Here is a 144179-nt window from a genome sequence, read left to right on the forward strand (position 1 = left end):
GTCATAAGAAGGAAATGCCAAAATTATAAAGTTAAACTGAATTCAGCTGCTCTAACCAAAATGGTAGGAATTGGGGTGTAACTGCTCAGGAATATCTGGATGTAGAAATCAATATCTAAAGGAAGTGATGACTCTGAATCATAAAATTAAAGCTGAGTGTTTGTTAACAAATTGTACTATCATGGTTGTTTCTGAGGCAGGAGACAGTGCAACTGCCAAACACAGAAAAAGCGTTCACATAGTGATAAAGATGAGTTAGACATATGTGAGTGGTCTTAATTGCTCTGTTTAGCACTGAACTAATATATGCTTAGTAATTTGAGACCAGTGATTTGGTGCTTTTTACTTTTTCTTCCCAAACGGTTGAAGCTGTGGAGAGAAGGGTAAGGGTGGGAGCTGGAAGAGGTGGGAGGGCCTGGAGACCTTAAAGAGCAGGAGAGAGAAGCAGCTAGCAAGAAGGTGAGTAAATATTCGTGTCCTCAGACAACTTGAAGGATACTGCATGAACTGCAAGGGGCTATAGCCAACACTTTATCACCGGCATTATTATATAAGCTTTAAGATGTTGAATTATTTGGTAAATATCCTCAAGTGTATCCAAAACAAACATGAGTTTTGAAGACAAAATAATCAAGTTCTAAAGTCTGAATTACTGAGGGACAAAACAACTTCACAAGCAGGCTAGTAATTTGACGTGGCAGCAGCTCTAGGAGACATCAGGGCAATGCCTTGGCCTTGGTGCAAGTCTCTGATACGTGACACCATGAAGCCCTATCACCCCCGCATGCAGTCATGTGGCGGGTGCAGTCCATGTCACACTGTGCCATCTATAAGCTAGTTTGCTAGACTTCTCTGAGGGCTGATTTTCTCACCTATGAAACGATGATGGTGGCAATCATGGTAGTCGTAAGAATAATCAAACCAATAATAGCAAACACCTGTAAATGCTTTTAGATATCTCCTGCCCCCTTTACTTACATTAACTAATTTTATCCTCACAACAACATTGTGAAATACGTCGTTCTTATCCCTGTATTATGGAGGGGGGACAGGTGCAGAGAGATTAAGTTGCCAAATAGTATATATCTAAAAAGCAAGAGCTGGAAGATGAATCCAGAATGCTGCCTACAAATCTCAAGCTCTTAACTACCACTTAGTGCTGTTCCCGCCTTCTCATTGGTTTGTCATAGGGATTTAATTAGATAAACATGATGTGTATAAATAGCGTCTTCCCCTTTACCCTCCTGGTTACATATTTCCCCTCTTTTTCAAATGGTTGTTAAAGACAAAAGGGGAAATAGTACCATTTTCTTGTATCGAACCCCTCACTGGATTCACTTACTGTTCTTCACATGTTCTAATATTAAAATATAATTAAACATGAACTGCAAACCTCCTCCTATAGCAGGCTTTCTCAACTTGGGCACTATTGAAATGTTGGACCAGATGATTCGTTGTGGTAGGAGACCACTGTGCATTGTTGGAAGATTAGCAGCATCTCTGCCCTCTTGTCCTTCGCCTACTAGAGGCCCAGGGCTGTTGGGAAAACCCAAAATGTCCCCAGGTATTTCCAAATGTCCCCTGGGGAGCAAAATCAACCACAGTTAAGAACCCCTGCTCTAAAGTAAGAAAAATTCAGTTTATCTGTTGTGGACTTTGATTATGTTCGAATGTTACTTGTTATATGCAAGTTTGGTTTTAAAAATTAGTTTTTGATACACCTTCTCTTACCCCTGATGTTCTATAAATATCAATTTTCATATCTTTTACTACTGTGGTGGGGAAAGATTTGGAGAAAAGTAACTTTTACCCTTAAATATAGGAAGAACTGGGGAACTAGAGTAATCAAAAACACTCCTTTAAATTATTAGGTTAGCAGCTTATTTTTACGTTTTCTCTTGGAAGGTATGAATTCCTTGTATAGGACAATGGCCAACAAAGTGGTCTGGGCATTAGGAGTAGCAACTGTCAGCTACCTCATACTGTTTGAGTTAAATGAGGAGGGTACTAGTGATATACTTTTATGTAGTATATAGCCACTGAGTTAAGTAAGTGTCTGTTTGATTATAGCAGAGAGTGGCTTATATTAGAGACTCTGTTTCCATTTGCACTAGAAAAAATTATGTGTGTCCCCTCCTCCCATAGGTAGAGTTCCTCCCTCTTTAACCACAGTGCTTGGGGCACAGCAGGAAAGGAGATCTAGGCACAGGGTCACAGAGTCTGTCTTCTTGGCTCAGCATGTGAGGTTTGGTTGGTAGGTTTGTGTACACACATGGTAGGTTGGAGTATTTTTTTTTTTTAATACTTGGCAAAAAGCATTCTTGCTCCCTTTCAGTGAACAAAGACCGATATTTCACCAAGAAGTTTTGTGTTCAAAATAATTAAAAGCTTATTATAACCATAATCTAAGAGCTGTGAGACAAAGAATTTGCATGACAGGTAAGTTTAAGTTTATGGAGTAACAGTGAGAAACAAACATAGGTGTGAAATAATTGATGCAGGAACATTTAATAGAAAAAGTACAGACAATTCTCTATATCTTTATATCTTTAGATTTATCTATCCATTCATGTCTGAGGTACCTTTATATCAATCATCTATCTTGCCATTCATCTATTATAATAAGTAAATGTCAAGCACATGTTAGAGGAGAGCTTGACACACATTAAGAACTGAGTATATATTAGTTATTATCTTTATTAGCTATCACTTCCTAACTGCTTATGATAAGGGTTTTGAGATGGTTAAGCTGATAGGTCAGCAAAACCAAAGGTGAATAATTGCAGTCTCATAATTGCAGACAAGAATACACCTGAGAATCTGAAAGGGAGTAAGATTTTACAACGTTTTAGGTGTATATGAAATTAAAAAGTGCAAAGGGCAGAGGAAAAAGAGGAAAAGGAAGAACTAAATGCAGTAATTGGGGCACAATCGGGATTCATTTGGGATGGAGATGGGGAAAGAGTCAAGTGCAAAAAAACTGCAGAAAAACATGGAAGTGGGTAAATAATAGAGTAGAATGAAGAAAGAACTTAGAAAGGTGATACTGAATAATAAGATCATCCTTAATGTTTCTTTATTCATCACAAGGAAAAAACTTAAAATTTGTGAAAAGCTCTTCCAAGTGGGCAGGGATAGAACTCTGTTTTAGACAGCTTTAATTTAGACAGATTTCTTTGGAACAGCTTTATTGAAAGTGATTCTGGATGATCTCCCAGTAAAGCTAAGTCATTAGGAACAAAAGATTTCTGGGAAGCAAAATATTTTAAGGGATTACTGGTTTGGTTAATTAGATCTTCTTGGACTTAATGAGTTCATACTCTCTTGGTGGTGTCAGTTAGGTCACTGGGTTTCATTCCTGAGGAAAATCTATTGTAAGGCAGCAGAGGAATGACAGTCAGGCCTAAAATGCCTTGTGAGCTTGTAGAGACTTTAAAGGTCAACCAGTACAATGTGTTGAAACATGATAACTGGAAGATTCCGAAGGCTAAGGCCTTACATAAAACGATTAATGTCAGGGAGTAATATATTATGAAAAGTCATTCTTCAATTTAAGAATGAGACAACTAGAGTCCTTTTTAATAAAATACTCTCTTCAAAATACACTTCAATATTGCTCATATGCATTAAAATATGTTCAATCTCATTTAATCCCTAGATGGGACTTAGAAAAGGACATGTACTAATTCTCTTTTTATCATGTTCCCAATTGATAATATTATCAGTAGGAAATAAACTTACTCTGTATTAGGAAATTTGTACCACATGTGAATAAAACTTTCAAAACATAAAAAAAAGTAGTTAAAATTTTTACATTAACCGTATATATAATAATGATGTAGGATGCCCTTAAGGTAAAGGGATATTTCTGTAGCCAGTGTGAGGGGGGTGTGTGTGTATCTGACATACACTCCTAATTAACAAAGATGTTCACTCTGTGCTGACACACACATACATAGAAAAGGTTTTTTATTCATGACATTCTATGGTTTAGTTTGTTAAAATTTTATTTTTATAAATTTGCAATATCAACACTTTGATAGGGAATGAAAAAAATTTATATAAACATTTTATAGAATTATTTTCTACTGCATAGATAACATTGAGGGAATTTACCCTTTTAACCTTGCAAAGGCTGTTTTTATTGCATTAAAGTAAATAAAAATGCCCAGTGGAAATTCAACAGTCGTAATAGCGTTGTGGCATTATGGTCTCTCTTAGAAATAAAATCAACTTCTCAATATAGAAAGATCTCCTAGGGTTTACTGTTTCAAATCATTTCATAAAATGTTTTTTACAAGTTGATTAACTTAGTTATGCCACGAGTGTCAATAGGCCTTCTTGACCTTAATTGGCACAGATCTTACTGAAATTATAATGGCCATAGCTACCTTAGTCCAGCTCTATTGCAGAAACTTACTCTGGTAAAAATGAGTGAAGGCTTGTATATGAAAGAATAGTAAGTAAAACATGTTCTTGTTTATTTTAAAATGCTTTATCAAAATCTTCAGAGGTGGCTGAGGCACTGGGCAATCTCATCTAAAAAGTGATGAAGTAATCTAGCAGGTCTTGCTTGCTTGTTAGCTTCAACTCTGGTTCAAGGAATTCTAGTGAGTACCATCTTCTAGGCCTCCTCTTTTCTTTGACATTTGATAGTGACATCGTGGATGAGCTAGCTCTCTCTATATTACTTTAGTCCAGTGGAAGTAAATATCAAGTATTATCTGAAGGATAAATGTTAAGAGCGATGGATGTGCAAATACCTATTCTAAACACGGTAGAGGTCTGAGGTGAAACAAAGTTCGTGAAAGCCATCTTGAGATGGACTTACCATGATTGAGAAGTTCTTTGTGTTGTACAAAATCCATATTGATTTTTGACTAATCCTCTTGCCTAATGGATGCTACACTCTATCATAATAGCTGTAATAATAGAGTCACAATATAGATATTTTCTATTACCTTTTTGCAAGGATTTATCTGATATACTGATTAAAATGGCCGAGATAACAGTAAGAGTAATCTTGGGAAAAAAATGTTCTGTCAACATTGTTTATTTTGGGGTACGTAAGTACTATCTCATTTGGTTAAATATCTCTGTTGCCTATTCAATCTATAAATATTTTAGGACTCTGATCCATGTAAATCCTGCATTTTTACTTGCAATACTGTCAGTAGAAATAGTTCAAGAATAGGTTCACATAATATTTCCACTGTAATGGCTTAGTATGGGCAGTGGCTCAAGGCTGAAGAAATCAAGCCAGCAGCTGTGGAAACAGGGATATTAAAATTCTTAGAGTGGGAGTGGAGGGGAGCCTGGAAAAATCAGCTGATTCTTCATCTTGTTGTAGTACGGAAGATGAACGATTGGGGTGGTCACATACTTTTAGGTGTGGAAACCAGCAGGGAGTGAGGCTCTGCTTTTTCAAACAGTAATCAATGAGGATAAGTCATTTCAAATAATGAAGATTTCAGAAGTTTTAGAACCATGGATTAATGCTACTAAGCAGACTTGCAGTCCATTCATCTTCTTACATTTTGATATTTAAGAGTGCAAGCAGGAAAGCTTGGACATAAACCAACAGAGCAGTATTTCATGAAATAGTCATTTAACTGGAGAACTTGTGGAAAGGTATGTAGACAGAAAGGTTACTTAATATCCCCACAAGTATTTTTTTTTGAAGCCGATGGTGGAACAAGCAGAAAACTTTCACTAGGTTGTAATTCTGTTTATTCAATAGAATCTATTGAGTGAAAAATGACTAATGGTTTTAGTGCTAAGTAACTTTAAGTAATTTGATAAGGTCATAAGAGGGAACTTTGTAGGAAATCTGTTTCTAGATTCTGGGTTGTAAACTTGGGTTTGAAACTGATTACCTAAAAAATTTAATGCAAAATTCTAATCTTTCAGGATGTTGTGACAGTAAATATCTCAATGACATATTTGGGTTGTTCCCAAATGTAAGAAACATAATATATAAATGGTCACATTTTCTTCTATATAGAATTCATTCTATAAAGATGATGATGTTCTGTTATCTAACTCTTTCATATTTATCCAGTTTAGAATGGATTTTAGTACATTCCAGCCATACCAGTTCTGGAATGGAGACTATAGCCTGTTGCTTACCAGATCTGGTTGAAAAAATACATAACATCCTATATTCATATCCATATTCATCTAATTTCTGTTAAGTTCCTTTTTATTAAGATTCCATTCTAGTTACTAGGTGATAGTGCATTGGTATCAATACATTCCATGAGATAATAGCAATTAACCACTGAGCAAATATATTTTCTATGAAAGAATAAAATGGGATCATGCTACCTTGATATCAGGGCCTCTTTAACATTTTGAGACTGTTGCCTAATACCAAAGCAGGGCTATAAAAATTGTGGATAATTTCAAAAATACTTTTTCTGAGTTATGACCTGGGTATCTTGGAATCCATTGACCTTGTTCTCTCCATGGAAAGCCTTGGAAGTTTCAGATGACTCCTCTCTTCAAGGGCACAGAAGATTCTGGGCTGCTTTGGGGCCATCGGTGAACATAGACAATCTTTTCAGCAACTCAACACTATTACTTTTATTCCATTAGGACATATGAAACCTTTTCCAAGGTGTCACTTGCCAGGTTTCTAGAAAGATTTCAGGTGCTATATTGTTCTCTGAGTATCCAGATTTTTAAGGAACACGTTGCTTTATCTGTGTCCTTTCCCTCTGGGTGTAATCCTGGAGGCGGGAGTGATATGCAGGGTGGCTTCAGAGAGACATGGGTATACAAGCTGTTACTTTGGCTGCTGCTTCCTTTTCTGTCCTCAACTCTTGGATTCTTCAGTTTAGGTTAGAAAAACTGACTCAATATATTTGAGAAGATAAGTGATAATATTATTTGGGCAGGTATTTGTTTCATCTTACTGTCTCTGCCAGAAGTTTAAGTGGAAAGGTCGAGGCCTGACTCTTTACACCCTGTTCTGGATAAGCTGTGACCTCACCTGTTTGAGATGAGAGGCCAAGGTTCTTTTTCATAAGAACAAAGTTTGTAATATCTGTATAGTCATGAAGTAATAGGAATAAAGTCATTTGGGGATAACACCAGAAGTCTAAATTCAAATCCTTTACTGAATGTGAAGCTCAGGCAAAGTTGTTCTTCTGGCCCTAAGTGTGACAGGTCTTGCCTCGACCCACTCAAACATGAAATCAGAAGTACTGATTTGGTAAATTGCACCAAAATCAGTCTATTCCCAATGTGAACATGGTAAAAGTCAAACCACAAACCAATAGAATCGGTTGGCAAATCTTCAAAGAGAAAATCTGTGAGTCTACGAGGCATATATAGGTCATCAAATTTTGCCAAGAGATTGGAAAGGCAAGGTTGGTGTTCTTGTGTGAAGTGACATGTGTTATGTAAAGCAATAAAGTATATAGTTTGAAGCTAAATGCTAAGCTGTTTGACAAAGCCAGTGAAGAAGAAAAATCCATCTTTGCTTTCAATTTCTTTTGGAAAGTCTTTTTCCCCCTTATCTTTTTATATGTATGCTCACCATTCAGTTTTTCAAGGTTTTTAGTTTTCCACCATGATTACATTGTCTGGAACAGTAAGCAGCTAGATTAGAATAGTAAATATATTTTTTCTCTGAAATTAAGATATTTGTGTAATAGTCATCCCGCTTTTATGAGAGGAAGAAGACAATAAATATGTCTGGGACTTTCAACTTTTTTATTTTGGGGGCGGCGCGTGGTACGCGGGCCTCTCACTGTTGTGGCCTCTCCCGTTGTGGAGCACAGGCTTCAGACGGGCAGGCCCAGTGGCCGTGGCTCACGGGCCTAGCTGCTCCGCAGCACGTGGGATCTTCCTGGACCGGGGCACGAACCTGTGTCCCCTGCATTGGCAGGTGGACTCACAACCACTGTGCCACCGGGGAAGCCCTTCAACTATCTTTATATGGTCTCATTACTACTATTAAAATATATCAAGTAGCATCCCAATTCCTGTGTAGAAAACACACTGATGGTCTCTTCTAGAAAGCCCAATAATACCCTGAAGATCCAACATTATTATTATACTCTTCTCTTCATAGACTTAAACCATACCTCCTATAAAAAGAAATGTAAGCAGGCAATTCTTCACACAGTGCAGGCAAAAAGTTAAAATCGTATGCAATCAAATAACCCAGAGATATTCTAAGCTTTTACTATTATATCCCTTTTTTCATATGTATCTTGTCTTTGCTTTTTTTTCCTTTATTTCCTGTTTACTTCTATTTATAATTGGACTTTAAACTTAGTATTGTATCCATGTTATGAACCCATATTGTAAAATATCTCTCAAAAGTGATTTTTAAACAATGGAGGTATGGTAACTCAGTAGTATGGATGTATCATGTTATTTTTCAACCATTTTCTAGTATGTGATGTTTAGGATATTTCTAATGTGTTATAAATAACTCTGTAAAAATACCCTTATTTGTGCATTTTGCTAATGAGTTGTTTGGGGTAAAAGTTTCTGGATTTGGAACTAGTAGGTCACAGTTAGGAGCGTTCTTATGATCTTTGATAGATATTCAGTTGCTCTCCAGAAGTTTTGTACTGATTTAAACTTCCACAGGCTTTAGTTACTTTGAGTTGAAGTTAAATGGTCCAGCAGGTGAGCATTCTGCCTGTCAGAGGAAGAGATGTTTTATTAGTATGTGGTGGGATAATTTATAATTCACATGGTATTGATGATTATTGTTACATTAATCTACACCTGGCATTCTGTTTGGGGGGAGGGCCTATGCATTATGCAAGGAGATAAAGGTTAGTTTTTGTCTATTTCCTTAAATACAAAAAGATTGCTGTTTAAAATTAAACATAAATAGCTCACATATCCATATAAACAAGTATCATCCCTATCCACACTCCCAGTCCAACCCTCTGACATTATTCCAGAAACGTTCAGAACATCTGACTATTCAGGCAACAGTTATCTTCTGTGCTCAGGTTGTATATAACTCTTGGGATACTCGTACTTGGTTGAAGTCCTTCTCAATATTCATGCTTTCTTCAAATCCATTTCCTTGGCAAAACCTTCCAAGAGATGCTTCTTCAACTATTTAGTTAGAATCAGTTACTCATTGCTCTGTTTTACTTCTGATAATAACTTTCTTTTACCTGATTAAATACTGATTTTCAAAATTTTCCACAACTGGATTGTAACTTACCAAATAAAGTATTAAAGGTTGTATTCACAACACTCTCTAGCCCAGAACTTTGTATGTATGAAATGTTCAGTAAACCGTTGATTGAATTGAACTGAAGTGCCATAATGACATGATAGTATCTGTCTTGTAAAATCCATCCATTTAAGTAAGTCTCTATCTGTTATGTTGCAGGAGTTGAACTAATTCCATCTTATAATAGTGGTATAGGTTAAGAAATAGGCTTTACTGGGAAAAGGCAAATTTCAAATAGAGAAAGGAAAGCATGAGTTTCTTTTTTTTTTTGCGGTATGCGGGCCTCTCCCTGTTGTGGCCTCTCCCGTTGCGGAGCACAGGCTCCGGACGGGCAGGCTCAGCGGCCATGGCTCACGGGCCCAGCCGCTCTGCGGCACGTGGGATCTTCCCGGACCGGGGCACGCACCCGTGTCCCCTGCATCGGCAGGCGGATTCTCAACCACTGCGCCACCAGGGAGGCCCAAGCACGAGTTTCTGTGATCCCCACATCATGTGGTTGAGAGCCACACAGAGGATGGCGTACAGCTGTGTGGATGTGGATTCTGATGGGGTGACCTCAAATTCTAGTTGACTGTATATGTGTGGGTTTCTTTCTGGCTCTCTATCCTGCTCCTTTGGATCTATGTTTGTTTTTATGCAAGTACTAGACGGTTTGAATTCTGACAGCTTTGTAGTGTAGCTAGAAATTAGGAAGTGTGATGCATTTGGCTTTGCTGTTCTTCTCAAGATTGCTTTGCCTATTCAGGGTCCTTTGTGGTTCCATACACGTTTTAGAATTGTTTGCTCTATTTCTATCAAAATTACCATCGGAATTTTGATAGAAATTGCCCTGAATCTTAAGATGGCTTTGGGTAGTATGGACAGTTCAACAATATTCTTCTGACCCATGAACGTGGGAAATCTTTCCATTTGTGTATCTTCTTCACTGTCTTTCATGAAAGTCTTTTAGTTTTTATTGTACAGGTCTTTGACTTCTTTTGTTAGATTTATTCTAAAAATTTTACTCTTTTTGATGCTTTTGTAAATGGGATAATGTTCTTGATTTCTTTCAGATATTTCATTGTTAGTGTATAGAAATGCACCTTATTTCTTTGATTTTATAACCTGCAACTCCACTGAATTCTTTAATTAGCTACAAAAGTTTTTTGGTTGAATCTTTCGGATTTTCTGTATATAAGATCGTATTATCTGCAAATAACTACACTTTTACTTTATCGTTTAGATGCCTGTATTTTCTTGTCTTGCTTAATTGATCTACTTAGTAGTTCCAGTACTATGTTGAAAGAGTGGTGGGGGTGGGCACCCTTGTCTTTTTCTGATCTTAGAAGAAAAACTTCGGATTTCTTACCATTGAGTATCATGTTAGCCAGTATGTTGAGAGTTTTAATCATGAACGGATGTTATATTTTGTTAAATGCTTTTTCTGTATCTATTGAGAGGATTATGATTTTTATCATTAATATCATGTTTCATCACATTTATTGATTTGCATATATAGACTACCTTTGAATCCCAGGGATAAATCCTACTTGGTCATGATGTATAATCCTTATAATGTTTGCTAATGAAGCAACTTGTCAATTAAATGTTTTGATAATATTTGAAGAAATTTTGATTCTGTTCGTTAGGGACATTGGTCTATAGTTTGCTTCTCTTGTAGTGTCTTTATCTGATTTTTGTATCAGGTTTATGCTGGCCTCATAGGATGAGTTTGGGAGTATTCCATCCTCTTTAATTTTTTTGAAGAGTTTGAGAAAGATGGGCAATAATGCTTTAACTGTTTGGTAGAATTTGCTTGTGAAGCCATCTTTTCTTGGGCTTTTCTTGGTTGGGAGGTGTTTTTGATAATCTTAACATTCTCCTGGATCAGTTGCTAGTCTACTCAGATTTGCTATTTCTCACTCAATCTCGGTAGGCTGTATGTTTCTAAAAATTAATCCACTTCTAGACTACCTGTTATACCTGTTATGTTGGCGTATAATAGTTCGTAGTTGTTGCTTACGATCCTATGGATTTCTGCAGTGTCGGTGGTAATGCCGCCTCTTTCATTTCTGATTTTGAATCTATCACAAATTACAACTGTCATTTCTGATTTTGAATCTCTGTCCAATTATAGTTGTCAAGTTACAATTTTCTTTAAGGGGAACTTCTATGATTATTTTGGATGAACTGTACTTATTCCATTGCAAAGGCTCAATTATAGTGTACTCTCTAGTACATCGCATTTAATATTTGTTTCTTAGTAACAAGGATGCTACAGCACACAGAATATGCCCAACAAATGTTTGTTCAATTTGTCTTTGAGGCCATTGAATAAGAATTGCCTCAGCATTTCTGTAGTGACACATCCTCATTTCCCTTCTAACTATATTTTCTTTCTTTGTTTTGGTCCTGACTTTGGAAGTCATGCCTCTAACGAGAACACAGCATTTCTATTCTGGAGCAATTTGAAGGTACCTCAATATTTGTATTTACACAATTGGTTGGTCTGATTTACTCTTTCCTCCCCTGCCGGCAAGATAATTTTTTTAAATTAAATTTTTTGGAGTAATTCCTGCTGGTGAATTCTAAAGGCTACCAATAGAATTTTAGGCAAAATACATACAGTGAATTCTTTGACGAAGTCATGGTAATAGTATTAGTGTGCCCTCTCTTTTGAGGTGATAGAAATGGTCTAAAATCACTGTGGTGATGATTGTTCATAACTGTCACTATACTGAAAATCATTAGATTGCACTTTGAGTGGATTGTATTATATGTGAGTTATATTTCAAAGCGGTTTCTAAAAAATGAACTTAATACTTAGCTTATTGTCTGAGAAATAAGTGAAATAATGCATAGAAGTACTTAGCACTATGCCTCCAACATAACATGCATGTAATAAACACTGCTATTGACAATACCACCTCATAACCAAGGTACATAGACACTCCAAACCTTTTTATTTTATTCTGTTTCTGGGTTTTCTCATTTATGTCTTCTATTCCTATATCTTTCTACTCACTATAGTACCTAATGACACCTAAAGCAAGAATTTGCCTGTACTGGAACTTGTCAGTAAAAGAAATGAATGCTCGTGACCCTTTACCTTGCCCACAAAATATATTTGTTTACAATCAGACTATTTTTAGCCATGTACAGCTTCAAAGCTACAAAGAGAAGGTAACTTTTCTGTCATGTTCCAGCTTTAAATTAAATGAAGACAAGTTTTCTACATTTACATTTTATTCAGGTATATTTACATTTTTCATTGTACTTTTTAATAAAAAATTCAAAATTGTACGTGCAAAATTTTAATGTTACCTTAAATGGAGTTTATATAGCTAATTTTAATATAAGTTATTTATGTTGCAGTTATAATGCCATAGGGCTATCTTATCTGGAAGAACTTAAAGGCAAATAAAATTGACAATGAACTCAGACATATTTGTGCATGGCATGATTACTTAAATTTATTAAAATGTAAGGATTTACATCATTTCACATACTTGAAGCATCTAAAAACTTTTAAATAAAGCATGTTCAATAACTGCCAGTTAATAAAAGTAAATTCCAGAACAGATACTTTATTTTCTGTTAGCAATCTAAACACTATTAAATATTTGGGGAAACAAGTGATCTTTTTATAGTATTACATCATCGATTTTTCATGCTTAAATGTTAAATATTTGGTTTATTTTTTCACTTCTATATTTTTGGTATTAGCTACCCTAGCATTCTTATTCTTCACCATATTCAAATTGCAGGTTGGCAGCTTATGGAAAAGTACTTCTTTTAGTGCTGCTAACTTTAAAAATACACCAAAAATATGACATAAAGATTTTGGTTTTTTTTTCACTGAGTTTGATGTAAGCAATAAATCTACATCATTTAAGACTGGTTCTTCATGTACCGACTGCTTTTCACCTGGATAGACAAAGTCGCTATGCATCTAGGGCACTCATTATGGCTCTCCCTAGGCAGCCCTAGATTCTTCTCAGCATGCGTCTCTGAGCAACCACTACATATCAGGTGGAGTAGGCAAGTGAGGGGCAGCTTACATGCCATCCTGGATGTCAGATGTTAATGTCTTGGAATTAACATTTTCTTTCTTTCCCAACATGAATAATAAGAAGGAGATACCTACATAGCCACAGGAAGTAGGTAACTGCTACTTTATCATTAATAGAATTAAAGAATCCACCAACATTTAAGTGACCTCTCTGAATCTGTGAATAGTGCATTACTGAACTCATAATCAAGGGGGAAATAATCTTCAGATATATACATTTGAATTAGAAGTTTCGGAAGAAGAGAACTAAGTCATGACTTCTCTGGAACTTACAGCTCCTCTGCAAGTACCTAAATATCAGGGTATTTACTATAAATAAAAGAACGTAGCTGACAAAATCTCTTTTCTTGGGAGCCTAGGGGCCAACCAGACTTACAGAAAGGAATTCTCTTTAGGCTTCTCTAATGACAAGAATACTGCCTCACTTTCCTGGGCGATTGTGTACTTATCGTACATAAACGAGTGTACAGTCATGAATCCCCCTCCCCAGTTTGAATGCCATGTATTAAGTTGCAGATGTTGTGTTTTTTAAACTTGGGTTTTTTCAAAACACAACTTGGCTCCTGTTTCTCTCCCTTGTGATGGTATTTTGTTTCCACTCCAGTATATTCTTAAATCTCTTGGAATATGGAAGAGAATTCTGTGCTCTTTATGAATGGCGATGGACTTTTTCCTTGTTTGAAGAACATGGTACTTGGCAGTGAGATACAATTTACTTAATGAACATTACAGAGGAAATAGTTAATTTACTTTCGAGACTTACTCTTAAAAATAAGCTTACCCTCTGGGAATCTTTTGATCATGATTGAATTAGGAAACCCAGCAGACTTCTTAAGGAACATGCTGTAATTTCTCAAAAGCTTGAATATTACATGGTTACTCAAATGGCTTTTTAACAGACTATAGTTCCAATGTAGAATTTGTGAAGGAAATTACAAGGATTTCTAAATGAAATTGTTTACAAGAATGAGATGTCATACAGTGCCATTTCCTAGTACATTAAATTGAACCAAAGGACAATTTCAGTTTTCCAAATGATACTACTTAGTGATTTACTAACTCAAGTATTTGAATTGAATGTGAATTTTCTGTGGCAAATTACTGGCTGCTAATCTTGTTGATAGGACACTTGATTATATGGTTCACATCTTTTAAGGTCAAATCTCAGTAATCATTGCAATGAATATTTGCTCCAGTATGTTTTGCATGTAAAACGTGTTGAATAATTCTATTTTTTTTTGCATGGTGTTTAGATTCTTCTGACTTAAAAAAGTTATATAGAAATGGAATTTGAAGTATTACTACTTTATTAAAAATTGAATGACTTAAGAACAAATTTTGATAGAGTTGTTTGGGCCCTTCACATTTGTAGCTATCAATACTTTACTTATGGAGGAGTGGGGCATTGTTGAGAGGAGACAAAGTGAACTGGACATTATTGAGGTTCTTTTGAAGGCCAAGGTTGCTTATCTCTTTGATTCTTACAGTGGGTCTAACCCAATGTTGTAAATATAGCAAGTTGTTAATACGTTTCTTTAAATGATGAAATGATAGTAATCTGAGACTTGCTTCTAACAAGGTGTAACTTGCTTATCTTCACTTACTCCATGTCGTGTGGGCATCATAATATTCTGTTCTGGCTCACTAGGTTTTGTGAACCCAGAATGAAACAATATGTAAAAATCCTTAGGAATATAGTAGGTTAATTGAATTGTACCAGACAAATGGGAGTCATGTGTCATTTTCATTCTATGTCTTTTTAGATGAGTCATAGATCTGACTGAAAGAGCAAAACCTTTATTCACCTTATTGCATTTTCTCTTTCAAAAGATTAAAGTTTGAATTGTGTAATTTCTCATTTTCTAGTTTGAAATACTCAAAGCATCAACTTGTGATGATACAATGACTCATTAAGCCCCTTATTTTTTAAGCAAAAAAACTTATGTCAGTATTTGTAAATGAAATCACATGTTGGCCTAAATTATTAAAGCCATGCAGGGTAAAACAGTGTCCTGACAAATGAATTCCTTTATAAAAACCTTTATCTCCTCATGATGCGGATCCCAATTAGGGTTGTACAGCCCTTTCTATACCTAAAGCAGATCCCAACTGAAAATTTTATTACCTAAACCTATTCATTTTTCTTGCTTGTATGTGAGGAAGAGAGGAGAAGAGGCAAAAGCAACAGAGAAAATAAACTTCTATGCCTGTCACCATTTTACACTCTCATCTACTATGGGACAATTCTGAATGAATTGCTTTCCCTGATACATTCTGAGGAGCAGGGGTGATCATGAGAAAGTCACTCGGTAGGGAAGAGAGAATGTCTGCTCTGGAGTTTCTAATTTTTAATATACTAGCTCTTGGGCAACTGCCCCCTTTGCAACTATCAAAAGGCCTTTAAAGAACTCAGTATAATTCCATGTTCTGCATCAAACCAAGAAAGTTTTTAATTCTCTCAGTTTTAAGGAAGAGAATAAGTTTAGAATAACAGGCCAATTAAGTAGGAATGATACATAACTTTCATTTTGTAGACACTGACAAACACCTCATAAAAATGTCTGATTTTTAAAAATTATATATTTGTTTAATTATTTACTTTTTGGCCACACCTCACAGCACATGGGATCTTAGTTCCCTGACCACGGATCTAACCTGTGACCCCTGAAGTGGAAGCACGGAGCCCTAATCACTGGACTGCCAGGGAATTCCCTCTGATATTCTGTCTTACAGTTATACTGAATTAACTTTTGTAAGCACATAATTTTTCCTGATTATTCTTTACTACCTAAATTATTTTTAAACTTGATAAATGTTCATCAATGTTAAGTTTTTGGAGCACTGGTGGAAATAATGACCTAGGTCATTTTGCTTCATCAGGTGTTACAAATGGTTACAACTGTTTGGTGTAGACTTATGAATATACTGCCATGGCATGGAAAGATACTTGGAGCTCCCAAGAAAGGTTAACTGCAAAAATTACTACTACCACGTTCTTGTTGCAGCATAAGAACCATTTCTAAGTAAGTCTAAAATGTACTATTTTGAAGGTGAGTGGAGGAAAAAAAAAGCGTTAGTGAAAAATCACATTTAGAAGCAAAGTTTAAAAAAAATTTAGAATCATAATTGATATACATGGTTTCTAGTGAAATCTAGTATAAGTAACATTTGTTTCCTCAGGCTTCAGAGCAGGAAATAAGTACCCATGATCATGAATATCTTGCCTCATTCTATTCTTTGAGCCATGTCTTTTGATAACTCTGTATTTGGACTCCCTCACAGAAAAGGAGCTCCTTCATCACGTACACTGTATGGGAGACCAAATGCTATTCATCGTTTCTCAGTTGTTGGGAGCAGGATTTGACCCAACAAATACCTTGTTAAATACTTAATATGTGTCAGGCTCAATGTTAGACTCTAGGGATAGAGTAGTGAACAAGACAGACATGATGACTGCCTTTGTGGTACTTACTGGGGTCCCAGTTACAGCTAAACTCATCCATGAGATAACTGGGACCTTCTGGCCGGAACTCTTCTCCTTGCCCGGCGGCCATCATGCCTAGTCACATACACCCACATTTGCAATGGGTACACAGCTTAGTTCTCACTCTGGTCTCTTATTCCATAATTTGGTGACCTAATAAATTACATAATTTCTTGAGCTAATAAATTACACATTTCCAGTGAAGTATACTCTGAAACTGGCTTCTGATCTAGAACAATGGTAAACTCAAGTTTTTACTAGTGGGAAATCAAACCTTAAATCTTTCTATGGTAGAGCAGACAGTAAGTTAATTATATTGTAAATTTGTGTATGATTGAGTTATTGAAGTGTACTTGGAATTTCTTATAGTTTCTAATGGGGAATTAGCTTAAATACTGGCTTGTGTTTCCTAATAGATACCCATTCACCTAAATGAAACAAATCTCAGAGGGGCTAGAGATCATGGCTCACTAAGAAGCAACTTGGATAAAAGAAAAGTTTCCCCCACTAATTACCTGAAAATCTCTTAGGACAGTGATCAAGAAAAATGATTCTTGGGGCTTCCCCGGAGATCCAGTGGTTAACCCTCCAAGCTCCCAGTGCAGGGGGCAAGGGTTTGATCTTCGGTTGGGGAGCTAAGATCCCACATACCGCATGGTGTGGCCAAAACAAAACAAAAACACAAAAAGAAAAATGACTCTTTTAACAGAAAATTGTAATGCTGAAGAAGCAAAGCATTTGGCTATGAAGTGATCGTTGTATGAGGGTAAAGAATAATCAGATAATAGATAAATTAATCTGTTACCTGTACATTAATCTATACATTCTAAATGTTAATAGCTATTGAAGGCCTAGAATAGGCTGGACCTGCTATAAATCAGACTAGATGTCTAATCAGTTTGTAAAACATCAGTGCTACAAAAATGCTTATGAGGATCCCATTGGAGCCATGTTTCCCTGTGTCTTCAGAAAATCAGTCACATCCTTCAGAGGATCACTGATAGCAAAGTCACTAATATGAAACTTTTTATTAAAAATGCAGAGTCTTTGGCCTTACCCAACCCTATTGAATCTGGAACCCTGGGAGTGAGTCATCAGCCACCTGCACTTGTATACATGTCTTCTGGGCACTTCTTATGTACCCTGAAACTTAAGAATTACTGTTCTAAACCTAGTCAATGAATCTTTGCCACTCCAACTTACAGTAAGATAAAATCTCCAAAACCCTTGAGCTTGTTCCTTTTAGATTAGTAATGAAAGGTGAATCTGTTTTCCATAGTGTTGGGGACTTTTCCTATTCTCCGGATTCCCTGAGCCAATCCATACCACCCATGGGACTTAAAAGCTTTTCACCTTGAAGCTTTTAGATGGTATTTCTCAAAGCACGTCCTGCATTTACCCAGCTTCAAATTCCCCCTTTGAGCAGATTGAATGCAGGTTCTGGGATCCCACCTTAGATTATTTGGGTTAGGTTGTCTGATGATAAGATGAGGATCTATTTTTGTGTGTCTTTGGGGCTGTCCAGACCTGTTGAAGATGATTCCTGGGATTTGGATAATGACTTCATAGGGGTGAACTGTCTCAATTTTTCCTCACCTTCATCTCCTATTCCCCTCTTCATGCTCACTTAAACTATCACTGCCTGATGATACCCTGGCCTTTCAACTTGGTACCTTTGCATTTGCTGTTTCCTCTTTTATCTCTCTTCTTGGTGTAGCATATTCTATCATACCCTGTGTAACATGTTTCAGTTGTGAGGGTTTTTCCCATATCCATAGGCACTTTTCTTTTTATTTTACTATTCCACTTTCCCCGATATTGTTAATAGTTCACATATCAATTTGTACTATAATTATAATAGTTCAAATATTTTTCCATAAAGAATTTCCCCAGGACATGAGCTGCCTCATTTCTCTTTTTATATACCCTGTGTCCAGCATGCTGCATGGCATGAATGATTTTCTTTCCACATATGCATCTATATTCAACTCCCCTTGATTTTTTTTTTCCAGATGAATATATCCCACACACCTGACTTGAAATTTTGAAACAATTTCTTCACTCTCTCACTAATAGCTTGGTTATTTTCTTTGACTAGTGGAAAATTCTTTTGCCTCATCAATGAGGTCTGAGGAGACTTTGTAGAACATAGGAAGGGAAAGCCACTTGTTAAACATTTTCTTCTACTCTGGTTTTTATTTCAGGTCTCTGCTTGTACAAGATTGAGGCTTGTACTAAGAACTGTGTTGTCCTTAATTTATGTTTTTTTTTTTTGCGTTACGCGGGCCTCTTACCGCTGCGGCCTCTCCCGCTGCGGAGCACAGGCTCCGGACGCGCAGGCCCAGCGGCCATGGCTCACGGGCCCAGCCGCTCCGCAGCATGTGGGATCTTCCCAGACCGGGGCACGAACCCGCGTCCCCTGCATCGGCAGGCGGACCCCCAACCACTGCGCCACCAGGGAAGCCCTGTCCTTAGTTTAGGGAAAGCTAGGTGAGGCAAAACACGTCGGCCATCTTTCAAAACACGAAAGATAACAAGAAATCCCCAAACTGCCAATGAATGACATTTTGTTACTGTTTATAGATACTAAGCTTAAAATAATAGGTTTATGTTTCTATGTATACCTGTGATCAACCAGTTTAATAAGTATGTGAGGAAAACTAAGAAGAAAATACAGGTGAAATATTGCAGTTGACATATTCAAAGCATGTCTGGCTCTGTGACACATAAAATGACTCAACATGTAACTTTTCCTATTGTACATGATGAATTATTTCAGATTCTTCCTAATGAGTAATTTCATACACAGCCTTCCCACAGTTCTGCAATCTTAGATTATCTCTAAATTAGGGACTGTAGGGCACTGAAATTCTAGGTAGCATGTTGGAAAGTACACAGGATTTTCAGTTGGAGACTTGCTTTTTTTTTTTGTCTTTCATTTTCATTCTGTGTGAGTTAAACTTATCCAAGGCTCAGTTTTCTCGGCTATAAATGTGGGACAAATTGTAAAACTCTCCTTAGAGGGGTGTTGTGTGCATTAAATAATAGGACACATGTGAACCTATCACGGTCTTTCACCTGCTTGAACTTTGTGAGGCAGACTTCAGGTTGGTCGATCTTCATGTTCCTGTGGGAAGAAGTCATCCTTTTGGACCCGTATCTGGGGAAGAGCTGGAATCCAATGGCCCTGAGTATTACCTGCAGGGTTTCATGGCTCTGCTAAATTTTCTTGCGATTTGATTATGATCTGACATGGCTTTACTTCTCAAGTAGAACAGATTGTTAAAAAATCTGAAATTCTTTTAGTTAACCATTAGCTGGGAATCATGTGCAAAAAAGACTTCATGTTGAACCAGTAAGGGTTTTCTGGACACTGAAATTGACAATTGGAAGAAATCGTGCATCTGACTCTAAGGGTTCGTTTCATAACTGGCTCTCACGGTCCCAGGAACATTATGTGTCTCTTACAATTGAAAAATGTTTTAAAGCTGGATTCAGATACCAGCTAGATGCAAAATGCCAGCTACATCTTTTTAATACTTCATAAATGGTTGTACTTCACAATCATTTATCACTTTTCTATGGCTGAATTTAACTTAGACCTTGGATTATAATATTCAGTTTAATATAATCTAATGCCCTTATTAAAGAATACTGAATTAGAATAAAAGTGCTGTTCCATGTATCACTTACAGTCTATTTCTTAATCCTTCAGTGAATTTAATCCTTATGAATTTCATGTGTGTTTTTTTAAACACTGTTTCACAGAGACCCTTGTGTTTTTGTTTTCTGACCATTTTGTAAGTTGCAGAAAAGTATTTCTGTACCATAGTAGCAATTCCTTATTGCCTGCCTCTCAACCCTTCCCACAGAAAGGCTCATCTCTTGATGGGCTTTAAGTGGTTTTCATGCCTATATCAACAATTCCTGCTGATAGTGGTAGTTACATTGTTTTCTTTGTTCTCATTACAGTCAGCATTTCCTCCTTTGCTATAGGTGAAATTTTGCTCCTTTTTTGAATGGTACAGTTAATTACATTTTAAATGCTTAAACAACATCTACATAAGGTGAATGAGGCAAGATGTCAGGGGAACAAGAAATCTTTAATTTCTACCACTAATGCTCTTGTTGGAAATATTTTTTCTATTGATAGTTAAAATGATTTCTGTGTATTAGATGGAACTTAACCAGGTAACATTAGAAAAACATGATTCCCTCCTTCTTTCCCCTAACGAAGCATTTATAAAACTCTTTGGACCTCTCCCAGAGGGAGTTGAAGGAGAACTATTTTGTGTATTTGGAAAACCATAATGCCACTATTTTCAAAATAATAAATGGTGTGTTTGGTAATTTAAGAGCTGAAATGGTAGATATATAGAAGCACTTTTCAATCTGTGAACAATTGGAATACTGAGCAATTACAAATCTGCTAATTTTTTTTCTACGACAAAAAATAAATGGTCATTGGAGTTGTATGAAATGTAGATCGAAATGTAATGCAGAAGGGGCTCAGTAACAAACAGAACTGGCTAACAAGAGGAAGAAGAGCTATTCAGGACAGGACCGGGTCATGACTTAGCCACGTCATTATCCAAGCACAGGAGGGACCGGGAGTTAGAGAAGGCTACATACAGTGCAGTGGATATTTTAATCTTATGTTCATGACAGTGGGGTTAAATTTGTAAATGTGTTGTAGTGTCCTTTTAAATATGCATTGTTAAATAAAATTGAGTCTTGGCTGAAGAAACTGGCTAGTAGAGCAGAAGGATGTAGTGGCGGGGATGGATAGGATGTAGTGGCGGGGGTGGATAGGATGTAGTGGCGGGGATGGATAGGATGTAGTGGCGGGGATGGATAGGATGTAGTGGCGGGGATGGGTAGGATGTAGTGGCGGGGATGGGTAGGATGTAGTGGCGGGGATGGGTAGGATGTAGTGGCGGGGATGGGTAGGATGTAGTGGCGGGGATGGGTAGGATGCAGTGGCGGGGATGGGTAGGATGCAGTGGCGGGGATGGGTAGGATGCAGTGGCGGGGATGGGTAGGATGCAGTGGCGGGGATGGGTAGGATGCAGTGGCGGGGATGGGTAGGATGCAGTGGCGGGGATGGGTAGGATGCAGTGGCGGGGATAGGGCTACTCAACACGAGGTCAGGGAGCAGAGCCTATTCTAGTCCACTCCGGGTGAGCAAAGATGAGCCAGAAAACCTTCACTGGACTAGAGGAAAGTGGGTGCAGGGCCTCAGAAACAGAGATGCTCCTAATGCATGTAGATGGAACCCCAGATAGCAGCTCGCTCTGACCTGTGTGGGAACTGGCTGGGAAAGAGTGTGTGAGGGGAGGTGTGACATAAAAGCAGGAGTGACTTCTCATACTGGGAGAAGGAGTCTGGAGAGTTGATTTTTTTCAGGAAACCTAATATTGGGTAAAAGAAGTCTTCTCTACTTCCTTTTTTCTCTTTGAACTTTTTCCCTCTTTTTTTCAAATCTTCCATACCTTCCTAAAACGTCTTTATATTAACGTGTTGAGGAAAGACAAGGGCAAAAGGAAAACCAGGACCTTTGAAGGGGGAATTGGATCAGCAAGTGTGAAACTATAAATGTGTTAGCACCCTCTCAGGCATACCTAACTCCAAGCCCTAGGGCACCAGATTCATTCCAAGAAAGAAATAACAGTCAGGAGGTAGGGACTGATAAATTTTAAGTTAAAATAGTTGGAGAAGAACTAAACCATCTCCAGTGTACCAGAAGTATCCTTTCGCTGATGATAAAATTATAAATAGGATGAGCAAGACTTGACTTCTTACTAAGAAAAGGCAGTATGAGGGTACCCAACTAATATTTGCCCCCTACATTCAGGGTAGATGTTTGCCTGCGTGGGGAAGTGGTCTACACAATGTGAGAAGTGAGGGGCCTCTGACCCTGACTGGTTACACAACATTACTTGTGGTCTTGTGAGCTATTACAGTAGACGACAAACACACAGTAAACCTACTCAAAAGGTGTTGATGCTGAATTCTCTTAACCAAAGTTAAATGACATAAAATTTATCAAAATGTTGATGTTGAAACAGTACTTTCTAGAATTGTCCTTGAACTTGGGATCATTCAGAATCATGTCTACGAAAACTTCACATGGTTGGATTAAAACGAACTTAAAGTGCATGGTAATAGCTTTCTGATGGAGATACTAGATGGGATAAGCACATTTTATTCTCATATATTGGTGTGCAGTAAATTCTCTTCAGGAAAGCACATCTATAAAGTAGCTGTAACTTTTAAGATACTCTGGAGGTGGATAAAAATAAATTTAATTCCTCTATTTGAGTAGTTATCTCAAAACACTATCATGGAAACAGATTTCCAAAAATTCTCTTTGAAGTAAATTAGAAATGTTATCGTGGCCTGATGCTAACCATTGAGGCTTCAGACCATAACCTTTCATCTTGGAAAGTACATTAAGGAAAAGCATTTAAAATAGTCGTCTGGTTGCTCTTGAAGCTAGTTACCCTTTTGGGTTGTTCTGCTGTATTACTTAGGGTGTCATGTTTAGGACCTTAAAAGAAAATTCTGTAGGAATTATCAATGTGAGGGTGATATAATTGGTTTCATATTTATACACTAGCTATTTTCAAAATGGGCATGAATTAATTTACAGAAAGAGTCACATATATTTTAAAAGTAGTTAAAATATATACACAAAAGCTGCACTTGTCTTTTGAAGGTGAAATTAGTATTATACTTGTAATTAGAGGGGAAAAGTTGGTCGGAGCTGTACAACAACCAGAGCAAAATTAGGTTTCATAAATAAATGTTCAAATAAAAACTCAACCTTCTGAAAATTTTTTCCTCATTTTTAAATCCTAAAAAATATTACACATAACATAGGATCTTAGACACATGCAGCATTTTAACCAGGTCTCCAAGAGAAATTCAATAGCAAGTGGACTTTTTGTTGTTGTTATAATCAATCTCAGATTTTTCTGCAGAGTTTTCAGCTAATGGCTTTCTAATGTACCTTAATTCAAGGATAGGACTTAGGACATCTAGCTATGTGCTTCTCTGGGTTTTCTATTACATAATTTTCTGTAAATGTACTGGCTTTCCGCTGGCCTTATGAGAAGTGGCAGAGAAGAAGCAGTGCGAGGCTATGCTCTGAAGTGAGACATTGTGCTGTGTGTGATGCTGAGAGCAGCCCTGCCTCCTTAGGGATCGCTGTGATGGTCTTGCCTCACCTCACCTCACTCCAATCTATTTTCCACACGAAGTAGATTGGAGTGAGGTTCACTCTCACCTGCTCCAATCTATTTTCCACACGACGACAAGCATCTCACATTCAAATGGGACAATTTTAGTGACCTGTTCAACATTCTTTCATGGTCTCCCTGGGACTTCATGTGAAGAGGAGCCCCTTTATGGCTTCTACCCTCTTCTCCAGGGGCACCTCTTCTCATTCCTCCCCTCCCTGCATGCTTGAAGTTGGGGCTGCAGCTACATGGAAGAGACACAAGCTATTCTTTGCATTTATGCGTGCATTCCTCCTGCCTGGAAATGCCTTACCTCCTTGCTTGGCAGACCTCTCCTCTTATTTACTCCTTCGAAGATACACACTGATCAGGAGATGACTTTGAGCTCCTCTACTCTCTTCTATGCAAACCCCCACTACTTTGTGTCTGCTTCTATCACAGCACTGTTTGAAGCACTGCTTTCCTAACCTACATCCCCAGCTAGAATATAATCCCCCACAGTGGGACTCCTTATCTTCCCTTGCTATAGGCTATACCTCCCCAACATCTGGCAGAGTACGTGCTCAGTATGTTTTTCAGAACTGAACTAATCTTGATGATCTTTGAATTTCTAACAGTGGTACGAGAATCTGTCGCATAATACCTGCTCAAAAAATGGGGTATTTGTTGAAGGAATCTAGATTGTTGATGGAATTAAAAAATGTTTTACATGCAAGTCTGATATACTGATAGGAGAACGGAAAATTCTAATCTCTCATCGTAGCAGAGCAGAGAGCTAACGTGCGAGCGAAGGCCAGTGGAATTCTTAAGCTGTCTGAGCATTTGGTTGAGGCTCCAGAGGTGAGTACAGTCTGGAAAATGAAAAGCACCCCCCTGCACAAAGGATCCTCTTCCTGATTCCTGCAGAATGGCTTATTGTCAGCAACACTAATATATGTGACATTAGTAAACAGGTCTCTGAGCCCAGTGTTTGAGTGACAAAATTCATAATATCTTCGATCTTGACTCAGTGCTTCTAAAATACAGCTTTGCATTTCTTGTTTGTTCAGTAAAGAAGGTCTGAAAGACAGCTGACTCCAGACAAAACTCAGTTTCGCTTCTGGAAGAAAGCAAGGTGCTTTTTTGAGCGAGTCCACAGCACTGAAATATTATTTCCATACTTGTCATCCTTTGCAGAATCTGGAGCAAACGTGAACTTGTGCTGTACCATGATTTAAATTAAATAAATATAAATGTTTAAGTTATATAATGGTATAGCACAGTCATTAAATTTCACATTGGGAAGAATAAAGTCTTCTGACTTCTGCTGGAGGATTCCTACAGATTGTCAACAGGGAGTGGGAGGTGGAGTGTCAAAGGAGGGTTTCCTGGAATCTTGTGAGTCTGCCCTAGCTTGCCTTGCAGAAAGCCAAGCCCAAATGCTATAACCCCTTCTAGGTAATTGCAGATTGACTGCGTTTTGGAAGAAAAGTTTGATATTTTGAAAGCAGGAACTCAGATAACTTGACATAATTTTACAAGGCAAATGATTAATAAACTAGTCTTACTGTTGAAGTTCCGTTAAGATAGCCAAAAGAAATAAAGATCTATGAGGAAGCACAGAGATTTACCACACTAACTTTCTTGTACATGTGCCTAGTTACATACAATCTTGCTCCAAGCAGGCTCAGCCCTGACAGCCCCTGACCGAGGTGGAGAACAATATGTAATATTTTTCTAGGAATGTATTAGGAAACTAGTTTTCTTAATACAGGAACCTCTCTCCAAGTCAGCTATTGGTTGTTAAAGTTGGACTCAGAGATGGAAAAACAGCTTGATAAGTAAATCCAAATAAAGTCAACACTCTTCTAAAAGAAGATATTTCTATTTCAGTTTATTTAATATTTTTGAAGAAAGGCACTGTCAGTTGATAAGTTCATCCACTGAACTACAATATTGCAGAGGCGGCACTGGGTTCCAGAGCTACATTGAAAAAATACTACAGTCCTTGACCTTCACTAAGCTAGACTCATGCCTTTTTCTTGCTTCTCCAGTCATCATGCTTTCTTCCAGAACCTAAGGTTTCCTTTTAGCTAATTGAGAACTACCAGGGAGCCTCACGGAAAAGCCTTTTGTTCCCCTCAAGTAAATACCCATGCTTCCTGCCATTTCAGTCACTAATCCTATTCCTCACTTTTCATAGTTGTTTGGTATTCAGATAAATAATTCACAGTGATGGAATAGGGCCTGACAACAGATTCTCTTCCATGTTATTACCCAATACAGGCCATCTGAAGATATCATTAGAATTATTTCTTTAAGACATTGTATGTTTTTCATTCTGTAGCAAGCTGGTAGGAGGAAAATACTTAGGCGGGCACGCACTTATGATACACTGTGTTACAGTTCTAAGTAGTTACCTAGAGAGAGGCTGTGCCTGGGTGAGTAGCTCATACCAGCCCTGATATGAAGTGATCACATAATTTGTTGTGTAAAATGGGAAAGTTTTGAGAGTAAAGGAGATGCTATTAATAATTATGCTGGACAGACAGAAGTAAACCATGACTGGCCTGGGCAAACAGATGGGATATAGGTTGACCTTCTGTCCAGATGGAGGCCAGGCATTTATTTTATTCTGTCATCATAAATTCCTTTTCTATCATGATAATTTTGAGCTTAAGGAATAAAAGTGTACCCCTTTATTTGCCTACTGTGTCTCTAGAATGGAAGCCAGGCTTGTAAAGCATATCATGTCAAATAATTAATGAACTTGTAAGAAGACCCTGTATGTCTAAACTAGACATTTTTTGGCTTTAACACTTGTACACTTCTATTGCATATATATATACATACGTGAAGTTAGGCAGTTTAGTGGGAAGAGCTAGACCTTTGGAGTCTGAAGAACCTTTGTTCAAATCTTTATCACCCTCTAGGTGGGTGACTATGGATAAATTACAGTGCTTTGCTTGTAAAATGGTGCAGAAATACTTACTGTGTCAAGATTAGTTCAATGCCAGAAATATACAGCATTGTATATTTGAAGAGACATTTGAGAGAACTTGAAGAGACATTTCTCCAGAGAAATACAAATAACCAATAAGCACATGAAAAAATGTTCAACCTCATTATCAGTCAGGGTAATGCTAATGAAAAACACAATGAGATACTACTTTATTCCCACTAGGATATCTAGAATCAAAGTCAGATAAGAAGTATCGGCAAGGATGTGGAGAAATGAGAGCCCTCCTACCCTTCTGGTGGAAAAGTAAAATGGTGTAGCTTCTTAGGGAAAGAGTCTGGCAGTTCCTCAAGATGAAACAGTTACATATGATCCAACAATTCTAGATATATGTACTAAAGAAAGAGGAAAATATATCCATACAAAAATTTGCACATGAACATTTATAGCAGCATTACTCAAAATAGCCAGAAAGTGGAAACAATCTAATTGTCCATCAACTGATGAATGGATAAATTAAATGTGGTATATCCATACAATGGAATATTATTTAGCAATAAAAAGAAATGAAGCTCTGATGCATGTAGCAACAGGAATGAACCTTGAAAACGTTGTGTTTAATGAAGTCACAGGAGACCACATATTGTCTGATTTTATTTATAATAAATGTGCAGAAAATATAAATGTGTAGAGTTAGAAAATACATTTGTGGTTGCCTAGGGGTAGGAGGATGAAGGATTTGAGGGGTTGTGATTTAGGGCCTGCAGGGTTTTTTTTTTCTTCAGATGATAGAAATGTTCTAAAATTGTATAATTGTACAACTTTGTACAGTATCATAGAAGCCATTGATTTGTATACTTTTAAGATTTTTTTTTTTTGATGTGGACCATTTTTAAAGTTTTTATTGAATTTGTTATAATACTGCTTCTGTTTTGTTTTGGTTTCTTTGGCTGCAAGGAATGTGGGATCTTAGCTCCTCAACCAGGGATCGAACCCACACCCCCTGAATTGGAAGGCAAATTCTTAACCACTGGACCGCCAGGGAATTCCCAAATTGTGTATTTTAAATGAGTGAATTGTATGGCATGTGACTTATATCTCAAAGCTGTTTATAAACACACACACACACACACACACACACACACACACACACACACACACACACACACACACTGTTTGACTTCACCTCTGTGGACTCTGAGTTGGTGTGTGTGAAGGGTACTCTGAGAATTTATACATATGGTATTGCCAATGATGGTGGCCCAGAGACCACACTTTGAGAAGCACTGCAGTAGAGTTTTAAAACCTTGGCTGCTTAATAGGATCACCAGGGAGCTTGAAAAATTCTGGATGCCCAGGATTAAGTCTTTAGGGAGTAGGGCCCAGGTGATTCAAACCAATGTGCAATAAAGTATAGAAGTTAGGCATGTGAGAGAATGGGCAACATAGGTAAGGAACAAAGGTCTGGAGTCCCAGGTCACAAATAGGTGCCTTATAGATGACAGTATTCTGAAAAGCCTCCACTTACAGCTAATTCTCCTAAGAAAATAAATAATTCAAACTGGGTTGATAAATAGGTTGACATTCCAACTCTCACTAAAATGTCTCAAATGCAAATAAAATCCAATACATTCTTTTTTTTTGCTGTATGTGGGCCTCTCACTGTTGTAGTCTCTCCCGTTGTGGAGCACAGGCTCAGCAGCCATGGCTCATGGGCCCAGCCGCTCCGTGGCATGTGGGATCTTCCCAGACCGGGGCACAAACCCGTGTCCCCTGCATCGGCAGGCGGACTCTCAACCACTGCGCCACCAGGGAAGCCCAGTTCAATACCTTCTTAAGGTACATACTTAAAGGTGCCCCAAATTCTTTTCATTGTAGGAATTTAAGATCCTACAGGGACTGTTTCTTATGTAAGTGCTCCAACACCAGAACGGTACCAGATTCTGCTGTTTTTCTTATCATATAAACAAATATATTCCTTAATTCTTAAAAAAAATTTTAAGCAAGAAAATTGAAAGCAGTTACAAGTATTAATTGCTGTCATGCTCATTATCATAATTTTCCAGATGTTCAGCCCCGGTATGCCGCACAAACAAAGGTGTAGTCAGACTGTACAGGCAGGGACTCACTTGGCTTGGGAGCGGCGAGCCGGAAAGCCAGCACAGGCAATAACAAGTTCCAAGAACATGGGGCTGAGGCAGAGTTTGGCACTCAAACCTAGTATGAAGGAAGAGTTAGGGCATGACATTTAGCCAAGCAGATGGGAGCAAGCAGGCAAGTTAGCACGGTAGCACAAGTAGCATAGAAAGACTTCTCCAGGGAAAGTCCTGACAGCCCTCTGCTCAGGTCAAGAAGGCTTTCTCCTGTGGGTTTGTAGGGCCAAGCAGGACTCAGTTCTGTAGGTGCAGAGGAATGCACTGGGAGGTCAAGTGCCCTTGAGAGTCCCCAGATTGCCCCAAGCTCTTCTTAGCCACACCTCTGCCGTCATTTCTAAGGCTGGTCTTCTGCCAATCGGTAGTTGGACTGAAAGTACAAGAAAAATATCCTCCTCTCTGTGGAGTTGACTAACACCTGATATTTACCTATAGAATGTGATCATGGAGTGTTTTGAAGTGTTCAACTTCTTTGAATTCCTGCAGTTTGGTAAATCAGATGTCAGTTTCCTCATAGTCCCAAGGATTAGTTACATCGATTGTTTGCTGGATCAAGGGCTTAAATATCAATTTGAAGCAGGGAAAAAAAATTAGCCAAATATTTCCCCTCTGTCTGTTTCCCTCTGAACTTGAACTATTTGTTTGCTTTCCATGATGTTATCTGCTCCCTGCTATTTCTGGTCTTACCACCTAGATCTGTATAACAATGCAAATACTCAGCTATTCTGGATTTAGCTTAATGCGTGCATTTGTCTCTTTGAATATTCGTACACTTGTTTGCACCAGTGTTTTTCAGACTCTAAATATCTAATAGCAGGCACACTCTCAGAATGGTAATCCTAAATGGTGTTAATATCAACAGGCCTGGTCATAATAACTTTAAGTCCAGATTTGCCACAAAAACATGGATTCTCAGAAGGCAGGTGATAAATATTTATTAGATTGAGGATTTCATTCACTATATAGCCTGAAAGTAAATAATAACTATCTACAATTTGCTCTTGTCTGTTGTATATTATTTATGATCCTTTTTCCCATACTTGGGGCTTCACTAGATGATGAATCTAAGCCAGCCCAGGAAAAAACTGGGGGAAGCCCTAATGGAATCTTCTTGTGCATATGGGTTAGACTAGCAATCTAAACTCAAAGTAAAGAGACATTTTCAGATTCTGCTGCAGGATTTTGAGAATCTTAATAAACCTAAGATGTAAAATATGCATAATTAAAGAGAAAATATCCCTGATAAATAATCTTATTTTAAGAAACTATTGGGCTTCCCTGGCGGCGCAGTGGTTGAGAGCCTGCCTGGCGATGCAAGGGACACGGGTTCGTGCCTCGGTCTGGGAGCATCCCACATGCCGCAGAGCGGCTGGACCCGTGAGCCATGGCCGCTGAGCCTGCGCGTCTGGAGCCTGTGCTCCGCAACGGGAGAGGCCACAACAGTGAGAGGCCCGGGTACTGCAAAAAAAAAAAACAAAAAAAACTGTTGATGTTTGGAATCTTCTCTCTCTGAAGACCATCCTCTCTCACTCTATCTTCTATTTGTCAAAGCCTCTTGAAGTTAATGAGAATTCAAAGCTATGATATATACCTAGAATAAAAATCAAATGTGTTTTATGTGAAATAGGTATAAAACTGGGTTAAAAGCTTCAAATATACCATATGACATGTAAATAAGCATAATGATGAATACCGTGGTCTTCACCAACTGCTTGAAGGCATTTCTCTGAAAGGAAGAGGAAAACTGGCAACTAGATTGTAATTGTTAAAAAGCTTTCTAAGAAGTAGGTTTACTTGCACAGATGAGCAGAGATTAAAAAAGCACATGAGGCTTGTGTGATGTCACCTTCCTTCCATTGCTGTTCTAGGAAGTAGTGACTCTTGGTTGACCAGAGATCACAATGAGAGGAGAAAAGCATTGATGAAAAGCATCAGGGGTTCTCGTTCTGACTTGATGCTTTATGATTACATGCTAAATATTTAAACTGATTTTATACAGGGAGCACAGTGGGGTCAGCTAAACTGTTTCGTAAATTCTTGCGGAGAAAGAAGAAATGGAGAAAAGAAATAAAAAAAAAAAAATACTGAGTGACCGTATTTTTGTGTAGTATTTTGTTTTGTTTTCCCAACCAGAGGGTCGCTCTTGGATCAGAAGAAATGTAGGGATATTAATTTTCTTTTTTGAGGTTGAATAAAATTATAGTGAAAATGAATAATACTAATAATCAGGGATTTTGAGGGAAAAAGGCTTCAATGGTAGAGTATCCTAAGGACTCAAGAAATAACTAGTTGCAAAGTTTTTGACAAACGACCATGAAATTATGGAGTATTTGTTTGACATTCATTCATTCATTTAGTCAGTTACTCAGTGTCTATTGAGCTGCTATTAAAGGCAAGTTCTACTCAAACCTTCCTTATTTTATAGAAGAGGAAATTAAGGTACCAAGAAGTTAAATATAAGCATATCATATAAACTAATAATTTACAGTTTAAAAACTGTGTCCATTATTCTCATTTAATGCTTATACAATTTTGAGTCAGGGTGTTATCTAGATTTTGAAGATGGAGAAATCAAAGTTCTCAAGGCTAGTGTTAACTAAAATTATACAGTTGTTTAAAAGTAAAGCTGTGATTAAATTTAGGACTTAAGACACTGTTAATCATTTACCCACACTTGTTGTGAGTTTACCATGTATCAAGGCATACCACAAATAGCGAGGAATAAAATATATTTTCTGAGTTCAAGAAGCTAGCAGGATAAAGGGACTAGTAAATAGGTATCATCCCTTAGTATGATAAGTCATACAGTAGAGCTACCGAGTGTTATAGAGAACAAAGGATGAGCGACTCTACCCTATCCAGAGGCCAGGGAACGATTCCAGGGTCTGCAAGTCACATCTATACCAAGAGCTGAAGGTTGAGAGGTGTGGCGTGGAGTGTCTTTGGGTTTTTGTGGGGCAGTGTCCAGGCAGAGCAAATAGCAAGTGGGAACAAAACCTAATTTGGGTGGAGAAGTTTAGGACAATTCAGTATGGCTAGAGCACAGAGTTGGAGGTAAGAAGTTTTAAAAGATGTGGCTTAACGAGCATCATTGAGTTTTACGAAGGCCTTTAAGCCATGTTACACAGCTGGGACTTTACTTCCAGTTGGTTTAAAAATAAAAATATTCTAAGCAGGGAGTGATAGGTTCGAAACATATTACTGACATGTCTTGCTGTATGGCCTTGAAAGTTGCTCAGATAGATGGTTACTGCAAGATCTAACCTAGACTAGGATATAGTTACAGGAATCAGAAAATTGGAGACATCAAAGAAAATTAAGTTGTCAAAATGGCATAACTGTAAGATTGATTTCATATGAAAAGAATAGGAGAAGCGTCAAGGGTAACAGTTGTTTAATTAGGAGAACCAAGTGTTTTCAAAACTGACCTATCTCTCCAGTCCGTGTCCCCTCCTATTCCAAGCTACCTCCACGTATCTATGCGTGACTTGAGGAGTAGCTTCCTGTCTGGGCTGGTCATTCCTATATGTTTCCCCTGTTCAATTGGCTTACTTTTTCCAGAGTGACCTTTTCAAAACATCTGATCATACCGGTCTCTATTCATAACTCTTCACTTTTGCTCTTAAAGGTCAAAATCCTTTAAAGCCTTGCAGGGTTAATTAAGCAGTCTCTCTCCAGATGAAGTATCAATCTCATCTCTCCCTTTCCCCCACTCAGTATGCTTTAGCCGCAGTAACCTTCCTTCAGCTCCTGAAATGTGACACAGTCCAGCTACCCTTAAGCATTTACACATGTGGTTTCCTCTGTCTGATGCTCTCCCTCCTTTTCTTTAGTTCTCTAGGTAATTCTTTGCCATCTTTTTTTTTTTTAACATTTATGTTAACTCTGTGGCCTTTTTCTTTTTGTTTGCTTTCTAATGAGCATAAAATATCAGTTTAGTAACACATGTGGAAGGTGGTGTCATCTTAGCTCCCTGACCAGGGATGGAGCCCACACCCCCTGCAGTGGAAGAGCTGAGTCTTAAGCACTGGACCACCAGGAAAGTCCCAGTGCTTTGCCATCTTGTATTAGTTTAAATCTCTCTTCCTCTGGGAATTTCTCCCAGTCCCCCACTATTAGTTCCCCATCTCTCACAAGGCCAGAACTCTTATACTTCCCACTGCAATCCTGTCTTTTATCTCTACTAGACAGTAAGCTCCATGAGAATAGAGACTATTCTTAGTAATATGTAACAAGCACTGAATAAATAAAACAAATATTTGTTCAGTAAATCAATTTAATGGTGCTATTTCCTGAAACAGGGGAAATAGGAGTGGAAATATGCTATGAGAGAAAAGGTAATTACGATTTTTTACTGGTTGTGTTTGAGATGTCTGGACATCCAAAAAGCAGCTGCGGTACAGATCTAGAGTAATGTTTCTCAAACGTTTGTTTATCAGAATTACCTATAGGATTTGTTAAAATGCAGATTACTTGGCACCATCAAGTTTCTGATTCGGTATGTATAGGGTGGCGCCTAAGGACTTTCATTTCTAACAAACTCTGAGGTGATGTTAATACTGCTGGTCTAGGTACCACAGTTTGAGGATGGATCTAGAGAACAGAAGAGGGTCCATCTTGATACAGAGAGGTGGGAGTCACCTGTCTAAAGAGGACAACAAAATTCATTTTAAAAGATGAGCTCTCTTAGTCTCTTGATGGTAATGAGAAAGAATCCTGGGAAACATCAACATTTGAAGGACAATCAGAGGATCCTGTGTAATAAAGAATTTGGTTGGCTTTGATCCTGGCTTCCTAGAGGTAGAAACTATAAATCCTTGGAATTTCCTGAGTGGTAATAATGTGTTTGTTTTTCATGGTGGGCCCTGATAGCTTATGCTAATTAAGTGACACTTAGTGTGCTCCTCGAAAGGTTGTGCTAACTGGATGACTCAGAATGGGGCTTGCCCACACCAGAAAAGACTACCCATGTGATCAGAAGGTTAGGACTTTGAGCTTTATGATATTAGCCCAACCTTGGAAATCCACCCTTGGAGCCAGTAATTCAATTAATCATACCTATGTAATAAAGCTCCAAAAAAAAAGAATTCTGGACACTGAAGTTGAGGTGAGCTTCACTGGTTGGCAATATTCTATATTGTCACACATTGATATGCCAGGAGGGTGATTGACACATCCTGACTCCACAAGAAGGGGACAATAGAAAATTTGTCTTCAAGACACTCCCTGTCCTCCTTCTTTTGTCTCTTGGGTGATTCTAATTTGTACCCTTTTGCTATATAAAACTGTAATAGTAAGTATAGCACTTTCCTGAATTCTGTGAGTTGTTATAGTGAATTTTCAATCCTAAGGAGGTAGTGGAAACCTCCAAATTTGTAGCCAGCTGGTCAGAAGTGTATGTGGCCTGGGGATCCCAAACTTGGGGCTGGTGTCTGAAGTGAAGGTAGTATTGTGAAGGACTGTGCCCTTAACCTGTGAAGGTTGGCCCCATTTCAGGTTGTAGGCGTCAGAAGTCATGGCAGAGGGATAAAGGTCAGTAAAGGAAACAAACTGAGCAGCCAATGGGGAAGGAGATGAACTAGGAGAAGGAGGGTGTCCTGGAAAAATATTTCAGAAAGTGACTGTGCACCAGGGTTTACACATTACCTTAAGAAGTGTGGTGATGATGGTGCAGTACTGATGTTGGCTGGAAGTAGCATGCATGGTATGATCCCAATTGGTAAAATTCAAGTGTGTGGATAGGCTGATAACTTAAAAAAATAAAAAAAAATAGTGATTGTGATCAACACTGTTAACTGCTCTTATGAAGTCAGTAAAATCCAAATCTCACATTGTCTGTACAAAATTCTTTTTTTGGAAATGGGTGTGAGAATCAGAAGGAATATTCTATAATAGTCAGTTGGAAGACATACATATTCTTCTGTGTATCAAAATGAAGAACAGAGTATTGTTGGGGAAAAGGAGTTGAAACTCAAATTCCATTTTCATCAGTTAGTAGAAGAATATTGTCTGTCAGTTCAGTTTCCTTGGGAAAGTTTTTCACCTTTGTGTAAGAAAAAGCAGTGGGATAGATAGTTGTATCTAAGTTTCATTCCATCTCAAACTATGGAGAGGCATTCATTGTTTCATTGACTAGTCAAAATTCACTCATTGTTTTGTTTATTACTCAATATTATCAAACATTTGGGGATTTTGTAAATTTTTTATTCAAAAATAAAGGCTCAAAACTTCAAATAAATACTGTGTACTATTTCTGTGTCATCAGTGTTTTCCTTGCTCTAGCAGTAGGTGGTCTGGAAGATGAATGTTTTAATGACCTTGGGCCCTGTGTCTATGATTTTTCTTAATCTTCATTAATCTGTACAAGACTGATGGTCTTTTAGTTCATGCTATTGTGTGATACTCCTGAAATTTTATATTTTTAAGCATTTTTGGATTTGGGGGAGAAGTGAGATGTTAGGATCTCCAACCATGTCATGTACTTCAGCAACAGAAAAAATACTAGATGATATTCATTTAATTAGAGGCACAGATCTAGACCTTTGAACCTACTCAACATCTTAGTTTCAAGATTCTTCATATTATAGGAAAACTGCTTGTCATAGGTAGTATAACTAAACTATGACATCTGAGGAAAAACTTTCAGTTTTGCTTATTCTCAAAATATTTTTGAAATAATAAAAAAAATACACTTTTCACTAATCTTTTTTTGTACTTAGACTACTTAGATCTAGTTTTTTATGAAGAGAATTGATATGTAAAACACTTAATAAAAATGAAATTAAACAGTATCCATATTTTTGTGATTAGGCAAGGTAACATGGCATTATTCAAAAAATAACTTTTATGTAAGACCATACTGAATACGTCGTAATTTTTAAATGATGTATAATTTCATTATTAATTTAAAAACTTTCTTAGAAGTAGAATTAATTCAAGGTATGTGCACATTTGAGATTTTAGTAGTATGTTGCCTTTAGTAAATTTGTGACAATTTATACTCACATCTTTCTTGAATAAATTATATCCTGATCAATGCTAATACTGTCATTTATACAACATAGACACATACTTATTTATATTAAATTTAATGTATAGAAAATGACATCTGGTACTCTATAATTATTTGGGTTAAAATGTTTTCCTTTAGTTGATTTTTTTGGGTAAAATTATAAACAACATTTTAATGACATGAAATTTAAGCATTGGGTTAAGTAAAACACAGATTTCCAATGTAGACAATCTATAGGTAGAGACTTGATAGCTACATTATACTTCCTGTTTTTAAAAGTATAGTTGATTTACAATATAAGTTTCAGGTGTACAGCATAGTGATTCAATAATTTTATATATTATACTCCATTTAAAGTCATTCTAAAGTAATGGCTATATTTTCCTGTGCTGTATAATATATCCTTGTTGCTTATTTTGTACATAGTAGTTGGTATCTCTTAATCTCCTACCCCTATTTTGAACCTTCCCCCTTCCCCCTCTTCACTGGTAACCCCTAGTTTGTTCTCTATATCTGTGAGTCTGTTTCTGTCTTGATATATTAATTTGTTTTATTTTTTAGATTCCACATAAGTGGAAACATTGTTTTTCTTTCTCTGACTTATTTCACTAAGCATAATATCCCGTAGGTCCATTCATGTTGTTGCAAATAGCAGAATTTCATTCTCTTTTATGACTGAGTAATATTCCATTGTGTATGTTATATACCACATAATTTATCCATTCATCTGTTGATGGACACTTAGGTTGCTTCCATATCTTAGCAATTGTAAATAATGCTGCTATGAAAATTGGGGTGCATGTATCTTTTCCAATTAGTGTTTTCATTTTCTCTGTATATAAGCCCAGGAGTGGGATTGCTGGATCATATGGTAGTTCTATTTTTAGTTTTTTGAGGAACCTACATACTATTTTCTATAGTGGTTGCACTGATTTACATTCCCACCAACAGTGTACTAGGGTTCCCTTATTTCTACACCCTGGCTTACTTTTGTTATTTTTAGACCTCTTGATGATAGCCATTTTGTTACTGAGTTCAAGCTCATGTTGCTCACCACAACAGGCCAGTAAATCGAGAGATGAGTTGTTGGGGCAAAGAATAGTGGCTTTATTTGGAAAGCCAGCAGACTGAGAAGATGGTGGAAATGCATCCCAAAGAACATTCTTACCCCAGTTAGAATTCAGGCTTCTTTTACACTAAAAGAGGAGGGGATGTGGCTTCTTGTTGAAAACTTCTTGCTGCAGGAATCCTTTGTTCCTATAGCTGTCCATGTAGGTCTGGTCACAATGTTCCTATAAATCTCCAACAAGTCAATTGTTGTTTTCTGTTCTGCAAATTTTTATATCTAAAAGTGTTAAACCTTTAAAGGTCAGAGCCTTGAGAATGGGCTATAATGTATATTTCAGGCTGTAGGGAACGTTCTTTTACAAAGGTGCACAGCCAGCATGACTAAGCAAAGGCAACAGAGCACAGGGTTAGAGCTAAAGGAAGAGATCCAATATGGAGTCAGATTTGTTCTTCTCTATTACAGTTCTGACAGATGTGAGGTGATACCTCTTCAGTGGTTTTTGATTTGGATTTCTCTGATTAGTGATGTTCAGGATCTTTCATGTGCCTGTTAGCCATCTGTATGTCTTCTTTGGAAAAATGTCCGTTCTAATCTTCTGCCCATTTTCTGATTGGGTTGTTGAGGTTTTTTTTCTTCATACTGAGTTTCATGAGCTGTTCATATAGTTTGGATATTAATCCCTTGTTGGTTGTATAATTTGCAAATATTTTCTACCATTGCCTAGATTGTCTTTTCATTTTGTCAATGGTTTCCTTTGTCATGCAAAAGCTTTTACATGTAATTAGGTCCCATTTGTTTTTTTGTTTTGTTTTATTGCTTTTGTTTCTTTTGCCTTAGGAGACAGATCCAAGGAAATGATTATACAATTTATGTCAAAGAACATTCTGCCTTTGTTTTCTTCTAGGAGTTTTATGGTTTCCAGTCTTACATTTAGTTCTTCAATCCATTTTGAGTTTGTTTTCATATATAGTGTGAGAAAATGTTCTAATCTTATGCTTTTGTGTGTAGCTGTCCACTTTTTCTGTCACCATTTATTAGAGAGAGTGTCTTTTCTCCATTGTTTATTCTTGCCTCCCTTGTCGTAGATTAACTGACCATAGGTATATGGGTTTATTTGTGGGCTCTCTATTCTGTTCCATTGACTTATGTGTCAATTTTTGTTCCAGTACTGTGCTGATTTGATTAATGTAACTTTGTAATGTAGTCTGAACTCAGGGAGTGTGATACCTCCACTTTTGTTCTTTATTCTTAAGGTTGCTTTGGCAATTCTGGGTGTTTTGTGGTTTATTTTTTCCCTTTCTGTGAAAAATGTCAGGGATATTTTGATAGGGATTGCATTAAATCTGTATAGTGCTTTGGGTAGTGTGGACATTTTAACAATTTTCTTCCAAACCAAATATATTTCCATTTCTTTTATATCATCTTAAATTTTATTCTTTGGTCTTCTGTAGTTTTCAGAGTATAGGTCATTTCAGGTTAAAATGTGTTTCCCCTGTGTTGGTTTTCTTTTCTATTTGCTCTTTCATGTCCTTTGACTAGTTTACCTACTGGATTAGAGTAACATATTAAAAATGACATTTAAAAATATATGCTGCCCACCAGACCTGTGAGGAGAGCAATTTAACTTTTAAGTCACAGCTTGTTGGGTTGTAGAGCAGTTCAGAATTAGTTTTAAAATTTATCTAGTAGAAGTTTTTTTTAAAAAAACTTGCTGATTAATAGAACACAGCTAAGTATATAGCTAAGTGTTAAGTATATATTAATAACACTTCTGAACTGTAAAGGGTAAAACTCTGCTGAAGTAACACTAGCATATGTATTCATTAAACTAGCCTCAATTTTGGCACCTTAAAAATTTTTATTTTGACTTCATTGACATACCTGAGCAAATTGCAACTGTGGGCTGATAGCTTAAATGTTTATGGAAACTTTATCTGAATCAAACACTAAATGGATAAGGTAAAGGACAAAGTTAGCACCATTTGTATCAGAAAAAAATGTACTTTAGAGCAAAAGGAAATCATTTAAATTGTATGTTGTGCTTTAAAATGGTAAACCCAAAGTGATATATTTATTACAAAAGTCCTCAAGTTAAAAAAAAAAAAATCATAGAAAGCATCTAACTTGGCAGTATTTCCTGGAAATTTTGATACTCTCTATTAATAGTAAGTATCCAGAAATATTTCATTTTTAAGTTAAATTTTTCTTCTGACCTTGTAGAGTACTAAATAGCTGCCCCATATTCTGATTATTTATTCAGCCTGCTGATTTCAGAAACAGAAAATTTTAAAAAATCTTCCTTTTGGCATTTTCTCCCCAAGGTTTATTATTTTTTCTCTCCATCACTTCCTTCTTTTTACATGTTTTTGTCCTTGGCCTGGCTTCCTGGCAGTCTCCTTTTCCTTGTTTCTGCCTCTTCTTGCCTCATTCCCAGGGTGAGATCATAGTCTTCATGGAGTGAATTGTTAATGGTATTTAGATGTGGGATTTGGACAGAAACCTACCCTGAAAGTTTACCATATAATGATAGTGAAGAGACATGTAACACATTTTATTTTCCATGACGAGTGCTTTGTTGTTTTATTTTTGTCATTTAAGTAATCTGGGATGTTAAATAGGGCAATTGTGCTAAAATTACCACTCTCTGCAAGTGCCCTCTGTTTAACCTTATTATCTCCCTCTCTCATTAATTGCCTTTTTCCAAAAGACTCATGATGGAGTTCAGAGCACTTAAAAACACATTAGCTTTAAGGATATGGACCGAATTTGTGTAAGCATCCCCAACTGCTTCCAAATTTTAAAATATCACACTTTCACTACAGGAAGTAGGATACAGGAGTCTAAGCAATGCTGTTAGGAAAAAACATTAAGAAAATTCTGTGCAGACCTTTCTGTTCAAACTACTGTGATGTAGTAAGGATAGATTTTTCACGAGGTCAGCCTCCAAGGAGTACACAGTGTAGATAGCCCTGAGATGTGTAAAGATGTTCATTAGGAGAAATGCACTCTGCACACTACCTGGAACACAGTAAACACTCAACAAAATATTCATTTTATTTTTTTCCTCCTCTTCTCCAGTCTTAAGTCAGAAATAGATCCAAATGCGTAGTGATGTCAGTGACACTATCTTGAAATTAGTGGTGCGGGATATAGGGTATTTTGGCCATGCTGTTGCCCGAACCATGAAAAATCCAAACTCAATCCTGACACTCTGTTTTAAATTTTTTTTCAATGGCTTTTCAGCACCTACAAGATAGAGTTTGAGCTCCTTTGTTTGGTATGCTCTTAATGTTTGAACTCCTAAGTCTTATTCCTATCTTAAGAAACAAACAAACAACCAAAAGACAAAACTTGATTCCTTCATTAAAAAATTGTTTGAGAACAAAGCAGGTTTTTCATCCTCTCTGAACTTTGTATATATGGTGTTCCTTCCTCCTGGAATGCCCATCCCCTCGCCTTTGTGCTCGCTGTCTTCCTCCACACACCTGACCTGGGTTTTCATTTAGTTAATTCTTAATCGCCAAGACCTACGTGAGAGTCACCTCCTCAAAGATTCCTACCTCTCCCTCAATGTGAGTTAGGTACGCCTACCAGACATATGTCATCCTTACTGTCCTATCATATTTTGCTTTTTATATTGCTGTTCTCATCTCACAGTTTTCTTAACTGTCTCCTAAGTTACTGGAGGATAAGGACAATGCCCGTTAATCACTGTGTCTCTGTGAACCTCGAACCTAATTTATGTTTAAAAATTCCTTTTGACTAAATAGATGACAAGGTGTGTTCTGTGGTGGAGAGGGTAATAAAGACAGGCTACACTCAAAAGCTATTTCTGAATTAAAATTTATAGTATCCTTTGACATAGAGCTACCTACATGCATGTTTCCTGTATGTGTATATTTTTTTCTTTCATACATTAGAAAATTGAGAGGTCATGTGGGTTTTTTTTTCTTTTTCTGGGCAGGGGGCAGTAAAGATAATATAAGTGAAAGGAACTGTAACTTTAAACTTAATAAAAACAGAGGACAAGGATTAGTAATATGCATCAGTGCAGTATTTCTATAATGCCTTTGGCCTTCTAAATGATCTTTCCAGCTGATTGATTCTCGGATACCATGATCTCGTGATACTGCTTAGCAGGGTTCTTTTTTTCCAGAATGCTTCATAAACTAACACCTCCATGCTCTACAGCAGAGAAAAACTGAGGTCCAGGATGAATAGTGGGCCCAATTTCAATGAGATGGGTTCTAATTTGGTCAGTAGTGCCTGACCCTGGTGACTTCTTAGTGTTAGTGGTTGTGGTATTGTATGTAACTGCTTTATGATAAAAACAAGACTGTGGCATCAGAAGTAATTAGACAAGAATAAATTAGAAGTGAAATCTCTTCAGTGTCCTAAGTGCTAATAGTTAGAAAATGAAGTTCAATAAATATAGTCCAAGCTTTGAACTTTACTTTTGATTAATTAGTGGATTTTATTTTATTATTATAAAATTTTTTTCGTTTTTAAAAATTTTCTTTTCATCAATTTTTATTTTTTAATTTATTATTTATTTATTTATTTTTTGCGGTACGCGGGCCTCTCGCTGCCGTGGCCTCTCCTGTTGTGGAGCACAGGCTCCAGATGCGCAGGCTCAGCGGCCATGGCTCACGGGCCCAGCTGCTCCGCGGCATGTGAGATCTTCCCGGACCGGGGCACGGACCCATGTCCCCGGCTTCAGCAGGCAGACTCTCAACAACTGCGCCACCAGGGAATCCCCTTCTTTTTATTTTTTAATTTTTGGCTGTGTTGGGTCTTCATTGCTGTGCACGTGCTTTCTCTAATTGTGGTGAGCGGGGGCTACTCTTTGTTGCTGTGCACAGGCTTCTCATCTCGGTGGCTTCTCTTGTTGCGGAGCACGGGCTCTAGGCATGCAGGCTTCAGTAGTTGCAGGACGCAGGCTCAGTAGTTGTGGCTCACAGTAATTGTGGCACACAGGCTCAGTCGCCCTGCGGCATGTGGGATCTTCCCAGACGAGGGCTCGAACCCGTGTCCCCTGCATTGGCAGGCTGATTCTTGACCACTGCGCCACCAGGGAAGCCCTAATTAGTGGATTTAATGGCCTTCCAGAATGTGACAGCTATTCTATTGATTGACCTAATTAAGGATCATGAAAGTAAAAAAGACTTCTCTTCACTTTGACTGAATTTCCCCTTGAATCAGCCTTATTGCTCAATTGGCTGTTCAGAGTAATGTTGGCAATGTTATACATGGTCTTCAGTATGTGCGTATACATTCAAGTGAGGCATGTCTGTTGCATATTTTTATTTCACTTTTGTTTATTTGGGCACCAGGTAGAGAAGAAGAGGATGGAATAGTGGGAAGGGACAATGCTATCAGGCTGTGTAAATATCCCATCAAATATTCTGCAGAGTAGATTTTAATTATTTATAGTTACTGATCTAAAACCCGTTTGACTTATCCCACACATTCATTGTGTGCTTATTCTAGCATGAAATACTACGAAAAAGACCGACGTACTATATTAAAATTTGCAGTAGCTGGGAAATCATGCATTAGGAGTGGATGATATTTCTCATGCCGTTCTCTGCTGCAATAAGAGTTCAGATAATTTTATGTGCTAAGACCTCTTTTAGCCTCAAAAATAGCACAGAGAAATAAAAAAAAAAAAAAACACATGGGAGGACCACAAATAAACCATGTATGATAGTCAGAGTCTTTCTTTTTGCAAAAGGAACCAGGATAGGATCCTGTCAAGCCTGGAGGAAAGAGGTCAGGAGCTAGGCATAAAATACTTCTGGGGCTGCAGCCTGCTATGTGTTGCCCAGCACGCTTGCACATGAACACCAGAAGTTCTGTTATTTCTGCTTTATGAAGGTGGGACTCACAACATGGGGGACAATCAAAACGTTGAAAAGCTGTTCAAATTTGATGGACAGCCATGAATGTTCGTGTCCATACCACAAAATTCAGATAAGCGTCTTCTTCTGCCTGTCCCATTTATCTTTCATTGTCTTTCCTATCTTGTGCCTCATCAGATGAGTTAGTATCATTGTGAAACCTGATTAAAATGTTGCACGACAGGGAATGGTAATGTGGCATAGGAGAGCATAATATTCAAGTATTTTAGAACTTGAGTTACCTATGGATAGGTTTAAATTTTAAAACGGAAATATAAAAGTCTGATTATTTTTCCAGTGGTTAAAAGCTTTTTTTCCTAAAGTATTATCTTGGTGAAAGCAAATAAATTATTCATAGGGGATGTTCCAGTTCTTGAGAAAACTGCAAGGAGAATTTGAGTTTGTGTCGTTGCAAATACCCCATTTGTTAATTTCAAGACCAGAGAAAGTTTTAGCCGAACAGTTGTGACACAGTAGAGAGTAGTAGATCAGCTTCTGTCTTATGCTTGCTCAAAAGTACTTCAGTAAAATTTTCCATTTTTTTTTTTTTTAAGTGTAAAGGAAATGCCAGGCTACTTTGAATTGGTGGTAGAGAGTTTTTAGATAATTTTGTTTTAAAGTCCTAACGTCTGGAAAATCTCTCTCCCCCCACCTCCACCCCCCCCCTGTAAATAGAATACTGCCAATTTACAGAGACAACATGGAATTCAATATAAGTGTCAAGGTAGTGGGTACTTAAATTTTTAAAGAGAAATTTTACCAAGAAAGCTTGGTAAACCAAGAAAATGAGAACTTACATCTTTTGCTCAAAAGTAGAAAACATACTATGATCAACTTAGGAACATGGATCATCTTAATTAGGAATTTGTATCCTGCTATAGTCAAGCTGTACAATTTTACAGAAACTACATATAGGAAGAAATTGTATATATTCAGTATAGTACTAGAAATACAGTGCTTTCAGTGTACAGAGTTAAGAATTTCTGAGGACTGTACATAACAGTATTTGATACCTCCTAATTATGAATAACGAGGGAAGGAGTCAGTGATTTTGTTTAAAAAATTGTTCCTTTTGATATATATTTTTCATTCATAAAAATTCAGGTTACTTCCTTCTTCGAACAATTATCTTCATTGCCAGCATTGAGAATATTATGAACACAGTTCTCTTGAACTGTGTTATTTGAAACTATCCTAAATAATTTTTTTTTCAGTTGTAAGTACTTAACAGAAGCAGCAAATGTGTTTTGAAAAACCACATTCCATTTCTAAGTCTACGGAGGACTAAGCAGACCAAGGTTTGCTGAGGGGCCAGCGGTCACTGGGGTTGGGAGATGCTGGCCCTGCCAGGCGTGCCGGGCTTTGTATGCTCTAGGATGTCCTGTGTATTGTGACTGCACCTCTCAGACCATCATGCAGGGAGCTGGGATGTGTCCGAGCTCAGGCCTCTGTCCTTACCTTCTTTTCCTCTCCTTTCTCCCTGCTGCAGTTGCTGGAGGACCTGTGCCTAAACATTCGCTGCTCTCCTTATTCCTCGCTGGGTCCTCTGCTGCATCATGGCCAGTAGTCCTGCTCTTGGGGAATTGGGATGATGTTTCTGCCCCTCTCTGAACTTCTGGTCTTAGATTTCTGATAGTTTCCCCCCCCCGAACCATAAACCTGCATAAATTAGTCAGAGTTGTCTTTTGGCTTTTTAATCTTACCTCTGGAGGGTGAGGAGAGGGAAGCTGCTCTGACTGTACTTCCTGGCTATTATCAGCAAATCTTTATCTTTCTTACGTTCTTGCTTTTCGAGGAGGGGATTTCTTAAGGATATGAATTTGGCCATAGTTTGTGAACACCATGGCCCTTCTCCTAGAGCACTTTGGTTAATAATCCACATGCTCTGTGTCTCTATGGGGCCGGTCGTTAGATGTGTTGTTGACTCAGATGGTGGTTCTTTTGATCTTTAGCCCATTAAAATTGATGACAACCTGAATCATACTTCTCTAGACTTCAAAGCAACGATAAAACAGAGTCCTTTGGGCTTACGAGTCTTGATAGCTCTTAGGAGATGAATGTTAATACTTGCCTGTATCATGAAACTATTTAGGAGATGGCCCCTTCATTTGTATCCCGAGCAAGCCCTCGAGAAAGGTCTGCTGTGTATCTTTGGAAGGTGGAGTCATCAGGACACCCGAGGCACCAACCCAAGCTGGGATTTCTGCTGATTCAGCCTGTTGATCAGCTTTACTCCAGTGGAAGGGATTCATGCCCACCAGCTGCTGTTTCACAGAAATATATCAGGTTCTGGGAGTAGCTTGCATGGTACAAACTTGGGTCTGTCCACTAATATACAGAATTTATATAACAAATAAAATTCAGGATGTTTTAGAACTATGACTATATGAAAGTTAAGAGTGAATTCGTGTAAAAACTGATCCTCCTGCAAGCTTCTTTCTGCAAAGAGTTGCCTCCTGCAAACACCACAGAAACCAGTTACAGCTTCTCACTGATAGCCCTGGTCAGCCACTAGACTTGGACCACAGATTCCCCCATCATGCCGGCGCAGGGGTTAGTGCTTTCCTCAGTGGATACCTGACATGATGAGTCCTGTTGCTAGTGTCCTATGTCTTGTTTCTGCGAGTTTAAGGCTTGGTATGAAGCCTACTACTTACTCCCACATAGGCTGAGCTGGCAGATTAGGGCTGGATACAAAATTCTACCATAGCATACAGTGCTCGAAAGGCACTCAGCAGAACACAACTGGGAGTTAACTGTCTTTCAGAGTCAGCTGTCTGGCCCTGTGAGAGGGCTCTGGGCTCCCACAGAGTGTCATGGGGCAAGGGAGACCAGGTATACCTGCTGCTGACCCCGAATCCATGAACTTTCCCTAAGGAACGCAAGGAACACTGCACCAGCAGGTCACATACATGCCCTGCTTGACTGATTCCTGTGTTGGCACGGTGTCCCTCAGGTTACTTTGCATCTTTGTTGTATACAACGTTGCTGAGACAAATACAAATGGTGAATAGTTTCTTGAAAATGAGGCAATTTGTTCAATTCATTCTATAAATGGTTGAGTGTCTGCCCACCATGTGATACAGAATATATTAGATTGTCTTACGGTAATAACGCATCCTGCTTTCTGCCTTGTGGGGGAATAAAGACCTATTCCCTAATAATGCTAATGAAACATACATGTGGTAAGGAAAAATAAAAAAGGCACTATGAGACTTATAGAGGGAAAAGAAATTACTTTTCTTGTAAGGGTTTTTGATGGCTTCAAGGATAAGTGTAATTGAAGTGTTTAAAGATCAACAAAATGGCATTCTACCTGGGACTGGGAAAGCAAGGGGGGAAGAAAGTAGAAAATGAGTTTGGCTGGATTGGAATGTTTATGGGAGGCATAGTGGGCAATTGACTTTGAAAGACAAGTTGTATCAAGACTGTAGAAGGCCTTTGATGCCAGGCTAAATAATCTGAGTATTATTGGAATTAGTCCCCAGAAAGAGTAATCTGGCAGTGGTGTGTAAAAGGTTTTGTCATAGGAAGACATGTTAGAAGGTGGACAGAATCTAGATGACTGGTACTAGTTTGTCATGGCCCTTGGTTTGAATAAAGTACAAATAGGAATATAAAATCCCACCTACAGGGAAGGAGATGAGAAGCATTGTTGGACATAATGTATCTACTCATTACTAGGGCTAGTAATCATATTACTAGGGTCAAGTAGGACAACATAATAAAGGCCATTATCAGAGCTATTGGAACTAAGTGTATAAATAATATTAAACGTATTGGTGTACCTTGGTAAGCTGTCTTGACTTTGTGCTTGTACCACTTCAATTTGTGGTTTTGAATATTTATGTAAATGGGTCAACAAACTTGCTTGAAACCTCCAGCCCTGATAAATAGACATTCATTACAAAATGACGTCTGCCTTTGCCGTTTTCGTTGTTACTACTCATGGAATTGCATCCAAGAAGGATTTGATACATTTATGATTAAAGACGAACAAACAGTATTAAAGTCAGGGTAGAGTCAATGAAAGTTACTGTGGTTCAGAGCAAAGTTTCTTCTTGTCTTTTCAGGTAGGCAAGTAAATATTGTTGTGATAAAGTATAACCGTCAGTAGCAGATTGTTTGGAGAAAAAATTTATTTTTCTGACAGTGCTGTGAGGAATACATTGCTCGTTATAAAAAGAACAATGAACATGAAATGAATACTGTTGTCAGTCTGAGCTTCGCAGAAGGTAAAATGGTTCTTCACAGAATCACTTCACATGATAACCTTTAAGAAAAGTCAAGAACAATGAATTACAATTCTATGAAGCCACTTCTGTGGTAAATGACAGTAATTAGTGCAGATGTAGGTTCTCTGATATGATTTCATAAATGAATGAAGCTTAAGGATCCTAACAGTGCTTCTCAGAATGTGATCCTCACCATCCTTTGTGATGTCAGTTAAACAGGGACTTCAGTCCTACTGAATCAGCATTGCTGGAACCTGTGAAATACACATTTTTAGTATGACTCCCAGGATGGTGTATGTGTATTTTCACAGAAAATACAGAATCTGCGAACCACTGATTTTCAGAAACAACTGAATAGCTTGTCTCGTAATATCTCTTGAATGTGTTTTTTCATAATTGGGATTTTGTCAGAAACATGGATCAGTAGCTTCATCAAAAGCTAACAAGTTTCTAAAACTCAGGTACTATTCTTTTTTGACCGAGAGGAGATCTGTATGCTTTGGATGGCAATGCTGTGGCTTTGTGTTATGAAGAACTTGCTTGCCTAGATGGACACCACCTTTCTACAACCATTTGGTGGCTTCTGGGGATTTCCTACTGTGAGTTACATCCTAGACTTGTCAGCTAGGGATTACATAGAAATAAATGAGGTTTGCCTTACCTCATATGTTCCCAGATTTGAATTAATAATTAAAAGTATTCATTAATTTGGATGAATAATTAAAAGTAAAGAAGGAAGAAAACTTAAGCTAAGTATGCCAGGTAATAGCAGTTGATAAAAAGGGCAAGCTCATGCACACATTACCAATCCCTTATTAAAAATGTGTAGATAAATAAAGGAGCCAGTAAAATTTGCATGCGGAAGATTTTCGTCTAATTGTAGCCTTTCATGAAAGAATACTGCCCTACTTTCCTACTATGGGTAGCACTATCCAACCTGGCAGCATCTTTGTATGAAACCCAAAGAGAAAGCACTCTGGGCCAGATTCCCTGCTGTCTGCATTGAAACGTTATCAGCTTTCCAGAAGAGCTGAGGGCATTGAATTCCCCTCTCTGGAAACCATGTTATGGTATCTGAGGTCAGCTTTAACTTGTTCCTGGCTGAGAAAGAACGAGAGGGTTTCATTACACCATCCTGGGCTTTATAGACAGGAGACATGTAGATGCAAAAACTGGTTTTTGTTACAATTGGGGACAGTACTTTGCTAATTTTATTTGGGTCAAGTTGATTTCTCTTATATCCAGACATTGCTCATAATCAGTATTTATTGTTTGGATAGAAATATCCTAAAATTTGTGATAAAATTTAGGTCAGATTTAATTTGTTTCGTGATTACGAATACAAAGATACTTTTCTATTTCTTAGCAAGAGAATACCATTATGTGGTCACACACCATGAATTAAATGAGCACACGGGTCTGGCAATTCATATATTACTTCTGACTCCATCAAAGACTTGCACATAAGGTAACTACTACATTCCGTTTCCCTAGGTGCAATGCAAATGTAATTTTAGTGTTCTACAATGGTTGATTGCTAATGCTCTAGTGAACGATTAACCCTGTTTGCGTGAGTAGTATCAGGCTTAACAAATACGATGCAACAGTATTTTTCTTTCATAGATTACATTGGCAGGTATTTCATCTCTTAGCTTTTACATGTCAGTAGCAATAGCATGTAAGGAATTTTTATACTGTGCTTGGAATGATGCAGTATTCCTTTTTTTTTCCTTCCTGAGAATTATGAAAGCTGTCATTTTTTTCCCTAGGGTATTAATTCTAATGCCCTCCTATTGCTCCTATCTTTTTTTTTAAAAAAATATTTGCTAAACAGTCTCAGCGTTTTTTAAAAAAATTATTTATTTATTTTTGGCTGTGCTGGGTCTTCGTTTCTGTGCGAGGGCTTTCTCTAGTTGCAGCGAGCGGGGGGGCGGGAGGGGGCACTGTTCATCGCGGTGCGCAGGCCTCTCACTATCGCGGCCTCACTTGTTGCCGAGCACAGGCTCCCGACGCGCAGGCTCAGTGGTTGTGGCTCACGGGCCCAGCCCCTCCGCGGCATGTGGGATCTTCCCAGACCAGGGCTCGAACCCGTATGCCCTGCATCGGCAGGCAGATTCTCAACCACTGCGCCACCAGGGAAGTCCCTACTCCTGTCTTTTTATGGTGAGGACAGAGGTGTAAAAGTACATGCGCCCTGACTTAAATGTGCACTGTCTTTGGTTTAAAGTTTAAATTAATGTTAGAATCATTTCTCATTTGATGTTTTTATTGTCATGCATAAATAATTAAAGCCTTATATTAAACAGACAAGATATACTTGGTAGAATCAGTAAACAATTTAACAATCCCAATTTAACATAGAATAGGTTGAGTTCAGATAGCCTCCAGCAGTCTTTAGCACTTGGAAGAGTGGGAAAATGCTTTTGCTTATGGCATTTAGCAGTAGTCAAAGTGATTTTCTTTGTTATTTTAGCCTCGTGTGATTTCAACCAAAAAGAAAGGCCAATAAAATTAACCTTAAAGAACAAAGCCTAGGATAGTCAAGGATCCGGTTGACAAACCTAGCAGTTAAGAGTTCAGGGCCTGAAAGTTGGACCTGGGCAGCAGCTTACTAGCTGCATGACCTTGAGGAAAGTTATTTAACTGTATATTTACCCTTCTTAAGTTGCCATTTCTTCATTGATAAAATTGGGGCTTGATGTTGTGAGGAGTAAATGAGATGTTCCATGCACGTTTGTAAATGAAGAACTTAGATTCAAAGTGAGTAAAAAGATGGAATTACTGACTCATATAACCAAGTGTAGGAAGGGAATGTTGAGCTGCATCTTAGGAAAGCACTAGGGTTAAGAAGTATATGCCCAAACCCTGCCAGAGTCCCTCTCTCCCCTTCTTGTCCCTGCTTTTTTCTTTTGTGTATGTGGCTCCACGAGGTAAAGGTTACCATCATGTGCATTCCTAGGGTTCACAGTGTTATAGTTTTGCTATTAGAAAGGATAAAGCCACTTTTGTTCCACAGCCAGATTGGAAAATACTAGAGAGTGTTCCAATTGCTTGGGCCCTTTGCCAATTTCTGAATCGTTTTCTTTTTGTGCGTGATGAGGTCCACTACCAAGCGTGGCCCAGCGTAGGTCAGTGATCATGCCTTTCTTCAGAATCCCAGCATCCCGAGACTGGCACACTCACCAGAAACATAATTAGAAAAGCATTTTTCAGAGCGAAGTGCAGAGGAGTAGACCTAAACTTCGATAGAAATCAAACAGTAACAGCTAGTAAAGGCTAGTGCCTGGCTTTGGGAAGCACCCCCATACACGATAACTGCATTAGTGGCTTTGTGGTTGTTACCGTTTAGTGGTAGAATTGTCTTCTGTGTCCCTTCTGCTATCGTCGTCTGATCCAAGGAAAAGTACCGCCGACAGCAGGCAAAATTGCCAAGGAGGTAAACTCTCTTCTCCAGTTTCTCTTTGTTCTCTCTCTGCCCAGAATCACTCACCTGGGTCTGCCACCCTTCACATATCTCAAACTTCAGAATTACTTCTCCCACCATCGACATCCATGTATGATGAATCCCAGTAGTCTTCGGTAAGACAATGTTCTATTCCAAAGAGAAGATTCGGATCTTGATGAATCTTCTGCTAAGGGTGTGTGTATGAATTTGAAAGGTCAGCAGTGAGTGTGGCGCTTGTCCATGTCTTTTGGCCACAACTGCCTCCTCCCCACAATGAGTCCTCACCCCGTGTTCTGCCTTTTCTTCATCCAGTACTCTTTCCATTATGCCCTTGGTAACTTTACAATTGATTTTCACACTGTCAGAGGAAATACATCTTTTCAGGAGCCCTGGAAAGGCACTTGAAAGATAAATCATATAGAAATGAATAATTTACATTAAGTCCAAACTATTTGTGTCTAAAGTGGTAATAGAGGTGAAATTCTAAGCCTCATACTGGGGGAAATGGAAACAAAAGTAAATCGTCCCTTTCCCCATAGATGGTTACATACTCTGTTGTAGACAATGTAACACTTCAGGGACTACAGAGACCCCAGCTATGGGTCCATCATCAAGGAGATGATAATTTTGAGAGGGGAAGCCACAAATACTGCATACATGAAGCTAGAGAACACTGGAAGAGAGGGAAAATAGAGTGAGACAGAAGGCTTTATTTAAGAAATATTACAGGCATGAACCAATGCTGAGGGCTAGGAATTTTGTCACAGCTAAGAAATCTAGAATAGACCCCTTCTTTTTGTGTGTGTATTGATAATTAAACAGATGAATGTGAGATTTCTGTACCAGCTGGAATTTTTGCCTATAAATATTGTCAGGGAGTGTCTGTTTCTCAAGCTTACTTTCCAGATAATTTCACTTTTACTAAGCTCAGGCAGTGATTACTAGCAAGGAGATAACTGCTAAAACCTAGGAAGGTTAGCTGAAGTGAGACTCATTCAAATGCATCATCTGATAGACTCCTAGATGCTTCTGACAACACTGTAAATATATCTCGCAAAACTTGCTTGTATCTCAAAAGCTATTCTAAACTTTTGTTACTTTCAGTTGAAGATTAGATTGTTGAAAGACCTCTAGGCTCCTAGGTCTAGCTTTGGACTGAAATAGGGCCAGCAAGATGATGATTGATCATCTCTGACTTGAAGATGAGTATCTTTCCAATGCTCTTTTTAATGAAACCACCACTGTGTTAGGTCTAGGGAAGATTAGCTCTCACATGGGAAGCTTAGAGGCCCCAGAGGACAAAGACAGTCAAGCCCCATTTCCATCAATTTTTTTCATGTTTGAGTCTTTGACCAGGTCCTTTGGCTATAAAGTTTGGTACAGCTGTGCCTCGCTTTCTTTTGTTCCTTGAGTTGTACTCATGTGGTTGTTTTATTTGATTTGGGTGAATTTCAAACTCTGCCTAGGTAGACACCATAGGATATCTGTTTAGGAATGTAGCCTAGAAATATCATTTATTTTCTCAGGAAACATGATCCTTTGAAAAAAGATATAAATGAACTCATTTGTGCTTTTGTAGGTAGGGATGTTGTAAGTGAAGAATGAAGACAAAAGTCATTTTTCTTTCACATGGTTATGATCATCAAGATTATAATCCTTGATAGTTACATTGAACTCTACAGTTGCAAATGATTTTGATATATATTCTTACTGGATCCCCATTCCTATCTGATGTCTTACTCTTTTTTTTTCCTTTCTTTGTTAGGAAAGGAAGGAAAAACAGCAGTGGAACATAGACTGATTAGTTAAAAGTGCTTTGTAGTTTCTTTGACAGAAATTCATCCAGACATGAAGACAGTGGGTTTGCCTCACAAGACTCAGCTGCAGCCCAGCATCAAAGACTTGAATAACTCACACCAAAACATGAGGTGACTCAGCTGCTCACTGGTAACAAATGAATTTAGCAGAGGTTGATGTGATGGATATAATTTATAGAGCCTTCCAGGAAATCTTCAATAAATTATGTTCATCCCATGTACAAGATTACCCACATAGAAGCATGCTTATGGATGGTGTATCCTAGTTCATGTATTACAAGCCAACATCACAACATCGAATTTACATAGAGGGACTTAATTTCATAGAGAGGCTCAGGAATGTGACGTATGACTTTTTCTCATACTGTTTGTGAAATAGTTACAATTGTGATGATGAATTTTGTGAGTCATCTGTTTTATACAATGAGGAAATGAAGCAGGGATCAGTACTCCAGTTTTGCTGATCGAAAAATTAGTTGATAATTTGTTTACAATTGTGTATGATCTTAGGTAAAAGAAGGAAAACAGATTCTAGGTACATTGATTTGGTGGGCTTTATTAAACTTTAGAATAAAGCTAGGGTTGGGAAGACATGCTATATTTAAAGACAAACAGCAAGGCATTATGAAACAAGGATTGGATGCAGAGAAGAAATGTGAGCTCCAGTCGGGTCATTTTGATGAAATTTTCTACATCTTTCCTTGTGTATAAAATAAGGGAGTTTTAACTCCACGTTTTTAACAATAAAAAAAATAGTTAATTAAAAATAATTCTCCCTTTTATTACTGGTAAACCAGAAATATAGAGAAAGCCAGTCTTAAATTAGAAGTAGAGGAAAGGCTTCAGTGGCAATGATCCTGGACTGAATTAAAAGGAGAGGGTGGTACTGTTGAAGCAAAAAACCGTTGCAGAAAACGATCTCAGGAGGTATATGTGTAAGGTTCCTTGAGCAAAAACTTGCTTTGCTATATGCCATGTTGCATCTGTATAGAGAAACAAAATATAAATGGATTTATCTATGTCAGCATTATACTAACTCCTACACAGTTTCTTTGTCCAGGGTAATATTATCATTAAGAAATGATAAGCACCTAATATAGATATGTGACTAGACATATAAGACTGCCCCCCTCCCTTTCTCATTATACATGGTTTATTTTGATAATGGTATATATCATAGCATTAAGAAAAAACCTAATTATACTAGATGACCAAACATGTTTTCCTAGCTGTTTTGGATTTAATTTTGAAAAAAACCCTCCAGTAGTTAAAAAACAAAACAAAACAAAACAAAAAACATAAAAAACCACCACCACAACAAAAAACAATAGAGCACAAAACACAGAGGTTCTTGAAATTTGCATGGCATGCTAATCTCTGTAGCAATACAGTTTTAAAATACGTGACAACAAATGAGTGTTTTCTTAACCATTTTACATTGTTGACAATATGAAATGTTTATTGTCTTCATTTTTTTTAGTAAATGAACGCTAGCTAGAGTTTTCTGACATGCAGTTGTAATTCATTTTTGAGGCTTATTTTCTTAAACTGATGGGTATTATTTATTGCATATGTAGGACTATGGAGCCATGTTTATCTCCATCTGTAAAACCTAAATTTGAAGACAGTTTATGTAATATGACCAGTAGGCTATTTGCCAACGTGAATGATCTAGGACTGCAAATATAAAGATAGTTCCTGTGTATGTCAGGAATTACATGATCAGAACATGGTATAAAGGAGGCTGAAAATGTCAGTGCACGTTATTTTAAATTGGTGTGCATTTATCACAAAGTAAGAATGTAAAATATTGTAAGTTGTATATATTGATACATGAATTCAGTGTGGAGACCAAACTAGCAGCAGTGGTAGACCTAGCTTGGCTCATCGAAATGTTTCTCCAAAGAACCAGTTTGTAGAGGTTTTGTTTGTTTCAAATTATCTGAACAAACAGTCCTGAAAAAAATTGGTGGGAAAAAATTGTGTGTGTGTGTATTCACACACATTACTTTGAAGCATAGTATAAATAAAACCATTGGATTTCAGTAAGAAGAAGTTAGGCAGAGACATTGTCAGGGCTCTAGCCCTTAGATGAATGGTTAGTTCAGTGGTTAAGTGGCAGCAACCAGTCTCCTTCAGTTTGTTCTTCAAAGCATTCTGTCTCAGTGGTGAGGGTTGATCACTACATTTTTAAATGTGATTCCTGAGCAAAGCCCGTGCTGGTTTGTGCATTATTCCAATTTTCACATAGGAAAAGTTGTTTGCGTCACTTTTTAACATTGTAAATTTCTGAAGAACTTTTAGAGTTTGTTTTTAATACGCTCTGGGAATACTTATTTTCCTTTTGAATGTGGATAAGAACTTTGCAACAGGGGTACATAGTAACCTCATCTTGCTGGTAAAAGATTTATAAGAAGGACTGCTCAATTGCATAGGCTGAAGTCTATATAGAGTATGGGAATACTGGAAAATAGATAGAATATACAAAATAGGAATAATAGAGTATACATACATATATTTACCTTTACAACCTTTAGTATAAATGTACTATATGTATATAGTATATTAAGTTATATATATGTATATAAATACGAAATTATAGAGAATATTCCTGTAGAATAGCTTAATAAGGAAAAGTGAACTCAGAGTTGAAAGATAAGGCAAGGCGACCATTTGCTGCCGTTGAGAGGCATCCCGTCGTTAGGCCTGTCAGTAGAGTTGTTTCAAACACCCAAAGCACTTCAACGGCACTGTGTATGTACACAAACGGGAAAATGTGGATAGTTTTCAAAATGCATAATCCGCCTGTGAAAAGAGAGAAAAAGAGAGCTTTAAGTATAAATAGGAGGTCATCAAACTCCTTTTCTCCACCAAAGCCATGTCCAGGTAGAAACAGAATATGACTTGTAAGAATAATCCAAATGATTCAAGAAAATAAACAAATGGACAAAACCCCCTACTTAATAGATGTGTTTAAAAAAAATTTAAATGAGAATTTTTTAAAAGCAATTTTTAAAATAATGTAAAAACAGAATTTAAGCCACAGAAAAGAGGTATAAGGTAAGTATATAGATAAGTAATATTATAGATAAGTTATATTACTTCTGTTAACCAATGTAGAATTGTATTGAATGTGCTCAACTCTTCTCCTTTTATGCAAAAGAGGTTAGTAGATATCGGACCTTTGCAGGTTTTTGCATAAATTTTAACTTTGAAATATATTGTTCTACAAAGATAATCAGAAAAATGTATATTAAAGCCATTATTTCTTACATACCAAATTGATGAAAACTTTTAAATTCTGACAGTAACAATTTTTGAACACGTGGAGCAAAGGGAACTCTCAAACATTTCAGGTAAAAAGGTACATGTTTAACCTTTAGAGTAAAATTGGACCACATTTAGCAAAGTTGAAGACACACACACTAACTGGCCCAGCCTATTCCCCTTGTGGGCTCTAGGAAAACATTCACACAATAAAGGAGATAGTCATCCTTCAGTAAATGGGAGATTGGTTCCAGGACTCGTCCTCCGATACTAAATTTGTGGGTGGGCTTCCCTGGTGGCGCAGTGGTTGGGAATCCGCCTGCCGATGCAGGGGACATGGGTTCGTGCCCCGGTCCGGGAAGATCCCACATGCCGCGGAGCGGCTGGGCCCGTGAGCCATGGCCGCTGAGCCTGCGCATCCGGAGCCTGTGCTCCGCAACGGGAGAGGCCACAACAGTGAGAGGTCCGCTTAGCACACACACACACACACAAAATAAATAAATAAATAAATAAATAAATAAATTTGTGGGTGCTCAAGTCCCTTGCATAAAATGGCAGAGTACAGGCAGCTTTCCTCATCTGTGGCATTTCCAAATCTGTGGTTGGTTGAATCCACAGGTGTAAAAGGTTGACTGAATGTATAAGCTTTTGTAGCACTTTTTTTTTTAATTGGAGGATAGTTGCTTTACAATGTTGTGTTAGATTTTGCTGTACAACTAAATGAATCAGCTATATGTATACATATATCCTCTCCCTCTTGGACCTCCTTCCCATCCCCCTGATGCCACCCACCCAGGTCATCAGAGAGTACCGAGCTGAGCTCCCTGTGCTACACAGCATCACTCTAGCTGTTTTACACTTGGTAGTGTGTATATGTCAATCCTAATCTCCCAATTCGTCCAATCCCCCCACCCCCACCCCATGTCCACACGTCTGTTTTCTATGTCTGTGTCTCTATTCCTGCCCTACATACAGGTTCATCTGTACAATTTTTCTAGATTCCACATATATGCGTTAGTGTTTGATACTTGTTTTTTTCTTAGTTACTTGACTCTCTATAACAGACTCCAGGTCCATCCACATCTCTACACATAACTCAGTTTCATTCCTTTATATGGCTGAGTAGCATTCCATTGTATATGTGTGCCACATCTTCTTTGGCCATTCCTCTGTTGATGGTCATTGAGGTTGCTTCCATGTCCTGGCTATTGTAAATAGTGCTGTAATGAACATTGGGGTGTATGTGTCTTTTTGAATATTGAAACCAACCTAGATGTATGTATGTACACAAAACCACCCCCTCCCCCAACACACAATGGAATACCATTTAGTAGTGAAAATTAATGAAACACAGCTACTTGAATTAACATAGGGAAACCTCACAAGCATAATTTTGAATGAAAAAGCTGCAAAAGAATACAGGTGTTTCAGTGCCATTCATATAAGTTAAGATATGCAAACCAATGTACATTTTTAGTGATACATAATTGTTCTGTGAGAAATCATCATTTCATAAGAGCAACTACCTCTGGGATGGGGAGGTTGGAAGAATTAGCAACTGGGCAATGTATCCACAAGCTTTGAAATATTTTGGTATTCATTGCTTATGCAAAGGGATGGGTACACGAGTGTTTGTTGCTTTTTCAGTCTGTATTTTCATATTCTAGATGTTAAGTTTTTTAAGAAATTGAAATGATGGTGTAAAATTTTGCAGTCAATATGTGTAAATAGTTTTCTTTGGAGATTAGTGGCTATATTAAATAAATCTCTAATGCTAGTTAAAAAAAAATGGGGTGGGGGAAAGAGGAGAAGTGAGAATGAATAGGATACACTAAATTGTTGATACGGGTTTCTTGCAGGAGAGAGAGTCAGGGATTTATAGTAATGTAAAGTGACTTTCACATTTTGTTCTATATAACTCTGAATTATGTGATTCTTGTACAGTAATATGTTAATGTATTGCATAAATAAAAAGTAAACAAGATACAGTATTGTTAGCATATCTGTAATACATTTTTCTTTTCTCAGACATAGCTGACCTTTTGGATAAAAAGTCAGATGAAAAATTATTCTGAAAATGAATTTTTTTCACTTCAGGAGATGTGCAGTTTCATATATGATTGTTTTGAAATTAAAAGTTTCATAATTTAGTGTGATTAATAAAATGTTTTGAAATAATGGACTAACTTTAAGCCTTTACTACATTTCAGAGAATTTATAGTCTTTGAATTATATGATCGTAAAGGAGACATTTCATTGCTTTCTCAGTTGAGTAGATTTGATTCATGAAGTGCTGCTACAGTTTTTTAAAAAATAAAATGGAAATGATTATTGACATTCTTCATATTGAATTGTCATATTTAATTTTTGAACTAGCCACAATGCTGTCCCAATCATGTAAATAGAATCAAGCATGTAAATAAAGCAGTGTGTTATTTATTGTTAAAACTTGAGGTGAATTTCTAAGGAATCACTGAACGTTAGTCATAATTTAAGTGAAAAGAGTTCAATCATAAAACAGAACATTTTCAAAATTTTTTCAAGTCACATTTTAAGATAATCATGTTTTGGATTCAGTAGATATTTTGCAATTAGCAAAGTGACAAGACTTACCATTCACATTTTTAGAGATAAAAATCATGAATCATATGTCAAAGCTAGATGGATACTACATTACAAGATCTCTCTTGAGCTTCAGACGCATGTATACACATAAGTCACTGCTGCCGAATGAGCAGTAACAAAACTAAAAGTTCAGTACAATTCTTGGAGAGCCATGGACTGCACAGACATGTACAGACTTGGGGAACTAGGAGGAGCAAGGGAAGGTAATCCTCAGCTCCCTGTTTTGCTGAGTTTCTAGTGAGCTGGAGTAGGGACTCTGAGGAAAGGGGACTAGTCCTGCTCAAAACATACTTGATTGCTTGCCAATCCAGGTACAGAGGAGAGAGAAGCGCGCTTTGCATCCACACGCTTGTTTCCAGCCCGCCCTATTTAGGGCTCTGGCCACACCTCTGGACAAAGAGCTTGGAGCCCCTGCTCTTAGGGATCAGTACTGTGCAAAGATTGTAATATGTATGTATGTTGCACTGGGTCTTAGTTGGCAGCAGGTGGGCTTTTTAGTTGTGGCATGTGAACTCTTAGCTGTGGCATGCATGTGGGATCTAGTTCCCTGAACAGGGATTGAGCCTGGGCCCTCTACATTGGGAGTGTGGAATCTTATCCACTGAGACACCAGGGAAGTCCCCAAAGATTGTTATCTTGCTGAGCCATAATCTGCTTCTCTGTTAAAGGAGAAGTGAAGACAACTTTTTTTTCCTGGAGATGCAATAGAATTCAGTATTGGCGTCGCCCATATTAGGCTGATTTTTAATAATCATAGCATAACGCTGGACAACTTCACTTAAATGTCTCAAACATCTCAAAAATCGCAAGCACCAAACTAAACTACCCTTCTTCCTCTCCAAACCAGTTTATCACTTTTGTTTTCTCTTTTGGGATGGTCCAGCCATTGGCCCAAGGCATTAGCTTTAACAAGGGTAAGTTTTACCCTTAACTTCTCTTCTCTCTGTCCGTCCGTTGTTAGTTACAAGTTCTGTTGATTCTGTCTTCTGGAGAGTTCTGCAATCTGACCAATCCACTGCATAGCCCTAGTGCAGGCTACTGACGTTCTTTATCGGGACAAATGCAACTACCTCATCATTCATTTCTCTATGTTCTTGATCTTCTAATCCCACCTCTGCATCACAGTTTTTGTCCAAATGAAAATTGGAAGGTGTAATGTGTCTCCTTAAAATCCTGAAACTCTTATGATGAAACCTAAACTCTTTGACATGGTTTAGAAGGCTGTGGATATTTCTTTCTTTTTCTGGCTTCTCATTCCTTACTTCCCACTTACCTGGCCACATCTGGCTCCCCATTTAAGGCTTAGTTTATTTGCCAGCTTTTCTGTGAGATGCTTGCTTACCCCTTAAATTAGGTTTGGGATTGGCTGTGTGTTCCAGCAATGTTGTTTGCTCTCCCGTGATGATACTCAACAAATTACTGACGTTCAGGGATCTGTGAGGGCAAGAAGCATGCTGGTCCTTTATTCATTAATATATTCCAGGTACACAGGGTACATGCTCAATAAATATTTGCTGAAAGGAGATAAAAGTGATCTGGCACAGTTATATTTTCAGTCATTTCTGTTGCCGAAGTCTCCCCAATTAACCTATATGATCCAGTCCTGCTGAATTTATTTTCAATTTTCTAAAATCATGAGCTCTCTTATCTCTGGTCCTTCACACTTGCTGTCCCCTTACCAGGAAGCCTAGGACTCTGCCTATGCACTCCCGTAATGTCTTGGAGTTTTTGACTCTGGCGTTTATCCAACTGTATAGTAAAATTACAATGCACAAGTCTCTACTGCCCACAAGCTTGTTCCCTATGTGCATAGAAACTGTATTTTTCATTGTTAAATCTCCAGCATCCAGCAGAGTACCAGCCTGTAATTCGTGCCTAATCCATATTTTTGATTGCAATAAATGAATAAGGAAATGAATTCAGGTATATGGAAAATATGGAGTGCCTAAGAGATTTTAAAATGCATTATGAAAAAGATAAGTACATTATGATCAATGAGAAATTAACTGTCTTGAAAAAGTATGGAAGGAAAAAGTTGTAAAATGTCAGCATGACTGGTTAGGAGTGGAAGGACTCAGGTGATTTTTTTTTTTCTACTTGGATTTCCAGAGTTTCCTTAATGGACAGTATTAATTCAAAATATTTTGAAAACTTGAAGAAAAACACAACATAAATGACTGGGGATTGCACCAGTATGTTTTGAGTACATTGATGCTTTCTAGAAATACACGTATTTATAGTCAACTTTACAATCCTTGATAAATAAGAGAACATCCCAGAGTCAGATGAAAATACAGAATGACAAATCAAGTTCTACATTTGGATATTGCAATTTCCTTCTGTTTTTCTGCTAGGTTTATGAGTTTGAGAAGTTTATATCTGTCCTTGACTTGCATGAACAGGCAGAGTTAAACAACAAACAGACCTTTTGTCAAACAGAAAGGTAGAAACATCCTTAATTGCACAAGCAGAACTGACTTCCCTTCAGGCTGATCCTTATACTTAATGAAGGACACGTGCAAACTCAGGAGCTCAACAAGTCTGTACAGTTCATCCTACACGAACTTGGCTTAAAATATCTTTGTATAGCTGTGGGAGTTATTTGCCTGTGGGTTCTTTAAGGAATAATCTAAAATGAGAGTCATCTACTCACGTACAACCAAAATCTTCACATCTCAAGAGGTACTAGGTTGTCCTCTTTTATCCCTGCAGGGGTATTGCAGAAGCCAGAGTGACCTTATCGGCTGAGGGCACAGATAACATCAATGAGACACAAAGATGCAGATGAACGTTTTCCAAGCTGTTACAGTATTTCTGCTTCCCAAGGCACTTAAGTATTTTAGAAAATAAGGTTATAAATGAGTCAACTAGGATTGAAATTCTTATCCGCTTTGGATTTATGACTGATTTAAATACAAAATTTGGTCCTTTCTTCTCTTGGGCTTTTACAACACAGAACAAGTTATTGGCCAAGGTCCAAATCTGTCTATTTCTCTACACCTGTACTTGAACTAAAATGAGTTGGTTAAGCACAAGACAAAATATTTCTCTTTTAAAAGCTTTCAGAATGACACAGTCATCACTATTTATTTACAAATACCAAGTGGTATTTGAAAAAAAATTTTTTATCCACTTTAACTATTTTGAAATGAATTACTTATCCAATAAAGGAATGCAGAAATATGGTGTTTTAAATCCGTACATTGCTTCTTTCATAATTTAGATAGTCTTTATTTTTTTTGACAGTTATATATAGTAACAATTTTTTTTTTAACATCTTCATTGGAGTATAATTGCTTTACAATGGTGTGTTAGTTTCTTTAGGTAGTCTTTAGATAGAATGTTGGTCATAGTAGGAAAAACAACCCTTGAATTTTTAATTAGAAAAAACAGTTGCATTGTTCGCCACAATTTGACCTTATGTAAGTCACTTAAGCAGTTTGTTACATTAACCTTTGAAGTGGGAATAATGGCACCTGTCTTCCCTACCTTAAAGGGTGGATGAAGGGCTAAGTGAATTAAGGTAGGAGAAAGTGCTTGGCAAGTAGTTAAGCCCTATATAAATTTCAAGGCAGACGTGATGTTCGTTATGTAAACAACACCTTGTTTTGAATTCTTCATCCTTTGCCATGTTGCTCTGGTCCAAGCAATAATTAACCTAAACCCTGAATAAACTGAACTTGGAATACGAATCATAAAATATGCGACTACAGATGTATCCCAAATCTTTAGACTTGGAAATAACTGCTATTTGGGTAGTTCCAAGACATTTATGCCCTCATTATGGGCATTCCCGGAAAGAGGTTGCCTTAGATTCCCCCTTCATCCACTCTCTTTGAGGGGGAGGATGAAATGAAAGACATGTTGAACTATTTTGGAATTCTGTGTCTATCTATATCTAGATAACAGGCAGCCTTATAAAAATAGCTAGCATGTGTATGGTGTTTTACATGTTTTCGATCTTGAGCCTTAAGGAAATCTGTTAGATACGTACGTGTGGCACATGTTATGCCCATTTAACCAATAAGAAAACCTAGACAAAGATCAACAAAATACTTCTAAGATCACAAAATCAGTTTTTTGTAGTCGTGGATGATGTTGGGTAAGGCAGAAGGAGGGTTAGAATTCAAACTCCTAAATTTAAAAAAAAAAAAAAAATGCTGCTTATTCCACACTACATTTTACGTCCATGATTTTGCTCTCCTATTGTATATTTTTACTGTAGCTGTGCCCTCTACCTGCCTTACCTAACTCCTTTTCTTATCTGATGCCTGTTTACCAGCAACACCAACATTATCTTCTCAGTGAAACATTTTCGCCCATGGTTAGGTGCCCCTCCTACACATACTCATTCTTCTAACAAAGCATGGATCACATTCCGGTGTCTGCTGGTTTTCTTCTGCCTCCGCCCCTGGTCTGTTAAAGTCTTTTTTTTTTTTTTTTTTCCAGTTGAAGTATAGTTGATTTACAATGTTAATTTCTGCTGTACAGCAAAGTGATTCAGTTATACATATATGTATACATTCTTTTTTAGATGGTTTTCCATTATGGTTTATCACAGGATAAAGTCTTGATCATTCACAGAACGAGGTGAATAGCAAATAAACAAATGTTCTGTATCTTACTCCCAAATCTCTACATACTCATTATTGTTTCTGGCTACTTAGACTGGTTCTCAATTTATGATTCAGTAGGATGTTCTGTTGAAGCTCAACCCCCTACTTCAATATTTGCACCAAATCCTCACTTCTATATCCCTGTGTCAGAATCTTGGTCTTGGTAGACCAGTCTCCTCCCACTGTACTCTGTCTGATAAACTCTTTGTTATAAACTACTATAAACTACCGTAAGCTACTATATTTTCAGTATTCTAAAATCCTTTCAGGTACATCTCCACTTTTCTACAGTATTTTTTTCCTCTTAATGAAGCCTGGTGGTCATGTGCTTTGCCTCCTAAGGAAAGATTTTCTTCATGCTGAGGAGCTTCCCTTCCTGTAGGTGTTTTAAAATCTAATCTATACATGGATTTTCTGTCACCAGCTTTTGCTTGCCTCTTCACATATGCTTATTAGTGTGTGTTGAATTTCTAACATCTTGCATGCTCCATTCCTCATGCTGACTTCTTTCCTAGACTATCTTTGGTCAATGTATGAAAATAATAAGTTTACTTTAATTTACTAGTAAATATCATTAATATAATTGACTAGTAAATATAATTAATATGATCTGTCTCATATAAATGTCAATAAATTATTACCCAAAATAAAATGATCTATAATGTCAAAACTCAAACTTTATCCCCACATGAATATTCCACAACTCACCTCCTGATCCTTTGTCATCTATGTCTTCTATATCATGTGACCCTTTGTCAGCTATATCCTTTGTCATCATGAACTTCATTATCCCCCCCAGATCCTTCAGCCTACTTCCTCTAAGTTCCACCCACCCCAGCCATAATAAACTCATATATAGCAGTACATTCACTTATAAAGCATGCAGAATAACAATAACCGATGTTTGGCAACAAGAGAGAAGCAATATAAAAATGTAGGGGAAGTGTTTTCCCCTTAGAGTCACCTTCATTTATAGGTAAATACGAGATCACCAAATTAGTCTCACTGAACATCAAAATTGATGCTAATAATACTTCCCTGGATGATTTAGATCAATTGCATATTAATTCATCTCTTGCAATTACTCAAGTAGGGTAAATGTAGATGAAGGTGTTATCAGGAATAGTTTAATAGCTTGAAGTACTACATTCAAAGAAATGAATGGTACTAAAGTTAGTCTATAAAATAATTATTTAGTATTCTAATGTGCTCTGTACATACATTGATGAAACACATGATTTAGTATGTAGTTTACCAATAGGGGTATTTATAACATACAAAAATGTATCTTTGCGATTGATAATCTTAGAGAAACAAAATGTGTTTATTTGTGTTTAATTTCCATTTTAATTTTAAAATTTATTTAGTAAGCATTTCATAATTTTTCCTTTTTATCTAAGGCTAAATATTTTCCTGGAGTGTTCAGAATTCTGAGGTATGAATTGGAGGTTCATGATGCATAATCACCATAACTGAACTTCACCTCTCAGGGTCAGAGTAATGGTTTTACACTAGGATAATCCATGAGATAATGAAGAAAAACACCACCATGGTTTCTATTATTTTCTTTTTCTTTTTTTTTTTGGTTAATCCAGTTTACTGACATAACTCTGGAAAGAGTTGTTCTTATGTACCATGGACTTTAAGTGATCTTTGTGGTTATCCCCCTTCACAAGGATATTTTCTCTTGCCAAGATAAATGGAATAGAAGTAAACATAATATTAAGCAAAATGATAGGTCTGCTTTCTCTTTGGATTAGTGGCAAGAACCAGTGATATTCACTGACTTTTCTCTTTTTTGGGGAGATGAAATCTGAAGCTGTATAATTGAGATGATGAAGAAATTATGAGTCTGTTTGTTCCCAGTGTTATTCTTTAATTTTAATTCTGTTGGAAGGCAAGTACCCTTGGGAAATTTAAAACCCAGAAGTAGTACATTCAAAAAAGAGGCAATCTTTTTTTTTTTTTTGTGGTACGAGGGCCTCTCACTGCCGTGGCCTCTCCGGTTGCGGAGCACAGGCTCCGGATGCGCAGGCTCAGCGGCCCTGGCTCACGGGCCCAGCTGCTCCGCGGCATGTGGGACCCGGACCGGGGCACGAACCCGTCTCCCCTGCATCAGCAGGCGGACTCTCAACCACTGCGCCACCAGGGAAGCCCTAAAAAAAGAGGCTAATAATAAAATACAACTCTTAAAAAATACTTTCTCTCTTTGGAATGTCATGGTACTTTAGTGTTACCTTTTATTAGGAATATAGGTAGGTCACTCCACACTTATGGTAAGACTAAAGTAGAGTGATTTTTTCCATGGTTGAATAATAAGTCTGTGGTATATTTGGGAATGATGTCTACATTGTTTTTTTAAACTAAATTTTATTTTTAAATGAAATATGGTTGATTTACAATATTAGTTTCAGGTGTACAACAATGATTCGGTATTTTTGCAGAGTGTACTCTACTAAAAGTTACTACAAAATAAGGACTAATTTCCTGTGCTGTACAATATATCCTTGTTGCTAATCTATTTTATACATAGTAGTTGGTATCTCTTAATTCCATACTCCTATCTTGCCCCTCCCCCATCCCCTCTCCCCTCTGGTAACTACTAGTTTGTTTTCTGTATCTATGAGTCTGTTTTGGGTTGCTATATGCATTTGTTAGATTTTTTTAGATGCCACATACTTTAGAATGTAAGTATTTGTCTTTTTCTGTCTAATTGCACTATGCATAATATTCTGTAGGTCCATCCATGTTGCTGCAAATGGAAGAATTTCATTTTTTATGACTGAGTAATATTCCCGTGTGTGTGTGTGCGTGTGTATATCACAAATTCTTTAACCATTTGTCAGTTGAGGGACACTTCGGTTGCCTCCCTATCTTGGCTATTATGAACAATGCTGCATTGAATATTGGGGTGCATATATCTTTTCAAATTAGTGTTTTCATTATTTCTGAACATATACCCCGTAATGGAATTACTAAATCATGTGATATTTCTATTTTTAGTTTTTTGAGGAAACTCCATACTGTTTTCCATAGGGGCTGTGCCAATTTATAGTCCCACCAACAGTGTGCAAGGGTTCCCTTTTCTCTACATCCTTGCCAACATTTGTTATTTGTGGATTTTCTGATGATAGTCATTCTGACAGGTGTGAGGTGATATCTAATTGTGGTTTTGTTTTGCATTTCTCTTAATAATTAGCAATGCTGAGCATCTTTCCGTGGGCTTGTTAGCCATCTGTATGTCTTAGGGAAAAATATATATTAAGGTTTTCTGCCCATTTTTTAATTGTGTAAGTTATTTATATATTTTGGATGTTAACCCCTTGTAGATCATGTCATTTACAAAGATTTTCTCCTATTCACTAGGTTGTCTTTTTGTTGATGGTTACCTTTGCAGTGCAAAAGGTTTTTAAACTTAATTAGGTCCCATTTGTTTATTTTTGCTTTTATTTCTTTTGCCTGAGGAGACAGATCCAAAAAAATAATGCTACGATATATGTCAGAGAGTGTTCTGCCTGTTCTCTTTTAGGAATTTTGTAGCTTCTGGTCTTACATTTAGGTCTTTAATCCATTTTGAGTTTAATATTTATGTATGGTGTGAGAAACTGTGCTAATGTCATTGTTTTGTATGTTATTGTCCAGTTTTCCTAGCATCACTTGTTGAAGAGACTGTCTTTTCTTCATTGTCTATTCTTGCCTCCTTTGTCATAGATTAATTCTCTGTAAGTGTGTGGGTTTATTTCTGGGCTGTCTGTTCCATTGACCTATGGGTCAGTTTTTGTGCCAGTACTGTGCTGTTTTAATTGCTGTAGCTTTGTATAATATAGTCTAAAGTCTGGAAGGGTGATATTTCCAGTTTTATTCTGTTTTCAAGATTGCTTTGGCAATTTGGCATCTTCTGTGGTTGCATATGAATTTTAGGATTATTTGTTCTAGTTCTGTGAAAAACGTCCTGGGTATTTTGATAGGGGTTGCATTAAATTAGGTTAGATGGCTTTGTGTAGTATAGCCGTTATAACAAAATTAATTCTTCCAATCCAAGAGCACAGGATATCTTTCCATTTCTTTGTAACACCTTCAATTTCCTTCATCAGTGTTTTATAGTTTTCAGAGTACAGGTCTTTCACCTGCTTGGTTAAATTTATTCCTAGGAATTTTACCCTTTGATGCAATTTTCTTTATTTATTATTAAACATCTTTATTGGAGTATAATTGCTTTACATTGTTGTGTTAGTTTCTGCTGTATAACAAAGTGAATCAGCTATATGTATACATATATCCCCATATCCCCTCCCTCTTCAGTCTCCCTCCCACCTTCCCTATCCCACCCTTCTAGGTGGCCACAAAACACTGGGCTGATCTCCCTGTGCTATGTGGCTGCTTCTCACTAACTATGTATTTTACATTTGGTAGTGTATGTATGTCAATGCCACTCTCTCACATCTTCCCAGCTTATCTTTCCCTCTCCCCCTGTCCTCAAGTCCGTTCTCTAGGAGGTCTGTGACTTGATTCCTATCCTGCCTCTAGGTTCTTCAGAACCCTTTTTTTTTTTTTTTTTAGATTCCATATATATGTGTTAGCATACAGTATTTTTGTCTTTCTGACTTACTTCTGTCTGTATGACAGTCTCTACGTCCATCCACCTCTCTACAAATAACTCAGTTTCATTTCTTTTTATGGCTGAGTAATATTCCATTGTGTATATGTGCCACATCTTCTTTATACATTCATCTGTTGCTGGACACTGAAGTGCTCCAATGTCCTGCCTATTTTAAGTGGTGCTGCAATGAACATTGTGGTAGATGACTCTTTCTGAATTATGGCTTTCTCAGGGTATATGCCCAGTAGTGGGATTGCAGGGTCGTATGGTAGCTCTATTTTTAGTTTTGTAAGGAAACTCCATACTGTTCTCCATAGTGGCTGTATCAATTTACATTCCCACCAACAGTGCAAGAGGGTTCCCTTTTCTTCACACCCTCTCCAGCATTTATTGTTTGGCCATCATCAAAAGGTCTACATTCTGACTGGTGTGAGGTGATACCTCATTGTAGTTTTGATTTGCATTTCTCTAATGATTAGTGATGTTGAGCATCCTTTCATGTGTTTGTTGACAATCTGTATATCTTCTTGGGAGAAAAGTCTCTAGATCTTCTGCCCATTTGGGGGTTGGGTTGTTAGTTTTCTTGATATTGAGCTGCATGAGCTGCTTGTAAATTTTGGAGATTAATCCTTTGTCAGTTGCTTAATTTGCAAATATTGTCTCCCATTCTGAGGGGTGTTTTTTTGTCTTGTTTGTGGTTTCCCTTGCTGTGCAAAAGCTTTTGAGTTTCATTAGGTCCCATTTGTTCATTTTTGTTTTTATTTCCATTTCTGTAGGAGGTGGGTCCAAAAGGATCTTGCTGTGATTTATGTCAAAGAGTGTTCTTCCTATGTTTTCCTCTGAGAGTTTTATAGTTTTCAGCTTTACATTTAGGTCTCTAATCCATTTTTAGTTTATTTTTGTGTATGGTGTTAGGGAGTGTTCTAATTTCATACTTTTACATGTATCTGTCCAGTTTCCCCAGCACCATTTATTGAAGAGACTGTCTTTTCTCCATTGTATATTCTTGCCTCCTTTATTAAAGATAAGATGACCATATGTGCATGGGTTTATCTCTGAGCTTTCTATCCTGTTCCATTGATCTATAGTTGTATTTTTGTGCCAGTACCATACTGCCTTGAAAAATGTGGCTTTGTACTATAGTCTGAAGTCAGGGAGCCTGATTCCTCCAGCTGCATTTTTCTTTCTCAAGATTACTTTGGCTATTTGGGGTCTTCCGTGTTTCCATACAAATTGTAAAATTTTTTGTTCCAGTTCTGTGAGAAATGCAATTGATAGTTTGATATGGGTTGCATTGAATCCGTAGATTGGGTAGTATGGTCATTTTCACAATGGTGATTCTTCCAATCCAAGAACATTGTATATCTCTCCATCTATTTGTATCATCTTCAGTTTCTTTCATCAGTGTCTTATAATTTTCTGCATACAGGTCTTTTGTCTCCTTAGGTAGGTTTATTCCTAGATATTTTATTCTTTTTGTTGCAGTGGTAAATGGCAGTGTTTTCTTAATTTCACTTTCAGATTTTTCATCATTAGTGTATAGGGATGCAAGAGATTTCTGTGCATTAGTTTTGTATCTTGTTACTTTGCCAAATTCATTGATTAGCTCTAGTAGTTTTCTGGTAGTATCTTTAGGATTCTCTATGTTTAGTATCATGTCATCTGCAAACAGTGACAGCTTTACTTCTTTTCTGATTTGGATTCCTTTCATTTCTTTTTTGTCTCTGCTGTGGCTAAAACTTCCAAAACTATGTTGAATAATGGTTGTGAGAGTGGAAAACTTTGTTTTCTTCCTGATCTTAGTGGAAATGGTTTCATTTTTTCAGCATTGAGAACGATGTTGGCTGTGGATTTGTCACATATGGCCTTTATTATGTTGAGGTAAGTTCCCTCTATGCCTACTTTCTGCAGGATTTTTATTATAAACGGTGTTGAATTTTGTCAAAAGCTTTTTCTGCATCTATTGAGATGATCATATGGTTTTTCTCCTTCAGTTTGTTAATATGGTTTATCACATTGATTGATTTGCATATACTGAAGAATCCTTGCATTCCTGGGATAAGCCCTGCTTGATCATGGTGCATGATCCTTTTAATGTGCTGTTGGATTCTGTTTGCCAGTATTTTGTTGAGGATTTTTGCATCTATGTTCATCAGTGATATTGGCCTCTAGTTTTCTTTCTTTGTGACGTCTTTGTCTGGTTTTGGTATCAGGGTGATGGTGGCCATGTAGAATGAGTTTCAGAGTGTTCCTCCCTCTGCTACGTTTTGGAAGAGTTTGAGAAAGATAGGTGTTAGATCTTCTCTAAGTGTTGCTAGAATTCACCTGTGAAACCATCTGGTCCTGGGCTTTTGTTTGTTGGAAGATTTTTAATCACTGTCTGAATTTCAGTGCTTGTGATTGGTCTGTTTATATTTTCTATTTCTTCCTGGTTCAGTCTCGGAAGGTTGTGCTTTTCTAAGAATTTGTCCATTTCTTCCAGGTTGTCTGTTTCATTGGCATATAGTTGCTTGTAGTAATCTCTCATGATCCTTTGTATTTCTGCAGTGTCAGTTATTACTTTTCCTTTTTCATTTCTAATTCTTTTGATTTGAGTCTTGTCCCTTTTTTTACTTGATGAGTCTGGCTAGTGGTTTATCAATTTTGTTTATCTTCTCAAATCATCATCTTTTAGTTTTATTGATCTTTGCTAATGTTTCCTTCATTTCTTTTTGATTTATTTCTGATCTGATCTTTATGATTTCTTTCCTTCTGCTAACTTGGCGGTTGTTTTGTTCTTCTTTCTCATTGCTTTAAGTGTAAGGTTAGGTTTTTTATTTGAGATTTTTCTTGTTTCTTGAGGTAGGATTGTATTGCTATAAACTTCCCTCTTAGAACTGCTTTTGCTGCATCCCATAGGTTTTGGGTTGTTGTGTTTTCATTATCATTTGTTTCTAGGTATTTTTTGATTTCCACTTTGATTTCTTCTGTCATCTCTCGGTTATTTAGTAGTGTATTGTTTAGCCTCCATGTGTTTGTATTTTTTACAGTTCTTTTTTCCTGTAATTGATGTGTAGTCTCATAGAGTTGTTGCCGGAAAAGATACTTGATACGATTTCAGTTTTCTTAAATTTACCAAGGCTTGATTTGTGACCCAAGATATGATCTATCCTGGAGAATGTTCCAAGAGCACTTGAGAAGAATGTGTATTCTGTTGTTTTTGGATGGAATGCCCTATAAATATCAATTAAGTCCATCTTGTTTAATGTATCATTTAAAGCTTGTGTTTCCTTATCTATTTTCATTTTGGATGATCTGTCCATTGGTGAAAGTGGGGTATTAAAGTCCCCTACTATGATTGTGTTACTGTCGATTTCCCCTTTTATGGCCGTTAGTATTTGCCTTATGTATTGAGGTGCTCCTTTGTTGGGTGCATAAATATGTACAATTGTTATACCTTCTTCTTGGATCGATCCCTTGATCATTATGTAGTGTCCTTCTTTGTCTCTTGTATTAGTCTTTGTTCTAAAGTCTATTTTGTCTGGTATGAGAATTGCTACTCCACCTTTCTTTTGATTTCCATTTGCATGGACTATCTTTTTCCATCCCCTCACTTTCAGTCTGTATGTGTCCCCAGGTCTGAAGTGGGTCTCTTGTAGACAGCATATATACATGTCTTGTTTTTGTATCCATTCAGCCAGTCTGTGTCTTTTGGTGGGAGCATTTAATCCATTTACATTTAAGGTAATTATTGATATGTATGTTCCTGTTACCATTTTAATTGTTTTGGGTTTGTTATTGTAGATCTTTTCATTCTCTTGTGTTTCCTGCCTAGAGAAGTTTCTTTAGTATTTTTTGTAAAGCTAGTTTGGTGGTGCTGAATTCTTTTAGCTTTTGCTTGTCTGTAAAAGTTTTAATTTCTCCATCGAATCTGAGTGAGATAGTTGTTGGGTAGAGTAATCTTGGTTGTACGTTTTGCTCTTTCATTACTTTAAATACGTCCTGCCACTGCTTTCTGGCTTGCAGTTTCTGCTGAAATATCAACTTTTAACCTTGTGGGATTCCCTTGTATGTTATTTGTTCTTCCTGTGCTGCTTTTAATATTTTTCTCTGTATTTAATTTTTGGTAGTTTTATTAATATGTGTCTTTGCATTTTTCTCCTTGGATTTATCCTGTATGGGACTCTCTGCACTTCCTGGGCTTTATTGACTATTTCCTTTCCCATATTAGGGAAATTTTCAACTATAATCTCTTCAAATATCTTTTCAGTCCGTTTCTTTTTCTCTTCTTCTTCTGGGACCCCTTTAATTTGAATGTTGGTGCATTTAATGTTGTCCCAGAGGTCTCCGAGACTGTTCTCAATTCTTTTCATTTTTTTTTTTTTTTTTTTTTTTTTCTGCTCTATGGTAGTTATTTCCACTCTTACCTTCCAGGTCACTTTTCCATTCTTCTTTCTCAGTTATTCTGCTCTTGATTCCCTCTAGAGAATTTTAAATTTCATTTATTTTGTTGTTCATCATTGTTTGTTTCCTCTTTAGTTCTTCTAAGTCCTTCTTAAACGTTTCTTGTATTTTCTCCATTCTATTTCCAAGATTTTGGATTATTTTTACTATCATTACTCTGAATTCTTTTTCAGGTAGACTGCCTATTTCCTCTTCATTTGTTTGGTCTGGTGGGTTTTTGCCTTGCTCCTTCATCTGCTGTGTGTTTCTCTGTCTTCTCATTTTGCTTAATTTACTGTGTTTGGGGTCTCCTTTTCACAGACTGCATGTCTGCATTTCTCATTGTTTTTGGTGTCTGCCCCCAGTGGGTAAGGTTGGTTCAGTGGGTTGTGTAGGCTTCCTGGTGGAGGGGACTAGTGCCTGTGTTCTGGTGGATAAGTCTGGATCTTGTCTTTCTGGTGGCACGACCGAGGCCAATGGTGTGTTTTGGTGTGTCTGTGAAATTATTATGATTTTAGGCCACCTTTCTGCTAATGAGTGGGGTTGTTTTCCTGTTTTACTAGTTTTTTGGCATGGGGTGTCCAGCCCTGGAGCTTGCTGGTTGTTGAGTGGAGTTGGGTCTTAGCATTGAGACAGAGATCTCTGGGAGAGCTCTCACTGATTGATATTACATGGGTCTGGGAGGTCTCTGGTGGTCCAACGTCCTGAACTCGACTATCCCACGTCTAAGGCTCGGGCCTGTCCCCCAGCCGGAGCACCAAGACCCTGTCAGCCAAATGGCTGCTAGTGTTGGAGGGTCTCCTGCAGAGGCGCGGCATGGCTGTGGCTCAGCATAAGGACAAGAACACTGGCAGCAGAAGTTCTGGGAAGTAGTCCTTGGCGTGAGCCCTCCCAGAGCCTGCAATTAGCTCCACCAAAGAGCCTGCAGCTAATGTAATTTTAAATGGGGTTTTTAAAAACTTGTACTTCCTGATTGTTCATTATGTGCATATAGAAACAACAGGTTTCTGTATATTAATCTTGTATCTTGCAGCTTCACTGAATTCATTTATTAGTTTTAATAGATCTTTGGTGATTTTAGGGTTTTCTATATAAAGTATCGTGTCATCTGCAAAGAGTCACAGTTTTATTTCTTCCTTTCCAATTTGTATGCCTTTTAATTCTTAGTTGCTCTGTCAAGGAATTCACTTCGAATACTTCATTAAATAGAAATGGTGAGAGTGGGCATTCTTGTCCTGTTTCTGAATTTAGAGGAAAGGCTTTCAGCTTTTCACCATTGTGTATGATATTAGCTATGGGTTTGTCATAAATGGCTTTTATTATTTTGAGGTATGTTCCGTCTATAACCACTTTTATGAGAGTTTTTATCATGAATGAATATTGTATTTTGTCAAATGCTTTTTCTGCATCTATGGAGATGATCATGTAATTTTTCTTTTTTGTTAATGTTCACATTGATTTGTGAATATTGAACCACCTTGTGGCCTTAGAGTAAATCCAACTTTATCATGGTGTATGATTCTTTTTATACATTGTTAGTTTGGTTCACTATTATTTTGTTGAGGATTTTTGCATCTATGTTAATCAAAGATATTGGCCAGTAATTTTTTTTGTAGTGTCTGTCTGGTTTTGGTATCTGGGTAAAGATGGCCTCATAGAATGAATCTGGGAGTGTTTTATCCTCTTTACTTTTTTGGATTACTTTGAGAAGGATAGGTATTAGGTCTTCTTCGTATGTTTGGTAGAATTTCCCTGTGAAGCTGTCCAGTACTGGACTTTTGTTTACTGGGAGTTTTTTTAAATACAAATGCTATTTCATTACTAGTGATTGGTATGTTCCAACTTGTCTGTTTCTTCTTGACTTAGTCTTGACAAGTTGTACCTTTCTAGAAAATTTGTCAATCTGTTGGCATGTAACTGTTCACAGTATTCTTATGAATTTTTGTATCTCTGTGATATCAGTTCTTATTTCTCCTCTTTTTGTTTCTTATTTTGTTTATTTGGGTCCTTTCTCTTTTCTTCTTGGTAAGCCTGGCTAAAGGTTTATCATTTTTTAAAAATCTTTTCAAAGCCTAGCTCTTTTAATTGACCTTTTGTAACTTTTTTTTGTTCTCTATTTTATTTCCTCTTTGATCTTCTTCCTTCTGCTGACTTTGGGCTTTGTTTTTCTTTTTCTAATTCCTTTAGGTAGAAGGTTAGGTTGTTTATTTGAGGGTTTTCTTGTTTTTGAGGAAGGCCTGTATCACTGTAAAATTCCCTCTTAGAACTACTTTTGCTTGCTGTACCCCATAGATTTTGGATTGCTGTGCTTTCATTTTCAACTGTGTTGAGGTATTTTGTGAATTCTCTTTGTTTTCTTCACTGACCCATTGGTTTTTTAATAGCTTGTTTTTTTAGTGTCCTTGTCTTTGTTCTTTTCCCATTTTCCTTTCTGTAATTGATTTCTAGTTTCATATCATTGTGGTCTGAAAAAATGAGAATTTCTGTTCTCTTAAAATTTGTTGATTTGTTTTGTGGCTCAGTATGTGTTATTCTTGACAGTATTTGTGCACTTGAAAAGAATGTACTCTTTTGTTTTTGGATAAAATGTCCTATAGATATCTGTTAAGTCCAGTGGTCTACTGTGTCATTTAAGACCAGTGTTGCCTTAATTTCCTGTCTGGATGATCTGTGCATTGATATTAGTGGGCTGTTAAAGTCCCCTAGTATTATTGTATGATTGTCAGTTTCTCCTCTTATGTCTGTTAGTATTTGCTTTACATATTTAGGTGATCCTATACTGTGTGTGTGTGTGTATATATATATATATATATATATATATATATATATATATATGTATGTTAATAGAATGCCTCTTTTTTACTGACCCATTCATCATTATGTAATACCCTTCTTTGTCTTCTGTTACAGCCTTTGTTTTAAAGTTTACTTTGAGTATTGCTACCCCCACTATCTTAACATTTCTGTTGGCATGAATCTTTTTCCATCCTCTCACTTTCAGTCTGTGTCTTTAGCTCTGACATGAATCTCTTGTAGGCAGCATGTTTAAAGTTCTCTTTTTTAAATCCAATCAGCCACTCTCTTTCAATCAGAGCGTTTAGTCCATTGACATTTAATACATGAAGTTTACATTGTTAAGTATGTACTTATTGCCATTTTATTACTTGCTTTCTAGTTGTTTTTAAAGTTCTTTGTTCATTTCTACTTTTGTTTGTTTCTTCCCTCGTGTTTTGATGATTTGCAGTGGTTGTATGCTTGTGTTCCTTTCTTTTTAGTTTTTGTGTTTTAGTTTTGTAGGTTTTTGATTTGTGGTTACCATGGGGTTTGTATATGTTGACCTATAACTATATTTACTTGTTTTAAACTGGTAGTCACTTAAGTTCAAACACATTCTAAAAGATCCACATTTTTCACTCTGCTCCACCACATTTTGTGTTTTTGATGTCATATTTTACATTCTCATGTTTATCCATTAACCATTTATTGTAGTTACAGCTGCTTTTAATTTTTTTTCTTTTAATCTTGGTACTGGCTTATTTAATGGTTGATCCTCAGTGCTTATTATATAATTGCCTTTCCTAGTGGGATATTTTTCCTTGCCTATAGATTATTAGTTCTTTTCCACTATTAGAAAACCTTTTAACATTTCTTTGAGGTTAGTTTTAGTATTAAAGAACTACTTTTGTTTTTGCTTATCTGAGAAGTTCTTCATTTCTCTTTCGATTCTAAGTGATAATCTTGCTGGGTAGAGTGTCCTAGGTTACTGGTTTTTCCCTTTCAGCTCTTGAAAAGTTATGCCACTCCCTACTGGCCTGCAGGTTTTCTGCAGAAAAATCAGCTGATAGCCTTATGGGGATTCCCTTGTATATGACTTTTTCCTTTGCTGCCTTTAGAATTCTCTCTTTAGCATTAGATTTTGCCTTTTTTTTTTTTTTTTTTTTTTTTTTTTTGTGGTACGTGGGCCTCTCACTGTTGCAGCCTTTCCCGTTGCAGAGCACAGGCTCTGGACGCACAGGCTCAGCGGCCGTGGCTCACGGGCCCAGCTGCTCCGCGGTATGTGGGATCTTCCTGGGCTGGGACAGAAACCCGTGTCCCCTGCATCGGCAGGTGGCCTCTAAACCACTGCGCCACCAGGGAAGCCCAGATTTTGCCATTTTAGTTGTAGCATGTTTTGGTGTGGATTTGTTTGGGCTCATCTTATTGAGGACCCTCTGTGTTTCTTGTACCTGGATATCTGCTTCCTTCTTCAGGTTTGGGAAGTTGTCAGCCATAATTTCATCAAATACATTTTCAATCCTTTTTTTCTCTCTCTTCTCCTTTTCAGACCTCTATAATGAGAATGTTGGTATGCTTAATGTTATCTCAGAGATCTCTTAGGCTGTAATAATTTTTTTATTTGTCTTTTTTTCTGCTGTTTTGATAGGGTGATTTCCATTTTCTATCTTCCAGATCACTTATATGTTCTTCTGTATAACTCAGTCTTCTATTGATTCTCATGTATTTGTTTCACTTACTGAATTCATTTCTGGTAGGATCTTTTTTGTATTTTCTGGTTCCTTGTTAACATTTTCGCTGTGTTCATCTATTCTTTTTCCTAATTTGGATAACATTTTTATTACCAGTGTTTTGAATTCCTTGACTGGTAAGTTATTTCTGTTTCATTATTTTCTTAGGGGTTTTCTCTTGCTCTTTCCGTTGAAAGTAGTTCCTCTGCCTTTTAGTTGTGTTTAACTTTCTCTGCCTCTGTGAATTTAGGGGAAACAGTTATCTGTTGTGGTTTTGAAGGGGTATTCTTATGTGGGAGTATCCCTATGCAGACTCTATGTGCCCAGTGCTTTTGGTGGGAGAGCAGAGTTTGATGTGGACATGAGTCATGCCTTTATCAGGGTGTGCTGGCAGCTGTAACCTTGGTAGGTGATGGGGCTGGAGATGGAGGCACTAGAGCTGGAGCCATGTGTGATGTGGGACCTCCCCTCTGCTCAACAGCCATCACTGCTATATTGTGGGTGGAGTCTGATCCCAAATTCCTAGAGCAGAAGCCCTGAAGGTAGGCCTGAGCTAGCTCTGTTCCCTTTAAATGTATATTTTCCCCTCTTCCTGCCCCAGGATCCTTGTCCTGAAGAGGGGAAGTGCTGAAGTAGGTTGGTGGGGGGGGGGAGACAGTGTGTGAGTGTGCAGTATAGGCTTTCAGCTCATCTCAGCCACAGACAGAGGTCTGAGCTGTCTCTCATGTACTCCCTATGCATGTGCTAATAATTGTTTCCCTCACTCTCAGATGCATCCTTGGGTGCAAGTCCCTTTATTCCTCACAGCCGATCATTGCCCCCAGCTTCTGCCATCCCTGCCCTGTTAATAGAGGCACACTCCAGGGCAGGCAGGGCCTGTGTGGAACTCTGAGCATATATTGGGGCATGAGCCGTGGTGGGTGGCTACCGTCAGAGTGCTGGGCTGCTTCTGATGCAGTACTGGATTAAGTGCCAGCAGTGGCTGCTGCTGCACCACCCAGGTGCTGTCTCGAGACAGGGTTGCATGTGTATCGCACAGTGAGTCTTCTCTGCAGTTGTTGCCACCCCAGATGCAGTGCCACACTGTGACATGGAGTGAGTGGGGCTGGAGAGTTCACTTGGCTTGGGCTGGGGTAAAAACACTGAGGTGGTCACAGGAAACCTGGCAGGAGCTATAGCAGTCTTCTCTCCAACTTGCCAGGATGGTTGTTTGTCTGTGTATTCTCCCTTTTCCTCTGAGTCCCCTCCCAGAAGCACAGATCCCGAATGATTGCTTTTCTTTCCTCTCTGCCCGATGATGTGTACATCTTTCCTACAGCTTTGGTTGTATGTGGGAGGGTGGGAGGGTCCTGTTGCCAGTTTCCAGTTAGTTTTTCGGTGAGAATTGTTCACATGCAGATGTATTTTTGACATGTTTGTGGTGAGAGGTGAGCTCCACATCCTCTTATTGGACCATCCTGATTGATCTCCCATAATGTCTGTACTCTAAATTTTAGAATTTAGATTTTAACTAGTGGACCACTGATTTGGAATATGAAGGAAAAAGCAGGTTGACATATTTGTTGTATACCAAATAGGAATAAGGTATAGATTAATAGTAAAACATGACTGGTAAATAGACAAATGTTTGAATAGTTTATATGAAGAAATATAGGCAGCATAATGTATAGGTTAAGAGCATGGATTTTGGCCAGTTGCACCTGAGATGAGACTTCACTCCACTTTAAAGGTTTTGTGAAGTTGAGCAAATTACTATACGTTTCTGTAATCTGTTGCTTTAGCTGCGAAATAGGGCCAAAAATAGCACCTACTTCATACAGTTTTTCTGGGATTAAGAGAGATACTACACCAAAATGCTCTGTAGTGTCTCACATCTATAAGTACTAAGTACATGTTAGCTTTTACTGAGAGCAATTGTAGGGAAAGTGTCATTTCCTAGAGAAGTATAGTGAAAACAGAACACTCCTCTGTTACTGTCTCAGTGAAAATTGATGCTCTCCTTTTGGAAGAACCATGACAGCAACTTTGAAGAACCATAAAATTGATAAGTAGTCTTTTTCTAAATAACAACACTTTTAAAGACTCATTTTAAGGGGAGGAATCTAAAGCTGGAAAAATTTGCCTGCCAGGAGTTGTTTATCTGTGGCCGAGTACCAGAAACAACTGGAAAGAGCCAATAGTAAATCCATTTAACTGGATAAAATATTTTGTCATTGTAACAGTGACATTGATGAGAAGACATAAAAGTGCTTATACAGACATGAAAATAATCATAGAAACTTCTGTATAATATATTATGAATTAACCTATGTGAAGATGGACTGGACGGGAACATAATAGCATCCTGTTGGCCTCGTTGGTGATTATGAATAAGCACTGATAGGGATTTATGGGGGAGGGGCAGCCTACTGACATTACAATGTACTCTTTGCATCTAAGGAAAAAGTACAATACCTTAAGTCACTTTCTGTGGGTTGTTTATATTTAGGATTAGCATGTGAAAATCTCCCAAGGGCTTGATTTAGTCCACATGAAGTCAATTTTATCTCCTCCCAGAGCTATCTATCTCAATCAACTCCTATTCTGTATGTATTCATCTACATGTCTCATCAGGAATGTGGCAGTAACAAGTTGACTGAACATAAATTACTCTGGGGAAAAAAGAATTCAGCAGGAGATGTTGAGGCTCAAGTGTTCTGAGCAGCACAGCTTCATAATTGTGCCCTGACTAAAAAGAGATTGTCTTGTCTCTAAGTTGTACAGTGGCCAGACAGACTTGTTTTTTTATAACAGGATTAATGATAGGACTGCAAGTACAAGCCCAGTTTGTTGGCCCAAACAAGTTAGAAGTTTGTAAAGGTGCACAGTCATGAGAATGAGTTTGCTGGAGATGTTTAGAACCCAGCAGTTAAATGACAGATGGTATTACTCACACTGTTATTCCTCAAGCCCCCAAACTCCAAACTTCTTATTTCTCCACCCAAGATAAGGCTTTATGAGGAATACCATCTGTGAGAAAAATTTTTCTTTAGTAAGCCTATATGAGCTTGCTTTAATTCATTTTCTAATTCAGACTCTCCGACCTCCTATCATTGTTGTGAATTATATGCACTGGATGACTGTTGCGCTGGCACTGTCTGAAGGTATTATTTGTTCACATGATAAAGCTTTACACTTTGATAATGATACATTCTGTGATTTTTACAAAGGGAAATGGAAGATGGAATTGTACACAGGCACATTTTTAGTGTAATTCGGAGCTCTGTATTAAGTGAGGATATTAATACACATGTATTCAAGGTAGAGGTGTGTTTGACAAGTCAGTTTTTATTTCACAGAAAAAAATAAAACCAAATGTTCATCACTGTAGTCAGACATTGTTATTAGCATGAGGTAGCTACAGTAATTTATGAAATGGTCCACTGAATGGTGCAAGATATTAAGGAAAAATTGTGTGCTGTAATTTATTACAGTTTCACAGTTTCATGGCTGAACAGTGAAATAGTGCCTTTACCCAACATGGTTTCAAATTATTTTCTATGTCAAACCTTCTTTAAGTAGTGGCCATACCTTACATTTTATAATTTTAGAACTAGAAGGGGCTTTGAAAGCATTTAATTTACTAAGCCTTGAACTAGTCATTGTCATATATAGACTTGTTAAAATCAAAGATTTCTCTGCATTGAGAGAGGTCTTCTCACTCTGTATGTTGTTGTTTCTTGATATGGCACTCAATCTCCCTGCTGCCAAATACAATCCATTTGTTTCCCAGGCTGTAGAATATGGAAGAATCTCAAATAGATGATAGAGTCAGATGCTGCTATGCAAAAGCAATGCCAGCAAGAGTGTAGGGGTAAGGCCTGGCAGAGCTTAGATGATATGTCTAAAGAAACCCTTTAATGATGTCCACAAATCTGCCACACCAAGCCCCAAAGCAACAAAAGATTTGTCATCCTCTCCAGCTCTACTATCCAGTGCTTGTTTTGAGTTTCATGGTAGCACTAAATAATTGAAAATCATGGACGAGATATTCTTTCACTTTATCCACGTGACATTTGTACTTATAAGAATAATTTAAAATCACCAAATCATTATTTTCACCTAGCAAGTTCAGTGGAGGAAATCTAAAGTTAAATCTAATCTCACAGTTAAAACTGTGAGAATATGTCAGTAGATTGTCAGATTTATTTGTTCATTTAACATGTATGAATACCTACCTTGTGCTGGCACTGGGGGTACAATAAGAATGAGACGTTTTCTGTTTTCAGAAACTTGAAAGCTTCTGTGGCTTCATACATTAAAATCTACATTAAAGGATATTTCATCTAGAGGTTTTAACAGTTATTTTTAAAGATTAGTTTTTTAGCTTCTTTTTTCCTCTTGCCAAATAGTCAAGTTTCTCCCTGCACTGACTCAAACAGTGTATCTGGGAAAGATGATCTGAATGACAAAGTGAGTCATGTGAACAATCAAAGCTTCAATTTAAAGTCACAAATGTATAAGTCAGGCAGATAGTTTTGTCTGAGAAGATCTGAAGGCTAAAGGGGAAGTTGAGGATTCAGTTTTCCTAGCTTTCAAATTGTTTGGGGTATGGCCTAGCTTAATAGGTCAGGAAACTAAATCTTTGGTTGGCAAGGCAACAAATAAAAGCAAAATTTTCTTGGCAACATGAGAGTCATAAGTAAAATAAGAATGTGTAAATAACAACTTAGATGGTCTGTATTACCCCTGGCTGGTATGTGGGAATAACTGTACACAGGCACAAATGTGTCATTCTCTGGATATTATGAGAGCATGTACATTTTTAAAGACATATCTGTTACCCCATGACTAAAATTTGGTGATTAGCTTCCAAATTACTAGTGTCAGCTGCAGCCATACGATCAGCTCGATTAGAAGTGAACTATATAAAACATCCTACTAACTTAGCCACAATTACCCATCAATGTCCTCATCTTTTTAGTAAAGCCTCTTTGATAAAAAATAGTAGTATGTAGTCTGTCAAATTTCTCATTTGAGAGAACTCCTCTTGTAGGGTGATGAAAATTTAGTAGAGGAATGATTATTTTAATGCTTTGCTTTTGAAAATTGAAGTGGGAAAAATTATTTAGAACTTAAAATGTCTGAATGGTTGTTAAACCTTCTGACTCTCAGATACACCGAAAGACAGAAGGAACAGTTTCGGAAAGTGGTGAAGTCCCTATCATTGGATGCATTCAACACTGTGGCCCTGTATTCTGTCTCCCTCACTTTGCGTCAGAGCTCCATGATTTATCAGTGAGGATCCTTGTAGTCCTTAAAAAGTGAACGTCAGTCTTGGTACTGAGAGTGGAGAACATGCTCAAGGCTAAGCCAAAAAGCTGATTCAACCCTTGAGCCACAGTAATTGGCCATTGAATGAGCCTGTGACATAAGGTAGTCTGTCATAGCAAGCCTGGGGCTTTGCTTTGATTGGCAGGCCAAAGTTCCTTCTGGGTGAGAAGAAGGTAGCTTTTTGCCCTGGAGGCTGTTGGCTCTTTGCTAACAATGAGAGGAATTGACTTTAGGAGCATTTGACACCATGGAGTACCAAACAGAGACATGGATAGAAGGTGGGGGCGTGGTGGTCTTGTTTTGCCACTGGATTAAGACTTCCTTGAAATCCAACCTTCTTCTGAAATTTAGGTATGTGAACCAATAAAGTAATTTTATTTTTTAAGCTATTTAGTTGGATTTGTATTACTTGCAACTAAGAAGTACTCTAGTGGATTCAAATATATGGTGGGTAACATCACGGAAGAGATACTAGAAAAGGTATTCAGACTGTAGACTGGTAGTTGAACTGGATGGTCTTGAAGAAAGCTTTCAATCTGAGAATTCTAATATGGAATGAATCTTGGTTTGTGTACTCCATCACCTCCACATGAGTCTGGAAAATGTTAACCAGGTTCCCTTCAAGCTGTATGTATGCCATCCATAACATATGATTCAGCAACTAGGACTACATATTTCTCAGCTCAGTTTATTGGCAAATGATCACATTTCATTGTTCATCTTTATCCAAGATGGTCCTTGATTAATTCTAACTAGGACACATTTCTAATTTATTCTTATTAGGATATTTATTTCTCAGTATGATTTCTTTTTAAGATGTCATAGTTCCGAATAAAAGAGCAAGGTGTGAAAGATATTTAACGTAAGATTTAGGCAATATAGGTTCTAGCCAAACCTTTATCTTGATGTGTTGTTCCTTCTTATCCATAGAAAAGAAAAAAAAAAGGCAAAAGACTAGGTGTATCATTGTAGATGTCATTAAGTAGTAAATGTCATTTAATGTTAAAGAGGGACACATTTCTCTGGATAAAATTTTAGGTTAAAGCCTATTATAATCCAACCATGTTGGAATAGTATTCCACATTGAAATTGATGTAAAATATGGAAAGTCTGGATGCATGTGGGAATCCTACAGAATAAAGTGATTAAGACAACCTCCAGTATGGACTGAAGTCACATCACTGTAGTGTTACTAACCAAGACTGACTACTTTCCTTCGAAAAACAAGGATTCAGCAAGACTGTGGAGATAGAACCAGGGTAGGGAGGACAATGGTTTTTTCTCAGTCTGTTGCCATCCAATAGAAATTTGAATCATCCCTGGCATAGAAAAGGAAAAGGCTGATTCCAAGAAGATCACCACCTGAGCTTGTTTGGACCATTTCCAGAGCAGGATACCTGTGCTACAAAGAACTTCTGTTGTCTTCTTCCTGGAAGATGTGCTTCAGAGCTTCACATTTTTGGCAAACATGCCTCCATTCCCTTAGGGCATCTGTGCTTTTCTTCTCCAGAGTACCATTTTTTCCTCCATTGATTATGTAAGTTTGTTCTTGATCTTCAATAGCAGAAGGAATCTCTTAAAATCACATCCACTGTTTGCATGTATTTCAGAAATCTGTTCAGTGCTTTTTAAAAGATTTTAGACATCTTTAAAAAATTGAATCAAATTGAATATCGTGTCTGGTTTTTGTTCTTGACCAGTATTAGTTGAGAGCAGGAAGGGCTGCATATGGGGAAGTGAATTAATGAGCTTCATTGTGCCAGAGATGCCAGGCCTGGATTCTCAGAGGTGGAGTTTTTATATAGTTCTTAAAAATTCACAGTATTCTATTGTTATGACAACCCAAGAAAACATCTTAGATAATTTTGCAACACTTCTTTTTATTGTGTGCTTTGTTCACATTCTGTAAATTGTTTAAATACATTAATAGGGTTTGTTGTTGCTTTATATGCACATTGAGAAAACAAAATGGGGCCATCTTTTTACTTAAAATTCAGTCTGCTAGAGAAGACTTGGCTCCTGTATGAAATATACTGGAAGATTTAATATGAGGAAACTGCTTGTGTCAGCAGCTGTCACAAAACATGTGGCCTATTTTGGAATCTGGAGCAGCTGCCATGCTGAAATACTATTTCTTTTTCATGGGGAAATAAGCGTATCAGTGGAATTTGTCATCTTTGAAGTGCTTCAGCCCTTTTATTTCTAATTTCAGATGTCAGTGGCCTGTTTGGAATGACTAAATGAGGCAGAGAATATTTTCGGCTGAGCCCTTAATATCTGGGGTATTTCCCAGTAGCAAGAATGTTGTAAGCATTGCTGGGTGGGGAATATCCATTCATGATGTCAGATGCCATAAAGTTCACGAGGAAGACATGCTCCAGGCTTCTGTAAAGGTTATATATGCTTTCCTCCACAGAGATTTACAGGAAGTTTTCTAGAAGGAACAGGGACTCTTTAATCCATCATAAGACACCTTAGACCATTTTCCCCAAGCTACACCTTCAACAGGACATGTCCAGCCCCTCTCAGGTCTCTAAATGTGCTATCCTTCTCTCCCATTCCTCCAATAGCTTAGGAATCTCCCTCTCTGGAGAAAGGTCTTCCTGATGAAGAATGGCTAACTATGCCAAGGATGTTTTCTCACATATACAGAGGCCCAGGCGTCCTAAATGTACTTGTTATTTTGTTTTTCCATAACAGGTTCGCTTTAATTTATATGTCTGTTTGAAATGTTGGTCATATGCTCATCATGCATCTGGACATGCTACATATTTTTTGATTTAAAAATAACACAGTGCTGTAGGATGCCATGGAAGAGAGTTTAGAGGATAACCTGGCTTTCGGTTTACTTCACATCCCAAGCTCAAAGCAGCGAGTGGCCTGCAGTGGGCTGTGGGTTGGCGGATGTGGAGGAGTCTGATGTAATTGATACCGGTTTGCTCATGTCATATACCAGACTTTTAGTGACCTTGGGCACGTTCCTAACACCTCTAACTTCTATACCAATCTGTAAAATGGGAATAGTGATGGTGCAGAGGCATGCTGTGAGGGTAAACAGAAACAGTGCATATGAAGAGCTTAGCTGCATCCTTGCTATAAATGAAATTAGCCATGTGACCTCAGGCAAGTGAAAAATCCTCTTCAAACCTCATAATATTCATCAGCATAAGGAAATATCTCCAGGTTGCAGGAAAGATTAAAAAGTGATGACATAAACAAGAGTCACTTTCTGTTAGAAGAAAAATTGTGAAAAAAGAAAATGAGGATTAAACCCTAATATATATTCATCCATATGGTATCAAATAAATATTTGAAAAAGTGTGATCTGCGCAAAACACTTGGTAAAATATACAATGATACATTCAATGCCGTTTTTATTTTCACATTCACCATCACTATTTCCAACATGAAGGTGTCTGTAAAAGAAAAAAAAAAAAGATGATCAGAAAAGGACAAGGAGGAAGATGATCAGGGACAACATAAAAGCTGAATCTAAAGGAGGAGGATTTCAAAGAAACAGCAAGTACAGTTGACCTTTAAACAACATGGGTTGAACTGTGGAGATCCACTTATACATGGATATTTTTTGATAAATACGTGCTGCAGTACTACAGAACGGGCAGTTGGTTGAATCTCAGGTTGTGGAACCACCTGTATGGAGGGCCAGCTGTAAAGTTAAATGGATTTTCAGCTCTGTGAGGGTTGGCACTCCTAACCCCTGTGCTGTTAAAGAGTCACCTGTATGTGTGTATGGATGGATGTATTTTGGTTTTCAACGAATTTAATTTATTTTTTGATTGAAATATAGTTGACATATTTAGTTTCAGGGGTACAACATAGTGATTGAACATTTACATACATTACAAAATGATCACTGTGATAAGTCTAGTAACCATCTGCCTCCATATAAAGTTTTTACAATATATGACCATATTCCTTGTGCTATGTGTATTTAATTTTATCACGTTAAGTAATAGTAGAACAAGAACAGATTGCATTGTTACGATGTATTTGTTCATTGAAACTACCTTACTGAATGGTCTCTGTAAAAACAAACAAGCAAAAAAACCCAGAACAAATTGTTCCACATAATAAAAAAGTATACTAAGAAAAGGGAAAGGGCAAGAAAAAAATGAGGAGGAAACTTAGAATTCTGGGAAAAGACTTTTTCCAACTTTAGTTTTAGAAAAATAGATGTACTGTCTTCTAACAAGTATTTCTGATAATCTGCCACATGTCAACACTATTGAGATGGAAATTTGATGATGAACGATGTAAAAGAGAAAGTTGCTCTCCTTTGGGTAAATACACAGAAAAGTGAGGGAAGAATCACAGGAAAAACATTAGAGAACAGAGCAGGGAGGAAGGATAGAAGGATGGACCAAAAAAGATGGAAACAAAACCTCTTGCAGTCTTAAGTAAACAAATTTGATAAAGCTGAAGTAGCAGTTTGGAAGGTGGAAGGAGAGTCTTTTTCTTCTGTGAAATAAAATGGGAAGTGGCTGGTGCGAATGTTCACAGAAGTAATCCCAGCATTCCACTGGCCTCCCAGAACTCGAAATCATCCTCTCAGTGAGAGGCTTCCTAAATATGTCTTATCGTCTTCATGTGAGAACATTGCTGGTTTTCCCACTTTACCTGGGAAAGGGGCACATCTCTCACCACATCAGTTATTTTTGCAGTTATACATTTTAATTCAATGATTGTTTCTTGTAGCCATTATGCACTGAACACTGTTTGAAATAGTCACACCTTGATAAGAAACAACACAGAAAATTGATACAAACTGCCTAATCTCAAGGAGCCCAAATGTCTAATAGGATAACCAGGGATGTAGGCCACTGATTCCATGGCCGGACCCAGCGTGATAAGAGCTATCACAGTAGCACTAGCTGGAGTAATAAAAGTGCAGAGGAGGCCAAGGGTAATTGTGCCTGCCCACCGGGTTTTCTGCAGAGCCTCCTTTTGAAAAGACACCCAGACTCATTTCTCTCTCAGGATAGAATTTTACACAATTTGAACTGAGAGAGTTTAGCTGTGGTTCAGAATGCGTGCCATTTTTTTGCTAAAATCTGATTCTAAAGACTGTTTCGTGGAGAAGTTTCCCTCTCCAGTTTTTAGCCTTTAGCCATTGAGAAACATTTGTAAAGATGATCAGTGGAAGGCACAATGAAATTTAAGAGTATATCTGCTCCTCGTGAGCTATTTGCCCTTGAATTCATTGTCTTTTGCTGATAAAGAGAAAAAAATGCCATTAGGGCAAAATAAAGGCTAAAAAGGTGAGTCCTACAAAACTTGTGGAAACAGCACTTGTACAGAAGCTCATGTGCTACCACTTTGTTGCTATTGTTTGGCATATGTGCCCAAAGAAAAGCATTGGGGTTTATTCACATAGGGGGCTTACTTCGTACGTATTTCAATATGCTGACTAGACGTGAGGTGACACGTCAATTGAATATGTCTGCCTAAAGCCATATCCTAGAAGTAGCACTTTTACAATGTACTTACTTAGTGTGTTTTGGGTGAAAAGTCATTATATAGGGAAAAAAGTCAAAAATTCTGTGTTCTATAAAACATGGTATAACTTTTCAAGGATTGTGAACTTAAAGTGAACAGTTGTATGAGGCAAGTCTATTTATAGCTCTATACACATACCTATATTTGTATAAACTGTGGTACAGAATGTAGAATGCAAAATCCACATTTACTTGAAGGCTACAAAATAACAAATTTTGAGCTTTGTAACTGTCTGCTTCAGGATGGACCATTCAGCACCGTCTGGTCACATTTAATCTCTTCCACTGACCTTTAGAATACTCTGCTTTAGTAAAAAATTTCGATGAAAACTGATAAAACACATTGCTTGCTGCTGCCACTTTAGAGAGAGTTGTGGCTCTGCCTCTGATTGTCTCAAACTTTTCTGACATTTTCTATGGTTAGAGAAGGGAGGAAGGTTGTGGGCAAAGAAATGTGCTGGGCCCTTTTTAAAATTTTTTATTCTTTGGCCTCTTACAAATTTTTAAAAAGTATCTTGGTAAGATTACTTAACATGAGTCCTATCCTCCTAACAGATTTTCAAGTCTGCAATACAATTTTGTTATAAGTACAGTACTGTACATCAGATCTCTAGAACTTATTCATCTTGCATAACTGAAATTTCATACATGTTTATTAGCAACTCCCCATTTCCCTTTCTACTGCAGCCCCTGGCAACCACCCTTTTCTTCCTTGCTTATATAAATTCTTTGCTTTGGTAGAAAGTTTTGAGAAAAATTGGGACAACCCATTTTTTCCTTTGCTACTTTGAGTCTATTTTAGGTACCTCATATAAGTTGAACCATGCAGTATTTGTTCTTCTGTACTGACTTAATTCACTTAGCATAATGTCCTCAAGGTGCATCCATGTTTTCTAACATGGCAGGATTTCTTTGTTTTTAAGGCATAATAATCCGTTGAACATATATACCACATTTTCTTAATTCATTCCTCTGCAAATGGATATTTAGGTTTTATATACATGTTGGCTGTTGGGGATAGGGCTGCATGAACACAGAAGTACTAACATTCCCTTGATTTCAGTTTTTTTCGGGTAAATAACCAGAAGAGGAATCAATGAATCATAAAGTTGTTTTGTTTTTAATTTTTTGAGGAACCAACATACTTTTCACAGCAGCTGCACCATTTTGCATCCCTACCAACCATGAGCAGGGTTTCTGATTTCTCCACATCCTCATCAACATTTGCTGTCTTGCTCTCTCTCTGTTTTTCTTTTTTTGTTTTTGACAATAGCTATTCTAACAGGTGTGAGGTAATATCTCACTGAGGTTTTGATTTGTATTTCCCCAGTGATTAGTGGTGTTAGGCATTTTTTCATAAACTTGTTGACCATTTGTACGTTGCCTTTGGAGAAATGTCTGTTCAAGTCTTTAGTCCATTTTAAAATCAGGTTATCTTTTTTTGCTATTGAGTTGTACGAGTTCCTTATGTATTTTAGATATTAGCCCTTTATCAGATATGTTTTGCAAATATTTTCTCCTCTCTGTACTCCACCTTTTCACTCTGTTGATTTTTGCCTTTGCTGTGCATTAGCTTTTTAGTTAGATGTAATCTCACTTGTCTAATTTTACTTTTGTTACCTGTGGCTGGAGTCCTGTCTTATATTTTGAAAATCTTTCACCCAAATGAAACCTAAGAGCACATAAACAGAAAACAAAACAAAATCAACAGACATTCAGCAACAGAATCCTTTGCTGTACTATTGGTAAGAAAACAAGTGCTTTTCCAAATAAAAAATATCTATAATATATTTCTCATAAAATTAGCAAGAAATCTTTTTTTTTCGGTACGCAGGCCTCTCACTGTTGTGGCCTCTCCCGTTGCGGAGCACAGGCTCCGGATGCACAGGCTCAGCGGCCATGGCTCACGGGCCCAGCCGCTCCGCGGCATGTGGGATCCTCCCGGACCGGGGCACGAACCCGTGTCCCCTGCGTCGGCAGGCAGATTCTCAACCACTGCGCCACCAGGGAAGCCCTCTACAACCATCTTTAATAAACATTTTAAATCACATTTATAGGCGCAACTATCCACATTCAAGCCACAAGTTTATTAACACACTGTAATGTTCACATTGGACCAGTAATGCAGAAAATTGCAGCAGCATTTCTAGACCAAACCTATGGGTGACACAAATGTTTGGCTTTTCTTTAATTGAGCTGAATATTAAGCTGATTTAGAATGCCGCCTATTCTTGTTATTTGTGTAGCCTACGTTTGTAATCTAATTTCTTTGTGTGATGGCCCGGAGCATAGTGTTTACTTGGAGTGGAGCAATTTGTGCTCGCAGATGGGCTTGAATTGGAACAACTGATCTCCTGTGACCTCCCTAAGTGTCTGTTGTCCATTTGAGAGACTCCTTATCTCAGCCTAACTATGTCATAACTAACGTCTTTTCACTTTCCAAGAGTTCTCCAGTAAGTCTGAATGATGGTTAAGAACAAGTGTTGCTGCTGTTACAAAGCAGGACATTTAAATTATAACTTGTAAGATAGGTCAACCCTGGAAGAGAAGCTGTCTCTTCAGAGTTTTACAAAGTTCTTAATCTTAAAATCAATACTTGAGTCAGTTCAACTTCCCCCTTTCTTCTTTTTTTGCCTGTTGATGTGTTTATCATCATCAGGAGTGGTATCTACCACTGTTTTCAGTACATACCATGTAGCAAATACCATGCTAGGTTTAAGTATAATTTGCCACAATCACCCATTTTAGGTAGTATTATCTCTGTTATGCAGATGAGGAGATGGAAGCCAGTGGCTCAAATCCCAAGTCGAAAAGTGGTAGACTCAGGATTGAAGTTCAATCCTCCCTTGATCCTTTCTACTATTCTATGTGGTTGTAGCCAAATGGTACTTCCATTTCAAAATAATCTTAAGAAAAACCTGTAGTCTCACGGCTGACTCAGTTGATGTGACCATTAACCCCCAGGCTAATTGAGCTACCACCCTCTGTGCTACCGTTGAATTTTGAATATTGAATGATACTCTATAAACAGGTAATTATTTATACATGTAGTTCTCCCACTAGTTGTGCTATGAGCTCTTGAACCACAAGGACCATAATGTATTAATCTTGTTACCTGTAGTGTCTAACAGAGTAATTATTCAATGAATGGGATACCCTTCAAGAGGTTAGTAAGTTTACTTTGATACTCCTGCCATCAACTCCTCCTCCTCTGTCGAATTTTAGTTAAAAGCTGAGATAACACATGCAATACTTTATTCATTAGAAACAATTTATAAACTGAAAAGCTAGAAGGGCAGAATACATTTGCCGTAATATAACAATCATTAGCATTAGCTTTGCAAGTGTTCTTATGCAAAATTCTCTGGAATTTTAATTATCTCCAAGTTTGTCATGATCCTATGGTGCAAGGGGAAAAAGCCATTGAATAAGAGACATGGAATGTGCAAATCATGATTAATAAAGAGATCTGGTTTTGCCACTTCCTGGTTTTATCATCTTGGACTTTCTTTTTCCTGTTTTAAAATGGGGATATAACGATTAGTTCTTGTTATATAATATACTCATGAGTCTTTGGTTACTTCCTACATCACATTGCACACTGGTCATATAACTTCTAAGATGTGATACACAAATTAAACAGTCATGGTTTAGGAAGGATAGTATCCATTCACAGAAATAAGAGATTGTATAAAAGTCTGGAAATCAGGCCATTCAAGGAAAAACTGAAGCAACTTGGGATGCTTAGCATATAGAATAGAGGACTATTTGCAGATGGAGAAGCACACTATGTGGAAAAGTCTTGATCTATGCTGTATTGCTATAGAGGAACAAAGTCTGGAAAATTACAGGAGATAATCCAGTTTTCCAGTTGTTTGTTGTTGGATGGAAAGTCTGGTATCAGGTACTCCAAAATTGGGGAGTAGAATTTCCCCTATCCTCTAAATTTTGTTGTGTGTGTGGGGATAGCTTTTCCAGGGGTTTTGATGTCTGTTTTGTTTTTTTCTTCTACCATTGTTGTTATCTTTTATGATTTCCACTCTAATGTAGTGTTTAAAAAATGTGGCTTTGCTTTTGATTGGTTATGGGAATACAATTTTTCCTTAAATATAGTTCAGGAAAGAGTGAAAAGTATTTTATTCAGACATTTTGAATGAATTCTTCATCTATAAACAGATAAGGCATTCTCTTTAAGTTTGTTCCTACCCAATAATATTAAACTATCAGAATTAATGATTTTTGAAGATGGTAGAATAATGGCATTCATACCTCATTGTTCTAAGTATAAGGGAAAACTGCAAAGCAATGTAAATGGGAGGAGAAGATAGCATCATCCATGTATGTAAAAGACATCCACAACTTTTATCAAAATACCTGTCACACTTCTCTTGATCTGACCCCAATCAAGAGAAGAAGGCACAGTTAGACAGATGTAAGCCACCAGAGGTCACAAGGTAATGTGGGTTCTCTGAAAGTAATTGATACACTTGGGTAGTATCAAACAGTGCCTTACTTTGAATTGAGATTTTCAGATAATGACATTCCACACTTCTTATAACTGTGTGTTAGGTTGAAATAATTAATAGTAGTCCTAATAGTAGCAAGCTTTGTAGACGTGATTGCAGAGCATCAGTAGATGTGTATGAGTTTGAAGAGTCAGGCAGGAAGACTAGCCACATAAAAAAGAAGTAAACAGCTTTGGATCAAAGTGGAATCTAATCTGAATCTGTGGTGGAGCAAGTATATAATAAGAGTGAAAACCCTGAATATTAAAAACTAATGTGGGAGCTTGAGGTTTTTATGGGGCATGAGCCACCCATCTCCTTGTATGGCCCTGCAATAAACCTTTCTCTGCTCCAGAAAAACAAAACAAAACAAAACAAACCCAAAATCAATGTGACATTGTAACACATGGGGGAAAACTTCAAGTCTTTTGCCTTTCTTAAAGAAGAGAGAATGAAGCAAAATTAAAGAATAAAATTAAGAAAGTAAAAAAATAGAAGGAAGAAATAGAAAAGATAAAAATGAAAGTCTGTCAATAACAAGTATGAAAATGGTTTAATTAATACATAATTTAGAAACTCATTCTTTGAGGAAGAAACAACCTAATCAAGAAAAGAAAACACAATTGTACAAAGTAAAAAATGAGAGCAGGGATATTTTTTTCTGTACAGTCCTTCCTTACTTTCCCCTGCACTCTGTTACCTGAGATGTGTATATATTGGAACCCTGTCTTATTTTGCAGAACTCTCATACTTAATTTCTGTTAACATAGTACTGTGCAAAGCATGGACTTCTATAGTTACAAAATGTTGGCCACCAAATCAAAGAGGTGATTTGGCTTAACTCTAGGCAAATTAATTTTTTTAAAACCTATAATAAATAAATCCACAGAATGTTGTGTTACTGAAGCTTACACAAGAAGAGACATAAACGTTTAGCAGGCCAATTAACATAGACATAAAATTGTCAGTTACTTTAAGTTTCCAGACCCAGATGACTTGTTGAATTTTATAAAATATTTAACATATCTCTATCTCTGATGCTTTTAAGGTGTTTCAAAGCACAGAGAATGAAGAAAAATTTGTCCTTTTTAATAGGCAGCATAACATTATTATAAAAATATGACAAACATAATACAATAAAGGAAAACTAGAAAACAGACTAATTTACAAATGTCACTGCAGAATCCTAAATAACAAAATAGTCACATTAAAGAAGTAAATATTATGTCCAAGTAAAATTCATATAAAGTAGTGACAGTTTCTTATTAGTAAATCTATAATTTACTTTTTTTTAAACATCTTTATTGGAGTATAATTGCTTTACATTGGTGTGTTAGTTTCTGCTTTACAACAAAGTGAATCAGTTATACATATACATATGTTCCCATATCTCTTCCTTCTTGTGTCTCCCTTATAATTTACTATTTAACAAGTTAATGGGAAAACCATATTTATCTCCAGGGTTGCTAAAAAGACAATTGATAAAATTCATATTCATTCCTTATTTTAAAAACACACACACACACACAATTTTAAAAAAAGATTATTTGGGGACTTCCCTGGTTATCGAGTGGTTAAGACTCCATGCTTCCAATGCAGGGGGCATGGGTTAGATCCCTGGTTGGAGAACTAAGATCCCACATGCCATGCAGCCAAAAATAAATAAATCTATATTAAAATAAAATTGTGATCTTAAAAAAAATTATTTCAAACCAAAAATTAGTGTCATCCTCAGTGACAAAGTGTCGGATTCACTTCCATTAAAGTCTAGAAAAAGGAATGCCATTCACTGTCATCTCTATATGATAGCACTCTATAAATTCTAATCATTAAGAGCAGAGAGGGCTTCCCTGGTGGCGCAGTTGTTGAGAATCTGCCTGGTAGTGCAGGGGACATGGGTTCGAGCCCTCTGGGAGGATCCCACATGCCGCGGAGCAACTGGGCCCATGAGCCACAACTACTGAGCCTGTGTGTCTGGAGCCTGTGCTCTGCAACAAGAGAGGCTGCGATAATGAGAGGCCCGCACACCACAATGAAGAGTGGCTCTCGCTTGCCACAACTAGAGAAAGCCCTCGCACAGCAACAAAGACCCAACACAGCCAAAAAGTAAATTAATTTTTAAAAAAAATCCCCCAAAACCCAGAAAGTCCAAGTGTAAGTGTTGGAAAAGAAGTGGCAAACTGATTATTTTAAGTTGACATAATATTTACCTGAACAAATTGAAAGAATTGTTTTAAATGAGAAATGATATGAAAAAATATTTCACTAGAACTCCAGGTTACAAAGCTGGTATAAAAATCATAGCATTGGACTTCCCTGGTGGTGCAGTGGTTAAGAATCTGCCTACCAATGCAGGGGACATGGGTTTGGTTCAAGACCTGGTCCAGGAAGATCCCACATGCTGCGGAGCAGCTAAGCCTGTGCTCCACATTCCTGAGCCTGCACTCTAGAGCCTGCAAGCCACAACTACTGAAGCACACGTGCCTAGAACCCGTGCTCCGCAACAAGAGAAGCCACTGCAATGAGAAGCCCATGCACCGCAACGAAGAGTAGCCCCACTCAACTCAACCAGAGAAAAACCCGTGCATAGCAACTAAGACCTAATGCAGCCAAAAATAAATTAATTAATTAATTTTTAAAAATCATAGCATTCAAATACACAAGACAATGCATTAAAGAATATGAGAATAAATTATAACAAATTTAAGAAACTATAATGAATTTAATTTTTTTTGAAAATCCTCTATGAAAGAAGGCTTGACTAAATAGAACTACATTGCTTGTTTTTGGATTGAAAGACTCCTTGTTAATGTGTCAAGTGTGTCCAAGTTCATAAACGTAAAGGAGCTCCCAACCAAAAAAAAATGGCATTCTTATTAGAATTTGACAAATTGATTTAAAGTTCATTTGGAAAAGTTATAGTGCAGAAAGATTTCTATGTTTTTCTAGGATAGATGGAAAATATTGAAAAGAATATAGTAGTAAGAAATAGGCCCAGAGGAAATTGGTTCAAGGTGGCAGAGTAGAAGGATGTGTGCTCACTCCCTCTTGCGAGAGCACCAGAATCACAACTAACTGCTGAACAATCATTGCCAGGAAGACAATGGAACTCACCAAAAAAGATACCCCACATCCAAAGACAAAGGAGAAGCTGCAATAAGATGGTAGGAGGGACATAATCACAAGAAAATCAAATCCCATAATCACTGGGTGGGTGACTGACAAACTGGAGAACAGCTATACCACAGAAGTCCACCCACTGGAGTAAAGGTTCTGACCCCCATGTCGGGCTTCCCAACCTCGGGGTTCGGCAATGGAAGGAGAATTCCCAGAGAATCAGACTTTGAAGGATAGCGGAATTTGACTGCAGGACTTTGACAGGTATGGGGGAAACAGAGACTCCATTCTTTGAGGGCACACATGAAGTAGTATGTGCATAAGGACCTAGGGGAAAGGAGCAATGACCCCATAGGAGACTGAACCGGACCTACCTGCTGGTGTTGGAGGGCCTCCTGTAGAGGTGGGGGGTGGCTGTGGCTCACTGCAGGGACAAGGACATTGGCAGCAGAAGTTCTGGGAAGCACTCCTTAGTGTGAGCCCTCCCAGAGTCCACTGTTATCCCCACCAAAGAGCCGGGTAGGCTCCAGTGTTGGGTTGCCTCTTAGGCCAAATAACCAACAAGGAGGGAACTCAACGTCACCCATCAACAGACAAGCAGATTAAAGTTTTACTGATTTCTACCCACAAGCTCTACCCACCATCAGTCTCTCCCATCAGGTAACTTGCATAGGACTTTTAGATAGTCTCATCCACCAGAGGGCAGACAGCAGAAGCAAGAAGAACTACAGTCCTGCAGCCTGTGAAACAAAAACCTCATTCACAGGAAAATGTACAAAATGGAAAGGCAGAGGACTAAGTACCAGATGAAGGAACAAGATAAAACTCCAGAAAAACAACTAAATGAAGTGGAGATAGGCAACTGCCCAGAAAAACAACTCGTAATAATGATAGTGAAGATGATCCATGATCTCGGAAAAAGAATGGAGGCAAAGATTGAGAAGATGCAAGAAATGTTTAACAAAGACATAGAAGAGTTAAAGAACAAACACTTAGAAGAATTAAAGAACAAACAAACAGAAATGAACAACACAATAACTGAAATGAAAAATACACTAGAAGGAATCAATAGCAGAATAACTGAGGCAGAAAAACGGATAAGTGACCTGGAAGACAGAATGGTGGAATTCACTGCCACAGAACAGAATAAAGAAAAAAGAATGAAAAGAAATGAAGACAGCCTGAGACCTCTGGGAAAACATTAAATGCACCAATATTCACATTATAAGAGTGCCAGAAGGAGAAGAGAGAGAAAAAGAACCTGAGAAAATATTTGAAGAAATTATAGTCAAAAACTTCCCTAACATGGGAAAGGAAATAGCCACCCAAGTCCAGGAAGCACAGAGACTTCCATACAGGATAAACCCAAGGAGAAACATGCCCAGACACATAGTAATCAAGTTGACAAAAATTAAAGACAAAGCAAAATTATTAAAAGCAAGAAGGGAAAAACAATGAATAACATACAAGGAAACTCCCATAAAGTTAACAGCTGATTTCTCAGCAGAAACTCTATAAGCCAGAAGGTAGTGGCATGATATATTTGAAGTGATGAAAGGGAACAACCTATAACCAAGATAACTCTACCCAGCAAGGATCTCATTCAGATTCCACTGGAAATCAAAAGCTTTACAGATAAGCAAAAGCTAAGAGAATTCAGAACCACCAAACCAGCTCTATAACAAATGCTAAAGGAACTTCTCTAAGTGGGAAACACGAGAAGAAAAGGACCTACAAAAACAAACCCAAAACAATTAAGAAAATGGTAATAGGAACATACATATTGATAATAACCTTAAATGTGAATGGATTAAATGCTCCTACGAAAAGACACAGGCTTGCTAAATGGATACAAAAACAAGACCCATATATATGCTGTCTACAAGAGACCCACTTCAGACCTAGGGACACATACAGACTGAAACTGAGGGCATGGAAAAAGATATTCTGTGCAAATGGAAACCAAAAGAAAGCTGGGGTAGCAATACTCATATCAGATGAAATAGACTTTAAAATAAAGAATGTTATAAGAGACAAGGACACTACATAATGATAAAGGGATCAATCCAAGAAGAAGACATAACAATTATAAAATTAATAAGGAAACAAAAGCTTTAAATGACACAATAGACCAGATAGACTTAATTGATATTTATAGGACATGCCACCCGAAAACAGCAGATTACACTTTCTTCTCAAGTGCACAAAGAACATTCTCCAGGGTAGATCACACCTTGGGTCACAAATCAAGCCTCGGTAAATTTAAGAAAATTGAAATCATATCAAGCATCTTTTCTAACTACAGTGCTGAGATTAGAAATAAATTACAGGGAAAAAATGTAAAAAACCCAAACACATGGAAGCTAAACAATACGTTACTAAATAACCAAGAGATCACTGAAGAAATCAAAGAGGAAATCAAAAAATACCTAGAGACAAATGACAACAAAAACACGATGATCAAAAACCTATGGGATGCAGCAAAAGCATTTCTATGAGGGAATTTTATAGTAACACATTCCTACCTGAAGAAACAAGAAAAATCTCAGACAATCTAATCTTACATCTAAAGGAACTAGAGAAAGAAGAATGAACAAAACCCAAAGTTCGTATAAGGAAATAAATCATAAAGATCAGTACAGAAATAAATAGAAACAAAGAAAACAGTAGCAAAGATCAATAAAACTAAAAGCTGCTTCTTTGAGAAGATGAACAAAATTGATAAACCTTTAGCCAGACTCATCAAGAAAAGGAGGGAGAGGACTCAAATCAATAAAAAGGAGAAGTTACAACAGACACCGCAGAAATACAAAGCATTCTAAGAGATTACTGCAAGCAACTCTATGCCAATAAAATGGACAACCTGGAAGAAATGGACAAATTATTAGAAAGGTATAACCTTCCAAGGCTGAACCTGGAAGAAATAGAAAATATGAACAGACCAATCACATGTAATGTAATTGGAACTGTGATTAAGTCTTCCAACAAACAAAAGTCCAGGACCAGATGACTTCACAGGTGAATTCTATCAAACATTTAGACAAGAGCTAACAATCATCCTTCTCAAACTCTTCCAAAAAACTGCAGAGGAAGGAACACTGCCAAACTCATTCTATGAGGTCACCATCACCCTGATACCAAAACCAGAAAAAGAAACTAAAAGAAGGAAAATTACAGACCAATATCACTGATGAATATAGATGCAAAAATCCTCAATAAAATACTAGCAAACAGAATCCAACAACACATTAGAAGGATCATACACCATGATCAAGTGGGATTTATCTCAGGGATGCAAGGATTCTTCAGTATATGCAAATCAATGTGATACACCATGTTAGCAAACTGAAGAATAAAAAGCATATAATCATCTCAGTAGATGCAGAAAAGGCTTTTGACAAAATTCAACACCCATTTATGATAAAAACTCTCCAGAAAGTGGGCAGAGAGGGAACCTACCTCAACATAGTAAAGGCCGTATGCAACAAAACCACAGCAAACATCATTCTCAATGGTGAAAAACTGAAAGCATTTCCTCTAAGATCAGGAACAAGGCAAGGATGTCCAGTCTCGCCACTATTATTCAACATAATTTTGGAAGTCCTAGCTGTGGCAATCAGAGAAGAAAAAGAAATAAAAGGAATCCAAATTGGAAAAGGAGAAAAACTGTCACTCTTTGCAGATGACATGATACTATATATATAGAATCCTAAAAATGCCACCAGAAAACTACTAGAGCTAATCAGTGAACTTGGTAAAGTAGCAGGATATAAAATTAATGCACAGAAATCTCTTGCATTCCTATACACTAACAACAGAAGATCAGAAAGAGAAATTAAAGAAACAATCCCATTCACCATTGTAACAAAAAGAATAAAATACATGGGATAAACCTACCTAAGGAGGTAAAAGACCTCTACTCAGAAAACTGTAAGACACTGATGAAAGCAATCAAAGATGACACAAACAGATGGAGAGATATACCATGCTGTTGTGTTGGAAGAATCAATACTGTGAAAATGACTATACTACCCAAAGCAATCTACAGATTTAATGCAATCCCCTATCAAATTACCAATGGCATTTTTTTACAGAACTAGAACCAAAAAAACTTAAAATTTGTGAGACACAAAAGACTCTGAATAGCCAAAGTGGTCTTGAGTGAAAAAAACAGAACTGGAAGAATCAGACTCCCTGACTTTAAGCTATACTACAAAGCTACAATAATCAAGACAATATGGTACTGGCAAAAAACAGAAAGATAGATCAATGGAACAAGATAGAAAGCCCAGAGATAAACCCACGCACCTATGGTCAACTAATCTATGACAAAGGAGGCAAGGATATATAATGGAGAAAAGACTGTGTTCAGTAAGTGGTGCTGGGAAAACTATACAGCTACACATAGAAGAATGCAATTAGAACAGTTCCTAACACCATACACAAAGATAAACTCCAAATGGATTAAAGACCTAAATGTCAGACTGGACACTATAAAACTCTTGGAGGAAACCATAGGAAGAACACTCTTTGACATAAATCACAGCAAGATCTTTCTTGACCCACTTCCTATAATCATGGAAATAAAAACAAAAATAAACAAATGGGACCTAATGAAACTTAAGAGCTTTTGCACAGCAAAGGAAACTATGAACAAGATGAAATGACAACCCTCAGAATAGGAGAAAATATTTACAAACGAATCAATGGACAAAGGATTAATCTCCAAAATATATAAACAGCTCAGGTACCTCAATATGAAAAAAACAAGCAACCCAATTCAAAAATGGACAGAAGACCTAAATATTCATTTCTCTATAGAAGACACACAGATGACCAAGAGACACATGAGAAGCTGCTCAACATCACTAATTATCAGAGAAATTGAAATCAAAACTACAGTGAAGTATCACTTCACACCAGTTAGAATGGGCATCATCAGAAAATCTACAAACAAGAAATGCTGGAGAGGGTGTGGAGAAAAGAGAGCCCTCTTGCACTGTTGGTGGGAATGTAAATTGATACAGCCACTATGGAGAACAATATGGAGGTTCCTTAAAAAACTAAAGCTAGAACTACCATACAACCCAGCGATCCCACTACTGGGCGTATACCCAGAGAAAACCATAATTCAAAAAGACACATGCACCCCAATGTTCATTGCAGCTTTATTTACAATAACCAGGTCATGGAAGCAACCTAAATGCCCATGGACAGACAAAGAAGATGTGGCAGATATATAAAATGGAATATTACTCAGCCATAAGAAAAACAAAATTGGGTCATTTTTAGAGACGTGGATGGACCTAGAGACTGTCATACGAGTGAAGTAAGTCAGAAAGAGAAAAATATCGTATATTAACACATATGTGTGGAATCTAGAAAAATGATACTGATGAACTGGTTTGTAAGGCAGAAATAGAGACACAGATGTAGAGAACAAACATGTGGACACCAAGGGAGATTAGCAGGGGGTGAGGGGTGGGGTGGTGGTGGGATGAATTGGGCAATTGGGATTGACATGTATACACTAATATGTATAAAATAGGCAACTAATAGGAACCTGCTGTATAAAAAATAAATAAATTTTTTAAATAGGCTCAATTTCAATGAGAATTTTGCACATAATGAAGTTAGACTTCAAATATCTCTATGTGGCTTTGGGTCGAATGCTAGTTCTTTGGGGGAGAAAAGCTATATTTCTACTTGTTCTCAAAGTTAGAAAGAAAATTGAAGCCATAAGAAACCTAGGTGGTAATGAACATGGGTGAATAGATTTTACTTAACAATATGTAACAATGTTTTGAGATCTAGAGCACAAATATCTGCTTTACTTTAATAACTATACTGTTCCATTGTATGAGTGTATCATTATTTAAATAGGACTTGGTGGCTAGACCCTACATTGTTTCTATTTTATAAATGATGCTATAATGAACATCCTTTCACAAATGAGCAAGTGAAATCTCTTGAAGTACAAAAAGGGTATGACATGTGCACACTTTACAAAGTGGTGTAATCACATGTATCTTTCAGAGTTTTTAACGTCAATTTAATGTATTAATAAAAAATGATAATTAAGCCTGTGCTTTTGATAGACATTGTGTTTGTGAAGTGAAGGGACATCTTTTTAAGGTACATGAAGTTGCACAGTATGAACTTTTTTTTTATCCTTTGCTTGTTATTTACCAAGTAACTTCTTAGATAGCTGAAGGAAGTTTGTCTGAATTGAAAGTAAAGAGAGCAAGCTACAGAACATTGTGGATGCTGTGATTTTATTTTTATAGAAAAAAGGCTATTCATGCATGTATAATTTAAACTCATAAGGGAGTAAAACAAAAGAAGAACTATAAATAAAAAGAAAAGGAAAATAAAATAATGCTATTGGGCAGACATCAAAGATATCTGGATATGTTTCTAATCTTTCTAAATTAGCTAAAATTAGATTCAGAACCAGGAAGTTGCAATTAATATATGTGTGTTTCTTGTCAAAATTTTAAGTTTTTTAATTACATTTTTTCCTTCTTGTTAGAAATTCTACAACCCTTTCAGTGTGCATCATGGTGGTTTTCAATTTCTAAATACTATCTGGTAAACATATGTAACTGAGAAACAAACCAAACAGTAAACCCCAGACAAACAAGGAACAAAAGTGTTTGATTTTCACTGCAAATTCCAGATAGGAAATTTTAAAACAAATGACTGAAAATGTTATAAAAATTAGCAGTTCTCTCATCAGCAAAGGAAGGAGTCTAGATAGATTTTGATTTATATAAAATCCATCTTTAAGGCAATATGATTTTATTTAAAGCGTACATAAAAAAATTGAGAATGCTGTTTAGCTTACAAGTTCAAGAATCATTTTTTTCAGAAGTCCAATAGAAGGGCAAATGGGAAAAGAAGAGGTGTGAGTTAACCCACACATGAATTGGTCTACATAAGCTATTTCTACTTGATAGAGATATTTAATCACCATTCTTTATTTTCTTTTGCTAATTGTATCACGATTATCCAAAGTAAAATGAAGAAAGTAAGGAATAAGAAATACATCAATAAAGTGCAGGACAAACTAATCAGTTGGCATTTTTAGAATGCTGCACAACCTCCAAGTATGTGCATAAATGGCGTCTTCTCATTGAAGCTCACCTGGACCATCCCATTTTAAAATTAGACTCACCCACCCACCACCATTTGGATTCTTACTCTGTTTCATGTTCTTTTCTCACAGCATTTATCACTTTCTAAACGATCATACACTTATTTATTATGTTGATGAGTCTGTCTCCCCTGCTGAAACCTAAGTTCTGAGAGGACAGAGATCTGTCTGGTTTCTTCTCTGGTGTATACCTAGCATCTGGAATAATGCTGGAACATGATAAGTGTTCAATAAATACGTGCTGAATAAATGAAATTATACAAAAGATGTTCCTGACCATAAAAGCAAACTTGTAGTAAATTATTAGGTAGGGCTAGATACAACTGTCAAAGACTTAAAAGCATTCATAGTAGGCTAAGTAGAGGAGTAAATTAATTAAAAATTTAGAATCCATCAAATATTTATGAAGCACCTCCTGTGGCAAAACACATTAACTCAAGTGTATGACTGTGTTAATTATTAAAATGATAATAATTTTTGGCATTGTTAAGTTAAAAAAAAAAAACACCCAATTTGGTTTTTGAGGGTCAGTACGTTTTTTCTTTTGTTTGTATGCATACAGATCTCAATATCCTCCTTGGTGACCACAGTCTCGTATAGATACTACATCCAGAATTTTACATCTTACTTCTAATATCCTTCCCTTTTCTCCCATTCAGCTACTCACTCCCAGGACTATACCTTGGACATTGCCAACCTTTGGAAACCCTTTATTTTTTACATAATCAATTTGAATAAGTAGCTCTCTGCCTATAACTTCCCATGTTTCCATCGAGCTTAGTTATTCAGCCAGTTATTCGAATTTAACCTCATCTTGAGCTTCAGGACTGATCCCCATGTGCACTGAACCTTTCCTTTGCCTCAAATCATTGGCTGCTCTTCCTAGTAACCTCCAGTCTTTCCAAGGTTGGATTTCATAGCTTATTACTTCAAGCAATCTTTTCAAACAAATAATTTTTTTTTTTTTTTTTTTGATGGTACGTGGTCCTCTCACCTCTCCCATTGCGGAGCACAGGCTCCGGACGCGCAGGCTCAGCGGCCATGGCTCACGGGCCCAGCCGCGCTGCGGCATGTGGGATCTTCCCGGACCAGGGCATGAACCCATGTCCCCTGCATCAGCAGGCGGACTCTCGACCACTACGCCACCAGGGAAGCCCTCAAACAAATAATATCAAAAATACTAATTCCATACTAAAACTAATATTAAATTTAATAAAAATACTAATATAAATAGTTAACATTTTTGAATCCTTGTTGCATGCCCAACCCTATTCAAATCTCTTTACATGTACTTATTAATTTAATCCTTACAGCACCATAGTTGGTATCGTTTTATCCTCATTGTACATATGAAAAAAGTAAAGGAACATAAGGTTAAAAATTTTTGCTTGAGGTCACACAATTGGGCAGTTTAGAACTAGATTAAGAAGCCTGAAATTCAGTTTCCAGAGCACGTTCTCTTAAGCGTGGTATCTTCCCTCACTGATCCACTGAAATGGCCTTTGCAACTTTACAGTGAGCTGCCTATTGCTAAATGTAATCAATATTTTTTACTCTCCATGGTAGAAGGGTGAAACTATACGTTCATGGCCCCCAAACTTGACTATCAAGTGCTCTCCAGCTATCCTTTTCTATTTCCTGATTTATTGGCTGTTTCTGGTTCTCTCTGTCAAATTATCTCTTCTTTCCTCATTCCCCCCACCCCCATGCTCTTTATTGTCAAAATACAATGACGACTTTTGTTTCATGGAGAAAGTAGAAACTATAAGATAAATTATCCATGGTAATAAGAGAATAGAACTGGGAGACGTACAGGAAAATTTATTTCTCTTTCTATTTAATATTCCCTCTACCTCTGCTTTTATTTCATAAAGCACTTTCGCCTCCATGATGTATTTCTCTACCTTACTCTTAAGTTATAGTGTTTATCAAGGTTCAGTTTTAGTCTTGATTCTCTTAGGCTATGCACTACCTCTAGGCTTTATTAACCATTCCCATGGTTTCGGTTATCATACATAAGAGTTTGGTTAAAAATCTGTATCTTAGCCCAGATCTCTCCTGAGATTTATCCAGTGTACTGAAAGATAAACTGAGGTATATTAAAATTTTTTTAAGTCTGAGTGAAAAGTGATTAGACTCTGGCAGCATCTAATGTAGCAGATAGAGAAGCTGTACAAAATGAAAGACTTTTATAGGCATAAGGTAGTAGGAACAAGGAAATTTATACCAGACAAAAAATGGGTTGGTTATTGCAAGGTTACTTTCCTTTAGGGGATTGCAGGGGTCTCTCAGGAAGACTGCCTAACAAGTGCTGACTGGGAGATTCCTAGTTGACTGGTTTATTTAAGATCCCGTTTCTAGGAGAGCCAAAACAGTAATTAAGTCTCGGTTTCATGACGAGGGCTTTGCAGGAGTAACTCTATCTTGGGCCTGTTGTCTTGTGTTTTAACGGTATGTAATCATGTCCTGGATATCTTTGCTTGGATGTTCCATAACCTTAAACTCGGTATCTAAAATTGAATTTGCATTTTCCTCCACGACTTTCTTCTTCCTGCTATATCTCAGTGAATGGCATCACTATCCACTTAGTTTTTGCAAGGTATAAACTTTAATATAGAATCATCCTAAAATGTTGCTTTTCTTTCAACACTTACCTTCAAGCAGTCTTCAAAACTTTTCCTCCTATATATCTTTTTAAATACTTACTTATTTATATGGTTGCACTGGGTCTTAGTTGCAGCAGGTGGGCTCCTTAGTTATGGCATGCATGTGGGATCTAGTTCCCTGACCAGGCATTGAACCTGGGCCCCCTGCATTGGGAGCACGGAGTCTTATCCACTGCACCACCAGGGAAGTCCGCCTCCTATATATCTTTTGAATCCATCCACTTCTAACTCAACTGACATTTTCTAATGTGGAGAAGAGTACATGTTTTTAAAATATTAGAGTTGCAACAACCTTTTAATTGCCTTCTCTTCATCCAATATAGCCATAAGAAACCCATAATAACCATAATCTCACCAATGTTAAGAGATAAACTGAAGCATATTAAAAATTGTAAGAGTTTATTTGAGCAAAAATCGATTTGAATTGGGCAGCACCAAATAGGAAGTAGTTAGAAGTCCTCACTGACAGGAGCTAGGGGAAAGGCTTTTACAGAAAAGGTGAGGAAACAAACCAAGGGCATTATCTGATAGACTGTAGCTTAAGTGTTTGTCTTATTTCGAAAAGACTAGTCGGCTGTTTGTGATTGGTTGTCCTTGGTTTCCATGACTTTACCTCACGGGATTTACAGGCTGAGGCTTCGCTTTGCTTGCATAGGCTGCCAAAGGCTTAGGCCACCTCAGTCTAACGGCATCCAGGTTGAATTAACACCAACTAGGAAATAAACTTCCTCCTTCCCCCAAATTCCCAAAGTTTCATCCCATTATAAGTTTACGCTCAGGCTTGAGGTCTAGTATCTTTATATCCAAATCAGGGTGAGGCACATATGTTTCCTTTCAGTCCAAAGACCTGTGACCTAAAGAGACAAGTTAATTGCCCTTCACATACCCAACATACAGTGGTGGGACAGGGATAGGATGGTCACAGTAGACACTCCTGGTCACTGTGCTGTGGGGGCGGTGATGAGGAGGCATCACAGGAGGCAAACGGTCCCTAGTGGCAAGAAATTCTGCAATCGCATTAGACATATATCAACACTTCCAGCTAGGTCCAATTCTGCTTCCTGGAAATGGGTTTCTGAGGCTTTTGGCTCCTTCCTCTGGACTCTTAGCTTCGTTCTCTGAGTCATCTTTCCTTTTCCATAATAAATGGCTCATGCTTGCTGCAGAGTGGTTTCTCATTCCCCTTCCTTCACAGGAAGGTTGAGAATGGGGTCTCTTGCCACTGAGGCTTTCCGTGTCAAGAATGACAGCTCTCAGTGTCTGACCAGTGAAAAGCCCTATGGCCTTCTGCCCACAAGTGGAATCTTCCTTATGGTGTCCTCTGAGTTGTTCTTGGAATACCAGGAACTACATTGTGGTGGCCAACATGGCAGAGGGCATGGAGAGATGAGCAACAGATAGGGGTAAAGAAATTGGCCGTCTGGAGAGGTCCTTTTGGTGAGAGTCATTGTTTTCCTCAGATCAAATCACTGAATTAATCATATGAATATAGAAAAACAAAATAGAAAAAGGTCTTCTTTCCCATTTAGCCATTTTACAAGTTAGTCCACGAATAGGACTAAATTGTGGTGAAAAGAATTTTCATCCAAAGAAAAGATTATATTTTTACCCCACCTGGCACAGTTAAAGAATCTTTTATGTACTGACTGTTTCTCCTGCCAAAGAAGAGAATAAAAACAAAATTCTTACTCCTCTGAACCCATGCTTTAGCTTTTCTAATTCTTGGTCGTTGAAGTTTAAAAGGTCCACAGCAGCTTTCAAATCTTTAGCCTTAGACTTAAATGAAAATCTCTGAAGGTGAAAACTAAAATAGTCTGGGATAACATTAATTCTGAGAATGAAAGTAGCCTTCAGCTTTATTTCCCTGAAATAGCATTCCTGCAAAAGAACACATGCTGATAGATAATTACTAATAAGGCTGGTCTTTAATAATGCACTTTTCTTGTTCTGAGAAGTGTGTCAATTACAGATCAGGTGGGTCTCTGGAGAAGTATGGACCACTTGAAGATAACCTCATTGTTAGAGAGCATATTTACATTGTTTTTCTAGATCTACTCTAGCATTCTTGTACTACTTAGACAAATGACTTGTATTTGTCCTTGAGAAGATAATATTTGTGTTGCAATTATTTAGAAGTGATTGTGCATGACAGGCAATCTTGCTCTTCTTTCAATAATAGCATCCTGACCAAGGGACGATTATGTATCTCTTCCTTGATTCATCTGTCCTTTATATAGAATCTTCTTGAAGATGGGCAAATTATGACTAAAATTATATTTTCACTGGGAAGAAGAATAACTTTTATTCTTTTTCAAGGAAGGGACCATAAGTTAACCCCTTAGCTACACTTCTATGTGAAAGTCTACATAATTACTCTATTCCCATTACCATGGTTGACACTGGAATTTTGTCTTTTCCAACAGTGATTTGGAAAAAATATAATGTTTACTGTATTTTAGGGGAGACTTTTGAACTCAGAGTCTGTGGTAGTTTACACTGTGTCCACTTGGTTAAACTGGAATTAGTTTTCTCCAAACCACCTTCCTGCTGTGGTCCTGGGTTAGAATCGACCAAAGAGAAAGGTATATGGAAGATGAGAGTGCAGTAGCGGCTATTGCACTCTGAAGGCTGTTGTGAGATGTGGTCAGAAACACAGGTGTGACGGCAGGTTCCAGCTTGTCCTCCGTGTCCCTTATTCACTGTCCTAACCACTGGCCCTGCTGACCAGCAGGAACCTCCAGCCCCCATAACCAGACCTGTGGCTGCTAACAGAAGAAGGAGCTACACAAAAGTGACCAGTTTCCACAGACTGACTTCTCCACCAGCGACATTACGTGGTCCCACATCCACAGCTTAATATGCTTTGCTTCCCAGATTCTCCTGCAAGCTCCAACCTGTCTGCCTGCCCCAGAGCTTTGGCAGTTGCCAGCTCTGATAGCAGTGCTGTTTGTGGATAGATAAAATCCCTGAGAACTAGCATAGATTGATAACCTAAGGAATACTAGGAGCATCTCAGTCTAGCTTTTAACTGTTTTTCATTAGTAAGATCTGGTGCACGTTTATCTAGAACTGTAGCAACCACTAACCAGTGTGATGAGGAACTAAATTTTAATTTTATAATTTTCACTTACCAAAGTTTAATTTCAAAACTGAAGTCATAAAAAATATTTTTCTGTGAAACACAACTTCATTAAATTGGTAAAATGACATTTCACTTTAACTGTTGCACTGTGTAGGTTGCTGTTTATTGTGTGCAGGTCAGGTGTGTGCATCTAGTCACTGTCAATGGATTGACTCAATTTGAATGCATTTTTTTCTATACATCAATGTAAAATTGTGGCATGTTTACTTGATGTTTTATGCGGTAATACCTATATAATTCGTAAGTGGTAATTAAAAGGAAATACTAATTATTATTTTAATTATAATTATTATTTTAGCTAAAAACAAGTATGGATATATTTTAAAATTTGAAATGAAGGCTTACTGTGGATGCAGCATTGAGTGAAGACATGAAAACCAGAACAGTAAAGTCAAAAAAGAGAGAGAGGTCGTAAATTGCATGGTGAATAGCAATTGCAAGTCACTAGGACAGAGCAAAGCCAAAAAGCTGCTTTATTGTTGTGTAAAATTTTTAAAAACAATAAAATGGACAATATGTGGAAACATTGTCACAAAGTCATGGTAAATTTGATACTTCCTTTCAGCAACAAAAATATCAATGAAATTAGGCACACAAAATCAAAGAGAAGAATAGATAAAACAAATCAGCTGAAATGAGAAATATGTGCATAACAAGTTTTTAAGTGAATTTTAATAGGATCTAATCTAGCAAATAACTGAACTTTTTGTATAAAAACTCCTGATGGAAAGAAGGCAAAAGACAATGATTAATTTTACGTTTTTTTAACCTTCCTTTAACGTGCTACCAGACAATTAAAAATTATCCACATAACTTGCATTATATTTCTAGTGAACAGTGCTTATTTAAAAAGTGTACCAAGACTTGAGTTAAAGTCTCATAAACAAATCAGAGAGGCTAGGAAACGCTTCATTTCAGCTCTTTTCATGTCTAAGGGATCTTTGCAAAGTATATTTTAGTTTTTACTACGTAGTTCATAAATATTTGATATTTTGCCGTTAGCATTACTGGCTACTTGTGTTTATATGTGCTAGTAAATATTCATACATTAAAGAATATTTTTATATAATCTTAGAAAATAGAAAAAAATGTATTTTACTACCCTATATAGTCATTATTAGCATATTGATAGCTTTTCTATAAAGCACAAAATTTACTTCAAAGTAAAATCATAGGGGAAATACATGAAAAAGACACTATTGGAAGCAAAGACTTATCAACCGTAACTGATGAGACATCATGTAATTAGATAAAATGGGAAACATAAAGTGTTGCCAGTGAATATCAATTTTCACAGGTATCTAGGAATAACTATTTGGTAGAATAAGTAATGGCAAATACCAACATGTCTTTGTTGGTTAGAAGTGGTTCTTGATAACCATATTGCTTAAATTTAATTATTTTTGTATATTGAGGATAATATCTGAACTAATGTTCAGTAACATTGCATTTGAACAATCAGTTTTGAACTCAATGAACTGCTTGTCTATTTAAGAACCAACCTCAGAATTTTCTTTTTCTGTATGATTTCATTGGTGTCATTTATAACCATACTGTGTCATTTCTGTAATAAATTTCTTCCCCGGAGACCAAGTAGGCAATGTCCTTGCAAAATACATAGTGCACTACCAATCTAAAGGTTGGGTTACCAGACTTAGCAGCCAACCTAATTTAATGACTAAACAAACCTCTGTAGAAACTTAGACCTGCTTAACTCCTTCAGGCATTTCTAAGCACTTTAAATTCTGCCAAAGATGTGACCTGGTGCTCTAATGAATAGTCAGCAAGTGGCCTTAATCCATGGGGATATTGATTCCAGCTGGAGATGCCTATTTCCTGAGTTGACGTTTAATACCTTTGATAAAAAGGAAAATAAAAAGCCAAACTTGCTTTATCATTCTTATAAAATATCAACTTGAAAGAATCTCAGGTTTAAAAAAACAACAAAAACAAAATTGTAGGGTAAAAATATGGCTCTGCTACCTAAACAGTCTTGGGGAGCCCAGAAGTTGGAAGGGGCCTCCACAGACAAAACCTGACTCAGAAATAGTTTTGATTCCTGGGTCTGATTAAGGATATATCTATCCTATTTGTAGAGTTTGTGTGGAAGACTGCAATTGGTCATGAGTTATCTGCATATTAAAATGTACTCCATAGTGACAATGTTTCTGCCATATTTCTCATTTCATACTCCTGACCTTGTAAGGTAGGAGAAGAAATTTGAAAAGGGTATGCCATTCACAGTATATATTTATGCTACTTGGTGAAACATCAAGCTGTAGAATGTGGGGGAAGGGAGACTTCTAGAATGGCAGAATAAGGTACTTGATGAACCCTCTCCCCAGCAAAATTCCAATTTAACCAATAAAAATTGTAAGTAAAATTGTCATTTTAAGTTTCTGGAAATTGTCCTAAGGGCATAGAGTGAACGAAGAAACATTCATTTGAAAAAATGTACTAAATCTCAGTAAGAATAGCGCAAATCTGGAGCAGTTGAGTCACAACCTGTTCCCTTAAGCTCCACTCCTAGCTCCATGTTACAGAAGATCTATACCAGGTCGTCTTCCCTGGCCACTTACAGCCAAGAAGAGAGGGGCTCCCTGTTCCCTAAGCTCTCAGTCTGGGGCTACAGTTTCAATTTCTCATCCCAGCCCCATGTTGCAGAATGTCTATCTATTCCATGCAGGTGTGGCTGAGAGAAATAGGTCTCCCTTTTCCTATCCAGTCCTTAATCAGAAAGCAGAAGTTCAACCCCAAATGCAGCAGGCTGAAAATACTAGGACCCAGTTTTGCAGGGTGGGAGGGGCAACCCGAGAAAACGAGGGGAAGCCACCCTGCCTTTCCCCTCGCGGCCACTCATACGCAAAGGTGTCACTCTTTGAAAAGCAGGTACTTAACCCTAACTTTGCTAAAATGGTGCAAAGTTTCTGCTCAGGAGGAAAGGCAGCCCTTAAGGACAAGGAACTCTGCAGCTCTGGCTGAGGAAACTGGCTTTATTTAGAAGACAGCATGGAGAACTCTGTCTAAGGGTGATTTTTAAAATGTGGACACATTTGTTGAGGACAACTAAGGAAGAGCAACCAGAAGTTTAATAGAGTGAATTGGAGAAAAAGATTGCCAAGAAGAACCCTCCTGGGACCTTAGTCAATTCTTGGAGTCAGGAAGGCTGTCACATATAACAACAGTGGGAAGAAATCTGAGTAGGAAAATCAGACCTGCACATGGGGAAGGAATTAGAATTTTCAGAATTAGTTCAACCAAGTTCATTGAACAAAATCAGTTGACTCTTGAACAGCATGGGGATTAGGGATGACAACCCTTTGTGCAGTGGAAAATCCACTTATAACTTTAGTTGGCCTTCTGTATCTGTGATCCTTCATCTGTGGATTCAACCAACCATGGACCATGTAGTACTGTAGTACATACTTACTGAAAAAAAAAATCTGTGTATAAGTGGACCTGCACAATTCAAACCCATGTTGTTCAAGGGTCAACTATAAACAAATGACTCAGTAAACAAGAACAACCCCCAGAGGGTTATGAGTATCCAGATTTGCTATAATATACCTGAAATGTCTAGTTTTCAATAAAAAAAATTGAGATATGCAAAGAAACAGTAAAGTGTAATCCAAACACATAATAAAATAACAGGTAATAAAAACTACTTCTAAGGAGGCCCAAATGGTAGGTGGACTTGGCAGACAGACCTCAAAGCAGCTATTATAAATATGGTTAAAGACTAAAAGAAACGATGCTTAAGGAATTGAAGGTATGATGATAATGCCTCATCTATAAATAGAGATGAAAGTATTAAAAAGAAACAAAAATTCTGGAGATGAAAAGTAAAATAACCAAAATGAAAAATTCAGTAGAGGGGCTCAACAGGAGACTTGATCTGTCAGAAGAAAGAATCAGTAAACTGAAGGTAGGTCAATAGAGATCAGGCAATCTGAAGAAAACAAACAAACAAAAAGAACAAAACCTCGGAGAAATGTGGGACACAATTAAGCACTCAAGATTATATGTGATGGATATACCAGAGGGAGAAGAAAAGGAAAAAAGACAGCAAATAAATAAATGATGGCTGGAAACTTTCCAAATATGAAGAAAAACATAAATCTACACATCCAAGAAGCTGAAAAAACTTCTAATAGGAAAAATGGAAAGAAATCCACAATGGAATACATTATAGTCAAAATGTTGAAAGACAAACACAAATGTTGAAAGCAGCAAGTGAAAAAACATCTCAACCTGTACATGTGAACTCCAGTAAGATGAATAATTAACTTCTCAGAAACAATGGAGATCAGAAGGCAGTGGAAGACATGAAAAGTGCTAAAAGTAAATTGTCAAAAATCTTAAATTCAGCAAAACTATCTTTCAAAAATGAAGGTGAAATAATATTGTCAGATAAACAAAAACTGAGAGATTAGGATGCTAGAACACCTGCTTAATAGAAAATAATAAAGGAAGTTTTTCAAAGGAAACCAGAAATGGTTAAAAAAAAAAAAGGTTAAAATTACAAACAAAAATATACTTGCTGTCCTTTCTTTTCACAGCTTCTTTAAAAGACAAATGATTATAAAAAGTAATAATTTTAGGGCTTCCTTGGTCGCGCAGTGGTTGAGAGTCCACCTGACGATGCAGGGGACACGGGTTCGTGCCCTGGTCCGGGAAGATCCCACATGCCGTGGCGCGGCTGGGACTGTGAGCCATGGCCGCTGAGCCTGTGCGTCCGGAGCCTGTGCTCCACATGGGAGAGGCCATAAGAGTGAAAGGCCTGCATACTGCCAAAAAAAAACTAATAATTTTAACAATGTATTGGTGGAGGTGTAGCATATATAGATACAATATGTATACCACTAATAGCACAAACAAGATGGCAAAGAGGGAATTGGCTTATATATGAATAAATTTTCCATATTTCTTTGGAACTAAGTCAGTATAAATCTGACTTAGTAAAGTCTGACAGTTAAGATGTAAGTTCTAGAGCAACCAGTAAGAAAAAACTCAAAACTATTAAAAAAAAAAATCATTAAAGCTGTTATTGATACACTAGGAAATATCCACTTAATATAAAAGAAGCCAATAAATGAGTAGAGGAACAAACAAGAAATGAGGTGCATAGAAAACAAAAAGCAAAATGGTAAATGTACATCCAATATCAATAATAGTAAATATGAATGGATTAAAAATCCAATCAGAAGACAGATTGCCATATGGGTAAATGAAATCTAATCCAACTCTATTTATAGAAGACACATTATAGATTAAAAATTATACATAGGTTGTAAGTAAAGGATAGAAAAGGTATGCTGCAAACAGTATCAAAAAGAGAGCTGGGGGACTTCCCAGGTGGCACAGTGGTTAAGAATCTGCCTGCCAATGCAGGGGACATGGGTTCAATCCCTGGTCCAGGAAGATCCCACATGCTGCGGAGCAACTAAGCCTGTGGACCACAACAACTGAGCCTGTGCTCTAGCGCCCATGAGCCACAACTACTGAGCCCATGTGCCTAGAGCCCATGCTCCGCAACAAAGAGAAGCCGCCACAATGAGAAGCCCATGCACCGCAATGAAGAGTAGCCTCTGCTTGCCGCAACTAGAGAAAGCCTGGGCACAGCAATGAAGACCCAACACAGCCAAAAATAAATAAATAAATTTATTAAAAAAAAAAAAAAGGGAGCTGGAATAACTATAATATCGAACAAAATACTTCGAGAAAAATTCTTATTAGAGGCAAAGAATGACATTTTGTATTGATAAATAGGTCAATTCACAAGGAACACCTAATAACTATAAACATACTTGTATCTAACAACAGAAACCTAAGTCCATGAAGCAAAACCTACTAGAATGAAAGAGAAATAGACAATTCAACAATAATAGTTAGATAGAACAACCTGCATAATGGATAGAACAACTAGGCAGAAGATCAACTAGTAAGAAGAAGAGTTGAAAATAACTGTAAGCCAAATAAATGTTATAGACACGTACAAACTCTTCACCCAACAAAAGCACATTCTTCTTAAGTGCACATGGAACATCCTTCAAGGTGGATGATATGGTAGGCTGTTAACCAAATCTCAATAAATTTAAAGGGATTGAAATTAAACAAAATAGTTTCTGACTGCAATGAAATATAATTAGTAATCAGGAGCATGAAAAACTGGAAAATCCAAATATGCAGACATTTAACAACACATTCCTAAATAAACAATGAATAAAAGAAGAAATTAGAAAGGAAGTTAGAAAATTTTGAAAAAACACCCAAAACACAACATACTAAAATTTATGGGATCAGCTTTAGTCATGCTTAGAGGGAAATTTATAGCTACCAAGTTCATGATTTGGAGCGCTTAATATTGTTAAGTGGTTAATACTCCAAAAATTGAATTACATAGATAATACAGTCTTTATCAAAATTCCACCTGGCTTTTCTTTTAGAAACTGACATCCTCTTTCTAAAATTCATACGGAATGCAAGGTACCTAAAATAGTCAAAGTAATGTTTGTAAAGAAAAACGAATTTTGAGGACTCAGATTTCCTAACTTTTAAGATATTGTAAAACTACAGTAAGTAAGACAGTGTAGTAACTGGCCTAAGTATGGATGTGAGGCCAGAAATAAACTCTTACTTTCATGGTTTAGGGGAACAACATTTACCACCCCCAAATGTCTCTGACATGCAGATTATTTAGAGCTGAAAACAATCAAAGCCCAAAAGACTCAGGAAGAAAGTTGACCTTCCTCCCAGCTGCCTAAATAATTTAGGTAGAGAAATATTACAGGGAAAGAGCTATTACCAAAGATATCTGCAAAGAATATAGAGGAGGCATGGTGAAGGAATTTTTTAGAGGTCAGAGTCCGGGCTGGGTTCTGTTGTCTCTGCAGGACCCGGCAAACATTTGTTTACCAAACATTTGCTTTCCTTGTGAATTGCCTTCCTCCTCTTTGAAATCCCAGACTATTATCCCAACACCCTCTTGCATCTTTAGCTGAAGATGGTATTTAAGGTGTGGGTTTCTGTCATTTGTTGAGTTACTCAGTTTTTCTGTCTCTCCTATGTATACATGTTATTAAACTTTTGTGTGATATTTCTCCTGTTAATCTGTCTTATGTCACTTTAATTCTTTGACCAGCCTGGAGAATCTAGAAGGGAAGACGAAATTTTCTTTCTCCCTGACAATGGTCAATTGATTTTTTCATAGGGATGCAAAGATATTTCTCTGGGGAAAGAATAGTCTTTCACAAATGGTGCTGGAATAGCCTGTTATTAATATGCAAAATTATATAAAATTCTTAGGAAAAAACATAGAAGTAAAAGTCCATGACCTTGATTTAGGCAGTGGTTCCTTAGGTATGACACCAAAAGCACAAAGGATTTTTTTTTAAAAAGATAAATTACACTACATCAGTATTAAAAACTGTGTGTGTGTCAAATGCTACCATCAAGAAAGTGAAAAGACTGTCCACAGACTGGGAGAAAATATTTGCCAATTATATATCTGATAAAGGACTTGTATCCAGAATATTAAAGTAACACTTAAGACTCAATAATAAAAAGGAAACTCAATTTAAAACTGGGTAAAGGATTTGAATAGGCTTATTTCCAAAGAAGACAGCAAATGGCCAATAAGCAAACTAACCGGTGCTTAGCATCATTTGTCATTGGGAAGTGCAAATTAAAATCACAATGGGTATACTTTACACCCACTAGAATGGCTATAATTAAAAAGAAAGTTAATGAAAAGGGTTGGTGAGGATGTGGAGAAATTGTACAGCTCACACTTTGTTGATGGTAAAATTGTGTAGCTGCTTTAAGAAAGAGTTAGGTAGTCCCTCTATCTGTCAAACAAAAGATACCATAGGACCTGTCAAGTTCGCTCCAAGGTATATAGCCAAGAGAATGAAAACATACATCCACACAAAACTTGTACACATGTTTATGGTAGCATTGTTCATAATAGCCAAAGACGTGTAAATAACCCATGTGTCTATCAACCAATGAATGAATAAAGTGTGTTACAACCATGCCATGGACTATAATTCAGTAATACAAAGGAGTGAAGTACTGATACGGGATTAAACACTGATAAACTTTGAAAAAAGTAAGCTAAGTGAAGGAAGCCTGTCACAAAAAATACGGTGTATTATTTAATTTCATAGGTATGAAATGTCTAGAATATACAACTTTATAAAGATTAGTTGCTGCTTAGGGCTGGGAGTGGGAGTGGCAAATGTGGAGTGATTGCTAAAGGGCAGGAGGTTTCCTTAGAATACACTATGAGTATGCTGAGTGCACTAAATACGAGTACACTAAATATCATTTAATTTTATACTTTAAATGGGTGAATTATATGGTATGTGAATTATGGATCTGTTTTTAAAAAAGCAGTGACCTGTGAAGGCATACATGTGTTTAAAATGTAGCTCTCTTTCCTATTTTCTTATGTTCATCTTGTCCTTTTTGTACCCCACTCTCAAATTATTCAGTAGATAAAAGTTATTATTTCTCTTACTATAATTAATAATAGGTAAACTGAATTATATTTTTACAAAAGGATTTTTTCAGTGTAGTCTCCTCAGTTATCTATTAGGTATTTTAAAAAATAGTCAAACTCTATATTCGTGGCGCTTGCGAAATAGATACTTAGGAAAATCCCAGTCTTTCCCTTTTCTTTGGCTGGCTACAGACTAGCTGTAATACCATTATTCTCCAGTCTATAGCTCCCATAAAACATGCTGTTTACTCCCTTTTCATATAATAGACTCTACTATAGTGCTCAACATTTACATATCACTTTGCATTTAAATTGCCCTCCTTATAATCATTAGTTATCTCCCATAACAGCCATTATCAGCACCAGTGTTTATGAAATGCCCACTAGTATTCCCCTTGCTTGTGGGCTCAAGGGTTGAATCTGTTAAGAGGAAGAAGCAAAGAAGTTTTACAGATGTTTGATCAGCAGGCCAAGGTCGCAAAACAATACTGTGGCAATCCTGGGATTAAGACTCAAAATTTTCTCATTTTAGCTGCTCCATGGCCCACTCACCTGCACAGTTTCCCTCTAGAAAAGGATAAATAAAAAGTATTTAATCACATCTCGTGTTTCTGATGCGTTTGCTGAGATTTGCATGTTCCAGCAAATTCTAAGGGCACAGCTCTGTAGTTAGTCATGACACCCCCATAGGCTTACATTGTAACAACTTTGCCATCTGGAGCGCTGGTTCCCTTTAACAGTCATTTTCTTCCATGCTTTTCTTCTCATCTTTCCCATTTCATTTCTTTGCTATGCGGTGAGCTTTACTTCTCATAACATGAGTGAAGAATGCAAACTCTCTTTCTTTTCTTTTTGACTGTTAAATATCAAAGCTTATGTTTTACTGTGCAAACCTAAATTGTACAAAGCAATAGAATGATAAACCAGTTCTGAACCAGCTGTTGTTGGGACATTTCCCATTTCTGTAAATCATGGCTCTTTCAAAACTAGTGTTTTTTTTTTTTTTTTAAGAGACTGAGGGCAGGTGTGGAACTCTGTGAGCGTTGAAGATATTTCTCTCATCTTTGTTTTTACAATGATTGAAAGAAGAGAGACTGAAAGTAAATCCTTCGTAATAACTAAATTGTTTCCTTAATCCCTTTGAAAATGCATCGGCATTTCCAAAGGTCACCTGAGGAAATAAAGAAATAACCATATCTTTACGGTGCCTTCTTTGTCCTAGTAACACGGCCTCTTTGTCTCTCCTCCCAACATTACACAGTACACAAAGCTTCACATAAGGCACAAAGTTGCTTAGATTTTCAAAAAAAACTCTGAATAAGTAAATCTTAAAAATTTGAGTTTTGGTTTTTGTTAACCTCATGGATGTTACAGTTTGGAAATGACAAGTGGAAACCTTTCCCATTTATGATTCAAATTAGGAAAACTATATTTACCAACAATCCTAATTTCCAATGATCAGTGAGTAATTTTAAGAGATTATCTCTTTGGGCAGATTTCTCTGAAGACCATGAGCCATACAAATCAAGCCATACAAATCAACACGTGTGTGTGTGTGTGTGTGTGTGTGTGTGTGTGTAGTTTCTATATAATAAACTGTGGCTGTAAAACCATGCTGTCCCTACAAGGGAAACTACAGCATTCTGTGGCTGTATGTGTTTGACTATATATTTGCTTGGAAGAAAAACAATAATGCTTATCAGGAACTAGAAATTTGAAAGCTATATGCTTACAAAACCAAGAAAATACATCATAAACTATTACTGATTTAGCACTCAGTATGCTGCTGGCTGGAAACTAGTATGATGTCTCCATATATCTGTAACTTTCTATCCTGGAAATACCAAACTTTTCTCTACCACCAGAAAAATTATGAAGTAATATTTATTATTTATTTGGAATTTTTTTCATAACGTGTATCACTATTTGAAATTATTTACTTGTTGACTCTCATTCCCTGCCCCACGTAAGAATGCAAACTGCATGAGGAAAGGAACTTGATCTTCCTTGTCCCCCACTGCATCCACAACACCTGGAATAGTACCTGTCATGCTGTACGTGCTTAAAAATGTGTTGAATGAAAGATTGAAACTAGACTAAATATTCATTTGGAGACATAATTTATGTAGACTGATTCATCTATTAAAATATTTTAATACAAAATAATATTGAAAAATAATTTACCCCTGGAAATTCCTTTTCCCCTTTTTTCTCTCAAAACATGTGTAACCTTAATTACTCTTAACTTATAAGTTATCACTAAATCTGTAAATTTTTCTTAGATTTAAAACTTCTTGGATAACACACACACACTCTCTCTCTCTCTCCATCCCTCCCTCCCTCTCTCTCTCCAAAAATGTAACTTTAGTAAAAGAATTACTGATATTGAAGCACAGAAGCTTCAAGGGTATGTATTTTTAGAACTCTTATCATCTTTGTAAAAGTTCTACCTAAGAGATTATTAGTGCTACTTTATTTAAAATAGGTTAAATTTCTTAACTAAAAGACCTTTATATGAATTTCTAAACAGGCTTTTCTCTCACCTTAGGTTAGCATTTTCGTCTATCTCCGTTGTCCCTACACCTTTTTCCTCTCCGTCACCCCCACCCCTGTCCCCCTATCATGGTTACATTAGAATTTGAGAAGGTTTATTTTTTTATTGACTTTATTTTTTTTTAGAGCAATTTTAGGTTCACAGAAAAATTAAAGGGAAGGCACAGAGATTTCACATAGACCTCCTGTTCCCACACATGCACAGCCTGCCCCATCATCATCATTCCACCTGCATGGTACACTTGTTACAAGTGATGAACCTATATTAATGCATTGTAATCACCCAAAGTCCATAGTTACCATTAGGGCTCACTCTTGGTGTTGTACATTCTATGGGTTTGGACAAATGTTTAATGATATGTGTGCATCATTTCAGAGGTAAGAACTTTTTCGGTGTGTACTTTTTACTAGTCTTTTTGCTTTTTCTGACTTCTTTTTTTTCCTGCTGTGCATAAGACCAGAGAAATAAGATAGAATTACAGATGAGTTAGCTTCTAGTTTATTAATGGCTTCCCTTACAGTTGTAGGTGGAAAAAAATTTGGAGGAGTTTGAGAATGATATATGTATAGATTGAAATGATCTGTTTTACTTACATGCTAAAGAATTCCCATCCTCCTACATAATGGATAATTTAGATTAATCGTATTTTTTGTCCATTCCAAGAGAACTCTATTTGGGCTATGGTTAGGAAGTACTGCACATGAGTGGTTGGTTTACAACTTGCCTTTTTTCAATTTAGAACTAACCTATCATCTACCAACTGTCAGGAGAAAACATACCAGAAAAGATAGGTTTTCCATTTCTCCACCTGGCTGGCTTACCCAGTGGATCATTACAAAGGAATAAGTAGTGAAGACCACACAGAGGTAAAAGTTAGAAGAGATAACATCTGTGAAAAGGCATTGCACTTTTTAACACGTGTGTGTGTGTGTGTGTGTGTGTGTGTGTGTGTGTGTGTGTGATTTTTTGGCTGTCCTGCATGGCTTGTGGGATCTTAGTTCCCAGACCAGGGATCAAATCCAGGGCCCCGGCAGTGAAAGCACCAAGTCCTAACCACTGGACTTCCAGGGAGTGCCGCCCTGTGTGTGTATGTTTAGAGATGATTTCTCTCTGCCTTCCCTTCCTGTTATATGAGACAGGTTACTTATCCAAAGCTTTGTTCTCTACATTTCCAGTAGTGTCTCTCAAATCTATTAACGGTGGTTCTGTTCTTTGACTATATATAACAGTCTCTGTGGAGATTAATGCCTTAGCCCCAATCAAGATAAGTGATATCTCTGGCATCAGGATCTGGGTATTGGGATGTTCTTTGTAAAGCTTGCTAAGTGATTCTAATGTGCGGCCAGTATTGAGTTCTGCTGTTACTATATGGGAAGAAATTTGAGTTGACTTTTCCTATGTAAAGAAAAAAAAATTATCTCTCTGATGTTGTCTCAGGCTCTATGTGATCCATTTTAGTGTGGTGACTTGAATAAACTACAATTTCCTCACTATCATTTTGTTCAAACAAAATCTTCAGGGTTCTTGAAGACCCCAAACTGAGAAGAGAGTGAACACTAGCAGGAAAAGATAACTTATTAACTCTCACTTCAGAGTTAAAAGAAAGAGGAAGATATTATAAAGATTTCCATGGGCCTACCTGAGAAAAGAATCATATAAGGAGCTATAATTGACTCAGTCACATTTATATTTCATTTGTAGGTGAGAGATAACAACTTGAAAAAATATATTCAATTTGACAAATCTTTTTTTTTTTTTTTTTTTTTTTTTTTTTTTTTTTTTGCGGTACGTGGGCCTCTCACCACTGTGGCCTCTCCCGTTGTGGAGCACAGGCTCCGGACGCGCAGGCTCAGCGGCCATGGCTCACGGGCCCAGCCGCTCCGTGGCATGTGGGATCTTCGCGGACCAGGGCACGAACCCGTGTCCCCTGCATCGGCAGGCGGACTCCCAACCACTGGGCTACCAGGGAAGCCCATCAATTTGACAAATCTTTTTAATATTTCTAATTTGTGTTGCTCTTGTTACTACATGTAAGGATTGAATTGGTTACCATATTAAGAATAAGAACATACCATCAGGATTAAGACGATTGCCAGATGCAGAGAGAAAGCAAGCTGGATAACTTGAAACTGTAAAGGACTTAATCAGCATTAATTAATCCATTCATTCATTCTTACGTGCAAGTAGGTATGTATGTGTGCATTTGTACATTACAGATGTACATGTGTTGGTTTACAGTGCTTAACATGAGTGAATAAGAATAGTTAATGTACTTGACTTTAATGTCATGTTCAAGTAATGAGCATAGGTATGTAAACAAACTACCACAGAATGTACCAAGTGCAATGACAGAACTGTGCCTGAAACACACAACTAGTCCAGAAGAGTAGTGGTTAACTCTGTTTTCATGGGTAGGGAGATGGGAAAGGAGTTTCTCTTAGGTCACACTGCTTATGCTGAGATTTGAAAATGAATATGAATTTCCAGGTATTGTGGAGAGTTGGGGAAGAAAGGTCATTCCAGGAAGAGACTATAGCACATGAAAAGGAACACAGCAGGATGTATTTGCCGATCTATATTCTACTTGTTATGGCAGAACCAAGAATTGTTGGAGTGGTGGGAGATGTCCAGTTAGGTAAAAAAAATCACATAAGGCTGAACATTTCATCTCAAAGAGTTTGGAATCTTGAAGGTTTTGCTCTAGGGGAGCAAAATTTAACACCCCAGAGTACCTTTTTGGCAGGTGGATTATTTCAAGCTGAAAACAATCAAGGCCTAAGAGACTCAGAAAGAAAGTGACCTTCCTCCTCAACTGCTTAAAAATTGAAGATGTGGACCTGGAACAGGTTCTCCGTCACCATAGAAAACTACAGTATGAACAAGGTGTGTAGACGGGGAGGAACCTAGCAAAGTCTGTTAAAATTCTTCTCTGTGATCTATTGCACAATGGAACAAACACGTGAAGTTAGGCACTCAGCATGATTTTATCAAGAAGTTATTAGTAGGATCTTAACAAAGCATGAATTAAAGCACTGAGGGTTTGGTTCCTGACCATGGCAATAAAAGTAAATATCGCAATAAAGTGAGTCGTTTTTGGCTTCTCAGTGCATATAAAAGTTAAGTTTACACTATACTGTAATCTGTCAGGTGTCCAATAGCATTGTGTCTAAAAAAAATGTGTATACATTAATTAAAAATACTTTATTGCTAAAAAAAAAAAAAAGCTAATAATCATCTGAGCCTTCGGAGAGAAGTAATCTTTTTGCTGGAGGGGAGGGTCTTGCCTTCATGTTGTTGGCTGCTGACTGATCAGGGTGGTGAGGCTGACAATTTCTTAAAATAAGACAACAGTGAAGTTTGCCACAAAATGAGAGTCAATCCCCTCAAACCCTCTAGCTGCTTTATTAACTAATTTTGTGTAACATTCTAAATTCTTTGTTGTCATTTTAACAATCTTCTCAGCATCTTCACCAGGAATAGATTCCATCTCAAGAAACCACTTTCTTTGCTCATCCATAAGAAGCTACTCCTCATCCGTTCTAGTTTTATCATGAGATAATAGCAATTCAGTCATACCTTCAGGCTCTACTTGTAGTTCTAGTTCTTTTTTTTTTTCTTGCTGTTTCTACCACGTCTGCAGTTCCTTCCTCCACTGAAGTCTTGAAGCCCTCAAGTTCAATCCATTAAGGTTGGAATAAACTTTTTCCAAATTCCTATTAATGTTGCTTTTTTGACTTCTTCTCTTGAATCACTCATGATCTTAATGGCATCTAGAATGGTGAATCCTTCCCAGAAGGTTTTCAGTTGACTTTGCCCCAGATCCATCAGTGGAATCACTATCTACGGCAGCTTTAGTCTTGTGAAATGTATTTCTAAAATAGTAAATCTTGAAAGTCAAAATTACTCTTTGATCTCTGGGTTGCAAAATGGATGTTGTGTTGTCAGGCATGAAAACAACAGGAATCTGCTTTACATCTCTATCAGAGCTCTTGGGTGACCAGGTGCATTGTCAATGAACAGTAATAATTTGAAAGGAATCTTTTTTTCTGGTCAGTAGGTCTCAATGGTGGGCTTCAAATATTCAGAAAACCGTGTTGTAAACAGATGCGCTGTCATCCATGCTTTGTTGTCATCCAAGCTTTCCATCTATAGAGCATAGGCAGAGTATGTTTGGCATAATTTTTAAGGGCCCTAGGCTTTTCAGAATGGTAAATGAGCATTAACTTCAAGTTAAAGTTTCCACCTGCATTAGCCCCTAACAAGAGAGTCAGCCTATCCTTTGAAGTTTTAAAGCCAGGCATTGACTTCTCCTCTCTAGCTATGATTGTCCTAAATGGCATCTTCTTCCAATATAAGATTGTTTCATCTACATTGAAAATCTGTTCCTTAGTGTAGTTTCCTTCATGAATTATCTTAACTAGATCTTCTGGATAACTTGCTACAGGTTCTACATCAGCACTCCCTACTTCATTTTGCACTTTGATGTTATAGAGACGGAGTTCTTCCTTAAAACTCAAGAACAAACCTCTGCTACCTTCAGATTTTTTTCCTGCACTTTCCCTACCTCTCTCAGCCATCATAGAATTGAAGGAGAGGTAGGGTCTTGCTCTGGATTAGGCTTTGGTTTAAGAGAATGTTGTAGCTGGCTTGATTGTCTGTCCAGACCACTAAATCTTTCTCCTTATCAGCAATAAGGTTGTTTTGCTTTCTTATCATTTGTGTTTCACTGGAGTAGCACTTTTAATTTCCTTCAACAACTTTTCCTTTGCATCACAATTTGGCTAACTGGTGCAAGAGTCCTAGCTTTTGGTCTGTTTCATCTTTCAACATACCTTCCTCACTAAACTTAATCATTTCTAGCTTTTGATTTAAAGTGAAAGATGAGACATGTCTCCTCTTCTCACTTGAACAGTTAGAGGCCATTGTAAGATTATTAATTGACCTAATTTCAATTTTGTTGTGTCTCAAGGAATAGGGAAGCCAGAAGAGAGGAAAAGAGGTGGGGGAATACCTGGTTGGTGAAGCAGTCAGAACACACACGGTATTTATTACTTGTTTGCCATTTTATATGGGTGTGGTTCGTGGCACACCCAGACAATTACAATAGCAACATCAAATGTCACAGATCACCATAATAACAATGCAAAAATTTGAAATATGGTTAGAATTACCAAAATGTGACACACAGACATGAAGTGAGCATGTGCTATTGGAAAAATGGCACCGATAGTCTTCCTCCACTCAGGGTTGCCACAAAACTTCAATTTATTAAAGGTTCAGTATCTGCAAAGTGCAATAAAGTGAATCACAATAAAATGAGATATACCTGCACTCAACCTACATAACTCTAATCTCTTTAATTTTCATGGGGTTATGGATTAGATTTCTCTATTTAAGTGATTTTAAAGCCACAGCCACTTGCGACCGATAATCCAGAGATACTGAGACCCAAATTCCTTCCCTCTCCATCACCACTTCTTCCTTTCACTTCATACATCATTGGAAAGAGCGGTCTCCTGCCAAATGGGATTGCAGGCTCTATGTTGGTTCAAAGAGCAGCTCATTCCTCAAGATCCTTTGCTGTTTCCCAACTTTCCCTAGATCTCTTATACCTTGCTTTTGTAATAGTACAGACAGTTTTTATTTTTATTACAGTCCATTTGCCTATGCCTCTGGAAGCAGATTGGGTTTGTACATTTTGTGATGTGATCTCAGAAACCAGTTATTTATCAGACTATAAAAAAACACTTCTTTTTTCTGGAAACAAGACTCTCTCAGGATTTCTCCTGTAGTGTTAGGTATCATCTGTAATAACCATTAATATTGGATAGTATCTTGTAATATTATAAAATGTGATATTCAGACCAGTAGCATTGGCATTACTTGTGAACTTTTTAGAGCTGGAATCTCAGATCCTAGTCCAGGACCACTGAATCAGAATCTGTATTTTAACAAGATTCTTGGATTGTCTGTATGCACATTAAAGTTTGAGAAGCACTGCTATGGTATGTGAGCGCAGCCTTTGTTAGTGGCAGTTATCACCTTTTCTGCTTTGTTTTCTCCTCTCCTTTTGCTCTGAACAAGTTCTTCCTTCTCTTCCCCACCTTTTAGTAATTAGAAGATGTTAGGAGAGAGTGTCTGTGGTTGAACATTTAGATCTTGAATGGCTTCATTCAAACTAAGAAGCTTGTTTTCTTCATTGCTCTATAAAATGGTCTTTAGTATTGAATATGAACGAACTTCTCTTTTCCAATCATCTGCAAAGTGGTCAGGAAGTTTAACTACACAGCCCTCTGCTTCTCAGCTTTCCTCAGTGCTTGCTGGAGCATTTGATGACTGTCAACAAGTGTTATTCACCTTGAGATTATGAACGGTCTCAAATATTAGGTGTGAAAGTTTCCCCCTGATGTCTTGTTTTCTGCTTTTTAAATTCATCACTTTTGCAAGTTTTAGTTGCATGTATATATGCCATGTAATTTTTCAGACTTTCTTGGCTCAACTGTCCCCTGGAGCCTCAGGTGTAATACTGCACCCCAGCAATGATCACGAATGACCAACTACTTACCAGCCAAAGTGTTCTTGCCCTCTGTGGCCAACAGCATGTTGAGTATTTGTTATCTCTCATCACTTCTGGACTAGGATAAAAATATCTCACAGAAGGGCATGGACTTGTCTTTCTCTTGGATGCCAAAGGGGCTAGATGATGTGACCCAAAACTATGAGGGAGTTAAATCCAGTTGGGGAGAATTTTGACCATTGGAAGACAGGAGATAAAAGGAAACTGGGTGGATAAATTAGCTTTCTCCCTTTAATGGAATTTTTCAAGGCACTATATCCCCATTCATTCTTTTTTATAGATTTCTCTCATAGATAGGCATGTATATCTGGTAAACTTCTCATGAAGCAGAAGTCTGTGCATTCACACAGCACATTATTTCATTTCCTTTTTCTCTGCTTTGTTTTCCTGGAATTCCACTTTCAAATAAATTACTAGTAGGTAATTCTTGCCTCGGGGCCTGTTTTCTAGGAAACCAGAGTGCTTCTAAGAAGAAAATTCTTAGGACAAGATAGGAGGTGGACTGCTCATCTGTGTAAAATAAGTAAGGACCCCTTTGCTGTTGAGAGTGGCGTGACATCAACTTCTGGCATGCAGTGGCATCCTAATTACGTCAGACTTTAACTTGTGGTTAATTGGGAAGCAGAGCCATTAGAAGGAAGGCCTTTAGACATCAAGTACATGTGGCACTAGATTATTATGGGACAATGATCATTTTAAGGATAATAAAGTAGGATAACTACTTTTAATGATACAGGAGACTTTGAAAGGAAAATGATAGGTATAGTGCAGTTAACTGTGAACTTAAGAGTCATGTTCTAAAGCCAGAGAGCCTGTAATGGCAGCTGTAAAAGAGGTTTTTATTTCCTGCAGCCACAAGGCAGACTTGCTAAACCTCAGGCCTAGGATTTGATTGTGTACTGAAAAGGGGACTAACTTCCCAGCATCAATAGATCTTATGTCAAAGACAGGGTTCTAATGGAAAAGAGGTAGAATTATGAAACATGGATAGTGACACTTCAGTGGGTGAGTTTGAGAACCTTGAACCCTAACTCAGTCTCCCACAACTTTGTGTCTGGCAGAATAAGTCCACTCCTCACTGCCAGAATAAAGCCCCCTTTTTGGGAAGCTGATGCCTTCTAAGATGATGTCTGTTTTCCACAAGATACATTACTGTGACCCCTCACTTCTCCTAGGCCTAGAACAAAAAGCAAGTCTTAGAACAGCCTGAACAGGGAAATTATAAGCACTTTGCCATAGGAAATAGCCTATACTACAGAAGAATTGCAGTAAACATTTAATATGAGCTGGTAGAATCTGGAGGAGCATGTGTAGAAATGCATTTTGATTGTGTTAGCTTGGGGAAAGGGTGAATGTACGACACCATGAGGAAGAATCTATTGTTCTAAGGGTATAGTGGGTGCAATATTTTTGCAAGACCACCTGGAGCTGGCACATCTAGGCTAACGTAATGTGCTAACTAGGCTTTGAATGCTCTTTTGGTAGAGCAGCACATCCTGAGAACTATTTCAGCTTTGGATAGTAATGGTCAAAAGTAAGAGGATGAATGAGTTGTGGTTTTGAGTGTTCGTTTATGGAAATTGCTCTAGATAAAGATCTAGCCTGGGAAAGCTATTTAATAAAGTGATGTTGATATACCTCTTAAGAAATTAGATTTTTTAAAATACCACATGAGTAGAGATAGGCTGGCAGTTACGCATGTTCTGTTTCATTTGACTGGCTATGTAAACATCACAGAGAGTCACATAAGGACTGCTCTAACAATTAGGGTGTCTACATTCTCTTGGTCACACTATCACTAAGTAGCTTTACTAAGATCAAGTGTATTTCCATTTTCTGGCTGCATTCCTACATAGTCATCTCAAATTATGCACAAGGAAAGTGATCAGATAACATGCTCTCTAATCTAAGATTACTAAAATTGTCCTTGAGGAAGCTGGTTGAGGCACAGAACAAAAAATATCCTATGTGTGCTCATCTACTTGTTATAAGATATTCCTTGCTAACTGAGGTACCCAACAGGGTAACTTGAACTCATCTATTTAAATAAACATCAGGTCCAGTGTTTTCCCTGCCTGCCTTATCCCTGCCTTTCAGCCAAGCAATCTCTCACTCACGGTAGTAGTTAATTGGTTTTGTATTTGCTCTTGCTTAGTAGCTTGAGATGAACTCAGACATCCCCCCCCAACTTCTGTATTATTCCATGACTGCTACTGGATATTTTTTTCCCCAAGATATTTCTACTGTTATAATTCCCCAAATCTCTGGTTAGTCCAAATACATAGGATTATTTAACATGCATGATTCTGTCATCCTAGTCTGTATGAATAAATTCAGTATCTTTTATCTTGAAAAGACAGATGGAATTCTTGATCTCATTCATTCCATCAGGTTCTTAGACTTCTTAGGCAAATTTAGATCATCACTTCAAGTTTTCTTCAAATTCTATATAGTAACAGATACTCCTAAGTAAATGAACAACAGAAAATCTACCTTATTAGCTATATAATAAGTACTATTGATTAACTGTCTACCATGTGCCAGTAAATGTGCTAGGATTTTTCCATATAGCCTCCTAACTGTCCTTCCAGACAGACATTGTTATTCCCATTTTACAGAAGGAAAACTGGGACTCAGTATGGTTAAAATTAACTTGGCAATATCACATAGCCAGTAAGTATCAAAGCTGGGACTAAAATAGAGACCTTTTTAGCTTGAGTGTTTCTACTCATCACACCACTGTGCACTTGTTAAAAATATCAACTTGAAGATTCCAGTTGGAGTTGCATTGTATGGAATCTTATCCTACACCTGGATCACTTAATGACTGAATTTATCTGATGGTGCTATACTCTGACATATTAAACTTGGTAATTCCCAGCTAGTTAGAAATTTCTTTCCTTCTACAGCAGTAGCAGAAATAATGGCACAATTAATGACCAGTCCAAAGTATGTTTTAAGGTAGAGTTTCTCAAACACTTTGCTTTGAATTACTCTTTAGCATGTGAGGAAAGGATTCCTAGTTGAGACTTAGGATTTGGAGAAGACATTTGAAACTAACTTGGTAGTAAAATGCTAACACCGATCTATTAGTAATGTAAAGAAAGAAACCTATATCCAAGTCGGGGAGCAAAATTCAGTGTTTAGTATTTCTCATGCTGAGAGAATCTGTCTGAGAAAAAGTTAGATCTACTGAACAATCTCAATTTGTAAGTCCTTGGTTTTAATTCAAATGGGAATGTGTTACATTAGAGCAAGAATAACAGAATTTTGTTGAAGAGCTTTATTTATTTACTATTATTATTTTTTTTTGTAGAAGAGCTTTAAAATGGCTTTTGATTTCTGGCTTCTGTCGTGGGAAGAACCCTGATCTTCATATACTGGGTGGAACGATATTAAACATTACCAAGACAACTTTATCTAGCTACACTGTGACATTACTGGGGAAAGGGCAGAGAACTCATTGAATAAATAAAGATGGGAGTTCCCACCCAGACATCATCTATCACTACTTTTAGGCACAGCAGACTCATTATCTTGAGCAGCGCATAGAGTATTATTTTTCTAAATCGTTTACTACGCGGTCAGGAGAAATGTGATTGGAGGAAACTTGATATAATTTAAATAAAATTGACAGCAAGGGAGGTATCTGTGGTTGCCATATTCCTAGAAACCTGTATTGTTTTTACTCTTTTCCCCAATTAAAGCGTTGTCTATCAATCAGTTAGGAAGTTCCTGAACTCCTACTCAGTGGCCACATTGCTTTAGGTAAAAAGGGCAGAGACAAAAGAAATTTCTGGACTGGTACCTGCACTTAGTATTCTTTTTAATTTATAAAGTTTCTGAAAGAAGGGTGTTGTAATGGCCAAGTGTGTTTTAAGGCAGATTTTCTGAAACACTCATAAAAATTATTGAGGACACCCAAATGTTTTTTTAAATGTAGTCTATATCAATATTTTCCATGTTAGAAATTAAAATTGAGGCACTAAAATTTCTTTATTTAAAATAGTAATAATAAAAGCAATTGAATGTTAACATGAACAGCATGTTTTTATAAGAAATGTTTTCTAAAACAAAAATAATTAATGGGAAGAATGGCCTTGTTTTGCGTTTTTGCAAAGGTCAGTAATGTATGATTTAGAAAAGACAGGCGGGTTCTCATGTGTATTTCTGTCGTAATAGCACATGTCATGTAGCCTCTGGAATATTTCACTGTACACTCATGAGAAAGAGTGTATAACCAAATAATATCTTAGTATTATTATGAAATAGCTTTTGACCTCATAGATCCCCTGAAAGGATTTCAGGGACCCCCAGAGGTCTCTGGACAATATTTTGAGAATCCTGCTCCTAAGATTGGAAGTGGTAACTCAGTATTCTCCATCACTATAAAACTGAAAAATGCATGTATTTGGGTGGGAAGGTATTTATGCTAAAATCTATCCTTGTAATTGAGAGCTGCTCTTTAAAGATCTATGTTAAAATATGACCCAGTTTTACCAAAATGAATACAATTTGAGGCATTATTCTGATTTAAGTAAACTTCACGTTGCTATATACAGGAAGGTTCGTGTGAACACATAAATACTTTTCCTATTGTCTATTTAGTTATGTTTTCAGACTCAGCAAAAGTCACTCTTTTGCATTACAATTTTTATGTTTTCCTGCACAGTACTGTTTCAACTTTAGAAAGTAGCAATGTTGGTGAAGAAAGTAACCATTCTCATTAAACTACTCATTTATGTCACCATTTTATTGTATACATCTTTTTTTTTTTTTTTTTTTTTTTTTGACGGCACTGCATGGTATGTGGGATCCCCAACCAGGAATCAAACCCCTGTAGTGGAAGCTCAGACTCTTAACCACTGGACCACCAGGGAAGTCCCTGTATTTATCTCTTTTTAAGCACCACTCTGGAAGAGAATGAACCAAGCAGACATAATGACTTATGTTACTGTGAGAATTGCTGACTAAATGTCAATCAAGTAGTCTCAAATGATGATCCAAAAGAAAAATATGTTAAATGTATATTTGCTTAACAACAGAAAATATCCATTATGCCTTAATAGCATTAATATTATAAAGATTGAGTTTATTTCTCTTTTACCAGAGATCTAATATTGTAGAGTAATTTTAATCATGATTGATTTTATAGATTACAGAAGAATCAGAGCGCTTAGGGGCATAATGGGTTGCTTCACAGCTTTTCACCTAAATCTGTTAATAAAGTGACAGATTGCATATCTTTGGCTTCCCAGTTTCTCCCAAGTTTGTTCACAATTTTCAGAATTTTTTTTTTCAGTTTTCAGAATTTAAATGATTAAAGGAAAAACATGCCTAGATGGCAGTGGAAAAACCAAAAACTGTTGATATTCAAGGAATGCAAACACTCAAAAGAATAGGAATTTTTTCTCCCCATATTTCATTTCTCCCATTACTAGCCTGATAAAACTATTCCATTTTGGGAAGCAATGTATTTAGTTCCTAAAAGCAGGTTTTTCAGTGGCTGGATAAAGGGCTGCTTATTTTGTGGATGGTCCTTCTGTACAAAGAACTGTGTGTTACTACCAGTAACACAATAGTCCAGCAGGTAATAGAAAACTTATGAATAGAAGGAGAGAAGATGGTTGTAGAACCGGAAGATAATCTGCATTTCATGTCAAGTACAAAGGCAGCCCTGTTCAAGCAGAGTTTAGACCCTAGAGTCACATCAGGCGGTGTGTCTATGGCTTTATCGATACATAGGTTGGGCATCCTTTTTTATTCTGTGTCTGAAATTTTTTTTTTTTTTAATTTGGTGAGAAATAACTAGCTTTAAGCCGTACAGAAAGATGTCTCCTTTCCTCTTTTTCTTGAAGGTGTTATTTGTGGAACACTTGATAAATCTGGGTTCTATGCAGGCTCACCATGCTGCCAAAAATAGGCAGTACTGAGAATGTTCGTTTTTGTTGAGGTTTTGCAGCCCAACTTCAAGAAACCTGAATGCCATTCATCCTCTAGAGTGTAGATGACAATTCAAAATCACAGCCGCAAAACAGAGTATTCCCAATTGTATGTGGTTTATTATGATGACAGAATTTTTGCACCCTAAAGAAGATGAAAGTTTCATAACTTCTATATGATGGGCATATCAGTGGGCACAGAAAGTTTAAAAATCTGACAGTGGTCACCATATTAACAGTAACCTATAGAATTTGAAAAATGTCAAAATCTGGCAAATTCTAACATCCTCATTATGCTAGGTGAGTGGCAAAATAGTTCAAAATAAAATTTAAGAAGCCAAATAATCATACTTTAATCATTTTGAAAGTCCTGGTTAACAAAGCATTGCATGTTGAATCATTCATCTTTGCAATTCTATTCTCAGGCTATTTCTCACTAAACTTGGTAACTTCACATGACTCAACTATTTTAGCTTCTGCTTTGATAATTAGTTTTCTTTCTAGTTACCTATATTGGGGGCACTTTTATCCTTTGCTTTTATAAATTTTCATTTTTTAGCATCTCTACCATTAAGGATTAGGTGTTTGTATGTATGAATATATATACATGTATAAAATGTGTGGGCACTTTTTGTAGAAATAGTGTGTGTGTATGTATGTATATATATATACATACATACACACATATAGTATGTATGAGTGTGTGTATATATATATATATGTTTCAGATATTAAAGGACTGGACTGATGAAGATGAATCAATTAGTAATAATTACACAGATTACCTAGTTTAATTTACATGGATATGTTTTTCCCCTTAGATGAGAGAAGGGTGATCCTTCTCTCTCTCTGTGGGAGCCCCAGCCTTCTCCAGCACATAAAGACTGTATCAGGCCCATAGCGGGTGGAATGCTTTGGATGATGGGAAGTCAGTCTAATCAATTTGCTACTGATAGAGTGAAAAAGAGAACAGAGAGGCTGTTTTTGAAGTTGTCTCCTTTGTGGGTCTGAGTCACCCGCAGCCGTAGGGTTCCAGCCTATTTGTTTTAAGTTTTATAGAGGGGCAGGAACTCCAAGTATAACGTGGTGTTTATTTTCTTCTGCCAGTTTGAGAGATTCCTATAAAGCAAAGACAAACCTCAGCGTGGCATTTTCAGCTCTAAGCCAAATGCGCAGACACCCACTCGCCTTAAATTAGTTGGCAGACAAAGGAACACACCTATACATCTAGTGGCACAAGATAATATTTATCATCCAAAATAAAATCAGTGTCCCTTCAAGCCCTCCTTCCCCCCACTCGTTGGGAAAATAATTAATTTACTGAAACTATATAATCTCGCTTTCCCTCTCTCTCTGCTTTTTCTACAAAAGGTGAAATAACATGCTCTAGGCATCCCAAGTAATTTGTACAGCCATTACTACCTTCTCATCTCCATTTTCCCTCCCTCTCTTTGTGTAGCTCCTGTAGCTGGTAGTTGTAAAGATCCTGGAAAAAAGGAATATTGCCTGTGAACTCGCAGGCAAGCCTTGCTGCCTCACTGTGTAAGGAGCCTGCCTACCTGGCAGCAACTTCAGCAGTGGTTCATTTCTCCTGTCCTAAGAAAACGAGCTGTTCTCCTTTAAGGAATGCGTTTAACAACGATATTTCCCCCCTTTTAAAGGATTTTAAAAATTATTTCTTAATTTTACTTTTTATTAATAATAAAAGATACCTACTAACGTTAAAGTATTCACATACTATCAAATAGTATGTTTAAACTTCAGTTTTTACCATCTTTATACAAATTTAATCATGTTCTTATTCAAGACGTATTAGCAAATTAACTTAAAAATCATGTTATATTTGAGTTAAAAATTACTGTATGTTAAAATATAGATTGAATTTAAACGTGTGTTAGTGCATGAAAATCCAAAACCTGGTTAAATGAGTTCAGATTTGCAATTTTTGCATTTTGAACTAAATAAGTAGGTTTATTTTTATAATTTCTTGACTTTATTTCTAAATGACAGAAAGAGAAATATATAGGCTATTTTGCAAGTAGCACTTTTTTTTTTTTTTTTTTTTTTTTTTTTTTTTTTTTTCCCGGTATGCGGGTCTCTCTCTGTTGTGGTCTCTCTCGTTGCAGAGCGCAGGCTCAGCGGCCATGGCTCACGGGCCCAGCCGCTCCGCGGCATGTGGGATCTTCCCGGATCGGGACACGAACCCGTGTCCCTTGCATCGGCAGGCAGATTCTCAACCACTGCGCCACCAGGGAAGCCCAAGAAGTAGCACATTTTGAGTGAAGATAGAATATTTTTCCAATAAATGGAACTCTAAAATGAATTTAATACTCTTTGTTTTCCTCTTTTTAAATTGTTTCTGAAATATAAGCAGTAGCTACATAGGAAATAAGCTGTATAAAAATTGAGATACTGTGAATTGTGGATTTGGTGGAAGGGATTAGGAGATAAATTTGTAAAGTTATCATATTTTTATCTTCTCCATTAATATCTATGTTTATGTCTGCAAGCGATGGTATACTTTGGATAGAAATTTTAACGATCTATGACAGAATAAAAACAACTCAAAATTCTTATTGGGGGCGGAGATTGTCTTCTACCCTTGTAGGTTCTTCTGGCTAGTCTAATAATTAAATTGAAGTGAGACAGATTAACCGGGGGAAAAACCAATTTAATTTCATACATATGGGGGCCCCAAAGATACGAGTCCCTGAGACGTGACCAAAGGAGGCAGCTTTCAGACCTTCTACACAAAGAAAGAATAAATTTGTGGTGAACTGACAAGACAAAGAAACCTAGATTTGGGTACTAAGTAGTGAAGAATCTAGGCAGTTTGTTTACACAGCTTTTTTGGCCCCGAATTACCTATCTTTGAAAATAAGCATGTGTGTGTACCTCCTGGTACAGGGAGGGTACCTTTTACATGGGAGATTTATTTACCGCTTTTCAGGGGACAAAGGAGGATCAGAATGTCCTCCTTGTATCTGCTGTTTCTTAAGTAACTTTAATTCAGAGTAATCAGTATGCCATTTTGGTATATTTTGTCATGACCTACCCTGAGCCCCATCACTCTGTATTTTTTTTTAATTGAAGTGTAATTGCTTTATAATTGTTTTAGTTTCTGCTGTACAACGAAGTGAATCAGCTATATGTATACATACATCCCTTCCCTCTTGGACTTCCCTCCCATCCCACCCATGTAGGTCATCACAGAACACCAAGCTGAGTTCCCTGGGCCATACAGCAGGTTCATACTGGCTATCTCTTTTACACCTGGTAGTGTATATATGTCAATCCTAATCTCCCAGTTCATCCCACCCTTCCCTTCCCCCTCTGTGTCCACACATCCATTCTCTACATCTGCATCTCTATTCCTGCCTTGCAAATAGGTTCATCTGTACCATTTTTCTAGGTTCCACGTATATGTGTTAATATACGATATTTGTTTTTCTCTTTCTGACTTATTTCACTCTGTATGACACACTGTAGGTCCATCCACATCTCTGCAAATGACCCAGTTTCATTCCTTTTTATGGCTGAGTAATATTCCATTGTATATATGTACCACTTCTTCTTTATCCATTCATCTGTTGATGGACTTATAGGTTGTCCTGGTTATTGTAAATAGTACTGTAATGAACATTGGGCTACATGTGTCTTTATTTTTTATTTTTTACACACACACGCATATATGCCTTTAAAAAAGACTTTACTTCTGGAAATTAAATATACTTATAATATTATTAAGTGTGTTTTATTTTTTTAACATCTTTATTGGAGTATAATTGCTTTACAATGGTGTGTTAGTTTCTACTTTATAACAAAGTGAATCAGCTATACATATTACATATGTCTTTTTGAATTATGATTTTCTCAGGGTATGTGCCCAGTAGTGGGTTTGCTGGGTCGTATGTAGTTCTATTTTTAGTTTTTTTAAGGAACCTCCATACTGTTCTCCATAGTGGCTGTATCAATTTACATTCCCACCAACAATGCAAGAGGGTTCCCTTTTCTCCACACCCTCTCCAGCATTTATTGTTTGTAGATATTTTGATGATGGCCATTTGATAGGTGTGAGGTGGTACCTCACTGTAGTTTTGATTGTCATTTCTCTAATAATTAGTGATGTTGAGCGTCTTTTCATGTACCTCTTGGCCATTTGTATGTCTTCTCTGGAGATATGTCTATTTAGGTCTTCTGCCCATTTTTGGATTGGGTTGTTTGTTTTTTTGATATTGAGCTCCATGAGATGTTTGTATATTTTGGAGATTATTCCTTTGTCCATTGCTTCATTTGCAAATATTTTTTCCCATTCTGAGGGTTGTCTTTTCATCTTGTTTATGATTTCCTTTGCTGTGCAGAAGCTTTTAAGTTTCATTTGGTCCCATTTGTTTATTTTTGCTTTTATTTTCATTAGGAGGTGAGTCAAAAAAAGATCTTACCGTGGTTTATGTTGAATAGTGTTTTGCCTTTGTTTTCCTCCAAGAGTTTTATAGTGTCCAGTCTTACATTTAGGTCTTTAATCCATTTTGAGTTTATTTTTGCATGTGGTATTAGAGAGTGTTCTAATTTCATTCTTTTACATGTAGTTGTCCAGTTTTCCCAGCACCACTTACGGAAGAGGCTGTCTTTTCTCCATTGTATATTCTTGCCTCCTTTATCAAAGATAAGGTGACGATATGTGTGTGGGTTTATCTCTGGGCTTTCTATGCTGTATCATTGATCTATATTTCTGTTTTTGTGCCAGTGCCATACTGTCTTGATTACTGTCACATTTTAGTGTAGTCTGAAGTCAGGGAGCCTGATTCCTCCAGCTCTGGTTTTCTTTCTCAAGATTGCTTTGGCTATTCGGAGTCTTCTGTTTCCATACAAATTATAAAATTTTTTGTTCTAATTTTGTGAAAAATGAGTTGGTAATTTGATCTTAATCACCATGGGAGCCATGTTTTGGGGGACTGAGTTGGAATCAAACATATCTGGCCTTTTCTAGGCCTTATACACTCTCTCTGGAGCTGCTAAGAGGTTCTCAAACTGAGCTAATTTAAAGGGAGAACATAATAGGATAATTTGATTTTTTAAAATGGAGAATCCAAGAGATGTGAATTCTCCCTGTACAGTCTTAGTGTTGAAATTCCAGATCATCCTTCTTATTCAGGAAGAACAGAGGTAGCAATTATGCTACATGTATGATTACATTTGTCACCCAAGTCATGTCTTGCTTTTTAAAAGCTATGGTTTGGAAAAAGAGAGCAAAATATTCTTTGTAGATATGGATACATGTTATAGACATTTTGATTATCTGATTATGTAAGTAAGTAACCTCTCATTATGGAAAATTTGAAAAATCACAGAATCACACCAAACTAATATCACAAATTTGCCTATTCTCATTATTCTGGGAAAATCAGTTTTAATTCAGATGTCTATATATGTATTTACTTATCAATTAGTCATCTATTATCCAATAATATTTTAATAAAAATTGGGACTTTAAAATAAATACGTTATGATAATACCATCTATTTCCACATGAACATTTCCACATGTGATTAAGTATTAATCTACGTCATGCTTTTTCTATGCATTTTTTTCAGGTATTCTATTTCATCATATGGATGTAACATGATTTTTATAAGCCTCTTAATGTTGAATATTTAGTTTTAATTTTTTTTTTTGGTAAATAAATCTGTCTATATCATCTTTATAGCCAAAGACCTACATGCATGTTTGTCTCATTACTTATTGTGGGAATTCTTGAAAACTCTTAATTTTTTTCCATAAATTTTGCCATTCATTTATTCATCAGAAATATCTTTTGAGTGCCGACCATAATGATAGAAACCATTCTGCGCACTTGGTAATGTGGCTGTGAACAAAATGGAGAAAAGACTGTGCACTCTTAAGAGTGTTTGTTACTGTTGGGGGCAAGGTGGATAGAAAGTGTGTGGAGGGGCAGGCGTTGCGGTTTTAAACGGCTCAGCTAGAAAAAGCTTTCCACTTTTCTTCAAGAAGAGGTCATTTGGGTAAAAACTTGAGGACAGGGAAAACAGCTGTGGAGAAAGAGACTTTCTGCCTTAGTGATCAGCAAGTTCAAAATGCCTCAGCCAAGAATGTACCTAGTCTCTGGAAGTAACTGAGAGGAGGCTAGTATGATAAGAGCCAAATGAACAAGGAAGCAAGTAATAGGGTATGAAGAGAACAAATGGGACTGGATTACGTAGGGTCCTCTGGGTCATGGTAAGGATGTGGCTTATGCTCTGATCAGATGGAGTGCCATGGCAGGGTTTCAATAGAGGAATGACATTGTCTGACTTAGCATTCTGGCTCTCATGTCAAGATGATAATTATTTGGGGTAAGAGCAGATGCAAGAAGTCTAGTTAGGAGACTACTGCAATTCTGGAGAAAGAAAGAATGTCAGTGAAACACAAGTAATAGCCATGAAAATGAGAACAATTGTTCACATCCTTAATATAGAGCTGCCAGGTTTTATTAAAAGATTAAAAGTAGGAGGGAGGGAAAGAAAATAATCAAAGATGACTCAGTTTATTTTGTATTGAGCAACTGGAAATATGCAGTGCCAATAATTAGATGAGAAAGATAGTGGGGAGCAGGTTTGAAGAAGAATGTCACGACTTCATTGTTGGGACATGCCAAGTTTGAAATGCTAGAAATGTTGAGTAGGCAGTAGGAGTTGGACTTAAGAGAAAAATCAGGCAAAGAGAAATGCTTGTGGGAATCCTTAGCATCTATCAGTCAGTTATTGCTGTGTAAGAAATAACCAGAGAATCTGAGGAGAATACAACAATAAGGTTTTTCTTTCTCACAGTCTGCAAGCTGACTTGGAGTTGGCTCATCAAGGCTGGGCTTCTCTGGGCTTCTGCTTAAGCTAAGGGTCAGGCTGGACTGTGCTCCTCACTTTGGGTTGGGTTTTGGTCTTCTCCATGTGTATTCTTTCTGGGGTTCAGGCTTAAGGGCAGCAGCTACCTCCTCCTTATGGTGATAACAGAGGCATATGAGGCTAACCCCTACTGCCCAAGCACATGTTTAATATCATCCCATTGGCCAACTAAATGACAAGTCCAACCCCGAAGTCAGGAAGTGGAGAGTTACATTCTATTTTTTAAGGGAGAAAGGGCAAAGTTACATAGCAGGGGCTGTGGATATGGAGATAAGTGCAGCATGAGAACAAGAATTCATTCTACCATGGGCATATACAGCATATTTAAAGCCATGAGCCTGGGTGAGACCCACAGTGACAGCACCAATTTACTCTCTCACCAGCCATATATGAGAGTTTCTGTTTCCTTTGCTCTGGCCAACTTTGTATTGTTGTTTTAAAACTGATTTGCCATGTGAGGAATGAGAAATAACACTTCCTTGTTTTAACTACAATAATTGTACTTCTAAGTCAAGCTGAAAACATAAACATTCTTGGAGTCTGTGTGTGATTTTGATTTTCCAGGAGGATTTTCTTTTAATGGCTCATTTTGCCTTGGTCTAGTAACCAGGGAGAAAAGTTTCCCGGTATATTTTGTTCTCTTTTATGTATTTCACCGTCTTTACCCATCTATGTTTATTAAAAGGAGATGAGAATGAATTCCACATAAGTTTGGCTTGTGTGGCTAATCTAACACCTACAGTTGACCCTCCTTTAATCACTATTAAGTTATCAGAAGAGGTCACTTATTGGTGAGAACCAAAGAGACAGTTATATGTATATAGTGTATATATATAGGATCATATATAAATTATGACTTTAAGAAAACCTGTTGTATTTTTGACTCAATTTCAGTGTTGACAATGTGATAAATTGTAAAACTGACACAGAAAAACTTATTGTGCTCCTCTGCGGATGGGGAGGCGGCCTTCTCATTTTAAAGTCATTATTGTGGGAAAGGGACACTGGTGGCTGGCTGTGGCTAAAGCCTCACATATGCCTGTTCATTCTCAGCAAAGGGCATCACGCCCTATTAAACATGCACACAATCTGTTCAAGCCTTTTGAAATTCAGTATGTGTGGGCTACATATATTTTCAGCAAGTTGGAAACATCCATAGATTTCTGAGGTATGGTAAAAATAGATACTTTTAGTGACTGGGATAATTATCTTAGAAAAGGAATTCTAATAGTAGGATCTGAAACATTGCTCACATGTAAATTGCACGTGAGTTGAGCAGTGATCTAAGAGAGAAGCACATGGCTGGGGAAGGAGGTATAACTGCAAATAGAAGACGAATGTTTCATTTTCAGCAAGAGCACTAGAAAACTATGTTTTCCTCTTGCACATGCGTAGTACCAAATACTTTAATGTAAAAAATAGAAAACCCATTAAGAAATAAAAACACTTTGATTCCATTGCTTTAGAAAAATATTCCTTTATTCATTCTCAGTAGGTTTGTTCTCTCAGAATAAGACTTTTTGGATTACCTTGAATTTATCCAAAGAAATAAGTGTGCTGAAATCTAATTACCTAAACCATAGTGGTTGGGAATTTTGCATTTAATAGCCAGTAAATTTATTATTTCATTGCTTCATGTGTCCTGTTTAGGTATCAAGCAGACTTGATCAGTATAGACATACTGGTTATGACTATTTTGTTATCATTTTATAATCAGAGGCATAACTTCCCTTTTTTCCTAGTAAATACCAAATATGCTTAGTGCTAAAGGTTTGTTGTTCAAGGTAATTAAGCAGATGTTGGGCCATTATTGGGCTTGGGGAGGTCAGCAGGGGGTCATCAAACACAGCTGGAGTCATAAGGGGTCCAGATCTCTCTTGGGAGAAACTTTCTCAGTCCAAGTCAAAGTGAAAAGTTAGGTGCATATGAAACAAAAAATTGAGAATTTCAGTTAATTTAGGTTGTGTTAATATAAAATAAAATAAATCAAACCAAATAAAAACTATTTGAGGGCATGAATGTTCTAACATCAGTGTTTAGATGTAGTCTAATTAACTAAATTTGTCAATTCAACAGTGCTTTTAATTATATAGACTAAGATAGTTATACTATCTTAAGTGTCAAACAGGTATAGGACAAATAGTTATTAACTTTGCTACTGTAGTTTCATTTGGGTGGTAGGTTAAGTAGATGGTGAGAATGAATTTCATAAATACATTTTTCTAGTACTCGGCTCTTATTTTTTAGGGCTTATATATGAGGAAAGAGTGTACAGCCATAAATGTGTGGTTTAAAAATATATACTAATTCTCAAAGGTATTCCAAGGTTAAAGATCAGTATTTCCATCAACATTTTAAATATTTGCAAGTGTCATTTTTGAAAGGCTAAGTAGCAATTTAATTCAAAGTCTCCAAATGCACAATTTATATTAGAGATACACAAGATGGATAGGTAAAACATATACATGTAATGACCTAGGTATACATGTTTGTTTTTTGTAATGGCCTAAATTGAATGTGTATCTATATGCATATGCACAAGTGTGTATATATGAAAAAGAGAGAGAAGCAACTACTTATTGATAAATTTATGCTAGCTATTGTATTGAATGGTAAGGATATGCTGACTAAAAATTTAAAAATGAAAACAGATCCTGCCTTGATGGCATACATACTTTGAAGCATCTCTCTTTACCAAGATGCTCTAAAATTAATGAATGCTTATTTCTGATTAGTGTGAAGGTCTGTTTGTAGTTAAAATTCTTCCTTTTACATTAACCATAATCCGAAGTGTATGATTTTGGTTTGATGTATCTTCAAATTTTAAAGCCATGCCATTCACAGTATGTGCTTTCTCTGATAAGGCTTGGAATAGCGAATGACATTTTGATGTGGTGAGTTAAGGCAATTAGTTCATTTTTACCAAACTTCGTTGATTCATATATCCACTTGGCTTGAATAAACCTCAGGATTAAGCTTTACTGTTAAAACAACAACATACCAATGAATGGTATCTCAAACAAGATTTCATTATCTAAATGTTAAATGAAATTTTTTTTTCTCCATTTGTTTCTGTGAGGGGATGGGGTAAAAAGTTCTCACAGCTGCCAGACAAAGAATGACTCTATTTAAAGAGTGGTTGGAAGCACAAATGTTGATTATCTGAATGAAAGAATTTAATTAAGTTTCCTAAAGAACAGGATACTAGTGACATCACTGATTGGCAAAATGAAGCAGGGAAATACAGTATTTAATGTTACAATATTTTTCACTTAATGATGCCAGTGTTAGATCTTGGCTGGTGTCCTGGAATATGCACAATGGCTTGGCAACAAATTAATTATTTTGCAATTGCAGATGTGGAGCTTTGGGGTGTGAAAGTCCCTTTGCCAAGATGGTTTTGGGAAAAAAACCAAAGCAATCATTGTATTTCCTCATCTATGCACACATCCTTGTTTATGAATTCGGTTAAAATCCTCAATGTCAGCTGATCACAAGATCACAAACAATATTCAATTAACCTCCAAAAGTGGTTGTTTAACACAGCAGGCTGATGACAAAAAAACCTAACTGGCCTGGGTCATAACCCACAAAAATTGCTTAAAATGTACATAAATTATATATTATGATATATAATTATTCATGTCTCTGTGAAGTAGATCATGACTGTTAGTCCTTGGTTATTACTATTTCATCATGATGTTTAAGGTTATATTAACTTTCATTACAACTGAAAATTGTTATGATGGCCAGTATTAATGGAAGTGTAGGTCATGTTCTTATTTAACCTTAAAACCCCATACCAGTGGGTAAGCAGTATTAGGTCTTGGGTATCAAATGATGCCTAACAGTATTATCATTAATATATACCCTCTAAATGCTCATCAGTTTAGCATTTAGATATGGCTCTATATGAGAAAAATATGATCTGGCCATGGTATTGAGAGTCAAATTTCTTTTTTTGTGATGCACTTTGAAACCATAGCCAAGAACTGTACATTCGTCTTTGTGAATAGAGTTAAGTCATGTGCTGTTCTTATTCACCAAATAAGGGATCACTCAACAGATTCAGGATGATACTCATTCCTATACTGGTTCTACCAATTACTTGTGGCATGATGTCAAAGTAAAATAACTTCTGAGACTAAATTTCTTAATATGATAAACATAGGTAATGTTAAGATGTACCTTAAAAAGTTGTTGGAAGATTTAGATAGAAATGTAAATTACTGAATACATTTCCAGAAAAAAATTGCATTTTTATAAATGCTAGTTATAGTTTTACATAATTTGTCATAAATGTATGTATATACATTTCATATACATACAATTAGTTATGCATAGTTTTATGTGCCTATATATAGTTAAAACATACAGACATGAACATGTATCCAAATTTTTCAGATTTCCTTTTTTTCTTTTGAAAGATTTTTTTTTTCTTTTTTTTTTGATGTGGACCAATTTTAAAGTCTTCATTGAATTTGTTACAATATTGCTTGTGTTTTATGTTTTGGTTTTTTGGCCGAGAGGCATGTGGGATCTTAGCTCCCCAACCAGGGATAGAACCCACACCCCCTGCATTGGAAGGCGAAGTCTTAACCACTGGAAGTCCCCAGATTTCCTCTTTATTGGAGGAAGTATTCATCAAATTAGTAGAAGGTACACCAAGTATATAGATCTTTGTTTACCCACACCAAAACACTCCTCATCCAACACACGTAGCCATTTACCTTATATTATTAATTCAATGAGGGCTTTGTTTGGGAATGCTTTGAAATGGTCCTTTTTTGATTTCTGTAGGTGCTGCCTTTAAATAGAACCAAAAGTAGTAAGAAACCATCTATTTCAGTGTTGACATTATTTAATATACAGTGTGCAACTGTTGTTTACATCAGGTTAAACAACATGGTCTCCCCTTATCAATTAGCTTATAACATAAACTTAATACAACACTGACAAAAGTTCAGTGTCAGGATAGACATTGAACTTCTGTATAGGCATATAGACTGTGTATCTCCTGATACTGTAATGTTGGCAGGGACAAATACATACTTTATTTGTGAGCTTCTTCAAAACTCTAAAAAGAATCATTGTTTTATCTTGCTTTCATCTGAGAGATTCAAGTATATTTTGGTAGGGGCCCTATAATGATTCATGTCATATTATTTTTAAATGATTTTGGTGCTCGCTTCGGCAGCACATATACTAAAATGATTTTGGATTTACTTGCTATCTTCCAAAATAAAAAGTGGACTTAATTGAATTTGTCTTCAAATCTAATTTTGGGGGGTATAAGGTCAACATTCATTTCAATTATTACTCAAATACCACAGTTACTAAAATGTATTTCTTTATACTACTTGTAATGTTTATCTCCTATATCCTTCCTAAATAAAACTATTATCAAAAATTCATCTCCTCACAGATGTCCAATATTCTGTACACTCACACTTGTAACCAGAAAAACAAATCCAGTATCCCTAGTTCTCTTAATGATTGGATTCTTTACTGCCTTAGTGAATTTGGGCTTTGATGAATATTTCCATTGGGGATCTAATAAATTGGAGTATTAATGGACTGAAATTTCTGGAAGCATTTTGAGAAGCATTTGTACAAAAGATATTCTAAGTCAGAATTTATAAAATAAAATTTTATGAATATTTTAAATTTAGTTAACATATTATTATCGCATTCA

Source organism: Kogia breviceps, chromosome 9, assembly GCF_026419965.1.
Source record: "Kogia breviceps isolate mKogBre1 chromosome 9, mKogBre1 haplotype 1, whole genome shotgun sequence".
Lineage (NCBI taxonomy): Eukaryota > Metazoa > Chordata > Mammalia > Artiodactyla > Physeteridae > Kogia > Kogia breviceps.